Below are 144,179 nucleotides of genomic sequence, written 5' to 3'. Positions count from 1 at the left end.
CCCCTCTGTCCTGCGGGTCCTTGCGCAGGGCGTGTGCTCAGCCTCACTGCCGTCCGCCATCTTAGATCCGATGGCGTCTGCATCCTGATCTCTGGCCTGGCTCTGTGGCCCAAAAAAGCGGGCGATGTTGGTCGGAGTCCGCTCAGCTGGTGCCGGGGTGGCTGCAGAGGCTTTCTTGCGTCCCATGTCGATGTTCTCACTGATGTGTGCTGGCTGCTGACAGGGTAAATGCCGGGGAAGCGTCGGAGCTCATGCGGTGAGCGTTCTACTTGGCCATCGGCAAGCTCCTCCCCCCAAATAATTAATTATTTAAAAGAAAAAAAAGTTTTTCCTGCTTGCCGAATGTCATATATATATAAAAAAAAAGGAAAATATGTGAATCAACATTTTTTGGCCCTTCCCCAAAAAATTTGCAAAAAGTTATGTCCCCCCAAAATAGAAAAAAAGTAGAGCTCACCTCAGTGACCCCTCAAAAAAACTAAAACAAAGGGGTTGTCTTACTTCAGCAAATGGCATTTATCATGTAGAGAAAGTTATTACAAGGCAATTACAAATGTATTGTAATTTTTAATTTTGCCTCCTTTGCTGGCTGGATTAATTTTTCCATCACATTATACACTGCTCATTTCCATGGTTACGACCACTCTGCAATCCAGCAGCGGTTTCCGTGCTTGCTCACTATAGGAAAAGGTGCCGGCCTATGTGCGCTACCACAGTTTCGGCCACCAGAAAGGTTGGCACTTTTCCCTATAGTGTGCAAGCACTACCACCACTGATGGATAGCAAGGTGGTCATAACCATGGGAATGAGCAGTGTACAATGTGATGGAAAAATTTATCCAGCCATCAAAGGAAGCAATATGGACATTCACAATACATAAGTAAGTGCCTTATATTAACTTTCTCTACATAATAAATGCTATTTGCTGATGTGAGACAACCTCTAAACATTTATGGTGATGCTAAGAAAATGTATTTTTTTTTTAAGTTAATAAAACAAAATTAAATGTGACCAGCTTATTCTGTGGGTCAAATGATCGCACATGTGATAACCCCCCCCCAAAAAAACAACATGGTGGGAATGCTTTTTTTTTTCACCCCCAAATTTTTTTTTTCAGATTTTCAATACAAGATATAGTAAGTGAATTAACTGCTGCCATTAAAACATATTCATTGTCATACAAATAATTTGCCTTCAGGCTGTTTTAACAGAAGAGTAGAAAACAGTTATAGGTCTTTCACATTAATTAAAATTGGCTCAGTCTGTAAAGGGGAAGTACCATTGAGTTTCCATGGTGAGATGGCAAAAATGCCGACCTCAGGTGATCGGGCTTCCAGAAACAGCTGAGCTGGCAAGCATTTCACTGTTTCTGTAGTCCCTATTGCAGTGAATGGGCGTTACAAAAACAGCATAGCTTAGCAAGGTAGGCTGTGTCCAGCTACAGAAATAGCGTAGTTTATTCTGCTACACTGTTTTTATAGCTCCCATTTTGTGCAAGCCTGGTCACCTGAGGTCAGTCTTAGTCCCATCTCACCATAGAAGTGCGAGATGGGACAACCCCTTTAAGGAGTTAATAAGAAGGAAGAATTGGAGTAAGGCTACATGGCTCCAAGGATCGCAGTGTAGCAGTGCAGTGTTCTGAAACACACTGCTTAGTATTGTGATTGTTTCATGAAAATGTGCTTGTGCCGGAGTTCCCACAAAGTTGCATAGGGAGGGGGAGGTTCTAACAAACCTCCTAGGGCTGACTCCACTCTTGTTCCCCCCAAGAAGGAAGTCAATAAATGTGTTGTCTGATGTAGAAGCAACAACTCAGCAGCCATTGTAGAGAGTTATCTAGACTCCAGGGTTAGTTCCATGTACCATCCCCTAGAAGGGAAAGATTACAAACAATCCAGGCAACCCAGAGAGGGAGTGAGAATTTTGGCAAAGGAAGGTAATTGTTGTATCAGGCTTTTGCCCCCTCTGCATTTGGTGGGGAGATTCCAAGCTACCAGTTGCCCACCATAACTAAAGACGGAAAGGCCACCTGTCAAGAGTATTCCTAGAGAGGATACCACAGCTATTGTGAAGCAAAGTATATGACTATACAGAACAGCAGAGATAGTACATCCCTCCAGCCTGGAGAAACCAAAGAGGAAGATTGATTGCTATAGAGGAAAACAACCCCTTATGTAACTTTTGGGAACTAACCTGAGCCATGGTAGAAGCTTCCTTGCTGTAAATGACTTTTGTGCGCATTGATGACCTTTGGATGAGCTTCAGTAAAGTACTGGGAATTTGTTAAGAGAAATTGTCTCTTTATTGTGCACACTCTTGCACCCAAGGTTGCTAGCGTCACAAAGATGTTTGTGAACCTGCCTTCCCTACACCTTAAACCCAGAACATAGAAGGGATTTGCGGTCAGTGAGGGATCCCATTGGGTTCCCATGCTGCGGTGACGGAGACCTGATGGGTGAAAAGGCAGTCCGATGCCTTGCAGAGGCTGCCCAATGCCTTGCAAGGCATCAGGACCTGTCTTCTATGGAAGCCGAGGAGATCCAGCCCCAGGCTGGGTCTCCTAGGCAACCTGGTAGTGTAACAGGCAATGCATTACAATACAGATGTATTGTAATGCATTGCAGATGGGATCAGATCCCAAAAGTTGAAGTCCCATAGTGGGACAGAAATAAAGTTAGAAAAAGTAAAAAAAAAAATGTTTTAATAATAAAAAAAAGTGTTTTTTAATAATAAAAAATTAAGTTTCAATAAAAAAAAGCCCCTTTCCCCTAATTTTATAGTAAAAAATAGAAAAAAAAATGAAAAAACACACATTGGTTATCTACGCATACGTAACGACTGGCTATATAAATATATCTGATAATATACCCCGTCAGCATCGTAATTTTTTTTTTATAAAAACTGTGCCAAAAAAAGCCATTTTTGTCACCTTACATCACAAAAAGTGCAATACCAAGTGATCAAAAAGGCATATGCCCCCAAAATGGTACCAATCAAACCGTCACCTCATCCCACAAAAAATGAGACCTTACCTAAGACAATCGGACAAAAAATAAAAAACTATAGCTCTCAGAATATGGAGACACTAAAACATATTTTTTTTTGCTTCAAAAATGCTTTTATTGTGTTAAAGTGAAATAAATAAAAAAAGCAGACATTTTAGGTATCACCACATCCATAACGACCTGCTCTATAAAAGTATCACATGACCTACCCCCACAGGTGAACGCTGTAAAAATAAATAAATAAAAACTGTGCCATAACAACCAATTTTTGGGTCACATTGCCCCACAAAGTGTAATAATGTACCCAAAAATGGTACCAATAAAAACATCAACTCTTTCTGCAAAAAATTAGCCCCTGCAGAAGACGATCAGCAGAAAAATAAAAAAATATGGCGTTCAGAAAATGGAGACACAAAAACATAATTTATTTTCAAAAATGCTTTATTATGTAAAACTGAAACAAACAAACAAAGAAATTAGACCTATTTGATATCATCGCATCCGTAACAACCTGCTCTATAAAAATAGCACATGATCTAACCTTTCAGGAGAACATTTGTAAAAAACAAAAATGAAAACTGTGCCAGAACAGCCATTTTTGGTTACCTTGCCTCACAAAAAACGTAATATAAAGCGATCAAAAATCATATGTACCCCAAAATAATACCAATAAAACTGTCACCTTATCCCGTAGTTTCCAAAATGGGGTAACTTTTTGGGAGTTTCTACTGTAGGGGTGCATCTGGGGGGCTACAAATGGGACATGGTGTCTAAAAACCAGTCCAGCAAAATCTGCCTTCCAAAAACCATGCGGCGCCCTGCTATGCACACTTACAGCAGTTTACCACCATATGTGGGGTGTTTCTGTAAACTGCAGAATCAGGGTAATAAATATTGAGTTTTGTTTGGCTGTTAATCCTTGACGTGTTACAGGAAAAAATTGTTTAAAATGAAAAATCTGCCCAAAAAAGTGAAATTTAAAATTCCTTTAATTCTTGTGGAATACCTAAAGGATTAGATAAGTTTGTAAAATCAGTTTTGAATAACTTGAGGGGTGTAGTTTCTAAAATGGGGTAATATATGGGTGGTTTCTACTATGTAAGCCCTACAAAGTGATTTCAAAACTGAACTGGTCCTTTTTTTTTTTATAAATAAAGGTGAAATATATTGACTTAAATTTATGACTGTCATGAAGTACAATGTGTCACGAGAAAACAATCTCAGAATGGCTTGGATAATTAAAAGTGTTCCAAAGTTATTACCACATAAAGTGACATGTCAAATTATCAAAAAATGGCCTGGGCAGGGAGGGGTTATATGGTGAGATCTGTGGAAAATCTGAATAAAGTCTGCAGCAAAACTGCGATAAATAGTGCAGATTTACCGTATTTTTCACTTTATAGGACGCACTTTCCCCCCCCTAAAAGTGGGGGGGAAAATGGCCGTGCGTCTTATAAAGCAGATACTTCGCTGGCCGCTATGCTGCACAGCGCGGCCACCGAAGTATCAGTGTGGAGGGAGGAGGTGGGGACACTCATGGCGGGGCCCGGTGCAGTGACTGTACTCTAATACACCGGGCCCCGCAACTGTTAAGTGCATTCAATCCGATCCATATCTTAATGTATACCGCACTGTTCTGTACTTACTGTAGTACCGTATGTATAGCATTAAGACGGCGCAGACCGGCAGCCCCCTCGGTCATGCGCCGCCTGCCCCGCCTGCCGCAGCTCCCTCCTCATGCGCCATCTGCCCCGCCTGCCTGTTCACTCATAAAGTGAGATAAGCAGGCAGGCGGCGCATGAGGAGGGAGCTGCCGGTCTGCGCCGTCTTAATGCTATACATACGGTACTACAGTAAGTACAGAACAGTGCGGTATACATTAAGATATGGATCAGATTGAATGTACTTAACAGCTGCGGGGTCCGGTGTATTAGAGTAGGATCACTGCACCGGGCCCCGCCTTGAGTGTCTCCGTGTAATCCACAGATCCCCCATCAGTGTCATCCACAGATCCCCAATCAGTGTCATCCACAGATCCCCCCATAACAGTGTTGTCATCCACAGATCCCCCCATAACAGTGCGTCATCCACAGATCCCCCCATAACAGTGCGTCATCCACAGATCCCCCCATAACAGTGCGTCATCCACAGATCCCCCCATAACAGTGTGTCATCCACAGATTCCCCATAACAGTGCGTCATCCACAGATCCCTCAAAACAGTACGGCATCCACAGACCACTCATAACAGTACGACATCCACAGACCACCACTAGTTCAAAACCTACCAAAAGCACACCTCTTGGTCCAAAATATTTTTTTCTTATTTTCCTCCTCAAAAACCTAGGTGCGTCTTATAAAGTAAAAAATACGGTATGTGAATTTTTTGGGGAAGTTTTTTTCTTATAGTTTTTCAGCACACAAATCTGCACCATGTGCAAGCACCCTTTACTGTGGGGGCATTAATGGAGTCTGCACAGCAGGTTCACAGTTGTGTTGGGAAAAAAAAGAAAAAAAAAGAAAACAGGAAATAATGTACTAACGCAATAGATGTAAGCATTATATATGGACTAAGCCCTCACTCTGGTATGATAAAATCTGAGAATCTCAGACAATATATTTTGATCAAACATCTGTGCCCGCCTACCCACGCCAAGGTGGTCTCAGTCAGGCAGGTCCTACTCTAAACCTACCTATGCCGTTGGGCATCTATGTTCAGGAGAGCAGACTCTGCACATATAGTGTGCTGCTCCTAGTCACCTCTATTTGCATCCAGCTGCGGATGAGCATGCACAGCTATATGTACCACCTAATCAAGGCGGCCTATTTGATAAGAGTTGTGTTGGCCTCCAAGCGTAGCTGTCAAGAAATTATCATTTTGACTACTAATAAATGTAGGTTCCCTTTAATTGTAAAAAGAAAAAAAAAGCTTTACTGCAAAAAGTTTTCACAGTCCTTTGTAGGAGCTAGGGATCAACCGATTATTGGAAGTACCAATATTATCAGCCGATATTCAGGATTTTGTACATTATCAGTATTGGCAACTAACCTTGCCGATATACCGATAATGCGTATAAAGCGAATATGCGCACTAGTATGCATTGGGTGCCGGGAGCGGGGAAGAAGTGCAGTAAGCGCTTCTGATACTCACCCTCCCTGGTCTTCTTTGATGGGGCCTGCGCTGCACTGTCCTGACCCTGTACAGAGTCAGGATGTAGTGCGTGCACTATGACCTGACACTGCACACTGTCAGGTGACAGTGTAGCGCGGGCCGAAGAACACAGGGGAGCGAGATGCCGGACCCAGAGATGAAGAGGAGCCGCGACACAGGAGAGGTTAGGAGCTTTTTATTTTATTCATCTGAGGTCTGATAGGGGTTAATAAAGGTCTGATCTGAGGTCTGATAAATGGTCTGATCTGAGGTCTGATAGGGATTAATAAAGTCAGTGAGGAGGGGGTATGGTGTGGAAATTGGCACTAGTATATTATAATTATAAATTATAAATTGACTACCAACTAAGGGCTTTAATAATTTATAATTTACATTTATAATATACTAGTGCCAAATGCTAATTTCCACCACCTCAGTGACTACCAACTAATATAATATATATTATGAGATATAAAATATCGGTATAAATTATGGGCTATCCGCCTGAAAGTTTGCAGATTATCGGTATCGGCTCTAAAAAAATCAATATTGGTCGATCCCTAGTAGGAGCACTACATATGCCCTGATATAAAGGGAGACTACTATGATAGTATGATTAGTGATGTGCTACCATAACAACTTATCACCTATCCCCAGGATCCAGTAAAGGGAACCCCACCATCAAGATAGCAGGGGTCCCATGTCCTCCGTTTGGGTATAGTGATGGTCACACATGCATTGTACTCTGCAATCTTAGTCTGTCCCATAGGAAATGAGTAGCGTAGCAGCGCACATACATGACCAAACTGTGACTCCAGTCAAAGAGAGGACAAGGGACAGATGTTCTAGTGATTACTGGAAATCCTAGCAATCAAACATTAATTATTTAGGGTCATCTCCTTTAAATTTTGTGTATATACAACATGACATCACCCCACCCCCACATTTATGTATTTATGTTAAGGTGTGAATTTGATAGATAGCTTCCTGTGTCATTCCAGCTATTGCCATTTGGAGAACAAAATGGTGAACAATAAGGAGAACCTATTTTCCAACCTCAACTACAAAATCACTGCTAAGGAGAAAGAAGGAATTTCTCAACATCATCACACAAACACAAGATATGTGAACATAGAGAGTAACATATCCACCTGTCTTTGGGCTGCATTTGCTATCTCAATCACAGAAGACCGTTAAACCACACAGAGGATGAGGGATTGGTGGGAATCCCAGCAGTCAAATATTAATTATGGAGGAAGACCGCCTCACACTTATCTTGTATATGTTCAGGTCTGAATTTGATAGATGGCTTCTTATGTCATTCCAGCTATTGCCATTTGGAGACCAATGTGGTGAACAATAAGGAGAACCTACTTACTAAACTCAACTACAACATCACTGCTAATAGGAGCAAGGAGGATTTTCTCAACATCATTACAAAGACACAAGGTAAGTGAATTAATGGACACAAGCTTGGCTGGTAGCAAGTATAGATTGGGGCATAGTGCCTAAATAGGGATTATTGCTGTGGGGACCTAAATGGGAATTATAGACCACATTACCCAGGATGACCATGATCTTGTCATGTACAGTTGCAAGAAAAAGTATGTGAACCCTTTGGAATGATATGGATTTCTGCACAAATTGGTCATAAAATGTGATCTGATCTTCATCTAAGTCACAACAATAGGCAATCAGAGTCTGCTTAAACTAAATAACACACAAAGAATTAAATGTTACCATGTTTTTATTGAACACACCATGTAAACATTCACACTGCAGGTGGAAAAAGTATGTGAACCCTTGCAATAACTTCAACCAAACGTTTCCTCTCTGCCTCCTCCCATTGTACGCATGGTCACATGCTGGGAGATTGTTTTGAGTCGGACCTTGCGCACCTGTAATTTGCCCACTGGCTCCTGGTATTGCCCACATGGCCCAGATAGGTTTAGCATTAGGTCCCGAGCTACTTGAGAAACCTTGGCGCGGTGCTCGGGCTCAGACATGTCCTCACATAGGACATGTTGGCTAATCTCTCAATTTTAACACCAGTTTGAGGGCTTAGTAAGACCGCAGAGTGCACCTGTTTTTGTTATATTATATATACTGTTTATCACATCCACACATTTGCTATCCTGTGTAGGATGTCCATTGTGGTACTTGTGGTCCGCTGCAGGCATCCTCCATTGTATGCATTTTTGCTGGGAATTGCCACTAGCAGCGGACCACAAGTGCAGGATCTGCCCCCCCCTCCCCCCCTACCCCCCGGTATAGATTTACCACTGCATATGGGGTTGAGCACTTCCTGCTTTTTAATACCACGCCAATTATTTGTAGTTCATGTTTTTATTGAACCCACCATGTAAACATTCACAGTGCAGGTTGAAAAAGTATGTGAACCCCTAGACTAATGACATCTCCAAGAGCTAATTGGAGTGAGGTGTCAGCCAACTGGAGTCCAATCAATGAGATGGGATTGGAGGTGTTAGTTACAGCTGCCCTGCCCTATAAAAACACACACCAGTTCTGGGTTTGCTTTTCACAAGAAGTATTGCCTGATGTGAATGATGCCTTGCACAAAAGAGCTCTCAGAAGATACGTAAAATACTAAACAAGAATGGATTTCATGGGAGGATACCACAGAGAAAGCCACTACTGTAAAAAAAACATTGCTGCACGTTTACAGTTTGCACAAGAGCACCTGGATGTTCCACAGCAGTACTGGCAAAATATTCTGTGGACAGATGAAACCAAAGTTGAATTGTTTGGAAGAAACACATAACACTATGTGTGGAGAAAAAGAGGCACAGCACACCAACATCAAAACCTCATCCCAACTGTGAAGTATGGTGGTGGGGGCATCATGGTTTGGGGCTGGGCTGCTTTGCTGCTTCAGGGCCTGGACGGATTGCTATCATCGAAGGAAAAATGAATTCCCAAGTTTATCAAGACATTTTACAGGAGAACTTAAGGCCATCTGTCCACCAGCTGACGCTAAACAGAGGATGGGTGTTGCAACAGGACAATGACTCAAAACATAGAAGTAAATCAACAACAGAATGGCTTAAACAGAAGAAAATACGCCTTCTGGAGTGGCCCAGTCAGAATCCTGACCTCAACCCAATTGAGATGCTGTGGCATGACCTCAAGAAATCGATTCACACCAAACATCCCAAGAATATTGCTGAACTGAAACAGTTCTGTAAAGAGGAATGGTCAAGAATTACTCCTGACCGTTGTGCACGTCTGATCTGCAACTACAGGAAACGTTTGGTTGAAGTTATTGCTGTCAAAGGAGGTTCAACCAGTTATTAAATCCAAGGGTTCACATACTTTTTCCACCTGCACTGTGAATGTTTACATGGTGTGTTCAATAAAAACATGGTAACATTTAATTCTTTGTGTGTTATTAGTTTAAGCAGACTGTGATTGTCTATTGTTGTGACTTAGATGAAGATCAGATCACATTTTATGACCAATTTGTGCAGAAATCCATATCATTCCAAAGGGTTCACATACTTTTTCTTGCAACTGTATATGCTGCCCCATTGAGTGAAAGTGAATAAATATTTTGGTTTGATTTTTTTGCAGAAGACTACACCTCTGCTGTTGGCCATAATGCCAAACAAAAAAGTGTGCAGAAAGCAGGAAGAGGAGAAAGATAGAGTAGGAGCTTCAAGCTAAACAGGTTTCTTGTAAACACAGCTAAAAGGACATTAGGGTCACCAGCAGCACCATAGGAGCATCACAAACTCGATCAATTGCCTGTGTACATTCCTTTTGTTACTGTAGAAACAGAAGAGACAGCTTTGTGTGAAGATTCTCCTACTTCTACTCAGCCAAATATTATGCCATAGAGAATTGACCTCAAAGTCTTCACTAATATTGGCTAATGGCCTGAAACTGTGGATGAAACTTTAAAAACTGAACTTGTCAAGAGAGGAACAGTGAAACTGCAGAATAAGGATACATTGTTTTCAAAAGACAGAGTGATGGCAGGTCATTTTCAAAGGATTGGTTCTACATGAATTTGGACAATGGTGAGACAATGTTAAGGACGTGGTTAGTGCTTTCACCTACAAAATGTGCTGTATGTTGTTTTCCTTGCATGCTTTTCCCTTTAAAAGTTATTTTGGAAAGTCAAGTGGCTTTAATGCATGGAGAAAATGAAACCCCAGGTTGCTAGAACATAAGCACGGTTCATACCACCTTTGTGCATTTACAATGTGGAAAGAATTTGAAATGCAGCTACATAAACAAGAGGCTATTGATGCTGCTGCATAGCTTACACAACAGAGGTCATTTGAAAAGTGGAAGGCAATCCTAGACAGAATAGTTGATTGTGTGCTGTATCTAGCCAGGCAATCCTTTCCCTTAGGCCTCTTTCACACTTGCGTTGTTGGGATCCGGCATGCACTTCCGTTGCCGGAGGTGCCTGCCGGATCCGTAACAACGCAAGTGTACTGAAAGCATTTGAAGACGGAACCGTCTTCCAAATGCTTTCAGTGTTACTATGGCACCCAGGACGCTATTAAAGTCCTGGTTGCCATAGTAGGAGCGGGGAGCGGGGGAGCAGTATACTTACAGTCCGTGCGGCTCCCCGGGCGCTCCAGAATGACGTCAGAGCGCCCCATGCGCATGGATGACGTGATCCATGTGATCACGTGATCCATGCGCTTGGGGCGCCCTGACGTCACTCTGGAGCGCCCGGGGAGCCGCACGGACGGTAAGTATGCTGCTCCCCTGCTCCCCGCTACACTTACCATGGCTGTCAGGACTTTAGCGTCCCGGTAGCCATGGTAACTATTCAGAAAAAGCTAAACGTCGGGTCCGGCAATGCGCCGAAACGACGTTTAGCTTAAGGCCGGATCCGGATCAATGCCTTTCAATGGGCATTGATCCCGGATCCGGCCTTGCGGCAAGTCTTCAGGATTTTTGGCTGGAGCAAAAAGCGCAGCATGCTGCGGTATTTTCTCCGGCCAAAAAACGTTCCGTACCGGAACTGAAGACATCCTGATGCATCCTGAACGGATTACTCTCCATTCAGAATGCATTAGGATAATCCTGATCAGTATTCTTCCGGCATAGAGCCCCGACGACGGAACTCTATGCCGGAAGACAATAACGCAAGTGTGAAAGAGCCCTTACATGGTCACTCAGAAAATCTAAGCACTAATGATAACTGTGGAAATTTCCTAGAGACTTTCAAATTACTTGCAAATATGATCTAGTTGCCAATCAGCATCTTCACAAAGTTCAGCAGACAGATGGGTACTCTGTGTATTACCTCTCGTGATCATATTAGAACAGCCATCTTTCAAAGAATTACAAAGGCTAAGTATTTTGCTATCATGTTTGATAGCACTCCAGATATTTCTCACACTAACCAAATGTCAGAAGTGATTTGATATGTTCATATTGAAGATACAGAAGTCAACATGGTGGAATCTTTCATTGACCTCATTCAGTTACATGGGAAATCAGCTAATATCATTACAAAACAGATTTGTGACAAAGTTATAACCAGATGGCCTTAAAGGGGTTCTCCGGGAATGAAGAAAATGAAAATACTTAAAGGGGTTGGCCACTCTCCATGTATTTTCTGCAACTGTGTAGGAGGCAGGGAAAAAGGATATTTCCTAATATATTTATTTAAGTAGATATGCCTATTTTTTCAACAATCTGAAGCCACGCCCCCTGAGCCCCGCTCTGATGTGCAGCCAATCCGTCCATGGCTGCACGCGACATGGAGAAGCTCCGTCCATGCCTACTGTGTAAATGAGCATGTGCTGCTTTTCCACATCGCATTGCAGCGCATGCCCAGTCTGCCCCTGCCATAGCATGCCCAGCTTGCCACAGAGTGCACGGAGGAAAGGTTCTGATCTCCACAGTTCGTGACTGCGGAGATCAGAACCTTCTAAAATGTAGATCCCCCCCCCCCCTGCAGCCTTCAAAGTGCCCCCTCATTTTCTTTACTTACCGGGCGCGCGATTCCCCGATCCTCCCCCCTGCAGCCCTTAATGTGCCCCCATATTTTATAAGCGGACAGGAAGACCGGGCCCGCGGCACCGCCTCCTAGCTAATTTATTCTCTTCACTTGCCTCTGTGTAATCTCGCCAGTGCTTCTCTGCAATTACACAGAGGCAAGTGAAGTGAATAAATTAGAAGAGAATCCCCGCTCCCGTCTATCTTCCGAACTGTCTCCTGTCTGCAAGCCCCGCCTCCCACCTCCTGGCCCCGCCTCCCGCCTGCTAGCTCCACCACGCATGATTCCTCTGGATTGCCACAACCCCACCAGTAATGAAGTAAGTGACGTGAGGACAGTGCAGAGGTGTATGTGTGTGGAGGAGGGGGGGGGTCACTCAGCTTTCCCAGGCTAATCCTCTGCACATATGCCATTCAAAACAGGAGGAAAGCTGGGTGCTATTATGTAATGTGACTCAGCTTTCCTGATGTCCTGCATGGCACAAGTACAGAGGCATGAGCAGATATGAGGGTAGGTGGGAGCTGTGTTACTCAGCTTTCTCAGACTATTCTCATGTGTCTCCACATGTGCCATGCAGGACAGCAGAAAAGCTGGGTGCTATTACATCATGCAATGTCACTCAGATTTCCTGCAAGGCATAAATGCAGATAATAAGAACATGGAAAGGCAGGGGGAGGGGTTCACTTAGCTTTCCCAGAGACTCATGTCTTTGCACATGTGTCATGCAGGATAGCAAGTAATGTCACTGTCTCCCAGCTGTCCTGCATGACACAGGATGATGGAGGGGGGCACTCACTTCCTTACACTTTTCTCATGTCTCTACACATGTGCCATGCTGGACAGCAGGAAAGTTGGGTGGTATTACATCATGTAATGCCCCATATTTTTGTCAAAATATGCTGAACACTGCCGGAACCTACCAGATCCCATTCACTATAATGGGTCTGTTTGGTTCCGGCATGAGTACTGCCATTTTGTAGAACAAAATACTGCTGCATGAGATGGGGCAGGTCGAGAAGTTAGGAAGGGTAGTGAGAGGAGCCAGGGTATATAGTGGGGGAGACTAGGAACGGGCATGGGGGCCCAATCTAAATTCTTGCTATGTACGCCCCTGCTTAGGGGGATCTGTGGTGGATGACATTTATGAGGGATCTGTGGATGACACTTGTGGGGATCTGTGGATGACACTTGTGGGGATCTGTGGATGACATGGTATGTAGCTGGAGGGAGAAAACGTGGCCTTACCACAATGAAGAGTACAGTCTGTATAAATAGGTGGCTGACAAAAAGGGGGCGGGTCAAATGGCGTGGTCAATAGGCGGAGTCAAGGGGGGCGACAAAATTAGCTTTTGCCTAGGGTGGCAAAAATCCTTGAACCAGTCCTACACGTGATTCCCTGATCCTCCCCCCTGCAGCCCTCAATGTGCCCCTTTATTTTATTTACTTAGCGGGCAATTCCCCAATCCTCCCCCTCTAATTTTCAGGATGGCCGAGTCGTTTAACCCCTTCCATGCCGCGGTCCATAGGGACCGCGGTATGAAAGGGGTTAACAGTGAGGGAGCTCCCTTCCTCTCCCATCGGGCGCTGCTGTGCCTTTGCAGCCGCCCGATACTTGACAAGATCACAGAGGGAGGGCCCCTCCCTTCCTCACCAATCAACGGCTGCTCTGTTATGGCAGCCGCTGATGATTACCATGGCAACCTGACGCCTTCACAGGCTTTCGGCTTGCCATGGTATAGCTAAGCTGGATCAGGCTTCTGCTAAAGGCACCAGCAGCTTGATCAGCCTGTGTGTAAAGTCACAGTACACTACAGTACACTATATAATGTACTGTAGTGTATTATATAGGCATCAGACCCACTGGATCTACAAGAACCAAGTGGGTCTGGGTCAAAAAAAAATGAAAAAAAAAGTGAATAAAAGTAAAAAAATAAATAAAACATTCTTCTTATAGCCGCACATTTATCACGATTATAAAAAAATTAAATACACTACACGTTTGATATCACCGCGTCTGTAATGACCTGATCTATGAAAGGGTCATGTTGCTTTCCCAGAATGCCATAAAAAATAACTATGATGAAATAAAAAGTTTGCCCACCTCACTTCCAAAAAAGGTAATAAAAGTGATCAAAAAAGTCATATGTATGCCAAAATGGTACCAATCAAACCGTCACCACACCCCGCAAAAAATGAGCCCTACATGAGACAATCGCCCAAAAAAAAAGAATAGTTAAGTATTTTCATTTTTTTTTTATTCCCGGAGAACCCCTTTAAGTTGAAGCACTGTTATGGCCAAGGATATAACAACGCAGAAACTATGGCAGGACACAGTAGTGGTGTAGGGCAGAAGAAGGTCCCAGTCCCTCCTATCCTAAGACACCACTCTCCTTAACATATTTTTTAATGTTTGATTAAACCTCTCTACCAGGCCATCCGTTTGCAGATAATACACGGACGTCCATAACTGGTTTATGTGGAGCAACTTACAGAGTTCCTTCATGACCTTGGTCAGTCAGAACCTCCTTAGGCAGACCCACTCGAGAAAACATCTCCATTAACTCCTTAGCTATGAGTTTGGCTGATGTATGATGCAGTGGCACAGCCTCCAGGTACCGAGTGGCATAGTTGAGGATGACCAAGATGTGTTGGTGCCCTCTAGCGGACTTCGGTACTGGGCCTATGAGATCCATAGAGATCCGCTCGAATGGAACCTCAATAATGGGGAGAGGGACCAGGAGACTACGGAAATGTGGCTGGAGGCTGGTTATCTGGCAGGTTTGGCAAGACTTGCAATACTCTTCCACCTCTCTGAACACACTGGGCCAGTAGAATCGCTGTAGAATCCGGTCCTGCGTTTTCTGCTGGCCCAGGTGTCCAAGAACATGTTGGTGGGCTAACCAACACGAGCTTGCGATACGTCTTGGGCACCACCAGCTGTTCAATATGCTCACCCCGTAGTTGATTTACCCAATACAGCATCTCCTGTTGAACCACAAAATGGGGGAACATAGACTTGGCCCCCGGTTGTTGCGGCTCACCCTCAACTACTACCACATTCTCCCATGCTCGAGATAGAGTCGGGTCCTAGTGCTGTGCTGTACCAAAATTATCCCCAGAGACATTGAGGTCTGCCAGCTCAGGACCCGGCAGCAAGTCCTCCACGTCTCCCACCATCACACTTAGTGGGGTTGTCTCCCCCTCTTCCACCGAAGTGGCGGTCACCCCTACTGCTGGCGCTTCTGACTCAGAGCCGGTCCACTCTGCTAGGGTTACATCTGTCTCCCTGGTGTCGGTAACTTTCGTATCCGGCCATAGTGCCTGGAAACCTGGGAAGTCTCTTCCAATTATTAACTCATACGGTAACTTTGTGGCGACGGCCACCTCATGCGTCCACCTGCCGGCCACTGTTGACAGAGAGACCAGGGCGGGCAGCTCTTACCAGGGACACTGGCTTTCCTGAATTCAGCAGTGCCACCGCCAGGGTGGCCCCCACTTCCACTTGGCACAGGTAGCTATTGTCTGTAGTCTCGGAGGTATCTGTGGCATACAACTTCCTGGCATACAAGGAGTGGCAGTAGCCATAGTTAGTATCCATGGGTTCACCCCCGATAGGGACAGTCAGCTCTTGTGAGTCCAGGCTCGTGACACCGCCAGCAGACAACCGGGTCTGCAGGGGATACGTCCCAGACGGGTTTGGCGCACACCAGCCGCCAGGTTTGGAGTGGAGATTTCAGGGGGTTGACTGGTCCCCTCCTAAAAGAACCCCCCTACAGATTTCTGGTGGCCTCGTATCGCTCCACCAGGTCTACCATCTACAAGGCATTATCCGGAGACACCTGGCCAATCCAGTGCTGGAGAGGGTACAGTAAAGCCCTCCAAAACACATCCACCAATAGCTGATCCAACATAGCAGTGGGAGTCAATATGTCAGGCTGCAGCCATTTTTGCAATTGGTGCAGCAGATCATAATATTGTGGTCTGGCGGGTTCAGCTGGGTTAAATTCCCACTGATGCACCCACTGGGCCCGGACCAATGCATTCACCCTGAGTCTCGCCAGGATCTCACCTTTTACAGTCGGGTAGTCGGCCGCTTGATCATCGGGGAGATCAAAAAATACTTGCTGGGGACCAGACGCCAGGAACTGAGCGACGACCTCAGCCCACTGGTCTTGGGATAACCTTTCCCTCATGGCCACCTTTTCGAAGACCACCAGATAGGTCTCGACGTCATCCGAGGGGGTCATCTTTAGAATCGCCGCGCGGACAACTTTCCGGGCATCATGGACATTCTGGGACGCTCCTGCCGCTTGCAACGCCATCACATGTTGTAACAACAGCTGGTTAGTGTCCTGCTGCTGTTTGTTAGCCTCCCGCTGCTGCAAGTTAGCCTCCACGAGGTCTTTCACAACCACCTCCATTTTGTCAGGGGCCTCAGGTCGCAAACTTTGCCGGCTTAATATAAGACATGCACTTGTGCCCGGGAAAACAAAAACTTTTCGGCCTTCAGACCTGCCTCACTGTGTTTGCCCGCATTGGACACCAAATGTGGGGATTCGCTCTGGTAGGCAGTTTAGCGGACGCAGTACAGAGGCAAAAACAAAGTCTTTGACTTAAACAGTGCAGTGTTTATTTACACATAAACAAAAATGACAGTTCGTCGTCTTGGTGTTCATTCACACCATGGCAAGTCCACAGAACAAAAAGCCTTCACCTTGTCAGCGGTTTTGTCAGAAGCAGTCCCCAACAGGCTTTAGGGCCTGCTTCCCAGCAATGCGGGCTCAGCCCTTTAGTACTGCACACATCATGAAGATCCCAAACCACAGAGACTCCACAGCTTCACTGTGAAATGGAGGATAATCCACACCCAGCTGAGACTGCTGGCTGGGTTTTATATCCCTAACCAAATCCCAGCCTGGAACGTGAGGAACAGCCACCCACCCAGCACTTTGGCTGCTCCCAGTAAGCACCAACGCGGATCGGCTTTACAGCCACACTAAATAAACCAATAGTGTCAGTCAGCACTAGCTGCCGCTTAAAATTACTCTCTTACCTCACTGAGGCCAGGAACCTCGGTGACACATATCTTCCGTCAATGACGGTCCCTTGTGCTTTCCTACAATATATATATTCATATGGGGGAAATGCTGTTCAAAGGCGGAGCTTTTAGGTAATCCTTTTCCAATTGTACAAGAGGATCATGTTATTTCTGCCTAACAAATCTAGGAATTACTAATATAAAATACTAGTTTTGCATTTATAAAGGCAAGATTGGTTATGTCAGGGACATACAGTTGTGTTCAAAATAATAGCAGTGTGTTTAAAAAAGTGAATAAAACTCAAAATCCTTCTAATAGGTTTAATTTCCATACACACAAATGCATTGGGAACACTACACATTCTATTCCAAATCAAAACACGAAGAAAAAAAAATCAAATTTGTGTTGTTCCTCTAAAAAAATTGAAGGACAGTGAATATTAGACTGTTCAAAAAAATTACAGTGTTTGTATTCTTCTTTACAAACTCAAATATTCACTATATAAACTGAAAAATGTTTGAAGATTTAGCTTTCCTTTGAATAACCTTTGTATAACCACTGTTTATGAGAACTGCTGTACATCTGTGTTGAATGGAGTCAACCAACTTCTGGCACCTGTGAACAGGTATTCCAGCCCAGGATGATTGGACTACATTCCACAGTTCTTCTCCATTTCTTATTTTTGCTTCAGAAACTGCATTATTATGTCACCCCACAAGTTTTCTATTGGATTAAGATCCGGGGATTGGGCTGGCCACTCCATAATGTCAATCTTGTTGGTCTGGAACCAAGATGTTGCATGTTTACTGGTGTGTTTGGGGTCGTTGTCTTGTTGGAACACCCATTTGAAGGGCATTTCCTCTTCAGCATAACCTCTTCAAGTATTCTGATGTATTCAAACTGATCCATGATCCAAGTTAGGCTACTTTCACACTTGCGTTCGAGGTTCCGCTTGTGAGTTCCGTTTGAAGGCTCTCACAAGCGCCCCGAAAGGATCCGTACAGCCCCAATGCATTCTGAGTGGATGCGGATCCGCTCAGAATGCATCAGTTTGGCACCGTTTGGCCTCCGTTCTGCTCAGCAGGCGGACACCCGAACGCAGCTTGCAGCGTTTTCGTGTCAGCCAAACGGATCCGTCCAGACTTACAATGCAAGTCAATGGGGACGGATCCGTTTGACGTTGACACAATATGGTGCAATTGCAAACGGATCCGTCCCCCATTGACTTTCTATGTAAAGTCAGATATACCATCAGATCGGAGTTTTCTCCAATCCGATGGTATATTTTAACTTGAGAAAATAGTAGTGGGTTGTAGTGGCTCACTCCTTAGTAGTTACAGGGTGGTGCTGCAAGCTCATATAGAGGGAATCACCCCACCCTCTGTTAAAAAGTAAATGTAACAATGGAAAAATGGGCGAGCACTCATACACTTGGTAACCAAATTGACATATGCAGAAAATATTTATTATTAAATCCCCATAAAATTCAAGTAATAAAAATTATAAAAACAATGTATTATAGCAATGACATACAAAAACTACAATCACATAAACTATAGTAGATATAATAGTATAGTCGATATTGTATTGAATGCTAAAATATATGATAATAAAATATTCGATACTAGTCTATAGTCGATAAATTCACTGATATAAATCACACACCAAAAACTTCAAGTATTGTCCAGGTCTTATATATGCTGTTATTGTGAAGGGGAGGTAATTCCTCTGTGAATCTATCTCAGATTGGGAAAATGAGTGTCACTTTAAATATTGTAGGTGTATTTCCCCTGGGAACGTAGTGTATTCATAAAATGTCCACAGGAATCCTGATAATGTTGGAATAAAAAGTCTCTTATGGTATTTCCTTTTAAAGTCGAGGTAAACTTTAAATCAGTATTTGGCTTACCGTCTGGTGTCTGCTGTCTCCCTGTTGCTTGAGTGGAGCTTTAAATGTCTGCCGGCATATTTGATCGCTCCTTCCAGCAAGCTGGTTAAAATTTCGCGGGAGTTCCAAAGATCGCGGGAGTTGACACTCTGTTCTGCAATTTCCTTCGGTACAGCTTTTCGACGATGAAAATACACTGCTCAAAAAAATAAAGGGAACACTTAAACAACACAATGTAAATCCAAGTCAATCACACTTCTGTGAAATCAAACTGTCCACTTAGGAAGCAACACTGAGTGACAATCAATTTCACATGCTGTTGTGCAAATGGGATAGACAACAGGTGGAAATTATAGGCAATTAGCAAGACACCCCCAATAAAGGAGTGGTTCTGCAGGTGGTGACCACAGACCATTTCTCCGTTCCTATGCTTCCTGGCTGATGTTTTGGTCACTTTTGAATGCTGGCGGTGCTTTCACTCTAGTGGTAGCATGAGACGGAGTCTACAACCCACACAAGTGGCTCAGGTAGTGCAGCTTATCCAGGATGGCACATCAATGCATGCTGTGGCAAGAAGGTTTGCTGTGTCTGTCAGCGTAGTGTCCAGAGCATGGAGGCGCTACCAGGAGACAGGCCAGTACACCAGGAGACGTGGAGGAGGCCGTAGGAGGGCAACAACCCAGCAGCAGGACCGCTACCTCCGCCTTTGTGCAAGGAGGAACAGGAGGAGCACTGCCAGAGCCTTGCAAAATGACCTCCAGCAGGCCACAAATGTGCATGTGTCTGCTCAAACGGTCAGAAACAGACTCCATGAGGGTGATATGAGGGCCCAACGTCCACAGGTGGGGGTTGTGCTTACAGCCCAACACCATGCAGGACGTTTGGCATTTGCCAGAGAACACCAAGATTGGCAAATTCGCCACTGGCGCCCTGTGCTCTTCACAGATGAAAGCAGGTTCACACTGAGCACATGTGACAGACGTGACAGAGTCTGGAGACGCCGTGGAGAACGTTCTGCTGCCTGCAACATCCTCCAGCATGACCGGTTTGGCATTGGGTCAGTAATGGTGTGGGGTGGCATTTCTTTGGAGGGCCGCACAGCCCTCCATGTGCTCGCCAGAGGTAGCCTGACTGCCATTAGGTACCGAGATGAGATCCTCAGACCCCTTGTGAGACCATATGCTGGTGCGGTTGGCCCTGGGTTCCTCCTAATGCAAGACAATGCTAGACCTCATGTGGCTGGAGTGTGTCAGCAGTTCCTGCAAGACAAAGGCATTGATGCTATGGACTGGCCCGCCCGTTCCCCAGACCTGAATCCAATTGAGCACATCTGGGACATCATGTCTCGCTCTATCCACCAATGTCATGTTGCACCACAGACTGTCCAGGAGTTGGCAGATGCTTTAGTCCAGGTCTGGGAGGAGATCTCTCAGGAGACCATCCGCCACCTCATCAGGAGCATGCACAGGCGTTGTAGGGCGGTCATACAGGCACGTGGAGGCCACACACACTACTGAGCCTCATTTTGACTTGTTTTAAGGACATTACATCAAAGTTGGATGAGCCTGTAGTGTGTTTTTCCACTTTAATTTTGAGTGTGACTCCAAATCCAGACCTCCATGGGTTAAAAAATTTGATTTCCATTTTTTTATTTTTGTGCGATTTTGTTGTCAGCACATTCAACTATGTAAAGAACAAAGTATTTCAAAAGAATATTTAATTAATTCAGATCTAGGATGTTATTTTTGTGTTCCCTTTATTTTTTTGAGCAGTGTAGTTGTTCCTTTACTGTAAAAAAAATTTCTTTCTCTGTTTGGGCATACAGTTTTATCGGAGGCTTCTCAATACAGGTACATCACTTGTTTCACCATACGCGTTTCGGGTAGATTCGCTCGCCCTTCCTCAGTGGTCAAGTGTCTGCCTGCCTGGCCTCCATTTTTATCCATTCCTTAATTACTTCCCAACTCTCAAACACTTGCTGTTCATGCTGTTCCCAATTGGTCAGGAAATCCTCCCACATAAATCAGGGCATAATTCTATACAGCATTGGAATTTATAATTTTTTTTTTTCCCTACTTGCAGTTTCCATGCGTTTTTTTGGGGACACATGCGTTTTTTTGCCCAGATGTCCCAATTGGTGTGATATACTGATGTATGAAATATAAACTTAATATCTAATTGCTAACACTTATAAAATCACATTTTAATGATAAAATATTATTAAACAAATTATTTAGATTAAAATCCGGATATAAAACTATAACTACTCCCCAACATTTATAATGGATTTGAGGAATCTTGAAAGTAGGAGATTTATAGGATTCTTGGAATTTGATAAAATACTTGGAATTTGATAGAGAAGGAAGGGTGGGTATCTAGGAGCCAAGGACACGTCGCAGCGCCGATAAACGGCCTAGCATGCGACGTGCCGTCGGCCACAAGACACCCAACTACATGAATCCAAAAATCTCCAACTCCGAATTAAGACCTTTCGGTTGTAGAGATCCAAATTCATAAATGCGTCTGGATTCTATCCTAGACATTTGTCTAATAAAATCACCGCCTCTCCAGTGTTTCTCCACCTTCTCCAGTGCCACAAACATCAGACTGTATGGATCCTGGTTGTGTATGTCTTTATAATGTTTTGATAGGGAATGTTTATCGTACCCCTTCCTGATGTTAGCAATATGCTCGGCCACTCTTTTTTTGAATGGCCTCTTGGTGCGTCCTATATATTGTCTATTGCAAGGACACTGGAGAAGGTAGATAACTCCACTGGAGTCACATGTAAGACAATCTTCTATCTCCCAATTAAAATCATTCTGAGTCGAGGGGACAGTCATCGTCAGGCGGGGTTTCTTATTCATTCTACAACCCATGCACCTTCCACATTTATAAAAACCCTTCAGACTCAGCCAGGTTCCTGAAAGACTCAACTTGTTCTGTTTCCAAGGTTTTACAGTAGGGGCCACCTTAATACCTAGATTAGGTGCCCTAGTGAAGGTAATCGTCGGAACAGTCGGAAGTAGATGTCCCACAATTTTGTCATTCAGCACGTGGTGCCAATGGGTTTTAATAATTTTCTGAATCTTCCTATAGTTCTCAATAAATGGAAGAACAACCCTAATAGCGTCTTCTTTGTTTTGTGTTTTATCTTTCTCATTTTTATCTTTGTTGACTTCCTTCTTAAAAAACTCTCTTCTATCTAGTTTCCTAATTTGATTCAGTGACTCCTCCACTAAGTTTTCAGGATATTCCTTTTCAATAAATTGTCTTTTCATCTCAATGGCCTCTATCTCAAAAGTGTGTCCCTCTGTGCAGTTCCGCTTTATCCTACGGAACTGACCAGAGGGTACATTTGTCAGCCATTTTGGCAGGTGACAGCTTATCGACTATAGACTAGTATAGAATATTTTATTATCATATATTTTAGCATTCAATACAATATCGACTATACTATTATATCTACTATAGTTTATGTGATTGTAGTTTTTGTAGTCATTGCTATAATACATTGTTTTTATTATTTTTATTACTTGAATTTTATGGGGATTTAATAATAAATATTTTCTGCATATGTCAATTTGGTTACCAAGTGTATGAGTGCTCGCCCATTTTTCCATTGTTATATTTTAACTTGAAGCGTCCCCATCACCATGGGAACGCCTCTATGTTAGAATATACCATCGGATTTGAGTTAGATCGTGAAACTCAGATCCGACAGTATATTCTAACACAGAGGCGTTCCCATGGTGATGGGGACGCTTCAAGTTAGAATATACTAAAATAACTGTGTACATGACTGCCCCCTGCTGCCTGGCAGGTGCTGCCATGCAGCAGGGGGCAGACCCTCCCCTGTATTTAACTCATTGGTGGCCAGTGCGGCCCCCCTCCCTCCCCTGTTTTTAACTCCTTGGTGGCCACTGCGGCCGGCCCCCCCTCCCTCCCCCTCGTTTTTAACTCCTTGGTGGCCAGTGCGGCCGGCCCCCCTCCCTCCCCCCCCTGTTTTTAACTTATTGGTGGCCAGTGCGGCCGGCCCCCCTCCCCCCCCTAATTAAAATGACCGACCCCCCATCATTGGTGGCTTTAATCGCTGGGGCTCCGATCGGTTACCATGGCAGCCAAGATGCTACTGCAGTCCTGGCTGCCATAGTTACTCATCAATTTTAGAAGTATTATACTTACCTGTGATGTCTGTGACCGGCCGTGCGCTCCTCCTACTGGTAAGTGAAAGGTCTGTGCGGCGCATTGCTTATAGCACAGACCTTTCACTTACCAGTAGGAGGAGAGCCCGGCCAGTCACAGACATCGCAGGTAAGTATAATGCTTCTAAAATTGCTAAGTAACCATGGCAGCCAGGAATGCAGTAGTGTCCTGGTTGCCATGGTTACCGATCGGAGTCCCAGCGATTAAACTGGGACTCCGATCGGAACTCTCCGCTGCCACCAATGATGGGGGGTCGGTCATTTTAATTAGGAGGTGGAGGGAGGGGGGGCCAGCCGCACTGGCCACCAATGAGTTAAAAACAGGGGGGGAGGGAGGGGGGGCTGGCCGCACTGGCCACCAATGAGTTAAAAACAAGGGGGGAGGGGGGGCGGCCGCACTGGCCACCAATGAGTTAAAAACAGGGGGGGGAGGGAGGGGGGCCGGCCGCACTGGCCACCAATGAGTTAAAAACAGGGGAGGGAGGGGGGGCCACACTGGCCACCAATGAGTTAAATACAGGGGAGGGAGGGAGGGGGGGGTCTGCCCCCTGCTGCCTGGCAGCACCTGCCAGGCAGCAGGGGGCAGTCATGTACACAGTTCTTTTAGTATATTCTAACTTGAAGCGTCCCCATCACCATGGGAACGCCTCTGTGTTAGAATATACTGTCGGATCTGAGTTTTCACAAAGTGAAAAATCAGATCTGAAATAAACAGTTATGCAGACGGATCCATTCTGAACGGATGCAAGCGTTTGCATTATAGGAACGGATCCGTCTGTACAGACACCAGACGGATCCACTCCTAACGCAAGTGTGAAAGTAGCCTAATGCGATAAATAGGCCCAACACCGTAGTATGAGAAACATCCCCATATCATGATGCTTGAGCCACCATGCTTCACTGTCTTCACAGTGTACTGTGGCTTGAATTCAGTGTTTGGAGGTCGTCTGACAAATTGTCTCCGGCCACTAGACCCAAAAAGAACAATCTGCTCTATGGCAAATTGTAACCTCTTCAGCACATGTTTTTTTTCAACAGACTTTGCGGGGGCTTCTTGCAGATAGCTTTGCTTCACATAAGCATCTTCTAATTGTAACGTTTCTCACAGGTAACTTTAGACCTTCTTTGATCTTTCTGGAGCTGATTGTTGGCTGAGTCCTTGCCATTTTGGCTATTCTTCTATCCATTTGAATGGTCTTTTTGTGCTTTCTTCCACGTCTTTCACGTTTTGGTTGCCATTTTAAAGCATTTGCGATCATTTTAGCTGAGTAGCCTATCATTTTCTGCACTTCTTTTTATGTTTTCCCCTGTCCAATCAACTTTTTAATCAAGGTACACTGTTCTTCTGAACAATGTATGGAACGACCCATTTTCCTCAGAATTTCAGAGAGAAATGCACTGTAACAAGCATGTACAACATTTGCTGCCTTCCTTCCTTAAATAAGGGCAATAATTGCCACCTGTTTTTCAAAGAATAAATGACCTCACTCATTGAACTCCACACTGCTGTTATTTTGAACATGCCCCTTTCAATTAGTGATTCAATTACACAGAATCAGCAGCATGCATGTCATGACTGTTGGGTCTGTTGGATCTCTATAAGGCTAGATCTACACGATGACATTTGTCGCGCGACATTTTGTTGCACCAATGTCGCGCGACAATTTTTATAATGGCAGTCTACGGTGTCGCACTGCAACATGCTGCAACTGCGACGCAACAGTCACAGAAAATCCGTTTGAGATGGATTTTTCGGCGACTGTCGCATTGCAGTCACAGCATGTCGCATGTTGCAGTGCGACATCATAGACTGCCATTATAAAAATTGTTGCGCGACATTGGTGCAACAAAATGTTGCGCGACAAATGTTGCAGTGTAGTTGTGCCCTATCTGTTGCGCGACTTATTGTCGCGTGAAAAATGTCATAGTGTAGACCTACCTTACTCTACTACACCTGCTAGTAAATTATTTGCCATGTAGAAATATCATTTCTTCCAAAAACAGTGATTAATCAGGTTAGTAATGTCTGACTGCTATTATTTTGAACACGACTGTTAACTGGAGCCCTTGTCAATTTGAAGATGAATGTTGAGATTTTTGATAACTGTGTAAGGCTAGATCTACACAGCAAATGTGGCCACAAGACACATCACATGGCCAAAAAAGGTGGTTTGGTGCTGCCCTTGTTGCAGCTAACGAAAGTAAAGCTGGTTATGTTTGGATTACGTATCATGGTCGTGAAAACTAGAGTTGTTAATGTGACTGCGTTTATGTTCATTTAATGCAATGCAGGCAGGGTAACACAATGGTCTTTGGCCATGTAACAAGTTTGACAGCCAAAAGGCGAACATACACGTTTGGCCAACGATCAGATTAAAAAATACAGCGGATGCAGTCTAGCCTGCCAAAAGTAAATTTTCAGTGCATGAAATGTTCAGCCGGAGGTAGTCTGAAAATATGAGCGTTTGCCATGATTAGCATGCTTTGGCTGATTATGAGACAATTTGCACAGACTTTTTTTATTTAGCTTGATTGACCAGTTTAGTTGTAATATAGATTACTGTATTTTTCTCCCCATAAGACGCATTCCCCCCCCCCCCCCAAAAAAAGTGGGGGGGAAATGCCCCTGCGTCTTATGGGGCGAATGCTTCCATTTTACATCGCAGTCTGCGACGCTGCAGCATCACAGACTGCGATGTATGAGCCGGGAGAGAGGAGGGGCTGGAGTCCGGAACTAGGGGCGGGGCCCGGTGCAGTCACTGTACTCTTACACCGGGCCCCGCCGCTCACCGAAGTATTTATAAACATGAATCCTTATCCTTTTATTAAGTTTAACTTGTACTCGGTTCGGCTATCAGAGACGTACCGAGAGCATGATGACAATGCCTATCTATCTCTAACAAGCAGTAGAATTGTGCCGTAACTGCTGTAGGAAGAGAAACCTAAAGAGGGCCTCTCTTATACTGACCATCCGTAAAGTGGGAAGGGAGGGTGGGTCAGCATTCGCCGTCGAGAACCCTGCCAGGGGGAGGGGGGTTTATATAGGGTAACCAGCCTCCCCTCCCACAAATACGGCAAACATGTTTGCCTAACACTTGTACTCGGTTCGGCTATCAGAGACGTACCGAGAGCATGATGACAATGCCTATCTATCTCTAACAAGCAGTAGAATTGTGCCGTAACTTCTGTAGGAAGAGAAACCTAAAGAGGGCCAAAAAGAGAAACCAGAGCTAATCGATGCACGATAGATTTATTAAGTTACATTAACAGTTTCCGAAACGCCAAAGACAGCTCATTATGCATATTTGGAATGTAACGCCCATAACATGAAGATTTCCACCTGCCTAGTCTTTTAATCACATGAACTGGTATCCCGTTACTAGACGCGGCGGATGCTGCGCCCATTCTAAAGGAATGCCCAGTAATAGACCTTGGATTAACACCGGCATTGACTAACGACATACGTATATATACTTGAGAAATACCGATAAGCTGAGAGGTTTCCGGGCTACTGTGAATAATGCCGAATCATCTGGTCTGTCTGAGATAAACGTTAACCATTCATGAATGGCACTAACAGGACACCACTTATTGCTAGTAGGAAAATATCTGATCTCTATCACTTCCCCTGGTGATGCGGTTTTGGAGTGAGGTAACGTTAGTACATAACTGTCCCCGTCCCGACTAAAATGCTTCTTCCTTAAGTACGTGGAGGAGGCCGCACCACACGTGAATTCCCCCGGCCTAAGGAACCCGAAGAAACCCGCGTATAATGCGGCTTTAATGGCAAGGCTGATATCATACCCAAAGGGTTTTTTATCCAGAGAATCAGACAGCAACTTGAACGTCTGACCTGATAGAGGTTGCCGTGTAACATGAGTTTTAACTGATTCTTTCTGAATACCTCTCAGAACTGCCCTAATGGGGTGGGCTGAGAAAACGACGGTTCCTCAGGGCGGAGTAAATGGAAAAAATGCTGAATTCCTGCCAGATATATTTTAATGGTGCTATATGCTAATTTTAGCTGAGAGTGGCAAAACCCGATGAATGCCATTATATAGGAAATATGCCCCATACCCTCCGCTGGGTAAGATTCACAAAATTTCGTAAACCACGCCCATGCCGTGTTGTAGAGTCTAACCGTATTACTCGATAATGATTGGCGCATGAGCCTGCGCGCTGTTTCGAGATGGTGCCCTAATCCATCCTCAGATCTGCGTATCGCGGTATAATTGATGGTACTGGGTCTGCTTCTGGGAAAACCTGGAAGAAAAGAGGGAAATTGAAGCGGGATAACGCATCTGCTGCCGTGTTTTCATGACCACTAATATGCGAGCACACAAAATTAAACTGATGTTGTAGGGATAACCATACCAGCCTCCGCACAAAGGACATGATTTCTAACGCAGCGGATCTACCTCTAGCTAAAATCTCAACCACTACTGCGCTGTCTGTCAAAAACAAGACTGTCTTGTTCGTCCATTCCGCACCCCAGACCTGTGCTGCTGCCACTATAGGATAGATCTCCAAGAGAGGGGAAGACCGCATACTCGCGGAGGAGTTACCAATCTCTGGAGGCCAACAATCCGCTATCCAATGGGAACCATAGATAGCCGCAAACCCTGTAGTGGCAGCCGCATCAGAGTATAACACTGGCGATTGATTGGATGCTGCTGGAAAAAATAACAAGACCCCATTCCATTGAGACAGGAATTTGTCCCACATGCTTAAGTCTGCCCTGGCCTGCTGGTCTAGACGGATCGGACTGTTTTGCTCCGGTGCCGAGGAGAGTAATCTCAACAATCTAGATATAAATGATCTACCCTGTGGGATTATCCGAATAGCGAAATTCAGAATCCCCAGGAGTGACTGCAATTCTGTTTTGGAAATTACTGTTGCCCGAGTAACGTTAGATACCACCTCCTTGATTCTAACTAGTTTATCAGCCGGTAAACTAGCCTCCATTTTTTGTGTATCCAACTGTATACCTAAAAAGGTAATTCTAGTGCTGGGCCCTTCCACTTTACTGGCTGCAACAGGGACTTTGAGATCCTCAAAGACTGACTGCATGATATGTAAATCTTGCGGAACCTGCCACGATGGCTCAATTAGCAGGAAATCATCCAGATAATGTATGACATGATTAACCCGGAATTTGTCTGTCAGCACCCAATGTAAGGCCTTCGCAAATTGGTCAAACAACCAGGGGCTAGATTTTGAGCCAAACGTGAGTTTATTAGAAAAATAATATGAATCTTGCCACTTGATACCGTGCCAACGCCAAAGCTGGGGTTGCAGGGGTAGTAATTTAAAGGCGTCAGTAATATCCGCTTTCGACAGTCACGTATTGTGTCCTAAAGATAATAATACCTGAATGGCCTCGTCTATTGAGGAATATTTAATGGTGAATTCTTCTGATGGTATTAAAGAATTCAAACTGGGAATGGATGATGAATGAGGCGCTGACAAGTCGTAAATAAGCCTTTTTTTTATTAGGATTGAATTTCCCGGTCACAACCCCCACCGGATTGACGTGCCAGCAATCAAATGGCGACTGACTTAGTGGCCCAATCAGATAACCTTTATCGAGTTCCTGCTGGATTAAAGCTGACACAATTGATGGATTCCTATCCGCCGAACGTAGATTACTACACTCGTAAGGGATCTGCGGGAGTGCCATGAAACCCGTATGAAACCCGTTAGCTAAACCCTCCAGGACGACCTGCCTCTGGGTGATCCGCCAGCAACAGCCTGAACAGATCTATATTTACCACCGCTAGTCATGTGGTCTTGACGTCTCTCTGTGGACAGGTCGCCCTAGGGTGGGCCCTAAAGCATATAGAGCACAAGTGTAGTAACCTACATTGATTATAATGACAATTCGCAAAGTTAAAATTATTACAAAGTTGTGACCTGCCCAGGAACCTGATAGGACGGCCTAATTTATCCACGCCTGTTGCCATTTTACTGGTGGAAGGGAACTGGACATTTTTCACCTGCTGAGATTCTACCAACACATTGCTAATAGTGCACCATGCTGTCGTATGAGAATAAGAACTGCATAACGAACAAGCCGGGGCTTTCAAGCCTGCAAAGTGTCGGCAGAATAATTCGGTGTCCATTTTTGACCAGTCAATCTTCTGATTAAATTGGGATAAAGCAGCTGCTGCTTTTGCAGAGAAAGACCTGTGGTACTCATAAAATGCTGTACCCCCGTATTTATACCCTAGTTCCACAACCTTATAGAGATACAAATCGAGTTCCTCCCTTCTCTGAGGACTGACTGAACAAATAACATCACGCCATAGGCTAAAAGCTAATACAAATTCAGAAACGGTAAGCTTCCTATTGAGCCTGACATCTTTTGATTTTGAAACCACTGACACTTCCCCGCAAGCAATGGTTTTGTTATCTGGCGTTTCATGAGTAGCGATAAGGAGTGTAGCTAAATTGACATCCTTACCCTCTACAATGTCCTGCCGAATATTGCTTGGGACGAAATGCGAGGGCGCGATATCAGGGATACTAATAGGAGCTGCTTGGGGTTCCTGTTGCACTCCCTGAGTGGCCGGGCGACTGGGCCCTACCGAAGAACCTGAGATGACCTTATTCTCAACCGATTCCAATCTAACCTGCACATCAGATAATGAGGTAGCCATCGAATGAATCAAAGTGTGCAGTTGCGTCAGGGACGTCTGAATTGTATTCATAGAGACCACGTCCTGACTTGACCCTGCAGACTCTGACTGTAAAAGTCTATACAGTTCAGCCTTCCGGGCTGCGGTGGAAAATGGGACCCCTCTTCTTGTTAATTCTGCCATCAGTTTAGGCACGGTCCATGACCTGTAGGTAGGTCCTCCACTCTCGGACTGTAGATCAATGCTCCCATGACAGCTAGGAGTGTCCCCAATTTCCGAGATATTAGACATCTTGCACTGGAACAGTAACAAAAGAGAACTTTGAGCATTGAACTTGTGACCTCACTATGAAAAGGACCGTCACCATGCACCCGCCACCAACCTGATAAGGTGAAGAATCGTAGAAAGACCCTGTCTAAATCAGACCACTCCCCTGAAGACAGGGTGAATTAGTTATAACCACGGCTGGTGCTCTTGAACCCAACCTCTGTGCCTGACCCATGAACCGTAATCGTGAAAGAACCGGAAATGCCCTTAAATTCGAATGGAACCATAATGTGGTATGTGAGGTCCCCATGCGTAGTGCCTGAAGTCGTGTCAGGACTTACTGAGTCTGAAGACGTGACAGACTATGCGAGACCCTTAAGGCGTGTCAGGACTTACTGAGTCTGAAGACGTGCCAGACTATACGTGAAGCTTGAAGCCGTGACAGGACTTATATGTCTGAAGACGTGCCAGACCGTACCCACTGCCTGAAGTCGTGACAGATCTTAATAACTGCAGATGTGACAGCACGTACCCTTGCCTGAAGGCGTGACAGGACTTACATTGAGTCTGTAGACGTGACAGACTTCTTGCTTGATAATAGAACTTTATAGATGCGCAGGTCTTATGCTGTATATGAACGTATACTGAAATAAAAATGTATATATGTTTTTATATACTCCCACCGTTCCCCTTGTCTGTATTCCCCCCCCCTTTTTCTTCTTTTTTTTTTTTTTTACCTTCCAACGAAAATGAAGTGACGAGCCGTATACTCTTACCCACCGACAAGCTTGTAACCTATGAAATGCATCATATTATAGACTAATACTTCCAGCGTAGCCACTATCCTATCTATATGAATATATCCCCACTATGTACCTATCCCCCTCTTTTTTATTATATATATATATATTTTTTTTTATATCACCCCTCCCCCCCCGATAATAATTTTATCATAATATGTACTATATTTTCCCCTTTTTTTTTTACCAACCCCTACTTGCACCAAGCTAAAGCATGCTACAATTTGCCTTATAGTATATATATATTTTCCACATATATTTCCCCCTCTTCCCTCCCCCCTTTGTGTTTTTTGTTTTTTTTATACCCCCTGCCACATGCACAACATAACTACGTACTCCAATTTCTACTTATAATACACATATTGTCCGTGCTGCCCCCCCTACAAAAGAGGCCAGTGTAAAGCATACCCGACCTGACAATATGTACCGAGCTAAGAGAACGTGACGCCGCGGCACCTGATGCACGCCCCCTTGCCGCGGCGCTGATGCCGATATCAATCCCCTGCATGAGCAAGCTTGCCCTCGTTCCCTCTCGCCCCCAACTACCCATGACAGGTTACCGTCCACAGCTTCCCACCCCTGACCCAGCCCCGATCCTACCACAGTCTTCTGAACGCTGCTTCCTGCAATGAACGCGGACACCAGTCTGGCCGTGAAACCGGAAGTGCCTCTCAGCTGAGTAACGCGGCTCTCAGCATTCGCCGTCGAGAACCCTGCCAGGGGGAGGGGGGTTTATATAGGGTAACCAGCCTCCCCTCCCACAAATACGGCAAACATGTTTGCATTACACTAACGCTGCACTCTCCCATGTTCCCCTGTATCCCCACAGCACTTACGAACAAGCTTTAATAGCAGGCAGAGCGGACGGCAGCAGTAACGTCACTCACTGACATCGCGCGCCTGCTCCTCCCACTTTATAAATGAAGCAGGCGGAGAAGACGCGCAACGTCAGTGAGTGACGTTGCTGCTGCCGTCCGCTCTGCCTGCTATTGAAGCTTGTTTGTAAGTGCTGTGGGGATACAGGGGAACATGGGAGAGCGCAGCGTTAGTTAAACTTAATAACAGGAAAAGGATTCATGTTTATAAATATTTCGGTGAGCAGAGGGCCGGTGTATTGGGGGAGACTGTTATGAGGGGGATCTGTGGATGACATAGCAGTGTCATCCACAGATCCTTCCCCCCCCCATAACAGTTCCATCCACAGATCCCCCACCCCATAATAATGCCATTCACAGATCCCCCACCCCATAACAATGCCATCCACAGATCTTCCACCCCATAGCAGTACCATCCACAGATCCCCCATAACAGTGCCGTCCACAGATCCCCCATAACAGTGCCATCCACAGATCCCCATAACAGCACCATCCACAAATCTCCATAACAGCACCATCCACAGATCCCCCATAACAGCACCATCCACAGATCTCCCACCCCATAGCAGTACCATCCACAGGTCCCCCATAACAGTGCCATCCACAGATCCCCCACATGACAGTGCGTCATCCACAGATCCCCCATAATAGTGTCATGCACAGACCACCATTAATTCAAAACCCACCAACAGCACACCTTTTGGTTAAAAATATTTTTTTCCTTATTTTCCTCCTCAAAAACCTAGGTGCGTCTTATAGGCCGGTGCGCCTTATAGGGCGAAAAATACGGTAGATTGCTGTGTGCTATTATCCTAAAAGTAAAAAATTGTCAAGCATAGCTTTTATTTTTCTACAGCAGATTTGGAAATAAGAAAAAGCTTTATTGAGATTTTGTGCAATAGGCAACATAGGGGGACATTTATCAAACCAGACACGTCAGGTTTTTGGTGTAAAAATGTCACACAACATGCTAATTGTGACTTTTAATGCGAAATTTAGGAGACAATCCACTTTTGCGGTGTATGCTTAAGGCCCCTTTCACACAAGCGAGTTTTCCTGCACAGGTGCGATGCTTGAAGTGAACGCATAGCACCCGCACTGAACCCTGACCCATCGCAGCTTTTTCTATATTTTGTGTTTTTCATGCAGCCCTGGCCCCATATAAATAAATGGGGCTTTAGTGAAAAACGCATTGCATCCAGATTTAATCCGGATGCAGTCCGGGTGCAATGCATTATTCACTGGTGGTTGCGAAGACATCAAAACGGATTGCATCCGTGCGGAAAAGGCTGAACAACTAAACGCAATTGCAGACAAAACTGACTGAACTTGCTTGCAAAATGGTGCGAGTTTCACTGAACGCTTCCTGAGCCAATCAGTATTGTTTGTGTGAAAGAGGCTTTAGGCAGAAAAGTGAGATTAGACATGGATTATGTAACATTTACTATCTGTGACACTTAAAATGTTGCAGACAAGTCACATGCTACGCCAGGAAGCCCCTGGTGTATTTTTTAAGATTAGGTCATACAACACAATGTAGGTGCACCAAATACATGAAAACTCTGCCTCATTTCATAGATTTAACCAGACTTAAATGTCGCATGAAAACAATCTCAAATGATAAATGTCCCCTTGTATGTTCATATTTTAGACAATTTCATAGACCTCCTTTTTGTTTTCGCCTACAGTATTTGTTCATAAACTGGACTTATTTTGCCTTTAAAATCTCCACCAAAAACGTTATTTTATAGCAATCAGATATGGTACACAAGTTGTTTTCTTATGTGTCCTTTCTTATAACAGGTCCTTGAAGTCTCCATATAAAACATGTGCTATTTTACCTGAAACCACGAATGTGTAACATTTTTCTACATTGAATTCATGCCCGACAGCCAGCTGGCTTTGCCGAACAGCCGGCTATCAGTCACAGGAGAAGAGGCAGGGAAGGGGGCACGATTACCCTGACTTGAAGCAAGGAGCCCGCTGCCTCCGTGACTTCAAGTCTGACTGGAAAATAGCGCGGACGGAGGATAAAAGAACGTTTTTCATACTTCTGCCTCATCAGAATGCAGTAAGAAAATCATCATTCGAAACTCACTGCCGGCTACTTGAAGGTACTGCGGTTTGGGATGGCTTTTGCCGCTGACAGGTTTAATTTCCAAGCTCAGCTTGCAGGAGAATTATTATAAACCAGAGAGGTATATATGAATTTGACCCTCATACATTCCCAAAAACATTTAGTTAATTTATTTGACTTTTCATTATTTTTTTTGCACTGGAAGTGAAGATAAGAAGCTGGACACAAAACCTTGCTTTTTTTTTTGCAGATATTGTATTTAAAATGTTGGCAACTATTGCGTTAAAGGGAGTCTGCCACCACAAAAACAGGTTTTATATCCCTTATATGGTGTTGTAGGGGCCATCACTCACATACCACACACAACTTTCTTGTGTCAGTCTTAAGCCTTACACGTCAGTGTTTTGGTCAGTGATTTCCATCAGTGATTGTGAGCCAAAACCAGGATTGGAGCCTCCACAGACATAAGTTATAAGGGAAAGATCTGCTCCTGTCATCCTGTCACTGACCAAAACACTGATGTGTGAATGAGGCATTACTGCTGAGAAATTCTAGGGCCTAGACCCACCCCTGATGCACCAAACAGCTCTTTTGCGTATAGAATAAAAGTTGAATTTCTCAGCAGTAATGCCTCATTCACACATCAGTGTTTTGGTCAGTGACAGGATGACAGGAGCAGATCTTTTCCTTATACCTTATGTCTGTGGAGGCTCCAATCCTGGTTTTGGCTCACAATCACTGATGGAAATCACTGACCAAAACACTGACGTGTAAGGCTCTAGGGTAACGAACTAGACAACCAGGAGGAGGTACGGTTTTCCTCATTTATTTTGTGTGCATTTTTAAACTAGATTGCAGTTGATACTGAAAGATATATACTAACATATTAAAATGAGAGCTTTTAAAGAATGCAGATACTATAAAAGCTCATCAGGAATATGTAGCAAAATTTCCAAGACAGTCTGACCATAAATTCCATGCTACTACTGCAGAGGTAAATTTTTCTTGTAATCAATTGCTACATTGAAATGGGTTGTGGCACAAATTTAAGGGGATAACTTGCAGATTGGTGGGGGTGAGACCTCTGAGAACACCAATGATCAGAATGGTGGTGTTTTACCATCATCCTGAATGGAACGTAAGACACAGAATATGTGCCACCACTCCATTCATTTCTATGGGAATTCTGGAAATAGCTGAGTGCTGTACTTTGGCTATTTCTGGCTCTGTCATTAAAATGAATGGAGCAGCGGTGCACATTCTGCATCCTGCGCTCCATTCAGGTTGCTGGTAAAACACCCCCATTCTCCCGATCAGTGGGGGGTCTCTGCTGTTAGATCCCAGGCAATCTGCAAGTTGTCCCCTAAACTATGGATACGGGATACCTTCATTTCGTGGGACAACCCCTATACTTGTTAGTCATTTTTTGTTAAAATTATTTTACAAATTTTAAGTATTGTAAAAATACATTGATTTGTCATTTTATACTAATTACATGTATTGCTATAGGAATATTGACTCATTCTGTAATAATTCTGGACTGATTCATGTAGTCATACATGAAAGATGGAACAGATGACATGGGTCGAAAATGAAGATTTCTTTTTGATAGCGCAGTTAAGTTTTAGTTTACATATGGCGAATGGCGAATAGCCCTGATGGCTTTCAATGGAGCTAATAATGAACTTTTCTGTGCGGAACCTGCAGAAATAAGTAGTATGTACAAAAATCAACATTTTTTTTTTTTGAAGAGCTAGTAAACAGGGTTACAAAAAACACATTTACCTGCATGTGAGGCAGAATGTTTTCAGATTTGATGATTTTTAGAATTTGTGCCAAAATAATTGACAAATCTTGAAAGTGTGTCCTGCTGTATAACAGTCTGCCTGCAAATCAGACGCTGCATTTTCAATGTTTCACATTCCATTAGGGGACTCCTGCACACGAACGTGTGCTGCCTGTTGCCATATTGCGGACAGCATCTCAATCGGGTTGAGGTCAGGACTCTGACTGGGCCACTCCAGAGGGGTATTTTCTTCTGTTTAAGCCATTCTGTTGTTGATTTACTTCTATGCTTTGGGTTGTTGTCCTGTTGCAACACCCATCTTTTATTGAGCTTTAGCTGGTGGACAGATGGCCTTAAGTTCTCCTGCAAAATGTCTTGATAAACTTGGGAATTCATTTTTGCTTCGACGATAGCAATCCGTCCAGGCCCTGACACAGCAAAGCAGCCCCAAACCATGATGCCCCCACCACACTTCACAGTTGGGATGAGGTGTTGATGTTGGTGTGCTGTGCCTTTTTCTCTCCACACATAGTGTTTTGTGTTTCTTCCAAACAACTCAACTTTGGTTTCATCTGTCCGCAGAATATTTTGCCAGTACTGCTGTGGAACATCCAGGTGCTCTTGTGCAAACTGTAAATGTGCAGCAATGTTTTTTTTGAACAGCAGTGGCTTCCTCTGTGGTATCCTCCCATGAAATCCATTCTTGTTTAGTGTTTTACGTATCGTAGATTCGCTAACAGGGATGTTAGCCTATGCCAGAGACTTTTTGTAAGTCTTTAGCTGACACTCTAGGATTTTTCTTCACCTCATTGAGCAGTCTGCGCTGTGCTCTTGCAGTCATCTTTACAGGACAGCCATTCCTAGGGAGAGTAGCAGCAGTGCTGAACTTTCTCCATTTAGAGACAATTTCTCTTACCGAGGACTGATGAACAGCAAGGCTTTTGGAGATACTTTTATAACCCTTTCCAGCTTTATGCAAGTCAACAATTCTTAATCGTAGGTCTGAGAGCTCTTTTGTGCAAGGCATCATTCACATCAGACAAAGCTTCTTGTGAAAAGCAAACCCAGAACTGGTGTGTGTTTTTATAGGGCAGGGCAGCTGTAACCAACCCCTCCAATCTCATCTCATTGATTGGACTCCAGTTGGCTGACACCTCACTCTAATTAGCTCTTGGAGATGTCATTAGTCTAGAGGTTCACATACTTTTTCCACCTGCACTGTGAACGTTTACATGGTGTGTTCAATAAAAACATGGTAACATTTAATTCTTTGTGTGTTATTAGTTTAAGCAGACTGATTGTTTATTGTTGTGACTTAGATGAAGATCAGATCACATTTTATGACCAATTTGTGCAGAAATCCATATCATTCCAAAGGGTTCACATACTTTTTCTTGCAACTGTATATATATATCCTAACTGAGTATAATAATGTGCTTCACAAAATTTCAGAGGAGAAGGGAATCAAATCAAGTACAGGAAGCCGCTTGTCAATACATACAATGTGTAATAAATTGGAAAAACAAGTACACCCATCCCAGTGTACCTCACCTACCCAACACGTTTCGCCCGATGGCTTTGTCAGGGGAATGTCTGTTCAGCTTCTCTCCTCTGGTGTAATGATTCTAGCAGCTCCTGCTAGGGGAATTTCCCACACAGGCTGTGTGTGGAGCTGGCTGTGATTGGTCAAGACTCTTGCCCAGCAACAACAGTTTAACTCTATGCTTTCTGTTGTTTCTGCTTCGTCATTGAGCTTACCTTACATTATATAATGAATCTTAAAGGCATATTATCTTTTCTGCTTCTGTGAACACAATATATATAACAGTTATATGACATCCAAACATGAAGTCACTGTAAATAACTCTGCTTTTGTCTTTAACAAGCATAGGAACTGTATTAAGGTTATTGGCAGGTCTAGCTGTATAAACACACAAGCTATATTAGCAACCTAGGTACTTTAAAGCCAGGACAAGAAGTTCCTAGGATTATAAGTAAGAGACAGACTACAGCTAACTTAAATTCCAGCAGAAGAGAAGACTTTCCTATTCATCCGGCCAAGCATAGCGTTGAGAGAGCTACCACATAGCAGAGCTGAGATTGTTGCAGAAAAGTATTTGCCTGCCAAAGTTCTGCCAATACCTGCTGATGACCAAGATATCGTTTGGAAGCTGTTTGGATTACCAATTTATGCCAAGTAAAAGCAACTGTTCAACGTTACTACAAAGTCTGGACATTTATTGCACTTGTTCATCATCCAAATTCAACTACCCTTTTTGTACTGCTTCAAACCACATCACGTCTGGGATCCACTGATATCCAGGTAGGAACACTGTGACACGTGTACATAACATCTACAGAGACTGTAGGCCACCCTGCACCACTCTGGCACTCCTACCCCTGGGTACCAACATTACCATCTACAAAGGGAGCCTTGAGCTTCCTAAGGGGCAAGGGATACCCCAGTAACACCCGTGGGCCTGTTACACATGTGCTTGGCAGTTGTCTAAGTTGTGGGCAACCTCATTATTGAAATCTATAATGGACGCTTGGTGCGCTTCTAAAGTCTCCAGCCTGGAGTGCATGTCATGGAAGGTATATCAACAGGGAAATAACCAAATAAAGGGAAAACAAACAGAACAATAGACTAGGCCCAAAAGCTAGGGAGAAAGGGTCACGTCCTAGCGATCCCTGAAGCTTTCCCTATACTGCTGTGCACATGTGCATACCGTTATGGTGGATATGCACATGCCCTCGTGCCTACGTCTATATACCCTGGGACAACCCTGAGCATAAGGGAAAGGGGAATAGGCGACCTGCTTCCTCAAGCAGGAGGAAGCAAGCGTCTCCCTAGAGGCCTAGACAAAAGACAACAAGGGAATCAACAGAGAGGACTTATCTTGAGCTGAGCTGGAGCAGACAATCCACAACACATCCAAAGCCCACAGGAATTAACTATAACCCGCACAGGCCACTGGGAGAAGGAGGAATAAATAGCCTTGCTAACAATCAACCTAGTACACCTGAGGGAAGGTGGATCCAGCTCAACTCAAACCAAAACAAAGAGACGATTCAAACATGTGCAGCCAGCCTGGCAGATCTCCGCACATTCACAGGGCAAGGCGTGACAGTACCCCCCCTTCTATGGGTGACCTCCGGACACCCCGGACCAACTTTCTCCGGGTGTGCCCTGTGAAAGGCCCTCACCAGGCGGCTAGCACTAACATCAGAAGCTGGAATCCACATTCTTTCCTCGGGACCGTATCCCTTCCAGTGCACTAGGTACTGGAGGGAACCCAGAAGAACACGTGAGTCGAGAATCCTAGAGATCTCAAACTCTAAATTGCCATCCAACAGGACAGGAGGAGGTGGCAATGGAGATGGTTCCACAGGTTCCACATATTTCTTCAGTAAGGACCTGTGAAACACATTATGGATCTTCCAGGTCTGCGGAAGATCCAGACGGAATGCCACTGGGTGGACCACAGCAGAGATTTTGTAAGGGCCAATAAATCTTGGACCCAGTTTCCAAGATGGTACCTTGAGCTTAATGTTTTTAGTGGACAACCACACCGAATCACCCACACACAGGTCCGGACCAGTCATACGTCTCCTGTCAGCCATCCGTTTATATCTTTCACCCATCTTTTCCAAATTAACTTGGATCTTCCGCCAGATAGATGACAAGGCGGAAGAGAATCTCTCCTCTTCTGGCATCCCAGAAGATCCAGTCCCAGAAAAAGTACCAAACTGTGGGTGAAAACCATATGCGCCAAAAAATAACGACTTATCAGTGGACTCCTGTCTACGGTTATTCAAGGCAAATTCAGCTAAAGACGAGAACGAGGAACAGTCATCCTGGTTCTCGGCAACAAAACACCTCAAATAGGTCTCCAGGTTTTGGTTAGTGCGCTCTGTCTGACCATTCGATTTGGGATGAAAAGCCAAAGAGAAAGATAGTTGAATTCCCAGACGAGAGCAAAACGCCCTCCAAAACCTGGAAACAAATTGCGTCCCCCTATCAGACACCACATCAGAGGGAATGCCATGTAGTTTTACAATGTTATCGATAAAAACCTGAGCGAGAGTTTTGGCATTGGGCAAGCTATTTAAAGGGAGTCTGTCATCAAAGTTTCACCTTTTTAACCCTTCCTATAGCTTTCTAGCAGCCTTACAGTTAATAAAAAAGTTACCTTTATGAGTAATCCTGGACTTATAAAACCGGCAAAAAACAATTAGTAGCATATGCAAATGAGGGCTCGCAAGTGCCCAGGGGCGGCGTTACCCTTGTAGGTGCCCAGCTAGCTCAGCCTTATTGTCGCTTCCCCCGCCCATCCTTTCCCTCTGACCGCCCATCTACTTACTTCTTGTCTCGCCGAGATCCCGCGCCTGCGCACTCAGTCCGTCGGCCGGCGCATGTGCACTGCTTCGGGCCGTTAGCCGGCGCATGCGCATTAATTACTGTGATGCCGTACAAGGAATGGGCATCGCAGTGCGCATGCGCCGGCCTACGGACTGAGTGCACAGGCGCGGGATCTCGGCGAAACAAGAAGTAAGTAGATGGGCGGTCAGAGGGAAAGGATGGGCGGGGGGAATCGACAATAAGGCTGAGCTAGCTGGGCACCTACGAGGGTAACGCCGCCCCTGGGCACTTGCGAGCCCTCATTTGCATATGCTACTAAGTTGTTTTTTGCCGGTTTTATAAGTCCAGGATTGCTCATAAAGGTAACGTTTTTATTAACTGTAAGGCTGCTAGAAAGCTATGGGAAGGGTTAAAAAGGTGAAACTTTGATGACAGACTCCTTTTAACGATATAAAGTGAGCCATCTTACTGAAGCGGTTCACTGCCACCAAAATCATAGTTTTCCCAGAGGAACTTGGTAAATCTGTAATAAAGTCCATGGACAAATGCGTCCAAGGACGAAACGGGATGGACAAAGGAAGAACCTGAAGGCCTAGTGTGAGCCACCTTCGCCCGTGCAAAGGTCTCACAGGCTGCCACATAACCCTCCACACCCTTGCGCAACCCTGGCCACCAGAATCTCCGGGAAATAAGATCTATGGTGGATTTGCTTCCAGGATGTCCCGCAAGGACCGTATCATGATGTTCCTTGAACACCTTGTATCGCAGTTCAGCAGGAACAAACTTGCCTGGAGGACAGGAATCAGGAGCCTCCTCCTGGGCCAGCAACACCTCCATCTCCAACTCGGGGTACAGAGCAGAAACCACCACCCCATCAGCCAAAATCGGAGCGGGATCCTCCGAATCACTCCCCCCAGGAAAACTTTGTGACAACGCATCTGCCTTGACGTTTTTAACCCCAGGGCGAAAGGTGACCACAAAATTGAACCTAGTAAAAAACAGTGACCACCTAGCCTGTCTAGGATTCAGCCAAATTCTTGTGGTCAGTATATACCGTAATAAGATGAGTAGCCCCTTTCAACCAGTGACGCCATTCTTCAAAGGCCAATTTAATGGCCAGTAATTCTCTATCTCCTACATCATAATTTCTTTCAGCAGCGGAGAGTATTTTGGAGAAAAAAAGCACACGAATGCCATTTGCTAGGGGTTGGACCCAGCAACAGAACTGCTCCGACCCCCACTTCTGATACATCAACCTCTCCGACGAACGGTTGAGACACATCAGGTTGCATCAGAATGGAAGCAGACGCAAAACATTTCTTAATAGCAGAAAAGGCCTGTAATGCCTCATCCGACCAGAGAGAGAAGTCGGCGCCTTTTTTTGTCATATCTGTCAAAGGTTTTACAATGGTGGAATAATTCAAGATGAATTTTCTGTAGTAATTGGTAAAACCCAAAAACCGCATCAGAGCTTTGTGATTCTCAGGCCGGTCCCATTCCAGTACCGCCCAGACCTTTTCGGGGTCCATACGAAAACCAGAGTCAGAAAGCAGGTATCCCAAAAACGGTAGCTCCTGGACAGCAAATACACATTTTTCCAATTTTGCATACAACTTTATTCTCTGGGGTGGTACAATTATAGAAAATATTCTTGCATCGCCGCATCCCAAGACCACTAATTTTTTTTAAATTATTTCTATGGGCCTGTGTGAGGGCTTTTTGCAGGACAACTTGTAGTTTTTATTAGTATCATTTTGAGGTATATAACACTTTTTGATCACTTTTTATTCCATTTTTTTTGGTAGCGACTAAGCAAAAAGCAGCAATTCTGGTATTATGGCTGTGATTAGAAAAGGTGGCTCCACTCTTCAGAAACAAAATGGGTGAGGTGCTATTTGGATCACCCTATCCAATGGTATAAGTAATAGTGAGTAAAAGGTCTAGCAGGCACTCTCTATATGGAATATAGCTGAACACTGTGGTATAATATACTAGTTTATTACAGATATTGGTTAATGTACATAAATGCATATGACTATGGCATATATTTATGCTAAACTGTACTGATTGGGCGCCCAATATAAAATGACATTAAAAAAAAGCATATAAGCAATAATGAAAAAGATACAATGGTGAAAAAAAAAATTTGGATATAAAATGTAAAAATATTAAATGATTCTCCCAAATAAGACTCGCTGGTATTGCGCAGTATGTATGCCACTAAGGGCAAGTGATCATGGGTTGATGTTAGCAGCGTGATGTCAGTATTGTAGCTGACAGGCTAAATGAGCGTAGTGCCTGCGCTGCAAATGCTAGACTTATACCAGTGTTCTCAGTCATTATGAAAGTCCAGATTAGGAACGCTGGTATGAGGAAACAATGTGTCGTCTTTTTAACAAAGTCTCAAAAGCTTCAATATTGTGATATTGTTTCCCAGACGTAGAACATAGATTTCAACCTTGTATTTTATATGTGATAAATCATATCATATGAATACAGGCTACTTGTGCAGGAAATGGAGCTCCAAGGCCTCAGTGCAGCATCCCGCACTGTCAGTAGCCTGGAGTGCACTTACCCTACCAGTATGGGCTGAGGTATGCAGTTGTCTGTATGGCAGCTGTAGTCTCTGGCTCTTGGCGTCTAACGTGGATACCTGATGTCTCGCGTAGCTAGGTCGATATGACGAGGTTCGCGTTAGGGGTCACTGATGAAGGGACCGTGCGTTGTCCTGAAACGCGTATGAGGACGTGGAGGATACTGGAAAGTCATAAGACTTACATACAAAGATCGAACTAGATCGAATGACTACAGATTTCTTCATACAAGCGCTTCTATAGGCAATCCGATTCAAACAGCAGCCGGCAAATCCGAGTCCGATCACATGACCCCTGACGCGAACCTCGTCATATCGACCTAGCTACACGAGACATCAGGTATCCACGTGGGACGCCAAGAGCCGGAGACTACAGCTGCCATACAGACGGACTGCATACCTCAGCCCATACTGGTAGGGTAAGTGCACTCCAGGCTATTGACAGTGCGGGACGCCTCACCAAGGCCTTGGAGCTCCATTTCCTGCACAAGTATTTTTTTTCACCATTGTATCTTTTTCACTATTGCTTATATGCAGTTCTTTTATGTAATTTTATATTAGGCGCCCAATCAGTACAGTTTAGCATAATTATATGCCATAAAGTCATATGCATTTATGTACATTAACCAATATCTGTAATAAACTAGATTATTATACCACAGTGTTCAGCTATATTCCATATAGAGAGTGCCTGCTAGACCTTTTACTCACAATTCTGCTATTATATTGTTGTTGTTTTTTTACAGCGTTCACCATACAGAATAATTTACATGCCATTTGCATAGTGCGGGTTGTTGCAGACGCAGCAATTCCAAATATGTGGAGATTTTACTATTTCCATTGAAAAGCGTTTTTTTTTATTTTTCTTTAATAATTTTTTTCCTTTACTTTCTTTTAACCATTTATCAGTCACACAAGAGCACTATAACAGGCAATCTTTTGATCGCTTCTAAAACACATTGCATTATTCCTGTAGTGCAATGCATTTTAATGTCAGTGCTATATTGAAACTCAGCAGCGGTCTGTGCCAGAGAGGCATCAGCACCCTGCAATCTCATTTGCAGGGTGCTGATGGGAGACAGGGAGTCCACTTCCTCTGTAACCACTTACACGCGGTGGACGCCATTGCCCACGTCATGTAAGGGGTTAAAAAGCCCAGATCGGTCAGAGCAGGAGTACGGCTCTCATGTGAGGGTTAAGTCCCTGCACTCTGCTGCACCGTGACCACCTTAAAAAGGCGTATTTGTTGGGGTGGAGTTTCATAGCTGAGCTGCATGCACGTCACTCGCTGAGCTCTGCTGCTAGCCAGTCCTAACCGGGCCATTTATTAGCTCCTACACCACCTAAATATGGGCAAAACTTCTAGAGACAGGTCCAGGGACCTGCAAGGAGCCTCAAAACCGACTCAAGGAGAGATCGAGCGTTTCATGAGGAAGACCCCTGCTGCCAGAGCATATGAAACCTGCAAGATGGCGCCGACCAAGCAGAGAGCTGCGCACACAGATGCGGCAGAGGATTCCGAGGCTGATGGAGGGAGCGAGGCAGAGGATACAGCAGTGGCAAGTGAAGATCAGAAGATATCAAAATCCTTTCTGAAAGACCTGCTGGCCCAGTCACTGGAACCTCTGGTACGTGAACTTAAGGAGATAAAACAGGACTTAAGACGTATGTACTGTCACGCCTTGCCCTGTGAATGTGCGGAGATCTGCCAGGCTGGCTGCACATGTTTGAATCGTCTCTTTGTTTTGGTTTGAGTTGAGCTGGCTCCACCTTCCCTCAGGTGTACTGGGTTGATTGTTAGCGAGGCTATTTATTCCTCCTTTTCCCAGTGGCCTGTGCGGGTTATAGTTCATTCCGGTGGGCTTTGGATGTGTTGTGGATTGTCTGCTCCAGCTCAGCTCAAGATAAGTCCACTCTCTTTCTTCCCTTGTTGTCTTTTGTCTAGGCTTCTAGGGAGACGCTTGCTTCCTCCTGCTTGAGGAAGCAGGTCGCCTCTTCCCCTTTCCCTTCTGCTCAGGGTTGTCCCAGGGTATATAGATGTAGGCACAAGGGCATGTGCATATCCACCATAAGGGTATGCACATGTGCACAGCAGTATAGGGAAAGCTTCAGGGGTCGCTAGGAGGAGACCCTTTCTCCCTAGCTTTTGGGCCTAGTCTATTGTTCTGTTTGTTTTCCCTGTGTTTGGTTATTTCCCTGCTGATATATCTTCCGTGACATTATAACCCACCATAAAATATCCCTGCTGTTTGTGAAATGTAGGCTATGGATGCTTTGGCTGATCGCATGCAGGGATTATCTCTGGAGGATGCTGACCTCTGTAGTTCTGTTGCACGGTGTCAGAATGCTCTGGCGTCTGGCGCCGTTGGAGGAAAACAGGTATGCTTAGAGCCTAAAGTCGCTCTCCCTGATAGGTTCTCAGGGGGTGGTGATGACTTTATTCGGTTCAGGGAGTCCTGCAGGTCGTATTTTATTTTTGTCTGCGGCCGATGTCATCTGGTGACGAGAATCAAAGAGTGGGGATCATTATATCGCTGCTCAAAGGGGACACGCAGTCCTGGGCTTTTTCTCTGCCGACCAGTTCACCATCCCTCCAGTCGGTGGATGAATTTTTCTAGAGCCTTGGGCTTGATTTATGATGACCCAGACCGCGTCTCTATGGCTGAATCGAAGCTGCGCAGTTTGTTACAGGGAGAACGTATTGTGCAGAATTTAGAAGATGGGCAACTGACTCGGGGTGGAATGATTCTGCACTCTGGAATCAGTTTTGTCAGGGGCTATCTGAAAGGTTGAAAGAGGCCCTTGCTTTTCATGAGTATCCCGATTCATTGGAGACGGCCATGTCTTTGGCAGTGCGGCTTGATAGACGTCTTAGAGAAAGGTATAAGATTCCTGTCGAGTGGAGGGTCCCGTCTGTAAGTGGATCCGTCCCACCTAGTCCCCGGGGTGATATGACTTTTGAATTTGGGGCAGGAGAGGAGCCTATGCAGTTGGGCCAGGTTTCCTTTCGCTCAGGTGATAGGAACTTTAGTAAGCTGAATAAGCTATGTTACTACTGTGGTAAAAAAAAAGGTCATTTTATTTATGGGTGTCCTTTTGTTAAACCTCAAAACGGTAATGAAAAACTACGGAGGTATTCACATAAAGAGAAAGAAAAAACCTCCCTGACTCTTGGTAGTGTGAATGGGGAGTCTGAGCAAGCTAATATGCATTCTCCCTGCAATACCCATTTTCTCCTGCCTGCCATGGTGGCGCTAGACTCAATTTTGATTTTGAGGTATTTGTTGACAGTGGGCCGGGGGTAAACCTTATTGACTTTCATTTTCTCCAAAATTTTGGTTTTAGAACTAGCGCATTAGAAAAGGTAATACCAGTGTTTGCTATTGATTCCTCCCCTCTCTCACAAAAGAGTCTTACTCATATTGTTCATGACATTCAGTTAAGGATGGGTGATTCACATGTTGAGTCCATTTCTTGTTTTGTTATGAGGGGCTTGCCTGCTCCGATGGTTCTAGGTTTACCATGGTTGGTAAAGCATAACCCTACTATTGACTGGCGAACAAGACAAATCAGTAGCTGGAGTGAATTTTGTACGGACAACTGTCTCTGTGCTTCTATCTCAGGGGTGTCAACTACGGTCCTATCTCAGTTTCTCTCACATTTTTCGGACGTATTCTCGGAGGGTGGAGCTCAGGAGCTGCCCCCCATCGAGAATATGATTGTCCGGTCAATCTCATCCCTGGAGCTAAACTGCCAAAATCTCAGCTATACAACCTTTCCCAACCCGAAAGAGAGGCTATGCGGAAGTATATTGCCGAGAGTTTGGCAAAGGGACATATTAGGCCATCCAAGTCCCCTGTCGCCGCCGGATTCTTTTTTGTAAAAAAGAAAAATGGATCACTTAGACCGTGTTTGGATTTCCGGGATTTAAATCTTATTACGGTCCGTGATCCGTATCCCCTTCCTTTGATTTCTGATCTATTTGATCAAATTGTCGAAGCCAAGATGTTCTCCAAGTTGGATTTAAGAGGAGCCTATAATTTGATCAGAATAAAGGAAGGAGATGAGTGGAATACAGCCTTCAATACACCCGAAGGTCATTTTGAGAATCTTGTCATGCCCTTTGGTTTAACTAATGCGCCAGCGGTCTTTCAGTGATTTGTCAATGATATTTTCCATCATTTAGTGGGAAGGTTTGTTGTTATTTATCTTGATGACATACTAATTTACTCACCTGATTTGGAGACCCATCAGGATCACGTGGGACAGGTGTTGTCAATCCTTCGGGAGAATAAATTATCATGTTATTAATGGTGAAAAATGAATCCTGCTAAATTTATAACATAAAAACACAGTGGCAGTATCCCCCTCCCAATAAAGTTAATAAACGTTAATCAGTAAGTTATGGCAAAAACTCTTGTTGTTGCTTTGATTCATTCTCGTCTTGACTACTGTAACTCACTACTAATCGGTCTCCCTCTCACTAAACTCTCCCCCTTCAGTCTGTCCTAAATGCTGCAGCCAGGCTCATCTATCTATCCACCCGCTATACTAATGCTACTATCCTGTGCCAGTCACATCAATGGTTGCCCATCTACCACAGTATACAGTTCAAACTTCTCACCCTCACCTACAAAGCTCTCCACAGTCCTGCACTTCCATAAATCTCCTCCGTCATTTCCGTCTACCACCCTACCCATGGTCTCCGTTCTGTTAGTGACCTAAGATCAACATCCTCCATAATTCGTACCTCTCACTCCCGTCTTCAAGACTTTTCTTGAACTGCACCTACTCTCTGGAAAGCTCTGCCCTGGAATATAAGGATAAAGGCTTGTTCACACGACCGTCTGCTGCCCATGCTGTGGACCGCAAGTTGCGGTCCCCAATGCATGCGCACCGACCGCGGGGCAGCCACATGCGGATCCATTCGCTTGAATGGGTCCGTGATCCGTCCGTTCCGCAAAAAGATAGAGCAAGTTCTATCTTTTTGCGGTGCGGAGGCACGGAACAGAACCCCACGGAAGCACTGCATTTCCAGATCAAGTGAATGGGTCCACATCCGTTATGCGAAATGCACACGGCTGGTGCCCCATGTATTGCGGACCTGCCGTATGCAGGCTGCAATACGACAACGGAGGGGCAACAGACGTGTGAACAAGCCCTAATTCCCAGCTTCCCTACCTTCAAATGTGCCTTAAAAACACATCTTTTCAGGCAGGCTTATCAAGCTTCCTAAAATGACTGTTCCCCTAGTAGCCCCCGCCCCAACTCTTCAGACCTGAACTCGATCTTCTAACAGTCCACACACCTGATGCAAATCGGCCTACACCACTGCTTTCAGTACAGTAATGGCTCGACTACTACAGATTGTGAGCAGGGCCCTCATTCCTATTGTTTCAGTTGTAAATTAGCCAGTTACGTTGTGACGTCTTTTGTTTTGTACACGAACCCTCTGAATTTGTAAAGCGCTGTGGAATATGGTGGTGCTATATAAAAAAATATTATTATGTGTACGAATGAAGGCGACGATGAAAAAAAATTGCTTGATCAGTAAGGTCCAAAATAGGCTGGTCACTAAGGGGTTAAATAATTGCTAGGAATAAAAATAAACATAAAAGAGGCTTATTACGCACTAGTTACCTATACTATGACACACTGTATTTATGTAGAAGTGTTACTGCACATAATGAGCGGGTCCTTACAATGAGATTTAGCCAAGTCACTGTGAAGCAGCTAAATACTATCGCAGTTCAGAAGTTGACCAATAGGGGGCAGAAACGGTCCCTACAAATGATGGAAAATAGCCAGCTTCGGTACAGTCAGCTATTTCCTATCGCTGGTAAGGACCAGGTCCTTATGTGAGCGGGCCAGACACTACTTCAGTTCATGACCTGACCATTGGGGGGCAAAAAGGCCCTTACAATTGATGGGAAAAAGCTCACACTGAGTCGGCTATTTCCCACCACTAATAAGGACTAGGTCCTTACAGAGAACGGGATTTAGTCACCACAACAATAAAAAGCATGTACCACTGCCTTCTTCCCCTAATATTGCCGCCCACCTCTGACTCAGCTTTTTACTAATTCCCCGGAAGTCGTGAACCTTTACTTCCAGTCCTTGGGTTCCACACGAAAGTGAAGCAGAGCACGCCCCTCGCTGGTGATTGGTCGGGGCAGCAGCCTATGATGCCGTTTTAGTCTGTACCGTTCTGTTGTACTTGTGGATTAGGACCTTCCAGAGCTGAATGACAGCAGAAGCTGTATAGCACAAGGTGTCCTCAGCAATGGACGGCGGCAGCCATTTTCATGTGGTCTAGCTGATAAACTGTGAGAAGTGTTCCACTGCTGGAATTAGAGGGCAGCCAAATTGATCCATGGTTGCAGGTGCCAACCCTGCCCTTTCCCTGCCGTTACTGAGCAGATGTGCATAGTTTCTCCTGCTGTCACCTGACAGAGGTAGTATTTCTATTTTCTCTACTCTAGGAAATTATTGCAGGGTTGGGGTCCCAGGAAGTAGTTATACATGGAGGATTATGACTTAACCATTTTGTCAGTAAATAATAAATTATCCACATCTTGAAGAAATATTAAAGTTTATTAGTGGAATATAATTGGCCACGGTGCCTAATGTTACCTGCACTTATTACATTAAAACTCCATTGTTAAAACCAAACAATTAATATATATGAAAAACCAACAACAATTAGTCCGCCCACAAGGGTGACTTTACCCTTTACCCCATACTTCGCACCGTGACATTTCTAAGGGATAAAAGAGGATGGGGGGCGGGGTTTAAAGGGGGTTTCTTCACTGCCACTTACTTGAGTGCGCAGTAACAGTCTTTTCTCTTCTTTTATTGGTACCTTCACGTGATCATCCTTTGCTGTGTCCTCCAATCAAGTTCTTCCAGTGGTGTCTTCTGCCAGTACCATCCCCATCTGATTCCAGGTGAGTAATAAAATTAACTGTATATAAATAGTGGGTTCATGACACCATGTTCCCCCTATTTGCATCCACAATAGTCATGGTGTCATATAACCCTTAACCATTTTGTCAGTAAATAATAAATTAGCCACATCTTGAAGAAATATTAAAGTTTATTAGTGGAATATAATTGGCCACAGTGCCTAATGTTACCTGTACTTATTACATTAAAACTCCATTGTTAAAACCAAACAATTAATATATATGAAAAACCAACAACAATTAGACCGCCCACAAGGGCGAAATTATCCCACACTGCCATATAGCGAAGCTGAATGGCTAAAAGGCACCAACCACCTTCAATCACATTTTGGAATCCAACATTGAGTATATCTAAACCAATTTCAGATAGTATATGTCCAGAATCATCATATAATCCACTGACAGATCCTTCCAACTCTACATGTCTGTAAGTTTCACCTTTAATCGATCCTATGAATTTTTCTATACTCTTGTTAATACGGATTTTGATCTTTTCCATGAAGATCGTGTTTTTTCCTCTCCAAGCCCATCTGGGTGTTATTTCTGAAAAAGTTATCTTAGTTTTTGGCAATTGAACGTGTATTTCTTCCAACTTATTTTTTGACTCTTTTATTTCATCATGTGTTTTTAACCTACCCATGTCAAAAGAACCAGCATGTATAATCATCAGGTTAGGTAACGGCCATATTTTTGATACGAATATACATTCTGAGAAAATGTTTTTCGCATTCCAACAGTACTTTTCCAAAATATTTTAATCTTGTCGAAGCCTAAGGCCTCTTTCACACTTGCGTTGTTGGGATCCGGCATGCACTTCCGTTGCCGGAGGTGCCTGCCGGATCCGGAAAAACGCAAGTGTACTGAAAGCATTTGAAGACGGAACCGTCTTCCAAATGCTTTCAGTGTTACTATGGCACCCAGGACGCTATTAAAGTCCTGGTTGCCATAGTAGGAGCGGGGAGCGGGGGAGCGGTATACTTACAGTCCGTGCGGCTCCCGGGGCGCTCCAGAATGACGTCAGAGCGCCCCATGCGCATGGATGACGTGATCACATGGATCACGTGATCCATGCGCTTGGGGCGCCCTGACGTCACTCTGGAGCGCCCGGGGAGCCGCACGGACGGTGAGTACACTGCTCCCCCGCTCCCCACTACACTTACCATGGCTGTCAGGACTTTAGCGTCCCGGCAGCCATGGTAACCACTCTGAAAAAGCTAAATGTCGGCTCCGGCAATGCGCCGAAACGACGTTTAGCTTAAGGCCGGATCCGGATCAATGCCTTCCAATGGGCATTAATTCCGGATCCGGCCTTGCGGCAAGTGTTCCGGATTTTTGGCCGGAGCAAAAAGCGCAGCATGCTGCGGTATTTTCTCCGGCCAACAAACGTTCCGTACCGGAACTGAAGACATCCTGATGCATCCTGAACGGATTACTCTCCATTCAGAATGCATTAGGATAATCCTGATCAGGATTCTTCCGGCATAGAGCCCCGACGACGGAACTCTATGCCGGAAGACAATAGCGCAGGTGTGAAAGAGCCCTAAGTCTGATTTAAATTTTAAAAATAATTCAGATGATATTCACTGAATCTGGAGAGAAATAATAATAATAAATCGGGTCTAATATACAATTTATATCTATTTGAGGTTCATCTCCCTATTTTCTTTATCTTTTTTTCTTTTAAACCAATTTTTGATGCCAAAGTAGCTGCTCCAATTCGGAATGACATTTTTTCATTTTGTAAACCAGCTTTGTTTTTACATTCAAGTTGTACTGGAATTTTGTTAAAGGTGAATTATTAGAATGAACAAACAGAAGGCCTTGAATGTAAAATTTTACCATTAGGCCTCTTGCACACGACCGTAAACCCTCATATGATATTATGAGTGCGGGACAATAGTCCCGCGGGCGGCCCGACGTGCACAGCATCATTGTAATCGATCAATGCCGCTCCGGGACATATGGCCCGCTCACGGACCGTATGTTTTGGAGGGCATACGGTCGTGTGCAAGAGGCCTTAACCATTCTTTCATGGTTTAAAAGAGTAGATGAAGTGAATTCATTTAACCTTATCCAATTGCCAATTCCCTTACATCCTACCTGCAGCACAGACGGGGTTAACTGCCCCCTGTGGACTGGTAGGACCGGCGGAATTTTTAATGAGCCCAAGAACCAATAACAAAGTTCCCACTCCCTCAAAAGGAGGGAACTACCCCCCCAGCCACCGTGTTTTTTTCTGTCCTTTTTGACAGGTGGACTGGCGTGTAGCTCCCCCCTTCTTTTTCTTTTGGTTTGGGGGAGCAAAGAATTGGGGGGATATGAAATATATCTTTCCCCTCGTATTTATTTATATCTAGGGCTTTGCGATTGCCCTTTTCTTCTGGCCCGTCCTCCCCTCCTGTCTGGCATGCGAGGGGTGCCCTCTCGAGCAGGTTTTCTTTTTTCCTAACCTGTTTTACCTTAGCCTGTCCAGGGGATCTCCGGCGGTTACGGTCCCCTCGTCGCTCTCTTGTGCGGGCGCTGGCTGAGGGATTCTCGCCGCCGCATTCCCTGGATGACGTCACCAGCGACGTCACTTCTGTATGGCTCCTCCTCGCCGGCAGCCAAGGCTGCCGGCGCATAGTGCTAGTAGGGGTGAGGGGGAAGGATTAAATGACCTTTTTTCTTTTTTTAGGCAGGGATATTATTAGATCCCCTGTTTCAATGGGGAATGACATCCCCGGGGAAAAAATAAATAAAAAAGAGATAGGAGGGAAAGTAGGCAGCTGCATCAACTGTGTTCATTTGCCAGCGATAATTCTGCCCTAGGGCAGACCCTTACGCCTCCTTATAAGCCCTCAGTTGCCTTTACTCAGTCTCTGGTTGTGCAGCTACTTAAGCAAGCCTCCAGAGCCCTATTGCTGAGAGAGAATTTTCTAGTTCTCATTGTGATACTGAAACCTTGGAGCTTCGTTCCAGCTTGGTGGGCTTATTCTTAAGGTGGTGTTTTGTTTTCTTATTGCTGAATAAGATTTTTTTTTTTTAACAAAGATGTTTATTAGTATTGTGTCATGATCTTAAAAAGATAACAATACAGTGTCATCCAACATACAGTAAAGTTACACTTCCATAGTCTTCTATAACATACATATTAGGTGACATATCCTAGTTCAGAGCTGACAACACAATACTATGCATTTTTACACTCTTTTTTCCCTCCTTTCCTTCTCCCTCCCCCCCCCCATGTAATCCAACAAATAATAATAACAGATCAAGCATACCTGACAAGAATAAACACATCTCTCTGAGCACTATCTTGTTCGCCATCACCATTAATTCCCTTTTCCTGGCACCCCTTTGTCTCCTCCTGCTTGTCTCGTCATATATCTCTACCGATCACAGATTTTAAGCCTACCTAGCCGTCCTTTGATGTCTTCCTGCAGGTACCAAGTTGTTAGGATAAATGGTCTCATGATCCTAGCTGATTCTGCCTCCTCCATGTAGTTTAACATGAATTTTTTCCATATCTTGTACAATTTCTTCCCAGCCGTTTCCTTTCTACCTACTGCTTCTAGCCACTCCAAGTGGAGCATATGTCTCAGACGTCTCAAGAATTCTGCCTTTGATGGTACCTCTGCTTCAAGCCATGAAGACAACAAACATCTCTTAGCTTCCAGAACTATCCTATGTCCCATTGCTGTGAGGCCCTTATTCTGCCCGTTTTCACCTTCATTCGACTCCATCTGTTTTCCTGCATGCAGCATTGCTATTTGGATGTCGAGTTCCCCCTTAAAATTACTGCCATTTCGTAAGATCAATCTCACCATTTTCCAATAAACTTCTAATTTTGTGCAGCTCCACAACCCATGTAACAGGTCAGTTTTGGGGGTGGAACATCTAGGACATGCCACTATCCTATCTGGTTTTGCACTATTGGTCGGCATGTCAAAACCATATAAGGCATGATGTATAATTTTAAAGTGAGTCTCCCTCATTGTTTCATTCACCACTGTCCTGTGCGAAGCTACTATACCATTTCTCACGATTGGGTAAACCTCCTCTAGATCTAATTTGTTCCCCCATCTCCCGAACACTCCCTTGGCGAAAGGGTCTTCCCAATGGCTCCGCAGACCACCATATAAAAGCGATATGGACTGTCTATTGCCAGAGGTAATGAGTGTATCAAATTTATTCCTAATCCATTCACCAGCCATGTTGATAGCCAGGCTCTTACAATAGTGCTTGACCTGTAGATATGGGAACAAATCAGATCCCGACAGCCCCCACTCTATTAGTTCCTGTAGAGTCGCCCATCTATTCTCCTGAATATGAAACAAATCGCCCACCGTCTTCACACCCTTGATCCTCCACTCCCGGAACGACCTCTCCGACTGCCCTGGGCTAAAGGCTGGATTATTGTGCAAAGGAAGGTGCTTCGAGACCTGATAGGGCAATCTATACACCTTTCTAAGGTTCTTCCACGCTATAATGGAATCCCATAGTATTAACGAGCATCTAGCTAAGCGTGGTAGCTGAGATAGCTTGGTATGAACCAAAGCCTTTAAATCCCAGGGTGTCGCCAACTGCTTTTCTAACCTCAAATTAGAGTAATGGGAAGTCTCATTGAACCAGTCTATCAGGTGTCTACTCAAACAAGCCAAATTATATCCCCTAATGTCAGGAACATTAAGTCCTCCAAATTCCCTTCGCAATTTCAGCTTCCTCAAAGAGACCCTTGGTTTTTTACCATTCCAAATGAATTTAGTAAAACATCCCTCCAAATTCCTCACATCTACGTGTCTTAGAAGCACTGGTATGGTCTGGAGTGGGTACATCAATTTGGATACTGCTAGCATTTTGATTAAATGGCACCTCCCCATTAGCGATAGTGGTAGATTCTGCCATCTGGCTAAATCATCTTTAATTTTGTTGAGCAAAGGTGGATAATTTAGTTGATAGATGGAATGCGGTGTCCGTCCAATCTTTATACCTAAGTATTTGATTTGGGATTTTATCAAGGAGCCCAATATGCCCATATTCTTATCTACCTCAAACCTATTTTTTTGGCCTATCGGTAGAAGTTCACATTTTGACATGTTCACTTTGTATCCAGAATATTTCCCGAAACTCTCCAATGCCTTAAAGATATTATCTATTTGTCCCCGCGGCTTTGACATAAATAAAATAATATCGTCGGCAAACAATGCCGCTTTCACTTGTGTCTTTCCGACTTTAATCCCTTCAAATAGGTTAGACTTGCATAATTCTCTAGCCAGTGGTTCTAGTGTCAGATTAAATAATAATGGGGAAAGAGGACACCCCTGCCGAGTCCCCTTTTGTAGGTCGAATGGTTTGGATAAGTGGCCCTGCGTATAGACCCTTGCCTGCGGCCTATGATACATCCGTGCCAAGACTCCCCTAAAGGCCCCTGTAATCTCCATTTTATCCAGGACCGCCTCCAGCCATGCCCACCTAACATTGTCAAATGCTTTTTCAGCATCTAGTGTGAGCATGGTCCCTCCCTTCTCCGGATCATGTTGCACCCTATCCATAACGGTAAGTACTGTTCTAATGTTCGTCACCGCTGCACGACCCTGGATGAAACCCACCTGCCCCTGTCCTATCAATGATGGCATCATTTTAGCCAAGCGGTCTGCAATAATTTTAGACAGGATTTTTTCGTCTACATTTATCAGAGAAATGGGTCTATATGAACCCGGCAATAAAGGGTCTTTCTCAGGTTTGGGTAACAATTTGGTGTAGGAGAGGTTAGTTCCATCCAGGGTCGGTGCGCCCCTAAATATGCCATTGTAAACCTCCACCAATACCGGTAAGAGCTGAGTGCACAAGGCTTTGTAGTACTCTCCAGTATAACCGTCTGGTCCAGGAGCTTTGGAGTTACCCAGTCCTTTTATCACCCCCTGCAATTCTGTCACTGTGACCTCTGCATTCAAAGTATGTCGTTGTTCCTCAGTCATCTTAGGTAGTCTAATTTTGTCAAGAAGTGTGTTACTTAAGTCAACACTATCCCCATCTCTATACAGTTTTTCATAGTATTTTCCCAAAATGGAATTAATTTTTGCAGGGTCATGAATAATGGTCCCTACAGAGTTTTTCAAGCTATTTATATACTGCGGTTGTCTCAATCCTTTCGCCAGATTGGCTAAAAGTTTCCCTGACTTGTTGCCATATTTAAACATCTTGGCCTCAAATTCAGAACTACGTAGTAGTTCTTTCTCTTTCATGCACTGTTCAAAACCTTGACGTTCCTCCAACCACTTTTTCCTATTTGAATCTGTGGGATCCTGCTTAAACTCTGTATAAGTCATCCTCACTTTTTGGCTTGCCATATCCAGCTGAGCTTGAGCCTTTTTTTTAAGACCTGTCAGGTATCCCTGAATAAGATTTTAATCCTCCTCTTTTTTATTCGCAGTCATGTCTTCTCCGCGAGACTCTGACCAGCGGAAATCCACTGCCAAGCGCAAGCACTTGGCCTGTTTCGAGTGTAATACCCCCCGAGACAACAACTGCCCGTATTCAAGATGTGACAGCTGCCGTTCCCGTACCACTACTGAGCCCACGATGCAGGAAATGTATCAGTGGGCTAGGTGTTATGTGGATGACTCAATCAAGGGGGTAGTCAAGCTGTTGAATGAGAGGTTGCCGGGACCCTCCCAAACCCCTATGGAGGTCACCGCACCAAGCGAGAGACCCGCTGTCTTTTCTGTGGGCTCATCATCCTCTGACGAGGAGGAACTAACCTCATGTTTTTTCCCTCCAGAAAAAACTCTAAAACTTTTGAAGTCCATCAGGTCGGGGGACCAGGATGTTGACGTTGGGGAGTCCTCCGATCCCGCCGGTCGGGCACAGCGTGTCTTTAAGGCGGATGAGACCCTCCGTTCAGTCATGCGTACTGAATGGAAAAAACCGGAGAAAGGACCAGTCCTGACTCGTAAATTCAAGATGATGTTCCCGATGGCGAAATCTTTGATGGAATCGTGGGGTTCCATTCCCAGGGTTGACATGGCCATAGCCAAGTTGTCTAGACACACTCTGGTGCCTGCAGATGATGGGTCGAGTCTGCAAGACCCTCTTGATAGAAGGGCAGAGTGCACACTAAGAAGAGGCTATTCAGCCGCAGCAGCTTCAGCATCCGCTGCCATAGCAGCATCCGAGGTGTCGTCCTTTTTGAGGAATAAGCTGAATCAGATCCAGACCGACGTGGATCAGAGTGTATCCCGTGATAACATCCTGGCTGCCTTTAAAACGGTCAATCTGGCTATGGACTTTCTATGTGATACTACGCAAGTACAGCTGAAGCTCGCAGCCAAGACCATAGGCTTAGACTCTGCAGCTCGTAGACCGTTATGGCTGAAACCGTGGAAGGCAGATAATGCCTCAAAATATAATTTGTGTGGGCTTCCGTTTGAGCCCGACCGGCTTTTCGGTTCCGAGCTGGACAAAATCATGGAGGGCCTCTCCGACAAAAAGGGCAAGAGTCTTCCTCAACAGCCCTATCGAGGACGCTCCAGTCAGCATCGGGGGAAGTAAACAGGGCCAGCAGTCTACTTCCCGTAGAAAATGGGGGGGGGGGGGCAGCAAAGATTTTGGAGGCGCCCCCGCAGATCCACTAAGGAGGCCAATCCCTCCTGACTATGGGCCTCCCAGAGGCTCTTGGTTTCCCCCTGCTGTTCCGCCTCTGGCTTTTCCCGTACCATCTCCCCAGATCCCCGTGGGGGGGCGTCTTTCCCATTTCAAGGAGGTTTGGACCCAGGAGATTACAGATGCCTGGGTTCCAAGCATTGTTTCCTCCGGGTACCTTATAGATCTCGTCTCTCTCCCCCAAGAAAGATTTGTTATCAATCGAGGCTTTCAGCCTGTCAAACAGAGGATTCTAGAATCCTACATCCAGGACTATATTTCAAAGGGGGCTCTGGAGGAAGTTGCGGCAGGGGAGCAGGGCCTAGGGATCTATTCTCCAGTTTTTCTGGTTCCCGGCGATCTCCGGATGATAATCGATTTGAGATACCTCAATCGATTCATAAGAAGGCCAAGGTTTCGTATGGAAACCATAAGGTCAGTCAGCCACATCCTCAGACTTGGAGATGTGATGGCCACTCTGGATCTCAGGGATGCTTACCTCAATATTCTGATGCATCCCGTTTCTCGGAAATACCTCAGGATCGCGGTCCAGATTTCTGGGGGTCTCAGGCATTTTCAGTTTGCCGCCCTTCCCTTTGGAATCTCATCCGCCCCCCTTATCTTCACCAAGGTGGTGGTAGCAGTGGTGGCAGCGCTGAGACTTCAAGGACTGACCATTGTCCCTTACCTGGACGACTGGCTCCTTTTGGCGGCCACCGTACCAGTTTTGACCCACCATCTTGATCTGGCGATTTCCTTTCTGCTCCGCCTAGGGTGGATCATCAACTGGCAGAAATCGAATGTGAGCCCTTCAACTTCAATACAGTATCTAGGTTTCATAATCGACTCTGTGGAGATGTCCCTTCAGTTGACACCAGAGAGGAAGTCCCGGGTACAGGACCTGGCAAGGTTCTTATCGGTACCACCACGAGTATCCATTCGGACTCTCATGAAGATGCTAGGGCTCATGTCAGCGGCTGCGGACGCAGTCCCTTGGGCATTATGGCACCTCCGCCCTCTTCAAACAGAAGTTTTGAACAGGTGGGACGGCAGCCCTACGGGGCTAGATTCCCTATACTCTCTATCCTCCCAAACTCGGAATTCCCTGAGATGGTGGTTCCATCTCCCTGCAGGGAAGTCTATGACCCAACCATCTTGGCTCATATTGACTACAGATGCGTCCCTAGTAGGCTGGGGCGCTCATCTAGACGGTTCCAAAGTTCGGGGAACTTGGTCTCCCATGGAGCGGCGTCTCTCCTTCAATCTCCGCGAGATGCGAGCTATCAGGCTAGCCCTCCTTCACTTCGCCCCTCAGATCCGAGGAAAAGCGGTGAGAGTACAGTCAGACAATATGACTGCAGTTCTTTACATAAACAAACAGGGGGTACGAGATCCCTACCCATTCTTTTAGAGATCGGGGTAATTCTACGGTGGGCAGAATTGAACCTATCCCATCTATCTGCCACCCACATTCGAGGGTCCCTCAACATGATTGCAGATCGTCTAAGTTGCGGTTTACAGACTATGGAGTGGTCTCTGCATCCGGAGATCTTCAAGCAGATAGTCCTCAGATGGGGATTACCAGAGGTGGATCTCATGGCAACCAGGTTCAATGCCAAGGTACAGAGGTTCTGCTCTCTATACAGGGAGGACAACCCCCTGGCGATAGATGCTCTGTCGATACCGTGGAGGTTCGGGCTGTCTTACATCTTCCCTCCTTTTTCCATGATACCGAGGGTATTGATGAAAATCCGTCAGGATCGGGCCTCGGTAATAGCCATCATTCCGTTCTGGCCCAAGAGATCCTGGTTTACCCAGCTCATTCAGATGAGTCGGGGACAATACTGGAGACTCCCCCCGGAGCAGACCCTGGTGTCGTGGGACACACATCTCTGCCCAGATCTGCACAGATTCAACCTGACAGCCTGGAGGTTGATCAGTCCCTTCCCAGAGTAGAAGGGCTCTCTGAGGCGGTCCTGAGAACATTGTCACATTCAAGAGCGGAGTCCACTAAGAAGGCCTACTCCAGAGTGATGAGAATCTTCACCTCTTGGTGTGATTCCAACCAGGTGGCGTCTGCAGATCCGCCCCTTTCCGCCATACTACAGTTCCTTTAGGATGGACTAGACAAGGGCCTTGCTCCGGCCACTTTGAAGGTTCAGGTTTTTGCCATCTCGGCCTGTCTAAACAAGCCATATTCTCGGGATCCGCTCATCAAAGCTTCCTTAAGGGAGCCGAGAGATTGAAGCCTACAATACTGAGACCCATTTCTCAGTGGGACCTTTCAGTAGTGCTCAATGGGTTAGCATCTTTTCCCTTTGAGCCACTGGAGGAGGTCGGTTTCAAGTTTGTCACCTTAAAAACTGTATTTTTGCTAGCTGTGACCTCAGCTAAGAGGGTTTCGGAGTTGCAAGCCTTCTCGGCTCTGCATCCATATATCACCTTTTTGCAGGACCGAGTCCTCTTAAGGTTCTTACCCTACTTCAGACCTAAGGTTTTATCTTTTCATAATATTAACCAGGTAATTTCTTTACCAGTTTTATTTTCTTCCGCCTCCTCCGATGTTCCTGTCAGACATTCTCTGGACATATCGAGATGCCTCCAGATCTATGTGGATAGGTCCAAGGAGTTCAGGATTAATGAGAATCTCTTCATCCTGTTTGCCGGTAAATCTAAAAGCCGCAAATCGTCTAAAGTTCCCATTAGTCGCTGGATCAGAGAAGCCATTAGAGAGTCTTTTTTGTCTCAATCTCTGGACCCTCCGGAGTTTGTTAGGGCCCACTCTACTAGGGCCGTTTCAACCTCTGTGGCAGAAAGAAATCATCTTCCCTTAGAGTTAACCTGTAAATCGGCTTCCTGGAGCTCTGAGTCGACCTTTATCTCGCACTACAAAGTTGGTGCTAAGTTTGCGGAGTTTTCGGCCTTTGGGCAGACGATTCTTAATTCTGCTAGGCAGGAAGGCCCTCCCTAGGGGTTTCTTCTTGTTATCTCCCCGTCTGTGCTGCTGGTAGGACGTAAGGGAATCGTTAATTTCTAACGATAATTTGTTTTCCCTTAGTCCTAACAGCAGCACACAAATTTCCCACCCTAAGTACGTATGCTTGCTGAAAACACGGTGGCTGGGGGGGTAGTTCCCTCCTTTTGAGGGAGTGGGAACTTTGTTATTGGTTCTTGGGCTCATTAAAAATTCCGCCGGTCCTACCAGTCCACAGGGGGCAGTTAACCCAGTCTGTGCTACTGTTAGGACTAAGGGAAAACAAATTATCATTAGAAATTAACAATCATCAGGGCGGTGCTGGGGGGCGCGCAGGTGCGCGATCATACGCCCACCCCCTCTCTCAGGATGGCCGAGCGGTTTGCAGAGTGTCAGCACATTGCTGACACTCTGCTTGAAGCGCCTGACATCGGTGCTGGCACAGATGTCAGGCGTTTAACCCCTTCCATGCCGTGGTCCGTAGGGATCGCTGTATGGAAGAGGTTAACAGGAAGGGAGCTCCATCCCTCTCCCATCAAGGGCTGCTATGCCTTTTCAGCCCCCGATGGGAGAGGTAGGGGGCCCCCCTACCTCCCCATCACCCACTGCTCTGCTGTGGCAGCGAGTGATGGTTACCATGGCAACCAGACGCCTTCACAGGCGTCCGGCTGTCCATGGTGCTGATCAGAGGCTGTCCATGGTGCTGATCAGACTTCTGCTAAAGGCAGAAGTCTAATCAGACTTTGTAAAGTGAAAATACAGTACAGTACACTATAATGTACTGTACTGTATTATACAGACATCAGACCCACTGGATCGTCAAGACCTGGGATGGGATAGTCCCTGCATTGCCAGTACTGCCCAGGTACAATTTCCACGCTGTGAGGGATAATTTAACTGCCTGCAGAGGGGAAGGCCTAGTATTAAGATTCCATAGCGCGCTCATCATTGGTGAGCGGAGTGAGGAGAGGTTGAGAGATGTTCTCTCCATGGTTACCCAGTGTTTATCTTTGGAATCAGTCCACCAGTTGGTCTAGCAGGCATGCTGTTCGGTAGTGTTTTAGGTTAGGCACTCCCAGTCCCCCTATTTTTTTGTGAGAGGTCAGGGTTGCATATGCTACTCTTGGGTGTTTAAAGTTCCAGATGAAGTCCATCATCTGTTTTTTAGCTTTGTTAAAGAAATGGTCGGGGATCGGGATAGGCAGGGTTCTAAAAAGATAGAGAAGTTTGGGCGTAACAGCATCTAATACGCTGCAACCCTCCCAAACCAGGAGATCATTTGACTCTTCATATTTTTAATATCTTGCTGTATTTCTTCTAAGAGAGGGGGGAAATTGGAGTGGAATGTTTTAGATGTTGGGTGGGTTAGTTGTATACCTAGGTTTGAAAATACTTTCCTGTTGCCAGTCCAGGGGAAATAGGCGTTTTAGTAGTAATAATTGTTCGGTCGGTATGTTAATGGACAAGCATTGGGATTTGTCAACATTTAATTTGTAGTATGAGACCCGACCGAAGGATGTCAGTAGATCAAATACTCCGCGAAGGGAGGCTACCGGGTCCGTGCAGACTACTATAATGTCGTCGGCAAAGAGCGCCAGCTTATGTTCAGTTGGTCCTATTTGTAGGCTTTTGATATTAGGGTTTCACCTAAGTAATTCTGCTAGGGGTTCAATGGAGAGAATAAAAAATAAAGGGGACAGTGGGCACCCTTGTCTGGTGCCGTTAGTCAGCTTAAAATTGGTGGACAGAGCGCTGTTTGTAAACACTCTGGCACAAGGATTGGAGTAAAGTGCAGCAATTGCTGAGTAGATTGGTCGAGAGAAGCCAAGTTTTCGTAGCACGAGAAGGTATCTGGCCAATTTACACGGTCGAACGCCTTCTCGGCGTCCAGTGTCAAGAATGTAGTTGACGTGGCTGAGCGTTCTGCTGTCTGCAGAAGTGTTAAGTCTTCTAGTATTATCCGGTGCCTGTCTCCCCGAAACAAAACCAGTTTGATCGATTTGAGACTAAGGAGGGGACAACCGAAAGAAGTCTGTTCGCCAGGATCTTAGCATATATTTTGATATCACAATTTAGCAGTGAGATAGGTTGGTAATTTGTTGTTTGTAAGGGAGATTTCCCCAGTTTTGGTATGGTCACTATAAGTGCCTCTAGCATTTCTGATGGCAATCGACCAGAGGTCATCACCCCAGAAAACACTGGTAGGAGATGTTTGATTAAATGGGCGCTATATTTCTTATAGTATAGTGAGGAGAAACCATCAGGGCCAGGAGCCTTGTTTAGTGGGAGCAAACGAATCACTGTCTGCACCTCCTCTGCGGATATTGGTCTGTTAAGAGCCTCTAATTTTTCTGGGGTTAGTTTGGGGAGATTTACTTGATCCAAGAAGGAGTCAATCTCGTCCTGAGTAGGTTGGGCGGTATTGGCATCATCTACTAGGTTATGATGCTACTATATGTAGTAATCCCTAAACGCATTAGCTATGTCTCTAGGGGCTGAGACTAAATGTCCCGTCTGGGGATGATGTATGCCTTGGATTTTCGATTTGAGTTGTAGAGATTTCAGTCTCTTAGCTAGGAGTGCCCCAGATTTGTTGTCTTGGGCGTAGTACTGGAATTTAAGGTGTTTTAAGTATTTCTCATATGCGCACATGAGGAGGTTCTTTAAGTGCAATCTAGCTCTAGAGAGCTCAGTTATGTGAGCCTCTGAGAGAGATTGTTTGTTTATTTAGTGCCTCTAATCTCTGGATAGTTTGCAGAGTGTTCTGCATATCACTGTTTCTGCGTTTGCGCCAGATGCTGCTCTGTTTTATAAGCACCCCCCTCATGTATGCCTTATGACAACTCCACAGGGTGTGGGGCTGTATTTCTGGAGTGGCATTGATGGTGAAGAATTCCTTAAGGGACTCCTCCACTTCTTTATTGATTCATGGTATTGATAAAAGGTAAGTGTTTAATCTCCAGACGTAGTCCAAGGTCCTAGAGGGAGTTTCTTCTAGGGTTAGCAAAATGGGGGTATGATCAGACCAATGGATGGAGCCGATCTCCGCCTTGGTAGTTTTATCAATTAGTGATCTTCCTATCCAAAACATATGTATGCGGGAATACGTCTTATGTACGGCAGAGTAAAACGTATAATCCTTTTCATTTACATGTAAAATCCGCCATATGTCGTACAATTCGTGTGCCCACGTCAGCTTCATCACTGAGACTCTACGGGATTGGGAGGGCGCAGTGGTATCTAGGGAAGGGTTGCAGATAGCATTAAAGTCACTGCATATCACCACATTGCCTTTTTTAACATTCTGTATCTTACGCAGAATGCCCTTGAGGAAGCGTTCTGTATGTGAATTGGGAGCATAAATGTTTGCGATAGTATATTCTACATTGTTAATTAGGCAGTGCACTATTAAATATCGACTTTGAGGGTCTATCCAGGTCTGAGAGATCTGGACCCCTATGGAGGGCCTAAAAGCTATTAGCACCCCTCTTTTCTTCTGGGGAAAGGATGTGCTAAGAATGGTGGGGAAATCCCTGTGATGAAGCTTAGGCGGGTTAGCAGATAAGATATGTGTCTTCTGAAGACATGCTATATCACACTTTTGAGATTTCAATTCTTTCCATAACACCGACCGTTTGAAAGGGCTGTTCAACCCTCTGACATTCAAAGAGAGGAATTTAAGTACCATGGTGAATCATAGAAAGGTGATAAGTATACTTGTCAGTTTGAGTGGGTTGCCCAGTGCCTCCAAAGGGTATATTACCCAGAAACCATCTTAGTAGATGCATAATTCCTGATAGTGCCTTACAAAGAAAACATTTCTGATAGGTACGCAATAAACAGAAACATAACAATATCTGTACCCAGATCGCATAGAGGTAATCGATCTGCGTGGACTGGGGGTGAAAGCAGTTAGCATGGTGAACTAACTGTAGGAGGGTTCATCTATTTCCCTCACCCTGAACATAGGGCGACAAAAGAGGAGAGAGAACGAGAGGATAAGGCGGGTCCAATTAGGACCGTATCTTAGGACCTGGACACCGTATGCCATTCCTTGTCCATCCTCTCAGTTTTTTTTTTGGTGAGCTGGGAAGGGTCTTCATCCACGGGAATGTTCCATCTGGAAAGGAGCGCCTTTCCCTCTGTTATTGTCGCAGCAGTGTAGAAAGTTCCTTTTCTGTTGATCAGAACTTTAGTCGGGATGCCCCAGCGGTACGGAATACCGTGCTGTCTCAAGATAGAAGTCAAAGGTGCTAGGCGTTTGCGGGCTTGTAAAGTGGCCGCTGAGAGATCCGTGAATATATTCAAGGACATATATGGGTCCGGAAGTGGATGTTGCTTCCGTGTTATTTCCATGAGCCTTTCTTTTACATGGTAGAACGTGTATCTGGCCAATACATCTCTGGGAACCGAGTCTGGCAGGGTAGGTGGTTTAGGGACTCTGTGCGCCCTGTTGATGCTGAGCTCATAATCCGCACAGTCGGGAAGCATTAGCTTGGTGAATAGTTGAAGGTACCCTTTAAGTTCTGGACCGGGAACAGATTCTGGGATATTGCGGAATTTGATGTTGTTTCTGCAGCTCCTGTCCTCATATTCCACCAGTTTGGCTTGCAGGACATTAATTTTATCGTCCAGGGAGTTGTGAGAGTCAACCACGGTATTATGTGCCTCCGCAAAAGACGCCATCTTGGATTCCATGTGGGAGACTCTATCACCAAACTCTTAGATCACAGTGTGAAGGGGGGAAAGTCCTTGTGCAGGGAAGAGTGCAGTGTGAGTAGCATTCTCTTCAAGGTGTTTTCTGACACTGCATTGTCCGAAGTATGGAACTGCGAAAAAATGTCAGATTCTCCCTCCAACATAGTAGATTGTAGGGGAACAGCTTCTTGCCCTTTAAGATTTCCAATGCGCCTCTGTTGCTGCGCAGTCAGCAGCACTTCCTCTCTTTCTCCTGCAGGAGTAGAGGTATGGCCGCCTCCCTCCCCTGTGGCTGGGAAATGCAGATGCCTATTCAAGGCTTCATGAATGCTCTGGACGTCCATTCCAGAGGGGATCGGTGAGTCCCAGTCCCCATTTAGGCAGAATTGCTGGGCTGCTGTGTGGTTCGGGACCGGAGAGGCTGCTGGGTGAGGTAGCTGCAGCAGGAGATCGAGCATGGGCCGGTCTGCTTACCCGCGCTGTCTCTGCGTCCGCGCCATCTTTGTTCGCCGCCTCGGGGTAGAAAAAGTGTTCTAGTTGCAGCGGACCTCTCGTTTTCGGCCCCTTCTTCTTCCCCAACTGTTTGGCAGCCATTCTGGGGGTCACAGGAATGCCGTCTGACGCTAAGGTAGTCGCTAGGTGAGGGAGATGAGAACCGGGCTCTGGAGCTCACTTAGCAGGCAGCCATCTCCAGTGCCGTCCAGGCCACATCCCCCCTTATTTTTTTTTTTTACGGTATTCACCTAAGGGGTTAGATCATGTGGTATTTTTATATAGCAGGTCGTTACGGACGTGGCAATACCTAATATGTATGCTTTTTTAAAGTTTTACACAACAATATCATTTTTGAAACAAAAAAAAAATCATGTTTTAGTGTCTCCATAGTCAGAGCCATATATTTTTTTTTTTTGGGCGATTGTCTTAGGTAGGGTATCATTTTTTCGGGATGAGATGACGGTTTGATTGGCACTATTTTGGGGTGCATATGACTTTTTAAAAGCTTGCTATTACACTTTTTGTGATGAAGGTGACAAAAAATGTTTTTTTGGACACAGTTTTTATTTTATATTATTTTTTATGGTGTTCACCTGAGGTGTTAGGTCATGTGGTATTTGTATAGAGCAGGTTGTTACAGATGCGGCGATACCTAATATGTCTACTTTTTATTTTTTACATTTAACACAATAAAAGCATTTTTGAAACAAAAAAATCATGTTTTAGTGTCTCCATAGTCTGAGAACCATAGTTTTTTTTATTTTTTTGACGATTGTCTTAGGTAAGGGCTGATTTTTTGCGGGATGAGGTGACGGTTAGATTGGTATGATTTTGGGGGGCATTAGCCTTTTTGATCGCTTGGTGTTGCACTTTTGGTGATGTAAGGTGACAATTTTTTTTTTAGCAGTTTTTATTTTCTTTTTTTTACTGTGTTCACTTTAGGGTTTAGGTCCTGTGATATTTTTATATAGCAGGTTCTTACAGACGTGGCAATACCTAATATGTATACTTTATTTATTTAAGTTTTACACAATAACAGCATTTTTTAAACAAACAAAATCATGTTCTAGTGTCTCCATAGTATGAGAGCCATATTTTTTTTTTCTTTTTTTGGGCGATTGCTTTAGGTGGGGGCTAATTTTTTGCGGGATGAGGTGACGGTAAGATTGGTACTATTTTGGGGGGCATATGCCTTTTTGATCGCTTGGTGTTGCACTTTTAGTGATGTAAGGTGACAAAAAAACTTTTTTTTTTTTACTGTGTTCATCTGAGAGGTTAGGTCATGAGATATTATCATAGAGCTGGTCGATATGGACGCGGCAATACCTAATATGTCTACTTTTCTTTTTTCCCTATTTTTGGGAAAAGGACGCTTTTTTTTTTTTACTTTAATTTTATTTTGTAAAACTTGAAATTTTGTAAAAATATATTTTTTACTTCTTTCTCACTTTTTTTTTGTCCCACCCTAGGACTTAAACTTTTGGGGGTATGATCCCCTTTACAATGCATCACAATACTTATACAATACTGTATTGTGATGCATTGGCGGAAGGAAGCCACGATGGAAGGAAGGCATCGGGCTGCCTTCCCTGCCATTGAGTCCCCGTCTCAGCAGTGCGGGGACCCGATGGCCACCCCGCACCCGGCAAGATCCAGCACATGCCGCGGTCAGTGCGAGGGTTAATGCGGCAGCATCAGTGTTTTCCGGCTATCAGTGACTGATGGACCCCTGCCGCTGATCGTGCAGGCGCAGCTCCTGCACCCGCCCGATCAACCCACCGTACATGTACGGCGCTGGTATTTGTGTCCCACATTTCTGCACCGTACATGTACGGCACTGGTATCCTACAGGTTAATGAATGGTCTTTTGGATATGATAAGTGGTGAATAAACCGGTAACTATTCATCTCCATTTTTGGGACTAGCCCCAAGGGGGATATTCAAAAAATTTAAACGGACCTGCTACCCTATTTTCAAGAATTTCTTTATTTATTTTTTCTAAAACTGCATTTTTATTTTTATTTACAGATTTAAAGTTGTCAACAAAAGAACCACCAAAACCTGTAAACGAAAGTGCGTAAAAACCATATGAGAAACTATCAATTAGTATTTGGGCCATCGTTTTGTTTGGATAGAAGTTTAAACATTGAATGAATTGGTATAATCAGTGGGGTCACTTGCTCTATTGGGTTCATTATTTTTTTAATTTTGCCAATTTTGTTTCTTATAACATTTTGTTGGTTGGCGACTCCCTGAACAAAAGGTGCACTCATGTTTGTATTTCCAATTGTTTTGCCATCTACATACTGATTCATTGTAAGCGAAGCAAATTCCTTTTTTGGGAATTTGCTGACTAAAAAGATTCGACCTCTGTGGTAACATAAGGTTAATCCAGAGGCCGACGTCTTTTGCCCCTAATTTAATTCCGGTTATACCGCAAGTTTTTGATGGAAAGACTCGTTGTATTTAGGCCTCTTTCACACAGGTGACGCTTGCGGGAAAATGCGTGATTTTTCCGTGCGAATACAAAGCATTTGAATGCGTTTTGCACGCGCGTGAGAAAAATCGTCATGTTTGGTACCCAGACCCGAACCCGGACTTCTTCACAGAAGTTTGGGTTTGGGATCGGTGTTGTGTAGACTTTATTATTTTCCCTTATAACATGGTTATAAGTGAAAATAATAGCATTCTTAACCACTTCAGCCCCCAGTGCTTAAACACCCTGAAAGACCAGGCCACTTTTTACACTTCTGACCTACACTACTTTCACCGTTTATTGCTCGGTCATGCAACTTACCACCCAAATGAATTTTACCTCCTTTTCTTCTCACTAATAGAGCTTTCATTTGGTGGTATTTCATTGCTGCTGACATTTTTACTTTTTTTGTTATTAATCGAAATTTAACGATTTTTTTTGCAAAAAAATGACATTTTTCACTTTCAGTTGTAAAATTTTGCAAAAAAAAACGACATCCATATAGAAATTTTGCTCTAAATTTATAGTTCTACATGTCTTTGATAAAAAAAAAATGTTTGGGTAAAAAAAAAATGGTTTGGGTAAAAGTTATAGCGTTTACAAACTATGGTACAAAAATGTGAATTTCCGCTTTTTGAAGCAGCTCTGACTTTCTGAGCACCTGTCATGTTTCCTGAGGTTCTACAATGCCCAGACAGTACAAACACCCCACAAATGACCCCATTTCTGAAAGTACACACCCTAAGGTATTCGCTGATGGGCATAGTGAGTTCATAGAACTTTTTATTTTTTGTCACAAGTTAGCGGAAAATTATGATTTTTTTTTTTTTTTTTTTTCTTACAAAGTCTCATATTCCACTAACTTGTGACAAAAAATAAAAAGTTCTATGAACTCACTATGCCCATCAGCGAATACCTTGGGGTCTCTTCTTTCCAAAATGGGGTCACTTGTGGGGTAGTTATACTGCCCTGGCATTCTAGGGGCCCAAATGTGTGGTAAGGAGTTTGAAATCAAAATCTGTAAAAAATGACCTGTGAAATCCGAAAGGTGCTCTTTGGAATATGGGCCCCTTTGCCCACCTAGGCTGCAAAAAAGTGTCACACATCTGGTATCTCCGTACTCAGGAGAAGGTGGGGAATGTGTTTTGGGGTGTCATTTTATATATACCCATGCTGGGTGAGAGAAATATCTTGGCAAAAGACAACTTTTCCCATTTTTTTATACAAAGTTGTCATTTGACCAAGATATTTATCTCACCCAGCATGGGTATATGTAAAAAGACACCCCAAAACACATTCCTCAACTTCTCCTGAGTACGGGGATACCAGATGTGTGACACTTTTTTGCAGCCTAGGTGGGCAAAGGGGCCCATATTCCAAAGAGCACCTTTCGGATTTCACTCCTCATTTTTTCCTGAATTTGATTTCAAACTCCTTACCACACATTTGGGCCCCTAGAATACCAGGGCAGTATAACTACCCCACAAGTGACCCCATTTTGGAAAGAAGACACCCCAAGGTATTCCGTGAGGGGCATGGCGAGTTCCTAGAATTTTTTATTTTTTGTCACAAGTTAGTGGAAAATGATGATTTTTTTTTTTTTTTTTTTTTTTCATACAAAGTCTCATATTCCACAAACTTGTGACAAAAAATAAAAACTTCCATGAACTCACTATGCCCATCAGCGAATACCTTGGGGTCTCTTCTTTCCAAAATGGGGTCACTTGTGGGGTAGTTATACTGCCCTGGCATTCTAGGGGCCCAAATGTGTGGTAAGTAGGTAAATGACCTGTGAAATCCGAAAGGTGCTCTTTGGAATGTGGGCCCCTTTGCCCACCTAGGCTGCAAAAAAGTGTCACACATCTGGTATCTCTGTATTCAGGAGAAGTTGAGGAATGTGTTTTGGGGTGTCTTTTTACATATACCCATGCTGGGTGAGATAAATATCTTGGTCAAATGCCAACTTTGTATAAAAAAAAGGGAAAAGTTGTCTTTTGCCAAGATATTTCTCTCACCCAGCATGGGTATATGTAAAATGACACCCCAAAACACATTCCCCAACTTCTCCCGATTACGGAGATACCAGATGTGTGACACTTTTTTGCAGCCTAGGTGGGCAAAGGGGCCCATATTCAAAAGAGCACCTTTCGGATTTCACAGGTCATTTTTTACAGAATTTGATTTCAAACTCCTTACCACACATTTGGGCCCCTAGAATGCCAGGGCAGTATAACTACCCCACAAGTGACCCCATTTTGGAAAGAAGAGACCCCAAGGTATTCGCTGATGGGCATAGTGAGTTCATGGAACTTTTTATTTTTTGTCACAAGTTAGTGGAATATGAGACTTTGCATGAAAAAAAAAAAAAAAAAAAAAAATAAGCATTTTCCACTAACTTGTGACAAAAAATAAAAAATTCTAGGAACTCGCCATGCCCCTCACGGAATACCTTGGGGTGTCTTCTTTCCAAAATGGGGTCACTTGTGGGGTAGTTATACTGCCCTGGCATTTTCCAGGGGCCCTAATGTGTGGTAAGTAGGTAAATGACCTGTGAAATCCTAAAGGTGCTCTTTGGAATATGGGCCCCTTTGCCCACCTAGGCTGCAAAAAAGTGTCACACATGTGGTATCGCCGTATTCAGGAGAAGTTGGGGAATGTGTTTTGGGGTGTCATTTTACATATACCCATGCTGGGTGAGAGAAATATCTTGGCAAAAGACAACTTTTCCCATTTTTTTATACAAAGTTGGCATTTGACCAAGATATTTCTCTCACCCAGCATGGGTATATGTAAAATGACACCCCAAAACACATTCCTCAACTTCTCCTGAGTACGGCGATACCAGATGTGTGACACTTTTTTGCAGCCTAGATGCGCAAAGGTGCCCAAATTCCTTTTAGGAGGGCATTTTTAGACATTTGGATACCAGACTTCTTCTCACGCTTTGGGGCCCCTAGAATGCCAGGGCAGTATAAATACCCCACATGTGACCCCATTTTGGAAAGAAGACACCCCAAGGTATTCAATGAGGGGCATGGCGAGTTCATAGAAATTTTTTTTTTTTGGCACAAGTTAGCGGAAATTGATATTTTTAATTTTTTTCTCACAAAGTCTCCCGTTCCGCTAACTTGGGACAAAAATTTCAATCTTTCATGGACTCAATATGCCCCTCACGGAATACCTGGGGGTGTCTTCTTTCCGAAATGGGGTCACATGTGGGGTATTTATACTGCCCTGGCATTCTAGGGGCCCTAAAGCGTGAGAAGAAGTCTGGAATATAAATGTCTAAAAAATTTTACGCATTTGGATTCCGTGAGGGGTATGGTGAGTTCATGTGAGATTTTATTTTTTGACACAAGTTAGTGGAATATGAGACTTTGTAAGAAAAAAAAAAAAAAATTCTGCTAACTTGGGCCAAAAAAATATCTGAATGGAGCCTTACAGAGGGGTGATCAATGACAGGGGGGTTGATCAATGACAGGGGGGTTGATCAATGACAGGGGGGTTGATCAATGACAGGGGGGTTGATCAATGACAGGGGGGTTGATCAATGACAGGGGGGTTGATCAGGGAGTCTATATGGGGTGATCACCACAGTCATTGATCACGCCCCTGTAAGGCTTCATTCAGACGTCCGGATGCGTTTTGCGGATCCGATCCATCTATCAGTGGATCCGTAAAAATCATGCGGACATCTGAATGGAGCTTTACAGGGGGGTAATCAATGACAGGGGGGTGATCAGGGAGTCTATATGGGGTGATCACCACAGTCATTGATCATGCCCCTGTAAGGCTTCATTCTGACGTCCGGATGCGTTTTGCGGATCGGATCCATCTATCAGTGCATCCGTAAAAATCATGCGGACATCTGAATGGAGCTTTACAGGGGGGTGATCAGGGAGTCTATATGGGGTGATCACCACAGTCATTGATCATGCCCCTGTAAGGCTTCATTCAGACGTCCGGATGCGTTTTGCGGATCGGATCCATCTATCAGTGCATCCGTAAAAATCATGCGGACATCTGAATGGAGCTTTACAGGGGGGTGATCAATGACAGGGGGGTGATCAGGGAGTCTATATGGGGTGATCACCACAGTCATTGATCATGCCCCTGTAAGGCTTCATTCAGACGTCCGGATGCGTTTTGCGGATCGGATCCATCTATCAGTGCATCCGTAAAAATCATGCGGACATCTGAATGGAGCTTTACAGGGGGGTGATCAGGGAGTCTATATGGGGTGATCACCACAGTCATTGATCATGCCCCTGTAAGGCTTCATTCAGACGTCCGGATGCGTTTTGCGGATCGGATCCATCTATCAGTGCATCCGTAAAAATCATGCAGACATCTGAATGGAGCTTTACAGGGGGGTGATCAGGGAGTCTATATGGGGTGATCACCACAGTCATTGATCACGCCCCTGTAAGGCTTCATTCAGACGTCCGGATGCGTTTTGCGGATCCGATCTATCTATCAGTGGATCCGTAAAAATCATGCGGACGTCTGAATGGAGCTTTACAGGGGGTTGATCAATGACAGGGGTGTAATCAATGACAGGGGGGGGGTGATCAGGGAGTCTATATGGGGTGATAACCACAGTCATTGATCACGCCCCTGTAAGGCTTCATTCAGACGTCCGGATGCGTTTTGCGGATCCGATCCATCTATCAGTGGATCCGTAAAAATCATGCGGACATCTGAATGGAGCTTTACAGGGGGGTAATCATGGACAGGGGGGTGATCAATGACAGGGGGGTGATCAGGGAGTCTATATGGGGTGATCAGGGGTGATCAGGGGTGATCAGGGGCTAATAAGTGACGGGGGGGGGGGGTGTAGTGTAGTGTAGTGGTGCTTGGTGGGACTTTACTGAGCTACCTGTGTCCTCTGGTGGTCGATCCAAACAAATGGGACCACCAGAGGACCAGGTAGCAGGTATATTAGACGCTGTTATCAAAACAGCGTCTAATATACCTGTTAGGGGTTAAAAAAAACACATCTCCAGCCTGCCAGCGAACGATCGCCGCTGGCAGGCTGGAGATCAACTCTCTTACCTTCCGTTCCTGTGAGCGCGCGCGCCTGTGTGCGCGCGTTCACAGGAAATCTCGGCCATCGCGAGATGACGCATATATGCGTGACTGTGCGCAGGGCTGCCACCTCCGGAACGCGATCCTGCGTTAGGCGGTCCGGAGGTGGTTAATGCAGAATGCTTAGTAAAATATCCATTGAGGGGTTAAAAATAATAAACAAATTTTACTCACCCCATCCACTTGATCGCGTAGCGGATCTCCTTTCTGCAGGACCTGGCTAAAGGACCTTTGATGACGTCACTGCGCTCATCACATGGTCCATCCATCAATTTGTTTATTATTTTTAACGCCTCAATGGACATTTTACTAAGCATTCTGTATTAAGAATGCTATTATTTTCCCTTATAACCATCCCGATAGTCTCCTAGCAACCATGCGTGAAAATCGCACTTGCTTGCGGATGCTTGCGATTTTCAGGCAGCCCCATTTACTTCTATGGGGACTGCGTTGCGTGAAAAACGCACAATATAGAGCTTGCTGCGATTTTCACGCAACACACAAGTGATGCGTGAAAATGACCGCTCATTTGCACAGCCCCATTAAAGTGAATGGGTCCGGATTCAGTGCGGGTGCAATGTGTTCACCTCACGCATTGCACCCGCACGGTATTCTCGCCCGTGTGAAAGGGGCCTTATACCATATGGTTCCAATATGCTATCTAAATGATGAAACAATCCACAACAAAGGTCTGGATGTTTCTCACCCAGAACCGCTGAGTATATGCAGAAGGCTTGTAACCAATCAAAGAAAGTTTTTTGTCCAATTTTTTTTTCTCCCATCCTCATCTTTATTGACCGATTTTAACGTTTCTTTTGCCGATGGGAGGAGAGAAAAAATATCAATGAATTCTTTATTCCAAATGTATTCTTTTATCTGGCTTGAAAGATGAAAGCCCAAGGGAGATATTTGGCAGGGCATCATTTCTTTTACTGAACGTTCTTTTATGCCGCTGCTCGTTTCTAGTGATGGGACAAAACATCTGTGATTTGGGCTGTTTTAGCTGAAGGATATGGCATAGAAGCGAAATATTCATTCTCTTTATGGCTATCAATATCCGATTATCTGCCTGGGGAAGAGCAGACAGGAATAGGATTTTTGATAGTATCTTTGTTAGACATGAATGAAATTAATTCTTTAAATAAATGTACCTTTTCAGCAGATAAGGTATCTGTATGTGTCATTAATAAAAGTGTCAGTGCAGTGCAAATTGCAGTCACTATGATCTGTGGGTGTAGTGGATGTAATCTCACCCTCCTGTGGATTAATGGCTGTCCTGTCATGGGTGGAAGCATGTGCTTTCCTGGCAGTTGAAGCTGGGGTCCTTTGGTGAAGAGAAGATGAATTCCTGAAACTGTTCCTCGTGCTGCCTGATGCAGGATCATTTCTTATCCTGCGTTCTGCTGAATCTTGAGGGGGTGAGCAGCTCCTCTTTTCTTTCCTAGCTCTTTCTGCTGGCAGGGGAGAGAGCGGATGATGTCATCCTCTGTGTCCGGCTCTGTGCTCCTGCAGAAGGCTGGTGCGCAGACCAGATGAGTTGACTGAAGAGCAGGCTCAGTGATGGATCCTTCTAGCTGAAGACAGCTGCGGAGCCACTGTTCCCCACCGTAAGTTTCTGCCTTTGTCATTAATTGTTTTAGTAAATCTTCCATATTCTTTGAAGTGCAGGTTATGTTTCTTCCTCCAGGTTTCTTCACTGCCTATTACTTCACTGTCTCCTCCAATCAAGCTTCTTCAGTGGTGTCTTCTGCCAGTACCATCCCCATCTGAATCCAGGTGAGTAAAAAAACTAACTGTAATACTTGCGCATGTAAATAGTGGGTTCATGACACTATGTTCCCCCTATTTGCATCCCCAAATATGGATTAGTCAGAGTGTCATTAGGGTTTAGATGCCATCTGTCCACGTCTTCTCTTTGGTGCAATATATGCAAGCGCATTGGATTGTATGGGCACATAATCCCAGCACAAATACTATAATACACTATTATACTAGTTTGGGGTACTCAGCTACTTTATACTGGGGTCCATATAACTGGATCTGCTGAACGCCAACAGATGACCAGATTACCACTAATTGGGGACCACTAAATGAATAATCTTATCTTCCTCACTGATTCAGAGTTGCACCGAGGCCCGCCAGTTGAGTACCCCTGTTGATAATATATGTCTTATTAAGGCTTGATAGGGGTTTTGCTACCATCATGGCAATTGATCCTTACATCTCGTGTTTAGGCAGGGATCATAAGTCTTTCATGTCCCTATTATTAGACCAGTAGATTTGCACCAGCCAATTTACCAGATCAGCACCCAAACTTTATATCATTTGATATTTTAATGTTTATGGATCAGTTTGGATCTCCATGAAATTAAAAATAGGTGCTATGTTTATTGAACCGTAAACAATCATGAAGAAATATTGGTCACCATCCTTATAATGTTTAATTTTTACATTAGGCCAGTTTTCTTTGGTTTCAGGACATGCCCTCATGGTTTCTCTGGAATTAGGATCTCTAGCACTTTGGCTAACAGAAGGTTCAGAAGCTTGGCTACTACAAGCAAAGACTCTGTTGTGCAGTGGGTCATTTTGATATCTGAATTGGTCTGTGGATCCTTCAGTGGAGTTTATTATGAACCCTCCTTATCTATTTGGACACCATAACACATAGGGCAGGACCTCTTTCATATATATTTTTGTTTAGTACATAGAACAAATTCCATTAGTTAAGGTAATGTGCCTAGAAATTTGTTTCTGGCTTTTAATTTGAGGGCTTTCAATTGTCTTTGATGCTGTCTATTGTCAATAAACTCACAAAGTCAACTTTGCTTGTAGATTATCACCACGCAACAATGCTACTGAGAGAAAAACATGTGATTTCTACTAAAATGAGCGCGCTGATTCCAAATATGAACTTGGAATTTGCCTGACACGTCTAGATTTTAAGTTATACATGCAAAGCCTATTCAGTTATAATATTAATGCATTATATTGGAGATATTCCAATGGACATGTTCAGACCTGTTCAGACGCACTCAGGCTGATGTCAGCAGTAAGTATATAAGGCAAGCTGGACAAATTTTGATAAAGTGATCTGTTATAGTGCTATCAGTTTTGAAACTTAAAGGGTTTCTGTCACCCCGCAAAACTCATTATTTTTTTTTGGATAGTTAGATTCCTCATAGTGCGATATAGGAGAATATAATGCTCTTACTTACTTTCATGCGGCCGATTCTTTATAAAACAAACTTTTATAATATGTAAATGAGGGCTCTACCAGCAAGTAGGGCGTCTACTTGCTGGTAGCTGCTGCAGAAATCCGCCCCCTCGCCGTGTTGATTGACAGGGCCAGCCGTGATCTCCTCCTCCGGCTGGCCCTGTCAGTAATTCAAAAATCGCCCGCCTCGCGTCATTCGGCGCAGGCGCTCTGAGATGAGGAGGCTCGTATCCTCAGCACTCCCTCAGTGCGCCTGCGCCGATGACATCACCGAAAGAGAAGACGTCATCGGCGCAGGCGCACTGAGGGAGTGCTGAGGAGACGAGCCTCCTCATCTCAGAGCGCCTGCGCCGAATGACGCGAGGCGCGCGATTTTTGAATTACTGACAGGGCCGGCCGGAGGAGGAGATCACGGCTGGCCCTGTCAATCAACACGGCGAGGGGGGCGGATTTCTGCAGCAGCTACCAGCAAGTAGACGCCCTACTTGCTGGTAGAGCCCTCATTTACATATTATAAAAGTTCGTTTTATAAAGAATCGGCCGCATGAAAGTAAGTAAGAGCATTATATTCTCCTATATCGCACTATGAGGAATCTAACTATCCAAAAAAAAAAAAAAGAGTTTTGCGGGGTGACAGAAACCCTTTAACCACCTCCGGACCGCCTAACGCAGGATCGCGTTCCGGAGGTGGCAGCCCTGCGCAGAGTCACGCATATATGCGTCATCTCGCGATGGCCGAGATTTCCTGTGAACGCGCGCACACAGGCGCGCGCGCTCACAGGAACGGAAGGTAAGAGAGTTGATCTCCAGCCTGCCAGCGGCGATCGTTCGCTGGCAGGCTGGAGATGTGTTTTTTTTAACCCCTAACAGGTATATTAGACGCTGTTTTGATAACAGCGTCTAATATACCTGCTACCTGGTCCTCTGGTGGTCCCATTTGTTTGGATCGACCACCAGAGGACACAGGTAGCTCAGTAAAGTCCCACCAAGCACCACTACACTACACTACACCCCCCCCCCCCCCGTCACTTATTAACCCCTTATTAGCCCCTGATCACCCCTGATCACCCCATATAGACTCCCTGATCACCCCCCTGTCATTGATCACCCCCCTGTCATTGATTACCCCCCTGTAAAGCTCCATTCAGATGTCCGCATGATTTTTACGGATCCACTGATAGATGGATCGGATCCGCAAAACGCATCCGGACGTCTGAATGAAGCCTTACAGGGGCGTGATCAATGACTGTGGTTATCACCCCATATAGACTCCCTGATCACCCCCCCTGTCATTGATTACACCCCTGTCATTGATCAACCCCCTGTAAAGCTCCATTCAGACGTCCGCATGATTTTTACGGATGCACTGATAGATGGATCCGATCCGCAAAACGCATCCGGACGTCTGAATGAAGCCTTACAGGGGCATGATCAATGACTGTGGTGATCACCCCATATAGACTCCCTGATCACCCCCCTGTAAAGCTCCATTCAGATGTCCGCATGATTTTTACGGATGCACTGATAGATGGATCCGATCCGCAAAACGCATCCGGACGTCTGAATGAAGCCTTACAGGGGCATGATCAATGACTGTGGTGATCACCCCATATAGACTCCCTGATCACCCCCCTGTCATTGATCACCCCCCTGTAAAGCTCCATTCAGATGTCCGCATGATTTTTACGGATGCACTGATAGATGGATCCGATCCGCAAAACGCATCCGGACGTCTGAATGAAGCCTTACAGGGGCATGATCAATGACTGTGGTGATCACCCCATATAGACTCCCTGATCACCCCCCTGTAAAGCTCCATTCAGATGTCCGCATGATTTTTACGGATGCACTGATAGATGGATCCGATCCGCAAAACGCATCCGGACGTCTGAATGAAGCCTTACAGGGGCATGATCAATGACTGTGGTGATCACCCCATATAGACTCCCTGATCACCCCCCTGTAAAGCTCCATTCAGATGTCCGCATGATTTTTACGGATGCACTGATAGATGGATCCGATCCGCAAAACGCATCCGGACGTCTGAATGAAGCCTTACAGGGGCATGATCAATGAATGTGGTGATCACCCCATATAGACTCCCTGATCACCCCCCTGTCATTGATTACCCCCCTGTAAAGCTCCATTCAGATGTCCGCATGATTTTTACGGATGCACTGATAGATGGATCGGATCCGCAAAACGCATCCGGACGTCTGAATGAAGCCTTACAGGGGAGTGATCAATGACTGTGGTGATCACCCCATATAGACTCCCTGATCACCCCCCTGTCATTGATTACCCCCCTGTAAAGCTCCATTCAGATGTCCGCATGATTTTTACGGATGCACTGATAGATGGATCGGATCCGCAAAACGCATCCGGACGTCTGAATGAAGCCTTACAGGGGCGTGATCAATGACTGTGGTGATCACCCCATATAGACTCCCTGATCACCCCCCTGTCATTGATTACCCCCCTGTAAAGCTCCATTCAGACGTCCGCATGATTTTTACGGATCCACTGATAGATGGATCGGATCCGCAAAACGCATCCGGACGTCTGAATGAAGCCTTACAGGGGCGTGATCAATGACTGTGGTGATCACCCCATATAGACTCCCTGATCACCCCCCTGTCATTGATCAACCCCCCTGTCATTGATCAACCCCCCTGTCATTGATCAACCCCCCTGTCATTGATCAACCCCCCTGTCATTGATCAACCCCCCTGTCATTGATCACCCCCCTGTCATTGATCACCCCTCTGTAAGGCTCCATTCAGATATTTTTTTGGCCCAAGTTAGCAGAATTTTTTTTTTTTTTTCTTACAAAGTCTCATATTCCACTAACTTGTGTCAAAAAATAAAATCTCACATGAACTCACCATACCCCTCACGGAATCCAAATGCGTAAAATTTTTTAGACATTTATATTCCAGACTTCTTCTCACGCTTTAGGGCCCCTAGAATGCCAGGGCAGTATAAATACCCCACATGTGACCCCATTTCGGAAAGAAGACACCCCCAGGTATTCCGTGAGGGGCATATTGAGTCCATGAAAGATTGAAATTTTTGTCCCAAGTTAGCGGAACGGGAGACTTTGTGAGAAAAAAAATTAAAAATATCAATTTCCGCTAACTTGTGGCAAAAAAAAAAATTTCTATGAACTCGCCATGCCCCTAATTGAATACCTTGGGGTGTCTTCTTTCCAAAATGGGGTCACATGTGGGGTATTTATACTGCCCTGGCATTCTAGGGGCCCCAAAGCGTGAGAAGAAGTCTGGTATCCAAATGTCTAAAAATGCCCTCCTAAAAGGAATTTGGGCACCTTTGCGCATCTAGGCTGCAAAAAAGTGTCACACATCTGGTATCGCCGTACTCAGGAGAAGTTGGGGAATGTGTTTTGGGGTGTCATTTTACATATACCCATGCTGGGTGAGAGAAATATCTTGGTCAAATGCCAACTTTGTATAAAAAAATGGGAAAAGTTGTCTTTTGCCAAGATATTTCTCTCACCCAGCATGGGTATATGTAAAATGACACCCCAAAACACATTCCCCAACTTCTCCTGAATACGGCGATACCACATGTGTGACACTTTTTTGCAGCCTAGGTGGGCAAAGGGGCCCATATTCCAAAGAGCACCTTTAGGATTTCACAGGTCATTTACCTACTTACCACACATTAGGGCCCCTGGAAAATGCCAGGGCAGTATAACTACCCCACAAGTGACCCCATTTTGGAAAGAAGACACCCCAAGGTATTCCGTGAGGGGCATGGCGAGTTCCTAGAATTTTTTATTTTTTGTCACAAGTTAGTGGAAAATGCTTATTTTTTTTTTTATTTTTTTTTTCATACAAAGTCTCATATTCCACTAACTTGTGACAAAAAATAAAAAGTTCCATGAACTCACTATGCCCATCAGCGAATACCTTGGGGTCTCTTCTTTCCAAAATGGGGTCACTTGTGGGGTAGTTATACTGCCCTGGCATTCTAGGGGCCCAAATGTGTGGTAAGGAGTTTGAAATCAAATTCTGTAAAAAATGACCTGTGAAATCCGAAAGGTGCTCTTTTGAATATGGGCCCCTTTGCCCACCTAGGCTGCAAAAAAGTGTCACACATCTGGTATCTCCGTAATCGGGAGAAGTTGGGGAATGTGTTTTGGGGTGTCATTTTACATATACCCATGCTGGGTGAGAGAAATATCTTGGCAAAAGACAACTTTTCCCATTTTTTTATACAAAGTTGGCATTTGACCAAGATATTTATCTCACCCAGCATGGGTATATGTAAAAAGACACCCCAAAACACATTCCTCAACTTCTCCTGAATACAGAGATACCAGATGTGTGACACTTTTTTGCAGCCTAGGTGGGCAAAGGGGCCCACATTCCAAAGAGCACCTTTCGGATTTCACAGGTCATTTACCTACTTACCACACATTTGGGCCCCTAGAATGCCAGGGCAGTATAACTACCCCACAAGTGACCCCATTTTGGAAAGAAGAGACCCCAAGGTATTCGCTGATGGGCATAGTGAGTTCATGGAAGTTTTTATTTTTTGTCACAAGTTTGTGGAATATGAGACTTTGTATGAAAAAAAAAAAAAAAAAAAAAAATCATCATTTTCCACTAACTTGTGACAAAAAATAAAAAATTCTAGGAACTCGCCATGCCCCTCACGGAATACCTTGGGGTGTCTTCTTTCCAAAATGGGGTCACTTGTGGGGTAGTTATACTGCCCTGGTATTCTAGGGGCCCAAATGTGTGGTAAGGAGTTTGAAATCAAATTCAGGAAAAAATGAGGAGTGAAATCCGAAAGGTGCTCTTTGGAATATGGGCCCCTTTGCCCACCTAGGCTGCAAAAAAGTGTCACACATCTGGTATCCCCGTACTCAGGAGAAGTTGAGGAATGTGTTTTGGGGTGTCTTTTTACATATACCCATGCTGGGTGAGATAAATATCTTGGTCAAATGACAACTTTGTATAAAAAAAATGGGAAAAGTTGTCTTTTGCCAAGATATTTCTCTCACCCAGCATGGGTATATATAAAATGACACCCCAAAACACATTCCCCACCTTCTCCTGAGTACGGAGATACCAGATGTGTGACACTTTTTTGCAGCCTAGGTGGGCAAAGGGGCCCATATTCCAAAGAGCACCTTTCGGATTTCACAGGTCATTTTTTACAGAATTTGATTTCAAACTCCTTACCACACATTTGGGCCCCTAGAATGCCAGGGCAGTATAACTACCCCACAAGTGACCCCATTTTGGAAAGAAGAGACCCCAAGGTATTCGCTGATGGGCATAGTGAGTTCATAGAACTTTTTATTTTTTGTCACAAGTTAGTGGAATATGAGACTTTGTAAGAAAAAAAAAAAAAAAAAATCATAATTTTCCGCTAACTTGTGACAAAAAATAAAAAGTTCTATGAACTCACTATGCCCATCAGCGAATACCTTAGGGTGTGTACTTTCAGAAATGGGGTCATTTGTGGGGTGTTTGTACTGTCTGGGCATTGTAGAACCTCAGGAAACATGACAGGTGCTCAGAAAGTCAGAGCTGCTTCAAAAAGCGGAAATTCACATTTTTGTACCATAGTTTGTAAACGCTATAACTTTTACCCAAACCATTTTTTTTTTACCCAAACATTTTTTTTTTATCAAAGACATGTAGAACTATAAATTTAGAGCAAAATTTCTATATGGATGTCGTTTTTTTTTGCAAAATTTTACAACTGAAAGTGAAAAATGTCATTTTTTTGCAAAAAAATCGTTAAATTTCGATTAATAACAAAAAAAGTAAAAATGTCAGCAGCAATGAAATACCACCAAATGAAAGCTCTATTAGTGAGAAGAAAAGGAGGTAAAATTCATTTGGGTGGTAAGTTGCATGACCGAGCAATAAACGGTGAAAGTAGTGTAGGTCAGAAGTGTAAAAAGTGGCCTGGTCTTTCAGGGTGTTTAAGCACTGGGGGCTGAAGTGGTTAAGATGGATAAATGCAAATGTGTTAACGATCCAGACAATTTCTGCTACATATGTGGCAAATACACTACTTATGATCAGCGCAAGAATCTGACAAAGTGAGTGCGTCTTGCAGCTTGGGATGCATTTGTGCTAGTAGTGCAGAACTTCCTTGGGAACAGACGAGCTGCCAACTATGCTGAATTAGTAGACAACATGCTTACAGCATATGAACAACTTGGCTGCCGAATGTTATTGAAAGTGCATTTCTCACATTCCCATCTTGATCTTTTCTCACCCAATTTGGGACACGTAAGTGACGAACATGGAGAGCAGTTCAATAAAGATATTTCTACAATGGAGAACAGGTATCAAGGCCACTTGAATCCCAACATGATGGGGGACTACTGCTGGTTTTTGCAACGGGAAAATATGACCGTTCACAAACGCAAAAGCAGATGCCTGAAGCACTTTTAACAGTACTGGGCCTTGCTCAAGTAAGACTTTTAAACTGAAAAACTAGACTTTTTTAAATTTTGTTATTCCATTACATCTTCATACACTGTTTACTACGCAAACTTTAATGTAGATCGGGTAATTGTTGGAGTAAAACTCGTTCAGTTTAAAATTATTCAATGCCTTCCAAGTGCTTAATTTATTTAGGCATTCTTATGCATAGCAAACTTTTGTGATGTGTTACAACAAATCTGACTTCGGATTTGTAATCCGCACACTCGATTTAGTATAGGACATATGGTTTTTGCCCAGTAGTAGACGAAAAGTTTTTTTTTGTTGCGTGGTGTTATAGATCGTTCTAACTACTGTACTTTGTCCTAAAGTCTACAATTATTTCATTCAGCATAGATTTTTTTGCTAGTCCACTCTGGATTTAGAAACCACATTTTGAATGATACATCTCCTCATATTAGCAGATCATATTTAGTAGGAACAGAAGTAACCAGTCACCTGACAAAACCACAAGACATCTACACAGTACATTCAAAGTCTGCCAATGATGACAGCTGCTTTGAACAGCTTCTTGGCTTAACCCTTAGGATACTGGAGGTTTTTTCATTTTTGCGTTTTAATTTTTCTTCCCTATCTTCCTTGAGCCATAACTTTCTTATATTTCCGTTCACATAGCTGTATGAGGGCTTATTTTTGTGGGACAAGTTGTACTTTCTATTGCCACCATTTATTATGGCATACAATGTAGTGAGAAGCGGTAAAAAAAATTCCAAATGGGGTGGAATTGGGAAAAAACGCAATTTCTCCAACGTATTACGCATTCCGTTTGTGGCAAAACTGAACTGTGCCTTTCATTCTCTGGGTCAGTACTAGATATGAGCGAATCGAAGCTGATGAAGTGGAATTTGATCCGATTTCAGGAAAAATTTAATTCTCACCGAAGTTGAATTCTCTCACGCTTCGTGGTAACGAATCGTATTTTATCTAGCATTCTAAAATGGCTGCTACACATGTGAGGACATGGAGCAAAGAACACTAGGAAGGCGGGATCACCCATAATGCCATTCATGCAGCCAATCAGCAGCCAGCCAGCCCTGTGATGTCACAGTCCTATAAATAGCGTCAGCCATCTTAGATTCTGCCATTCACCAGCGTACTTAGTGCAGGGAGAGACGTCAGCAGGCGCTAGGGACAGTGATAGGAAAGACTTGATTGTGGTGAAAAAACAATTTATAAGTGCAGGGAAAGGATAGGGAGAATCATTCCACAGCATTTATGTAGAACAGGTTTCAGTAGGAGAAGTTAAAGACTGGGTAATAGGAACAATCCTATTACCACTTGCTGCACTGACTGGGGATCCAAATTGCCATTATACAGCTCTGTCTTGTTATTGGGGTGCAAGTGCTGTTTGATACAGCCATTAACAGGGTTTATTACAAGGGAATATTTCTACAGTACGTCTTATTTGCCCTTGTGCGGTGCAGTTATACCGTATGTTGTAAAGCCCTTTTTGCAGTGTATTAGTGGCAAAAGATAAATATATTTGCCTTTGTGCCCTTCTAAAGCCCAGTTTGCCGTGTATTAGTGGCAAAATAAAAATATATTCGCCATTCAGCATTGCACTTTGTTGAAAAGCCTTTTGTGTTGTGTAAAAGTAGAAAAAAATTAGGGCCTAATTGCCGTTCAGCAGTGCAGTGATATAGTCTAAATCCCAGTTTGCTGTGTATTAGTGGCGAAATAAAACTATATTCGCCGTTCAGCGTTGCACTTTTTTGTTGAAAATCCTTTTGTGTTGTGTAAAAGTAAAAAAAAAATTAGGGCCTTATTGCCGTTCAGCGGTGCAGTGATATATTCTAAAGCCCTGTTTGCCATGTATTAGTGGCAAAAGAAAAAATATTTGATCTAACATTTGATTAATTGATCTAACAGCCGTTGTGTGGTGAAGTGAGAAAATTATAGACTTTTTTGGGGTGTTTTAATTTCCTTTTTATTTATTTATCTGATCTAACAGTATGTCAGACAGAGAAGTGCCAGGCCCTGCACGGGGGAGTGGCAGAGGCCTAAATGTTTCTGGCACAGGCAGAGGTCGCAGCAGAAGAGTGAGGGGGCGTGGCAGCAGGGGTCGCAGCGAGAGGCCTGAGCTGCCGGTGTCATCTAGTGGTCGTGTCTTGACCAGAAACCCAGCGGTTCTTGAATGGTTGACTTGGTCATCCACTTCATCCCAAGTGACATCAGACACCCCCAGCCAAGAGTCGGTGGGTTCGTCAGACACAACCCTTAGTTGGCATGGCCCCGGAGCAGGCCCCGTGCCCCCACCTGTCCTGAATCTTCCTCTGTCACTTTCAGTTCCCTCAGCGTGAGAAGTATTATATTCCCTTCCACTTTTCAGCGAGGACGAGCTACTAGAGGACAGTCAGCAGCTACTGCCCAGCCAAGATCTGGAAGAGACATCCACCGCTTCCTCCACTACGTGGGCAAGTAGTGATGAGGAGAGTGGCATGGGAGCTGGTGTTACGAGTGGTCAGGCTCCTGACCCAGAGATCGTTGACGAGGACATCAGTGAGGTGCAGACAGTACTCTATGATGATGATGTAGCTGATCTCACTTAGGAGCCGGGTGACGAAGGGGCTTCATCATCATTGGGAGAATAGAGTGGCAGCTTGCCCGCGAGCCAGCAAGTCGCTAGCGTGGCCGGGAGTCAGCAGGGTGGGAGGTCGGGAGCCAAATGTGCCCGGGGTAGACCACCTGCTTCGCAGGAGCCTATCTGTCCGGAAAGAAGTGGTGCAGGGGTTTGCAGAAGCAGCGTCGGTGGCAGTCAGTCAGCTCGGAGTGTTGGGGGTAAAATCACGTACTCGGCTGTGTGGCAGTTTTTTGTTAAGCCGTCCGAGGAGGTGAACATGGCCATATGTAGAATCTGTGGGCAGATGGTGAAGAGTGGCCAGGGTGCCAATGTTGGCACTACGGCCCTGCGTCAACATATGCAGCTTCACCATAAAGTGGCATGGAAGAACATTGGCTCCGATCTGGTGGTCCAGTCTACTGCAGCAACTGCTGCATCACCCAGTGGCACGCCGCACCTGGTTTCAGGCAGTCAAGGCTTCACCACCTCAGCTGAAAGGAGCTGTCTGTCTTTCCCTTCATCTGCTGGTCCTGATGCTCCTGCTCCTCACCCTCCTACTCCTTGTCAGTCATTCCGTCAGCAATCGATCACCGAAGTGATTGCCAAGAGACAACAGTATGCGTGCACGCATCCAACGGCGCAGATGCTGAACGTGCTCCTGTCCAAGTTGCTGGTACTGCAGTTCCTCCCTTTCCAAGTGGTGGACTCTGCACCTTTCAGAGAACTGATGGCTTGTTCCGAGCCGAGGTGGAGAGTCCCAAGCAGTCATTTCTTTGCCATAAAGGCAGTACCAGCCCTGCACACACATGTAGAACAGAAGCTGGGCCAGTCCTTGAGCCTGTCGGTTTCTGCCAAAGTGCATGGCAGCGCCGGTGTGTGGAGCTGTAACTACAGTCAGGGACAATACATGTTCTTTACGGGCCACTGGGTGAATGTGGTTCCTGCACAGCTACACCAGCAACTTGGCCAGGTGACGCTGCTTCCACCTCCACGTTTCCACGCCGTTGGTCCTGCGACAATGTCCGCCTCTGCCTCCTCATTCTCCACCATGTTCTCAGCCTCCACTGCAGGGAAAATTCACAGGGGCCCTCCAGCATACCACATGTGCAGGGCACGGCGGTGTCACGCTGTTCTGCACTTCGTTTGCCTGGGCGAACGGAGTCATACAGGGAAGGAACTGCTCCGTGTCCTTCACCAAGAAATCGAATCCTGGCTTTCTCCACAACTCAATATCGTAACCATGGTGGCCGACAACGGGAAGAACCATGGTGTCGGCTCTGCGTCAAGGAGGGCCCAGCCATGCGCCCTGTATGGCACACGTGTCCAATCTGGTTGTCAAGCGGTTCCTGAAGTCTTCCACCCATCTGCAAGACATCCTAAAAATGTCCAGGAAACTTTGCATGCACTTCAGCCACTCGTACACAGCAAAGCACACTCTCCTTGAGCTGCAGCGGCAGAACGGCACCCCCCAACATAGGCTGATATGCGACGTTTCCACCCGTTGGAATTCCACCCTCCATATGTTGGAGCAGAGAAAGTCCATAAACAATTTCTTGATAATCCAAGCAGACAGGAGTACTCGCCTGTGTAACTTCGATGTCAGCCAGTGGCAGTTCATGCGTGACACCTTCTATTTGCTCAGGCCCTTTGAGGCGGCCACGTTATTTGTCAGTCGCCAGGACTATGGGCTGAACGATGTCATTCCACTGCTTCATGTCCTGGAACAGATTCTGGTAAATATGGCTGGTCAGGGGACTGGAGACGTGGCGCCTAGATCTCACGGCCACATGAGCACTGTGGGGGCTGAACTGGAGGAGGAGGACATTGGAGCACAAGCAATGTGTAGCGAAATGGTTGGTTTTTCTACACAGGTGACAGGAGAGGAGGAGCAGGAGCAGCAAATGGCCCGCTGCATGCTCACTTGCTTGGGTAGTGACAGCCGAATTGTCATCATTCGGTGACTTCTGGCTCTCCACCTTGTTAAAACCTCGCTACTGGTCCAAAATGGGGGGCCTTTTTCCACCCGCTAAGAGGGAGGACAAACTGAACTACTATAGAGATATCCTATGTAGCCAGTTGTCCGTTGCCTATCTGCGCCATTGTCCATCCTCTCGCAGCTCTGACCGGGGGGGCCCTCTGCACTCACATTCCACTGCCATGGCTGCTGGGGTGGGATGGGGTGGCAGAAGCAGTACCAGCTCCATCAGCAGCAGCCTGAGTCTAGAATCGCTGATGAGTAGCTTTCTTCACCCGCCTAGTGAAGAAACTACTGACCAGCAGCTAGACATAGAGCAGAACCTGAACCAGCAGGTGGTGGCATACTTGGAGTGCACCCTGCCAGCAGTCATTGAAGATCCGCTGGATTTGTGGCCGCAACTGGCCAAGTTTGCCCTGGAAAAGCTGTCCTGCCCAGCCAGTAATGTGGCATCAGAGCTGGTGTTTAGTGTGGCGGGGGGCCATAGTTACCCCAACGAGAACTCGCCTGTCCACCCAAAATGTGGAAAACTGTCCTTTGTCAAGATGAATTAGGCATGGATCAGCCAGGATTTCCACCCACCAATGCCTGATGCATCAGATTAGATCATCCATGCTGCCTCATCCAAACCTTGACAAAAGACACCGGTTTCTTCTGGCTACCTGCCTCAGCTCTTATTCTGATGCTGCCACCCGCCTGATGCCACACACCTGATCACCAAGTGCTGGTTCTTACACCCACCATCGTCAGCGGGTACTGTTATTGCCACCCACCTCCACACTCTGTCACTGGGTCACTATGTGGTCTCCTGATGCTGCTGCTACCTCAACACTATGTCGCCTTGCCACTCTGTGACCTCCTCATACTGCTGCTGCCACCTCCACAATGTCACCTTGTCACTCTGTGGTCTCCTAATGCTGCTGCTACCTCCACAATATGTCACCTTGCTACTCTGTGGCCTCCTCATGCTGCTGCCAACTCCACACTGTCATTGTGTCACTTTGTGGCCTCCTCCTGATGCTGCTGCCACCTCCACACTCTGTAAATGTGCAGCTCTGTCGCCTCCTGATGCTGCCGCCTCCTCTACACTGGCATTGTGCAACTCTGTGGCCTCCTCCTGATTCTGCCGCCACCTCCAGACTCTGTCATTGGGCCACTCTGTGGTCTTCTTATGCTGCTTCCACCTCACCACTATGTCATTGTGCCACTCTGTGGCCTCCTGATGCTGCCGCCACCTCCACACTCTGTCATTGTGCCACTCTGTGGCCTCCTCATGCTACTGCCACCTCCATACTGTCACCTTGCCACTCTGTGGTCTCCTGATGCTGCTGCCACCTCCACACTGTCATTGTGCAGCTCTGTGGCCTCCTGATGCTGCCTCCACCTCCAGACTCTGTCATTTGGCCACTCTGTGGTCTCCTCATGCTGCTTCCACCTCAACTCTATGTCATAGGGCCACTCTGTGGACTTCTCATGCTGTTCCCACCCTCCCCACTTCATGACTGGGCCACTATTTTGCCTTTTGGCCTGGCTGACATCACCATTATTTGACCCTTCTTCTGATCAGTCAGAAGGAAAGAAAAATGAGACACAACGGATCCTGTCTGTGTAGCAGCTGTAAGGCCTGTATGGTCCCATTAGAATTGGCTTGTGATTTGGTAGCCAAAAGCAGGAGTCGGTACAAAACGCAGAAGACATGCAAATATTCCATTCACGTGTCATCTCTGTTTTGGATCCACTCCTGTTTTTTTTTTGGCATTAACAATACTGATGGATTACTGACCAAATGCTGAGTGAGTGAATGCGGATGCTCCACAGACAGGATCAGTTTTTTGTGGGTTATTTTTCTGACCGATCAAAGGAAGGGCAAAATAATCCGTGACGTCAACACAAACTTACTGCTGACACCCTCTCCACATTAATTTTGAATGGCCCCCATTTCTCAGTTCTATTGTTTGCATGTGAAATGTTGTGCAGCCATGCTTTTATTAGTACCCTCTTCACTCTGTCGGGAGGCTGTACTTGTATAAGCGTTTAATAGAACAGGTTCTGTAGACATCTATGTGGAATCAGCGGTGTAAAAGGAGTACAGACGGTAAAAGGACGACGGTGTAAAAGGAGTACGGTTTTTCTTGGCGCTAACATCGACCTGTAAGGCGAATGCACACGGCCGTGTTCCGCGGCCGAGAGCGGTCCGTGGTATGCCGGGCTGGAGTCCTGTTTAGAGCAGGAGCGCAGGGTGTCATTGGTTGCTATGACGCCGTGCGCTTCATGCCGCCGCTGCACTACAGTAATACACTATACCAGTGTATTACTGTAGTGCAGCGGCGGCATGAAGCGCACGGCGTCATAGCAACCAATGGCGCAGTGCGCTCCTGCTCTGAACAGGAATCCAGCCCGGCATACCACGGACCGCTCTCGGCCGCGGAACACGGCCGTGTGCATTCGGCCTAAGGCTGAGTTCATACTTTGGCCCCGTGACTGCCCAAATAAGTGAAGTGTGCAGTGATGCTAAGGCCTCTTTCACAGGGGCGTTGCGGGAAAAGGTGCGGGTGCGTTGCGGGAACTTGCACGATTTTTCCGCGTGAGTGCAAAACATTGTAATGCGTTTTGCACGTGCGTGAGAAAAATCGGCATGTTTGGTACCCAAACCCGAACTTCTTCACAGAATTCGGGCTTGGGATCGGTGTTCTGTAGATTGTATTTTCCTTTATAACATGGTTATAAGGGAAAATAATAGCATTCTGAATACAGAATGCATAGTACAATAGGGCTGGAGGGGTTAAAAAATTTTTTAAAAAAATTTAACTCACCTTAATCCACTTGATCGCGCAGCCCGGCTTCTCTTCTGTCTTCTTCTTTGCTGTGTGCAGGAAAAGGACCTGTGGTGACGTCACTCCGGTCATCACATGGTCCGTCACATGATCTTTTACCATGGTGATGGATCATGTGATGACCGGAGTGACGTCACCACAGGTTCTTTTCCTGCACACAGCAAAGAAGAAGACAGAAGAGAAGCCGGGCTGCGTGATCAAGTGGATTAAGGTGAGTTAAATTATTATTATTATTTTTTAACCCCTCCAGCCCTATTTTACTTAGCATTCTGTATTCAGAATGCTATTATTTTCCCTTATAACCATTTCGGTGAACCGGCGAATCGATTATTTTTTAAAAAATTAGCTCATCTCTAGTCAGTACGATTACAACAATATCCCACATACACTCACCTAAAGAATTATTAGGAACACCATACTAATACGGTGTTGGACCCCCTTTTGCCTTCAGAACTGCCTTAATTCTACGTGGCATTGATTCAACAAGGTGCTGATAGCATTCTTTAGAAATGTTGGCCCATATTGATAGGATAGCATCTTGCAGTTGATGGAGATTTGAGGGATGCACATCCAGGGCACGAAGCTCCCGTTCCACCACATCCCAAAGATGCTCTATTGGGTTGAGATCTGGTGACTGTGAGGGTCATTTTAGTACAGTGAACTCATTGTCATGTTCAAGAAACCAATTTGAAATGATTCAAGCTTTTTGACATGGTGCATTATCCTGAGATGAGTGGTACCCGGTGGGGTCTTCTGTGTTGTAGCCCATCCGCCTCAAGGTTGTGCGTGTTGTGGCTTCACAAATGCTTTGCTGCATACCTCGGTTGTAACGAGTGGTTATTTCAGTCAACGTTGCTCTTCTATCTGCTTGAATGAGTCGGCCCATTCTCCTCTGACCTCTATCATCAACAAGGCATTTTCGCCCACAGGACTGCCGCATACTGGATGTTTTTCCCTTTTCGCACCATTCTTTGTAAACCCTAGAAATGGTTGTGCGTGAAAATCCCAGTAACTGAGCAGATTGTGAAATACTCAGACCGGCCCGTCTGGCACCAACAACCATGCCACGCTCAAAATTGCTTAAATCACCTTTCTTTCCCATTCTGACATTCAGTTTGGAGTTCAGGAGATTGTCTTGACCAGGACCACACCCCTAAATGCATTGAAGCAACTGCCATGTGATTGGTTAACTAGATAATTGCATTAATGAGAAATAGAACAGGTGTTCCTAATAATTCTTTAGGTGAGTGTATATAGTTTTTTTTACCTATGACCTGTATAACTTTTTTTATGGTTATATCTACTGAACTGTGTGTGGGCTCATTTTTTGCAGGACAATCTGTAGTTTTTATTGATACCATTTTGGAGTGTGTGTGACTTTTTGATCACATTGACTTAAATTTTTTTGGGTAAGAGAAGCAATGACAAAATGGCAAATTGGCTATTTTGACCCTTTTTTCCGTTACGCCATTCGCTGTTTTGGAAAATATTTTTATATTTAATAGTACGGGCGTTTTTGGTCTCAGTGATACCCATGGTATTTTTTATTATATGGAAAGGGGGATGAGTTAAACTTTTTTTTATTTTATATATTTTTAACAGTCTTCTTTACTTTTTTTAATGATTTTGAAGCTCGTATTTGATCCAAATTTTTTTTTTTTATTCTGAACAATCATGGATTTTTTAAAGATTGCCCATTTCTTATGTTGGCCTGCCACCTGGTGGCCAAAATAAGAATTGCAGCTTCAATGCCCTCAGCCTCTTTCGCAAGGCTGGGTGTATTGAAATCAATTGCCGACATCCTCACTGGCCGCAGAGGATGCCGATAAGAAGCGCGAGCTTCCGTTTTTTTTCACCCTTTAAATGCCATGATCTCACTTGATTGCGGCAACTAAAGGCTTTAATTACTGTGATTGGCATTATTGCCAGTCGCAGTAATTAGCCACAGGTCTCTGCTGTTTGAAACAGCGGAGACCTGCAGGCCATGCCGCCTACTGCACGTGCGAGCGGGCGCCATGTTTGCCTATCACTCCAGCGCCGTAGATGTACGGTGCTGGTAGTGAAAGGGTTAAAGGGGTTCTCTGAGAATGATGCCAGCAACCTGTCTTAAAATGTGAGCAGGACTAGTTGTCTAGATTTGCAGAGCTGCCTAGGAAGGTGAGGGAGCGGGGCCTCATTACACCTTTTTTTTAATTTATTTTTATAGATAGTAATGAAGTGATTCTACCTATAACAAAGTTAATACAATAGTGCCATACTCACTATAGACAATATACTGGTGCTACTGCTATGCTCATTGTAAATGTGAAATTCTTGGCAAATGCATTTTGCACAAAATTATTTGTGCCTGTTCACCAACGACAAGGTGATTTCTTTAGGACAGGAGCCTACACTAAATACTACCTTCTCTGGTGCCATACTGGCCTCCATTAAATTCAGGGAATGCAGGTCCCACATGTATGCTGAGCCCACACCGTATTATACCCCTTTCGGTATAATACGGTGTGGCCTCAGCATACAATCGTGCCACTACATCATATGCAATATTAAATGGTGTCATTAGAAAATACAACTAGTCCTGCAAAAATTTTTTTTTTAAAAAAAGCCCTATGGCTATGTGAATGGAAAAACTAAAAACTTATGGCTCCGGGAAGGCCGGGAATAGAAAATCGAAATGCAAAAATGGAAAATCACAGGGTCTTGAAGGGGTTATTGTTCTCCTAGTTGGCACTTTTATTAGACTTACTTTTTTGCATACATATTAGTTTGGATTCAAAACAAAACGTTTTTTTAACTTGGTTTGGGACTTTGAGTCCTTGCAGGACTATTTATTGCACAAATCAAGGGGCTTTTCTGAGAACAGTCATTTTCTTCATTGTTTGTGAGATTATAGTTAGGGATGAGCAAATGGACTTCGGATGAAACATCTGAAGTTGAATTGCATAAAACTTTGTTTCAATACTGCACAGAGCGAATGTATTGGCTCCGATGAGCCGAAGTTATTACTTCGCGAAATCTCACGAGACTTTGCATAATAACTTCAGAAATTGATTTATACTGTAAAAACACATTTCCCAAACTCTGGTTCGTTTCCAAGGTACCACAGCCTTAGTTCGGAAAATGTTGTTTTACAGTATAAATCAATTTCTGAAGTTATTATGCAAAATCTTGCGAGATGTAGCGAAGTAATAACTTCAGCTCATAGGAGCCAATAGATTCTAATACTGTACGGAGCGCTCACTCCATACAGTATTGATAACAAAGTTTTATGCGAATTGACTTTGGATGTTTCATCCGAAATCGATTTGCTCATCCCTAATTATAATTGTAAAATCAGGACTGTTTTTGGTATTTTATATTTATCTGCAGAAGCCACCTCGTTTAATTTTTCCATCAAGATTAGACCCCTCAGTCTTCAGGATGGACAAGGACAGGAGTCATGTGACTGACACAATATTAAATCTCACTCTTGAAATCATCTACCTATTGACTGGAGAGGTGAGGTTTTAGGGGAATTACTCTGTCACATTATGTCCTCTCTCTTATCTCTATGACTTGGGGGAATGATGGGGTTGTGGAACGCCTTACTGATTGGACATTGATGGCAAATGTGATTGGTATAGTGTCATTTTATGTGAAGGGTTCTGTTAATTATATCACATGACTCCATTAAAATGCGATTCTCTAAAGTTTTAAACAAACAATTATGGGAAGGTCACCATGCTGACATTAATCAGTAATGTTTAGATAAGGTGAGCTCTTTGTAGAGTTTCTCACAACTCCTTTTGTATATGTCCATATTTTCTCTTGTTTATGTTGCCCATCATTTCAAAGTGAGATTAATAATGTACAGTAGCATAGTTAGTCCGATAGGTTCCAAAGAAGACACATTCATAACCACTTACAAACTAGCAATAATTTAAGTTTTGTGTTGTTAACAATCTATAGGATTATACATTTGTAAAGGAATTATCCACTAGCCTTATTAAAAGGAATTGTGGTGGCTCCCATGTATTGGGAGGAATGGAACAGAAACAGAACCCCACCACACGAAGAAAAAATGAGCAGAAGATCCTGGACCTCACTAAAAAGATCATTGAGCTGCTGACTGGAGAGGTGAGCGCTGCTGGGACATTATATAGTAACACAAGGGATAATGAGTCACATTTATTAAGACTGGAGATCCACTGAAATTATGAAGAGGCGCCGGCCTCTACATAACTTTGACGCATCCAGCGCCGCTTCTAGATGTAAGACGGCTTCATTGCTGTCTTACATTTAGACCATTTTTTACGCCTAAGCCAGGCGTAGAAAATTATGTATGAAACGGGCCTGCTGGCCCGTCCCCGTCCACGCACCCTTTTTTAGAACTGGTGTGAGCGAGGAATAAGTCGCAGACTCTGACGCACCATGGCGTGCGACAGAATCTTCGCCAGATATACACCACAAAAGTGCCAAATATCTGGTATATGTCCATGGTATATGTCATAAATGACGCCTAACATGTCTGGATGATGACTATTATTGTGTGCGTCAGGTTTCCATAAGGTGTCAAGATGTCACTGTCTATTTCTCCTTGGAGGAGTGGGAGTATGTAGAAGAACACAAGGATCTGTACAAGGACATCATGATGGAGAATTACCAGTCTCTTACATTATCAGGTAAGAGTGCACTTTTCTCCCAAGGTACTCCCATCATCTAATCATCACATGTAGACAACATATTCACTCGCTATGTGTCGTTCCTACAGATGGAGCCAATAAGAAAAAAATACCAGAGAGATGTCCTAGTCCTCTTCATTCAGAAGAGTCTAGAAATGAAGATCACGACATGCCCCAAATTGGAGTTACAGAAATTGCTGAAAACCAGTATGACAAAGTAAGTCTTCATCTTGTGATCTGGAATGATGATGTTCTGTTCAGTTAAGTTGCCCAATACTCTGGCTAAATCGTGGAACTGGAGATTAAACAATAATCTTCTGAAGGATGTGGCTTGCACGGCGGATGTACGAAATGTCATCAATGAATTCCTACAAATTCACTCCTCCGACCCCACTCCCCTTCCGATCAAATGGGAGGCATTGAAATGCGTCCTTAGAGGCACATTCATAAAGCATGGTTCCAGATTAAAAAAAGAAAAGGCGCTATCGCTTACGAAGTTACTTACTCGAGCCCATGAGCTTGAAACACTACATAAACAGACACTTTCCAACATCACCCATGTTGAACTCCTTAAGGTTAGAGACTCCATTAAAACCCTATTAGACCAGAAATTCAGGAAATACCGTGAATGTGGGAAAATACTCTTTTATGAGTTCTCAAATAAGTGTGGTAGACCTCTAGCACGCTTGTTACACCCCAGAGGCCCGCAAACCTTTATACCATACATTAAAAATGAAAATGGCAGTAATACACATAATCCAACGGATATTTTAGAGGTCTTTCGAAACTATTATTCCAAATTATATAATCTTAAAGGCCAGTTTTCTGACATGTCACCAACCTCATTAGAGAAGCGGATCGAAAAATATATAGCAGAAACGGCTTTACCTACAATATCCACGTCGGATAAAGATTTACTAGACTCTGACATCACTGAGGGAGATGTTAGGAATGTTATTAAGAATTCTCCTGCAGGGAAATGCCCGGGCCCTGACGGCTTCACAACGGCTTTTTATAAACAATTAAATGATCTCTTGTCCCCTTTTCTCGTGAGGGTTTTTAATAGCATTGGTCCAGAAACTCTATTCACCAGGCAATCCTTAGAAGCTCATATTAGTGTACTACCCAAGCCAGGGAAGGATCACTCCCTCTCCTCGAATTTCCGGCCAATCTCATTGATCAATATAGATATCAAATTCTACTCTAAAATACTTGCGGATAGATTAGCTCCTTTAATTCCCAACATTGTGCCTACAGATCAGGTTGGGTTTGTCCGTGGGAGAGAGGCACGAGACAACACGATCAAAACCTTACTCCTCACAGACATAGCGAGAAATAGTACCTCCCCACTCTGCCTGCTCTCAATTGATGCGGAGAAGGCCTTCGATAGGGTCCATTGGTCTTTTCTCGATCACACTTTACAACAAATTGGGATTGGCCCCAAATTCTTGAATGGTATTCGTGCTTTATATTCAGACCCCACTGCTAAGGTACGAATCAATGGACTCTTGTCTTCATCCATACCAATTCGGAATGGAACTAGGCAGGGTTGTCCTCTCTCCCCACTGCTATATGTGTTAGTAATGGAACATTTGGCCACAGCCCTTCGTAAGAACACATCCTGCCATGGTCTTGCAGTTGATGGTAAACAGTACAAGACGGCTTTATATGCCGACGATCTTCTACTGTATATCACTCAGCCCCATATTTCCATTCCTTCGGTCTTAAAGGAATTTGAACGGTTCGGTCACTTAAGTAATTTTAAAGTCAATTACACCAAATCTGAAATTCTCAATGTAACGGTCCCCCACGGCGAATTCGCTAGACTATTGTCCTCCTTCAAATTCAAGCATCAACCATCTGCCATTCAATATCTAGGTGTCTATATACCAGCTGATAATAAACAGTAACTGAAACTAAACTATTTTCCTTTACTAGAGAGGTTGTTGAAGGACCTTGAAGCTTTCAATAAAAAGGAGTTGTCGTGGTTTGGGCGAATTAATGCATTAAAAATGGACACTCTGCCCAAATTATTATATATATTTCAGACGGTCCCACTCTCACCACCATCTTCCTTTTTTCGGAAAGCTAAAACTGCATTTTTGCGCTTCATTTGGGGACGGGGTAGTCCGCGAATAGGTCATTCCATTCTGATTAGATCGAAACTTCTTGGGGGCGTGGGCCTTCCTGACCTAAAATTATATCATACGGCCGCAATACTCACCAGAGTATTAGACTGGAAGCACAATGAAGGCACAAAACAATGGGTAGGTTTGGAGCAGACCTTATGCTCTGTCCCTCTTAAGCATATCCCTTGGCTCTCGCCTGTAGACCGTCCTCGGACGCTTAGTCATCACTTATTATTGCAACATACACTCAAAATTTGGGATTACTTAACCCGCAGGGGGGTGGGTATCAGAAGACTTAGTCCGCTTACCCCCATTTTCCGTAATCCAGCATTTCTTGCCGGATTGGGAAAAGACTCATTCTTAGGCTTGAAAGCCATAGATGATCCTCGTTTTTACCACTTGATGTCAGGGGATACATTTCCATCTCTTTCTTCCATTTCTTCTAAATTCCCGGATACACGGATCTCCTGGCTAGAATATGAACAAATCAAATCCTTCGTCTTGTCCAGGGGTGCTCAGTGTTCTTTTGGAGCTACACTAACTGAGTTTGAAAAACTGTTCACAATGTCTTTTCCACCGACACATCTCCTTTCACATCTATATCAGATTCTTCTAACAAGCTCGCACAAGGACCGCCCTAATTTCATTAGCGGTTGGGAATCAGATTTAGGTATTGTCTTAGGAGAAGATGACTGTCAAAAAGCATTCTTGTATTCTAACAAGCTCTCCATGGCATGTGCCGCTCAAGAAAAGAGTTATAAGATTCTATGTCGATGGTATAGATACCCAGTGAGACTTCATAGAATTTTCCCGTCAGTGACGGAGCTTTGCTAGCGCTGTTGTAAGGAAAGAGGCACAATGCTTCATGTTTGGTGGGGCTGCGACTTAATCCAACCCTTCTGGGACTCAGTTTTTAAAGCTTTTAATAAAATCTCACCAAGACAGGTGGACAAGTCTCCTCAAATAGCGCTCCTCTCCATCCTACCTGGCTCCATATCATCCCAAAAAGGGTCCCTCCTAAGATTTTTTATTACGGCTGCTAGAACAGTGATTCCTAGATATTGGCGTTCGACACATGTCCCCACTATGAGGGAATGGTTCCAAGAAATGCAACAGATAGCTAGGATGGAGGAAATCTCAGCTGACGCAACTGATTTATCTACTAAATACTGCAAGGTTTGGGCGTGTTGGATAAATGCATTAGAATCTCCTGACTTCCTTTCTCTGATAGCTGTATAAAACATTACTAAGTCCGCGGAAACCATCACAGCGAGACTCTTTCCATATGTTAGTGACTTACAATGTGCTCGTTTCACCTTCCTTTACCTCTCTCCTTCCCCCCCCCCCTTTTTTCCTTCCGTTTTTTCCTTTCCTCTTCTTCTCTTTCGTTCTCCTTTATTTTTCTTTATAAGCCGTGAACCTAATGTCAGATGGTTTATGGATTAATCCTTGATATATGAAAACTGATTTATCATATATTTTTTCTGTGAACTCTTGTCGTTCTTTCATGATTCAGAAATATTATAACTTGATAAGGAGCGCCTAGTGTGTAGGTGTCTCCTTGATGTTTTGTACATTTTATTCTTTCAAAAATTAATAAAATATGATTAAACATGATGATGTTCTGTCTAGTGTCAGAGCAGATAAACAGTTCTAGCACATTCTTTTTATAGTTACTTTTTTGGTGTCGTGTTCTTTACTTAGGCTGAGAAAATTTTCTTCAAGAAAGATAAAAAGGTTACTAATTTTAAAGGTCATCTATGAAACTGGGTGACGTGTTGCATGTGCACTTGGTAGCTGAAGGCATCTGTGTTTTGTGTTGATCCCATGTTCATATGTGCCACATGTTCATATTTTAACATATTTTACACCTAGAGATTCTGCTCTCTCTGCAACTACCCTCCACTTTAATTGACAGGGCCCTATGTGATAATCGTAAAATTGTCAGAAATCTGGGGAGTAGTGATTTTTTACTTTGCATTGTCTGGCAGTGTTTGATGCACACATACTGGGTGGGGGAAGGGGGCCATACTATGTTTTTGTTATGGGCCGTATGAGATCTGTTTGCGCCTCTGCCCAAAAACAACAACACCACATAAAGGGAAATTTACATGACTGGCAGTAAAATGCAAATACATTATTAGAAGTGTGGCAATGTGAACATTGAGGTGTGCAGTAAAGTCCCGGGAAAGCATGATGAAAGGGCTGTTGTTTGCACCGGGAACGTGTACCAAGGGGCCCGGCCTTGGTGGAGTAAAGGCCCCTAGATAGGTGGCCACTAAGTTGGCTGGTGGACACAATATAGTTAAAATAGCTGGTTCCAGCCAGTCCGCGGCAGGCTTTTACTGGGAACAGGCAATGTGCTGGGTGGGTGCCTGTTCCCCATGCTCCAGTCCGGGACTTAGGGCATGCTCACGTCCAGGGATTCCATTTAATATGGTTGCTGGAATTGGGTGTGTCTCACTCTGGAGAGTGTGCAGACAGAGGCCTGGTGAGGCTCTGTTAGTGTGATCTCAGCTAGGCAAGGCTGAGGGGCCACGAGGCTATGCAATAGCCTGGACTTTGGGAGACTCAGCGACGCTGGGGAACAAGCGTTGAAAGGTCAGAGTTGGGAGGACTGCTAGGCCACAACCACCTCCAAAGGTACTGCACTTGTTACAGCCTGAGGGCTAGTGTACTGTATGTCTGGGGTAAGCCGCACCTGGTTCCATGTGTGAACGCTATCGTATACAATGTTTATTATGTTTAGGTAGAGCCCAGACGGGCAGGCTTTTGTTATATGCCATGCTGTGTATGAAGAGTGTCAAATAAATTGCACTGTTTGGACCTGAAACCCAGTGGTTATGAAGATAATTCTGTGAGAATGACCCCCGAATAAGAAACGATCCCTACAGAAGATATAACATGAAAGTCACGTAGCTAGTGGTACAATAGGAGGTCACCCAAAAAATTTGAGAATATGTGCCCTGGAGTGACTGCAACAAACATAAAGTGCTGGTTGTAAATATATGTAGCCATGATTTCATACCCATTGCTGATTCCAAACATCAGGATGGCAGTACCCCCCAGAAAAGGCTACACCGAAATGTAAGTTGGGGTCGGTGTCATGCCGGTGTTTGGCAGAAACAGTAGGTGTGAATCGTGTGCGTTTATTTATAGTCAGTGCTTTTAGTAAGACGTAATGGTCTAGCAGGCCAAACCAGCCCGCGTCAACCAACGGTAGGTGGCCGTGACCTGCTGCAGCCATCCTCACCGTTTGGCCTTACTATTTACGTTTATTGCAGTCACGCCAGGTTACATATTATAAATTGTTTTGGGATGCGGCTTAAATGGATTATCCAATGTCTAAAACATGCCCCCAAATGCCTGGCCCCCTTATATAGAATATAGTTAACCCGCTCACGCATCGCTCCTGATCTCCGCAGGGCCGCCGCTGCATCTCCCCATCATGTGGATCAAAACATCTGGCAGGGGTGGGGTGGAGGGATGGAGCAGCCAATATCAGGCCACAACGAAGACAACCCTCCCTAGCAGTGGTGCCAATGCGGGGATCAGGAGCGATGTGGTGCCGGGGATCGGGGTAAGTATAATCTACAGTATATCAGGGGCCCGGGCATTGGGGGGAATGTGTTAGACTTTGGAAAACTCCTTCAATGACTTATGACCATATATTATCTATCCTTTACCTTTTTATTTGCTTAGCCATGAGGGGAAAAAAATCTTCTCAACTCCTTCTTGCTCTCAGTAGTAGAACATTTAGCATTCTCCATGCATCGATTTATTTTAACATCATTATAACGCTCATGGTATGTTTATAAGTAGGTAGAAGGCATGGGAAAGAGAAAAAGTGAACACTAATTTTGAGGACTCCTTTTTCTTACTGCAATTTGATTAGGACAAAAATAAATCACCTATTAAATAATTCAAGGTGACTAACCTTTACACCATTGCATATATTTAAACACTACTAAAGGTGGGGTATACCATACCCCACCTTTATTACTGCAATTTGACTTTTATTTTGACATCCTGGTTTCAGTATACATCTTCCCTGTCACTTGTATTTCTTATTCTCCTTATTTTTCTATGCTCTGTTTGGGAATTGTAAGGGAAAAGAGAAATTCCCCTAATTAAAGAGGTTTTCTGAGAATTATATACTAATTACGTACCTATCCTCTAGATAGGTCATTAGTATCTAATCTGTGGTGATCCGACACCTGGGACCCCCGTCGATCAGCTGTTAGAGAAGGTGCTTGCAGTAGCACCGCGGTCTTCTCTCAGCTTTCCCTAGTGACGTCGCGTTCATTGGTCACATGGCCTAGGTACAGCTCAGGAGAGAGGGGCTGATATGGAGAGAGTGAAATAGAGGGGTAACAGTGCAGCCCCATTGGAGTGAATGGAGCTGAGCTGTGATACCAAGCACAGCTGCTATACATTGTATAGTGTTGCTTGGTGACCAGGGAGAAGACCGTGGCACTAACAGGAGCGCTGGAGCCTTCTCAAACAGCTGATTGGTAAGGGTCCCGAGTGTCAAACTCCTACCTATCAGATACTGATGACCTATCCAGAGGATAGGTCATCAGCATACAAGTCACAGAAAATCCCTTTAATAACCAGACATTTTTTTGTGATTTTGCATACGTGGTGCTTTAATAACCCCAACTTTCTTTGTCTGTTGGGCTACCAGAATTATTTTTTCAGTGCTTTTTATATGACATATAGGGCTTTTTATTTATAGAAATATTATTTTTAATAGAAATGTTTTTTTCTTTTTTCTTTTTTAGTTTTAACCCTTTATTGTTTACATAAAAAAATTCTGAGGGGCATTTTCTCTTTTTTTTTTTTCCTTTTACACTTTAACTGTAACTGAAGCATCCAAAGAAGCCCCAGTTACAGGGAAAAACAGCCCCTCTCCTGTCACCGGCAGTGCTAATATTGGTCTGCTAAGACCCAGCATTTTTGCTATGCCCGGAGACACCCAGTGATCATGTAATCGCTGGGTCCAAGCAGAAGCGATTATAAACTGGTTGTATCTGACATCCAGCAACCTAGATTGAAGGAGTTTATGCCGTACATTTACAATGGTTTATAAAGCCCAGCACCATGTGTACATATAGGACCCACAGTCATTATAGAGTTAACCAGAGCTGAGAACTGCTGGAAAAAGACTCTCATTCTGGACTATCATGGCCATCCTTTGAATACACTGATTTGAGAGTTTATCGTGTGATTTAGGGTAAATAAGGTCTGGACTTCCACACAGGAAAAGTAGACTGCCTCTAGACATAATCAAAAAGTCACTGTAGAGCGCCACTAGTTTATAGCTGAGACGATTACAAGGAAGTGGAGTTTACCGGTGATATTAGTAAGAAAGGAAGTAGCTAGCTTTTTGTCATGTTTGGATTTAGCAGGAATAGATATAGCTGCACGTATGACAGAAATGCCAAAATAGAAAGGTAAGACAAAAGCAGTTTTATTGTATTCCCTCAGACAAAGACCTGGAGCAAATTTCTAGGGAAACCTTTTTGATGTAATCCACCAATGGAAATATATGTTGTCTTGCAGTTTTATCCATGCATGAACAAATGGTTGTAAGTTCTCAGAATTGCTCTTTAAATCTGTTGTATTATTTTCATTGTTTTTGGTTATTTAGAGTGAGAACCACATCGGTTTTAAAGTTGTAGGTGGAGGACAAGAGAAGTGCATTACAAACTCTAATCAGTGTAAAAAGGTGGCAGTTGATCCCGGTGAGTAATCTGCTTCAAGCCGGTGAGTATGGCAGAAATTCCCATAGTCTACCCAATACAACAAAAGAAAGGTATCCAGGAAACTAATCTTTAAGGACCCTAGAAACCTCAAATAAGTTGGGCACCTATATCCAATAAATGGAATACTTGTAATTCCCTGGGTCAGTGATCCTTATCCAGATATCTAGTAACTATAACCCGTAATCACACTCCAGAAAAACATCTAGGCCCCTCTCGGACTCATTTAGTGAATTCACCATCACCACCTCCTCAGACAGAGAGTTCCATAATCTCACTGCTCTTACCTTAAAGAATCCTCTTCTATGTTTGTGTACAAACCTTCTTTCCTGCAGATGTAGAGGAGGCTCTCAATGTTATAGTCACAGTCCTGGGTATAAATAGATAATGGGACATATTTAAGTATTGACTGGTATATTTAGACATACAGTTAGGTCCATAAATATTGGGACATGGACACAATTCTAAAATTTTTGGCTCTATACAGGGAGTGCAGAATTATTAGGCAAATGAGTATTTTGACCACATCATCCTCTTTATGCATGTTGTCTTACTCCAAGCTGTATAGGCTCGAAAGCCTACTACCAATTAAGCATATTAGGTGATGTGCATCTCTGTAATGAGAAGGGGTGTGGTCTAATGACATCAACACCCTATATTAGGTGTACATAATTATTAGGCAACTTCTTTTCCTTTGGCAAAATGGGTCAAAAGAAGGACTTGACAGGCTCAGAAAAGTCAAAAATAGTGAGATATCTTGCAGAGGGATGCAGCACTCTTAAAATTGCGAAACTTCTGAAGCGTGATCATCGAACAATCAAGCGTTTCATTCAAAATAGTCAACAGGGTCGCAAGAAGCGTGTGGAAAAACCAAGGCGCAAAATAACTGCCCATGAACTGAGAAAAGTCAAGCGTGCAGCTGCCAAGATGCCACTTGCCACCAGTTTGGCCATATTTCAGAGCTGCAACATCACTGGAGTGCCCAAAAGCACAAGGTGTGCAATACTCAGAGACATGGCCAAGGTAAGAAAGGCTGAAAGACGACCACCACTGAACAAGACACACAAGCTGAAACGTCAAGACTGGGCCAAGAAATATCTCAAGACTGATTTTTCTAAGGTTTTATGGACTGATGAAATGAGAGTGAGTCTTGATGGGCCAGATGGATGGGCCCGTGGCTGGATTGGTAAAGGGCAGAGAGCTCCAGTCCGACTCAGACACCAGCAAGGTGGAGGTGGAGTACTGGTTTGGGCTGGTATCATCAAAGATGAGCTTGTGGGGCCTTTTCGGGTTATGGATGGAGTCAAGCTCAACTCCCAGTCCTACTGCCAGTTTCTGGAAGACACCTTCTTCAAGCAGTGGTACAGGAAGAAGTCTGCATCCTTCAAGAAAAACATGATTTTCATGCAGGACAATGCTCCATCCAAGTACTCCACAGCGTGGCTGGCAAGAAAGGGTATAAAAGAAGAAAATCTAATGACATGGCCTCCTTGTTCACCTGATCTGAACCCCATTGAGATCCTGTGGTCCATCATCAAATGTGAGATTTACAGGGAGGGAAAACAGTACACCTCTCTGAACAGTGTCTGGGAGGCTGTGGTTGCTTCTGCACGCAATGTTGATGGTGAACAGATCAAAACACTGACAGAATCCATGGATGGCAGGCTTTTGAGTGTCCTTGCAAAGAAAGGTGGCTATATTGGTCACTGATTTGTTTTTGAATGTCAGAAATGTATATTTGTGAATGTTGAGATGTTACACTGCGTGCAGAATTATTAGGCAAATGAGTATTTTGACCACATCATCCTGTTTATGCATGTTGTCTTACTCCAAGCTGTATAGGCTCGAAAGCCTACTACCAATTAAGCATATTAGATGATGTGCATCTCTATAATGAGAAGGGGTGTGGTCTAATGACATCAACACCCTAAATCATGTGTGCATAATTATTAGGTAACTTCCTTTCCTTTGGCAAAATGGGTCAAAAGAAGGACTTGACAGGCTCAGAAAAGTCAAAAATAGTGAGATATCTTGCAGAGGGATGCAGCACTCTTAAAATTGCAAAGCTTCTGAAGCGTAATCATCGAACAATCAAGCGTTTCATTCAAAATAGTCAACAGGGTCGCAAGAAGCGTGTGGAAAAACCAAGGTGCAAAATAACTGCCCATGAACTGAGAAAAGTCAAGCGTGCAGCTGCCAAGATGCCACTTGCCACCAGTTTGGCCATATTTCAGAGCTGTAACATCACTGGAGTGCCCAAAAGCACAAGGTGTGCAATACTCAGAGACATGGCCAAGGTAAGAAAGGCTGAAAGACGACCACCACTGAACAAGACACACAAGCTGAAACGTCAAGACTGGGCCAAGAAATATCTCAAGACTGATTTTTCTAAGGTTTTATGGACTGATGAAATGAGAGTGAGTCTTGATGGGCCAGATGGATGGGCCCGTGGCTGGATTGGTAAAGGGCAGAGAGCTCCAGTCCGACTCAGACGCCAGCAAGGTGGAGGTGGAGTACTGGTTTGAGCTGGTATCATCAAAGATGAGCTTGTGGGGCCTTTTCGGGTTGAGGATGGAGTCAAGCTCAACTCCCAGTCCTACTGCCAGTTTCTGGAAGACACCTTCTTCAAGCAGTGGTACAGGAAGAAGTCTGCATCCTTCATGAAAAACATGATTTTCATGCAGGACAATGCTCCATCACACGCGTCCAAGTACTCCGCAGCGTGGCTGGCAAGAAAGGGTATAAAAGAAGAAAATCTAATGACATGGCCTCCTTGTTCACCTGATCTGAACCCCATTGAGAACCTGTGGTCCATCATCAAATGTGAGATTTACAAGGAGGGAAAACAGTACACCTCTCTGAACAGTGTCTGGGAGGCTGTGGTTGCTGCTGCACGCAATGTTGATGGTGAACAGATCAAAACACTGACAGAATCCATGGATGGCAGGCTTTTGAGTGTCCTTGCAAAGAAAGGTGGCTATATTGGTCACTGATTTGTTTTTGTTTTGTTTTTGAATGTCAGAAATGTATATTTGTGAATGTTGAGATGTTATATTGGTTTCACTGGTAAAAATAAATAATTGAAATGGGTATATATTTGTTTTTTGTTAAGTTGCCTAATAATTATGCACAGTAATAGTCACCTGCACACACAGATATCCCCCTAAAATAGCTAAAACTAAAAACAAACTAAAAAATACTTCCAAAAATATTCAGCTTTGATATTAATGAGTTTTTCTGGGTTCATTGAGAACATGGTTGTTGTTCAATAATAAAATGAATCCTCAAAAATACAACTTGCCTAATAATTCTGCACTCCCTGTATATTGGTTTCACTGGTAAAAATAAATAATTGAAATGGGTATATATTAGTTTTTTGTTAAGTTGCCTAATAATTATGCACAGTAATAGTCACCTGCACACACAGATATCCCCCTAAAATAGCTAAAACTAAAAACTACTTCCAAAAATATTCAGCTTTGATATTAATGAGTTTTTTGGGTTCATTGAGAACATGGTTGTTGTTCAATAATAAAATTAATCCTCAAAAATACAACTTGCCTAATAATTCTGCACTCCCTGTACACCACCACAATGGATTTGAAATGAAACGAACAAGATGTGCTTTAACTGCAGACTGTCAGCTTTAATTTGAGGTAGGGATCGACCGATATAGATTTTTTAGGGCCGATACCGATAATTTGTGAACTTTCAGGCCGATAGCCGATAATTTATACCGATATTCTGGTAATTTTGATTTTTGAAAAAAAATAAAAATCCTACACAAATCTAATGTTTATTGTTAACGTGTATATATATATATATATTTTTTTTTAAAAAAAATCTTACTTTCATTTATACTTAATATTTTTTTTTTTTTTCCTTTTTTTTTTTTTTACTAACTTTTAGCCCCCTTAGGGACTAGAACCCTTGTCCTATTCACCCTGATAGATCTCTATCAGGGTGAATAGGAGCTCACACTGTCCCTGCTGCTCTGTGCTTTGTGCACACAGCAGCACGGAGCTTACCATGGCAGCCAGGGCTTCAATAGCGTCCTGGCTGCCATGGTAACCGATCGGAGCCCCAGGATTACACTGCTGGGGCTCCGATCAGAGGAGGAGGGGAGAGGGGACCCTGTGGCCACTGCCACCAATGATTAATACTGGGGGGGGGGCTTGGGTGGGGGGGCGCACTGCACCACCAATGTTTTTAATACTGGGGTGGGGGTGGGGGGCGCACTGCGCCACCAATGAACATAAATCTCTCATTAATTCATATACAGGAGACGGGAGCTGGCTGCAGAATCACATAGCCGGCTCCCGACCTCTATGAGCAATAGCTGCGATCTGCGGCACCTGAGGGGTTAACTACCGCAGATCGCAGCTACCGCTCATAGAGGTCGGGAGCCGGCTATGTGATTCTGCAGCCAGCTCCCGCCTCCTGTATATGAATTAATTAAAGACTTATCTTCATTGGTGGTGCAGCGGCCACAGCCCCGCCCCTTCTCTTGTCCTCCTTCCTCTCCCTGGCTGCAGCGGCAGCAGCACAGGGGGAGGGAGGCACTGCTTCCATCTCCCCTGTGCTGCGTGCTGAGGGAACACAGAGAGCGCTGTCAGCAGCGCAATCCTTGTTCCCCATATGTTATCGGAATATCGGCAAAATAGATACCGATAACGGTCAAAATACTGAATATCGGCCGATAATATCGGTAAAACCGATAATCGGTCGATCCCTAATTTGAGGGTATTTACATCCAAATCAGGTGAACGGTGTAGGAATTACAACAGTTTGCATATGTGCCTCCCACTTGTTAAGGGACCAAAAGTAATGGGACAATTGGCTTCTCAGCGGTTCCATGGCAAGGTGTGTGTTATTCCCTCATTATCCCAATTACACTGAGCAGATACAAGGTCCAGAGTTCATTCCAAGTGTGCTATTTGCATTTGGAATCTGTTGCTGTCAACTCTCAAGATGAGATCCAAAGAGCTGTCACTATCAGTGAAGCAAGCCATCATTAGGCTGAAAAAAACACAACAAACCCATCAGAGAGATAGCAAAAACATTAGGCGTGGCCAAAACAACTGCTTGGAACATTCTTAAAAAGAAGGAACGCACCGGTGAGCTCAGCAACACCAAAAGAAACAACTGTGGTGGATGACCGAAGAATTCTTTCCCTGGTGAAAAAAACACCCTTCACAACAGTTGGCCAGATCAAGAACACTCTCCAGGAGGTATGTGTATGTTTGTCAAAGTCAACAATCAAGAGAAGACTTCACCAGAGTGAATATAGAGGGTTCACTACAAGATGTAAACCATTGGAGAGCCTCAAAAACAGGAAGGCCAGATTAGAGTTTGCCAAACGACATCTAAAAAAGCCTTCACAGTTCTGGTACAACATCCTATGGACAGATGGGACCAAGATCAACTTGTACCAGAGTGATGGGAAGAGAAGAGTATGGAGAAGGAAAGGAACTGCTCATGATCCTAAGCATACCACCTCATCAGTGAAGCATGGTGGTGGTAGTGTCATGGTGTGGGCATATATGGCTGCCAATGGAACTGCTTCTCTTGTATTTATTGATGATGTGACTGCTGACAAAAGCAGCAGGATGAATTCTGAAGTGTTTCGGGCAATATTATCTGCTCCTATTCAGCCAAATGCTTCAGAACTCATTGAACGGGGCTTCACAGTGCAGATGGACAATGATCTAAAGCATACTGCAAAAGCAACCAAAGAGTTTTTTAAGGGAAAGAAGTGGAATGTTATGCAATGGCCAAGTCAATCACCTGAGCTGAATCTGATTGAGCATGCATTTCACTTGCTGAAGACAAAACTGAAGGGAAAATGCCCCAAGAACAAGCAGGAACTGAAGACAGTTGCAGTAGAGGCCTGGCAGAGCATCACCAGGGATGAAACCCAGCGTCTGGTGATGTCTATGCGTTCCAGACTTCAGGCTGTAATTGACTGCAAAGGATTTGCAACCAAGTATTAAAAAGTGAAAGTTTGATTTATGATTATTTGTCACGGATGGTGTACAGGAAACAAGACAATACAATATAAACAATGACTCACTGGATCCACAACTAAGGAACAAAAGGGAGACCCCTGCATGAGACCTGCCGCTCTCCCTTATTGCTCAGCCTATGCGACCACCCCAAAGGTGGATGGGCGCATATCCACGTACCTCGACTATCTTACACCTGAAGACCCTACAATAGTGAGGGGATACGACCACCGGCTCCCTACACAGACACGGAGGGAGTCAGGGTCACCTGGATCCAGAAAACCATAAATACATAAACAGCACTTATCTTGCAGACGACTGGGGACTGTGGACTGAGAACTAGGAACAGCATGCACACACACTCCAGGAAGTTGTATAAGCCGCACACTACTGCATTCTGGGGAGGAACTTAAAGGGCAGCAATCAGTCCAACTGCATGACAGCTGAGATAGACTAACGAGATGAGGAACTCAACCAAAACAAAGAAATTCAAGGAGGAGGATCTGAAAGGCTCCTGTCAGAGCTTCTCAGCTGTCTGGCTGTGACAGTACCCCTCCCTCTACGAGTGGACTCCGGACACTCAGAGCCCACCTTCTCAGGATGGGACCTATGGAAAGCCCTGATGAGACGAGAGGCCTTAATGTCCGTCACTGGGACCCACATCCTCTCCTCAGGACCATAACCCTCCCAATGAATGAGGTACTGGAGGGAACCGCGGACAAGACGAGAATCCACAATCCTAGAGACCTGAAATTCAAGATTTCCATCAACCATAATCGGAGGAAGAGGCAAAGGCGAGGGTACAATAGGTTGAACATAAGGTTTCAATAAGGACTTATGAAAAACATTATGGATCTTCCAAGTCTGAGGAAGATCAAGACGGTAGGCAACAGGATTGATGACAGACAGGATCTTGTAAGGCCCAATAAACCTAGGACCCAACTTCCAGCAGGGAACCTTCAATTTGATATTCTTGGTAGACAACCACACCAGATCACCAACATTCAGGTCCGGACCAGGCACACGTCTCTTATCTGCCACACGCTTATATCTCTCACTCATGCTCTTTAGATTATCCTGAATCTTTTGCCAAATAGATGACAAAGACGAGGAGAATTTGTCCTCATCAGGTAAACCAGAAGACCCCTCTCCCGAGAAAGTCCCAAACTGCGGATGAAACCCATATGCACCAAAAAATGGTGACTTATCAGAGGACTCCTGACGACGGTTATTTAAAGCAAACTCAGCAAGGGACAAAAAAGAACACCAATCCTCCTGATTCTCCGCCACAAAACAGCGCAGATATGTCTCCAGATTCTGATTGACGCGCTCCGTCTGGCCATTCGACTGCGGGTGGAAAGCAGAAGAGAATGACAACCGAACCCCCAAGCGAGAACAGAAAGCCTTCCAGAATCTGGAAACAAACTGCGTGCCCCTATCAGAGACTATGTCTGAAGGAATACCATGCAATTTGACAATGTGGTCAATAAATGCCTGCGCCAGCGTCTTAGCATTGGGCAAACCAGGAAAAGGGATAAAATGCACCATTTTGCTAAAACGGTCCACCACCAGCAGAATCACATTCTTCCCCGAAGAACGAGGCAAGTCCGTTATGAAGTCCATGGACAGATGTGTCCAAGGACGGGAAGGAATGGGCAAAGGGAGGAGAGGACCTGATGGCCGTGAATGAGGGACTTTGGCACGAGCGCAAGTCTCGCAAGCTGCCACAAAACCCTCAACTGACTTACGAAGCGCAGGCCACCAGAATCTCCGAGCGATGAGATCCAGTGTGGCTCTTGCCCCCGGGTGCCCAGCAAGGACCGTATCGTGGTGTTCTTTAAAAATCTTGTGTCTCAAAGCGAGAGGCACAAACAACCTCCCAGGAGGACAAAGATCAGGAGCTTCTGACTGGGCTGCCTGCACCTCTGCCTCCAATTCAGGAAAAAGAGCAGAGACCACCACACCTTCAGCCAAAATGGGACCCGGGTCTTCAAAATTCCCACCTCCCGGAAAACAACGTGACAGGGCATCTGCCTTCACATTCTTAACCCCAGGGCGGAACGTGACAACAAAATTAAACCTTGAAAAGAACAAAGACCATCTGGCTTGTCTCGGGTTCAGACGCTTGGCTGACTCCAAGTAGGCCAGATTTTTATGGTCAGTAAACACGGTAATAGGGTGTCTGGCTCCCTCTAGCCAATGGCGCCATTCCTCAAAAGCCAACTTGATGGCCAACAATTCCCTATCTCCCACATCATAATTTCTCTCTGCGGAGGAGAGTTTCTTTGAGAAAAAGGCACACGGTTGCCATTTGGCAGGAGAGGAACCCTGAGACAAGACCGCACCCACCCCTACATCAGAAGCATCAACCTCAACTATGAAGGGTAACGAAATATCAGGTTGTACCAGGATGGGAGCGGAAGCAAAACTCTCCTTGATATTAGAAAAGGCCTTACGCGCCTCTACCGACCAGGAAGAAAAATCTACCCCCTTTCTGGTCATATCAGTGAGTGGTTTAACAACAGAGGAATAATTCAAAATAAATTTCCTGTAATAATTGGCAAAGCCCAAAAAACGCATCAGCGCCTTCTGATTCTCAGGAAGCTCCCACTCAAGCACAGCGCGGACCTTCTCGGGGTCCATGCGAAAACCAGAAGCGGAGAGAAGAAACCCCAGAAATTGAATTTCTGGAACTGCAAACACACATTTTTCCAGTTTTGCGTATAATTTATTCTCCCGCAGAATGAGCAAGACCTGACGTAAGTGTTCCTTATGAGTCTTGAAATCAGGAGAAAAAATCAAAATGTCATCCAAATACACTAATACAAATTTTCCCATTAAATGATAAAAAATGCTGTTGACGAAATGCTGAAAAACGGCTGGGGCATTCATCAAACCAAAAGGCATAACCAAATTCTCAAAATGGCCCTCAGGGGTATTGAAAGCCGTCTGCCATTCGTCTCCTTCTCTGACCCTGACCAGGTTGTATGCCCCTCTTAGGTCTAATTTGGAAAAGACTTTAGCCCCAACAACCTGGTTAAACAGGTCCGGGATCAGAGGAAGCGGATAAGGATCACGAATAGTGATACTGTTCAGCTCCCTGAAATCCAGACAAGGTCTTAAAGAACCATCTTTTTTCTTAACAAAGAAAAAGCCAGCGGCAACAGGTGACTTTGAGGGTCGTATGTGTCCTTTTCTCAGACTCTCAGAGAAATAAGCACGCATAGCGACCCTCTCAGGTTGGGAGAGATTGTATAAACGAGATTTAGGCAGCTTGGCGCCTGGGATGAGATTAATAGGGCAATCATACTCCCTGTGCGGAGGCAAATCCTGAACTCCACTCTCAGAGAAGACATCCGAAAATTCAGAGAGGAAAGGTGGTACAGTCTTAGTAGAAACCTCAGAAACAGATGTTATGAGGCAATTCTCTCTGCAAAAGTCACTCCAACCATTTATTTGCCTCGCTTGCCAATCAATGGTGGGGTTATGTTTAGTGAGCCAGGGTAGTCCCAACACTAGAGGAGTAGGCAAACCGCTAAGGACGAAACATGACACATCCTCAACATGAGCATCACTCACAATTAAACGGATATTGTGAACTATGCCCTTTAATGATTTCTGAGAAAGTGGAGCGGAATCAATAGCAAAAACAGGAATATCCTTTCCCAAAGTGCATACCTGGAAACCATGAGTTATTGCAAATTGATTATCAATGAGATTGACAGCTGCTCCACTATCCACAAAAATCTCACAAAAAATGCTCTTGCTCTCTAGCGCCACCCTAGCAGGTAGGACAAAACGGGAACTACAAGCAAAGGGAAAACCTTAAATTTCCGCCTCAACCCTGCCAATAGTAACAGACGGAACATTTTTAAAAGATTTTTTCCTTTTTGTCTCTTTATTACTCCCAGAAAACTGCCTGAATCTCCTAGAGGGACAAACATTCGCCAAATGATTTATACCTCCACAACAAAAACAAACCCTCCCATGCGGGCTGAATCTTCTATTGTCTGAGGCAATCAACCCCAGCTGCATGGGTTCCTGCTCAGAAGGGGCTGACAGTGACTGAGACCCCTGCGCACAGAATGAGACCGCTGCACTGTCCCGGGACTGAGTATGACAGGAAGGAGAGATCTCTCCTCTCTCACTAAGACGCCTGTCAATACGAACGGCCTGAGACATAGCAGAGTCCAGGGAGATTGGCCTCTCATGAAAGGCAAATGCATCTTTCAATCCCTCTGAAAGACCCTGGCAAAATTGACTTCGGAGTGCAGCATCATTCCAACCAGTATCAGCTGCCCATCTCCGAAATTCTGAGCAGTATATCTCTGCGGATTGTTTACCCTGGCATAACAGACGTAGTTTAGACTCAGCCAGAGCAATACGATCCGGATCATCATATATCTGACCCAGGGCTAAAAAGAATTCATCCACTGAGCGGAGGGGCCGTGCCCCCTCCGGTAGCGAAAAGGCCCAAGACTGAGCGTTACCCCTGAGCAGCGATACAATGATCCCCACCCTCCGTTCTTCATCACCAGAGGAATGGGGAAGAAGGCGAAAATGGAGTTTGCAAGCCTCTTTAAAACGCACAAAATTCTCACTACCCCCAGAGAACGTATCCGGGAGCGAGATCTTAGGCTCAGCACAAACTCCATGAACGCAAGCTGAACCGGTCATTTGAAACTGAGAAAAAATCCTACGGAGATCAGCTACCTCCAATGAAAGACCCTGGAGGCGTTCAGCCAAAAGTGAAACCGGATCCATGCTTGAGACGGTTTTGGCGGCTTATAATGTCACGGATGGTGTACAGGAAACAAGACAATACAATATAAACAATGACTCACTGGATCCACAACTAAGGAACAAAAGGGAGACCCCTGCATGAGACCTGCCGCTCTCCCTTATTGCTCAGCCTATGCGACCACCCCAAAGGTGGATGGGCGCATATCCACGTACCTCGACTATCTTACACCTGAAGACCCTACAATAGTGAGGGGATACGACCACCGGCTCCCTACACAGACACGGAGGGAGTCAGGGTCACCTGGATCCAGAAAACAGAAAATCATAAATACATAAACAGCACTTATCTTGCAGACGACTGGGGACTGTGGACTGAGAACTAGGAACAGCATGCACACACACTCCAGGAAGTTGTATAAGCCGCACACTACTGCATTCTGGGGAGGAACTTAAAGGGCAGCAATCAGTCCAACTGCATGACAGCTGAGATAGACTAACGAGATGAGGAACTCAACCAAAACAAAGAAATTCAAGGAGGAGGATCTGAAAGGCTCCTGTCAGAGCTTCTCAGCTGTCTGGCTGTGACATTATTATTCTGTCCCATTACTTTTGGTCCCTTAACAAGTGGGAGGCACATAAGCAAACTGTTGTAATTCCTACACCGTTCACCTGATTTGAAGGTAAATACCCTCAAATTAAAGCTGACAGTCTGCAGTTATAGCACATCTTGTTCGTTTCATTTCAAATCCATTGTGGTGGTGTATAGAGCCAAAAATGTTAGAATTGTGTCCATGTCCCAATATTTATGGACTTGACTATGTATGAGATCTCCCCCGCCTTCCTTTTCTAAACTACAGTACCCATTTTCTGGGTGGGTACTGTAGTCTTTGATTTAATTTATTACTTTAGTCATCCACCCTTGAACCCGCTCAAGCACTACTATTTCTATTCTTGTGCACTTGTGTTTTCAAAAGTGCCATAAATATTTGCTCATTAATGGTGTGCATCAAAATGGTGTGACCTGTTTTATGGCACAAAACCAGTGTTGATAAATTCCACCTGTTAGGGTATGCAGTTTAGGGTTTTCTATCAACACTATCTATAGTGTATCCCCCTCTTCCCTGGTCCCTAGTTCAAACACTCCTTTACCCTTTTAGTAATCTTCTCCACCAACACTACTGCACCCACCCCCGGTGAAGTGCACTTCTTTCCTACCATACAGCCTGTGCACACATCTTACATAGCATTATGCACCCTCAAACGGCTGCTCAAGGACTGCAAATGATGCTAAACATGGAGCACATTTTATTAATGGGGATAGTATGGATAACTTAAAAGAAAGTAATTTATACCAAACAAACAGTAAATAAATATAAGTGACTCTCAAGTCACATACTTAAAGGGTTTCTACCACCACATTTTCACCTATTTAGCTGTCAGACACTAGCGATCTGCTAGTGTCTGCTCTACCTAACCATGCTATTGTAATCCCTTTCTGTGCAGCGGTTACCCTAAAAAACGTAGTTTTATTGCTATGCTAATGAGCCTCTAGGTGCTATGGGGGCGTCTTTTCAGCACCTAGAGGCTCCGTCCACTCACCATTTCTGCCGCCCAGCGCGCTCCAGCCCGCCCCTCTAGATTGACAGACTACTTCTCTGAATCTCGGCCGAATTCTCGCGCCTGCGCCGTGTGCTTCTGTATTCGGCGCAGGCGCAGTGACTGTCTCCCTGCGCCGGCATCTTCACTGCACCTGCGCTGATTACGGTGCAGGGAGCAGTCCAACAGTCACTGCGCCTGTGCCGAATACAGAAGGACACGGCGCTGGCGCGAGTGGGCTGTCAATCTAGAGCAGAGGGGCGAGCTAGAGCGCGCTGGGCGGCAGAAATGGTGAGTGGACGGAGCCTCTAGGTCAGTGATGGCGAACCTTTTAGAGGCTGAGTGCCCAAACTGCAACCCAAAACCCAATTTTTTATCGCAAAGTGCCAACACAGCAATTTAACCTGAATGCAAATATAGTATATCTTCCATATACTTTATTATTTAGCTATAATATCCTCCCTACATTCAATGCACTGCCTGTGCCGTTCATAGTGCGTCCTGGGCTGAAGGATAGCAGGAAAACTCTAAGGCATATTGGTACACCATAGACTTTTTCCTGGGTGCTGGTGCCCACAGAGAGGGCTCTGAGTGCCGCCTCTGGCACCCGTGCCATAGGTTCGCCACCACTGCTCTAGGTGCTGAAAAGACGCCCCCATAGCACCTAGAGGCTCATTAGCATACCAATAAAACTACGTTTTTTAGGGTAACCGCTGCACAGAAAGGGATTACAATAGCATGGTTAGGTAGAGCAGACACTAGCAGATCGCTAGTGTCTGACAGCTAAATAGGTGAAAATGTGGTGGTAGAAACCCTTTAACCCCTTAGGGACGCATGACGTACCGGACGGCATGTTTCCCGAGTCCTTAAGGACCCATGACGTACCGATACGTCATGAGTTTAAAATGAGATTGCGGCCGCTCCGGGTATATCCGAACAGGATGCCGGCTGAAATCATTCAGCCAGCATCCTGTCACAATGCCGGGGGGGTCATGTGACCCCCCCGTATCGGCGATCGCAGCAAACCGCAGGTCAATTCAGACCTGCAGTTTGCTGCAATTTCTGCTGATTCTGATCCGCGGGATCAAACTTTAAAATGCCCCAAATAAAGTTTTATTCACCCCCCCCTGCACCCCTGAATGATTTTATGGTGGCGGGTGGTGCAGGGGGGGTGTTGCGGGCGGGCGGTGCGGCAGGCGGGATTGCGATCCCCCGCCCGCCTCCTCTTAAATAATCATTGGTGGCCAGTGGTATACCAGAGTGTCAGCACATTGCTGACACTCTGGTATAAACGGCTGACATCTGTGATGCGATGTCAGCCGTTTAACCCTTTTTTCGGCCTTATGTACTATGTTACTATACCGCGGTCCGTACGGACCGCTGTATGGAAAAAGTTAACAGTAAGAGGGGGCTCCCTCCCTCTCCCATCGGGGGGGCTGCTGTGCCTTTAGAGCACCCCGATGGAGAGGGAGAGAGCCCCAAGACAGCCCCCCTCCTTACCCTTCCCCGTCTGCGAAGTTGTGGCCACAACTGAGCAGACGGGGAAGGTTCCCATGGCAACAGGATTCTCAGGCATCCTACTGTCCATGGTGCTGAACAGATCTGTGCTAAAGGCATAGATCTGTTCAGACAAAGTGTAAGTAAAATACAGTACAGTACACTATATATTGTACTGTACTGTATTATGCAGACATCAGACCCACTGGATCTTCAAGAACCAAGTGGGTCTGGGTTAAAAAAAAATGGGAAAAAAAAGTAAAAATCAAAAAACACATTTATCACTGATTAAAAATGAAAAAAATAAAATTCCCTACACATGTTTGGTATCGACGCGTCCGTAACGACCTGATCTATAAAACGGTCATGTTACTTTCCACGCACGGTGAACGCCATAAAAATAAAAAAATAAAAACTATGAGGAAATAGAAATTTTGCCCACCTTACTTCCCAAAAAAGGTAATAAAAGTGATCAAAAAAGTTGCATGTACGCCAAAATAGTACCAATCAAACCGTCATCTAATCCCGCAAAAAATGAGACCCTACTTAAGATAATCGCCCCAAAACTTAAAAAACTATGGCTCTTAGACTATGGAGACACTAAAACATTTTTTTGTTTTAAAAATGAAATCATTGTGTAAAACTTGCATAAATAAAAAAAATTGTATACATATTAGGTATCGCCGCGTCCGTGACAACCTGCTCTATAAAATTACCTCATGATCTAACCTGTCAGATGAATGTTGTAAATAACAAAAAAAAAAAGTGCCCAAAAAGCTATTTCTTGTTACCTTGCCGCACAAAAAGTGTAATATAGAGCAACCAAAAATCATATGTACCCTAAACTAGTACCAACAAAACTGCCCCGCTATCCCGTAGTTTCTAAAATGGGGTCACTTTTTTGGAGTTTCTACTCTAGGGGTGCATCAGGGGGGCTTCAAATGGGACATGGTGTCAAAAAAACCAGTCCAGCAAAATCTGCCTTCCAAAAACCGTATGGCATTCCTTTCCTTCTGCGCCCTGCCGTGTGCCCGTACAGCAGTTTACGACCACATATGGGGTGTTTCTGTAAACTACAGAATCAGGGCCATAAATAATGAGTTTTGTTTGGCTGTTAACCCTTGCTTTGTAACTGGAAAAAAAAATATTAAAATGGAAAATCTGCCAAAAAAGTGAAATTTTGAAATTGTGTCTCTATTTTCCATTAAATCTTGTGCAACACCTAAAGGGTTAACAAAGTTTGTAAAATCAGTTTTGAATACCTTGAGGGGTGTAGTTTCTTAGATGGGGTCACTTTTATGGAGTTTCTACTCTAGGGGTGCATCAGGGGGGCTTCAAATGGGACATGGTGTCAAAAAACCAGTCCAGCACAATCTGGCTTTCAAAAACCATACGGCGCACCTTTCCCTCTACGCCCTACTGTGTGTCCGTACAGTAGTTTACGGCCACATATGGAGTGTTTCTGTAAACGGCAGAGTCAGGGCAATAAAGATACAGTCTTTTTGGCTGTTAATTTCACTGGTATAACTGATGTGTTGTATACGTTCCACCTATCAAAATTAAATCACTGTCGTTAGGAACGCTATATTTCTGTTAAAACTGTTACTTTATTAATCAGAAAAACAAAAGGAAGGGGAGCTAACCTATATTAAAATTCTAGGACACCATCCACTCAGTATAGGGTCGATGTACGGACCTAAAAACCGCCAATGCGGTAAATACGACTGCGGATGGGGTCACCAGAAGTGCCGCAGGCTGGTGCTGTGCTGCAGATTAAAGTAGAGGGCCATGGGGCCGTACTCATCAGATCCACAGAGGTAAGCACTATATCGCGGTCAGAGTGCTCTGAATCACTGCCAGCTAATGGATCCCTCGACTAAAGTTATAAATAGACTAATCCAGTGATAAACATCTGCCTGCAGAAGCCGATCTCAATTGAATCCATCCGTTCATTAAAACGGATGTCTGAGAGTCGGCCCTGCAAACACGAATCACTGGATCTGAGCTAAGCTGGGTGAGACAGACAGAACTGGATTGCCATTGCTCATTTACTTGCAGAGGGCTGAGAACCGCAGACCTCAACTGCAGTATGAGCGCAATGCAGATGCATATGAACATAAATTCATCCCCACACCACACTCGACGCGTTTCGCCATAAGGCTCGTCAGGAGCGTGTATCTGTGGTTAACAGGATAAATATTCAAAAGCTGCTAAGCCTCCGTTGCAGAGACTGCAGCTGTAAGTACGAGGTGGCCGAACGCGGCCGCTCAGGTGCACAGAATATGAGGAGAGTCCTCCTCCCCTCTACTGGACCCCGCCTACAGAACGGCCAATGAGGATGCAGGAGGCGCGGCTTTGCCGCATACTCCATCCCGCCCCTATTGTGCCGCCCCCTCAATGAGACCGGCCCAGATGAATGTAATAACATTCTACATTAGAGTTAGAGTAAATATACACGGCGACTTACTATCCTGGCGACATGGGTATAGCACCGATCGGGACGGGGATCATACAGTGGTATGAACCGCATTATGTTTTATTATATTTTTATTATTATTTATTTGTTTTGTTTCATTAGTTAAGGACATCAATCAGTAGTGGTGGAGACAATACAGTTTTTTACTAGATGGCGATGCTGTGATAGGGCTGATTTACATAATGATCCCTTCATACATACAAGGGGCAGTGCGTGGTATAAGTATTCAAAACCAATAATTCCACTATTCTGCCCCTAGTGTCTCCTGGCCCGTCAGTGGCCTAGGTGATCTGATAGCATGGGATCATTACTAGTCAGTCCCATTGGGACACATGGATCATGGGCGGTGTGTCATTACCCATAATATTCCCCTGTTGCACCTCCCCTCCAGGGATCTAGAGAAAGCACACAAAGGAATTATACTCATTGAGTCCCTGGGGCTGGAGCGTACACAGGCGGTAAATCCATTGTGTCTCTTTTTGTAATAAACGCCTATCAAAGTCGCCTCCTCTTGGTGATCTTCTGACCACCTCCACAGCCTGAAATTTGATGACATCCACATCACCATTGTGCATGGTCGATATATGTCTAGCAATCGGGGTATCCGCCCCTTTGCGGATGTCATTTAGATGTTCTGCTACTCTTCTACGGAATTCTCTTATGGTTTTACCCACATATTGTTTTCCGCAAATACAAGTGGCCAAATATACCAGGCCTCTTGTTTTGCAGTTAACAAATGATCTGATCGTAAATCTCTGTTCCGTGACGCCACAAATAAATGTGGCGCCAGTCTGAATTGCAGGGCAAGCCACGCAACTGCCACAGCGGAAGGTCCCTTTAAGGCTGGTGCTTAGCCATGTGGATGTGGTCGGGCCCTGAAAAAAGCTGTGGACCAGGCGATCCCTCAAACTACGTCCACGTCTGTACGTAATTAAGGGTACATCGCCTATCATATCCCCAATATCTGGGTCTGATTTAAGAATACCCCAATAGGTCTTAAGCAGATCACGCACTGTGTTGTGTGCTTCATCATATGTGGCTATGATTCGCAACTGGTCCATTCCAGCCGATCCCGTCCTTGGGGTACCCCAAGGACGGGATCGGCTGGAATGGACCAGTTGCGAATCATAGCCACATATGATGAAGCACACAACACAGTGCGTGATCTGCTTAAGACCTATTGGGGTATTCTTAAATCAGACCCAGATATTGGGGATATGATAGGCGATGTACCCTTAATTACGTACAGACGTGGACGTAGTTTGAGGGATCGCCTGGTCCACAGCTTTTTTCAGGGCCCGACCACATCCACATGGCTAAGCACCAGCCTTAAAGGGACCTTCCGCTGTGGCAGTTGCGTGGCTTGCCCTGCAATTCAGACTGGCGCCACATTTATTTGTGGCGTCACGGAACAGAGATTTACGATCAGATCATTTGTTAACTGCAAAACAAGAGGCCTGGTATATTTGGCCACTTGTATTTGCGGAAAACAATATGTGGGTAAAACCATAAGAGAATTCCGTAGAAGAGTAGCAGAACATCTAAATGACATCCGCAAAGGGGCGGATACCCCGATTGCTAGACATATATCGACCATGCACAATGGTGATGTGGATGTCATCAAATTTCAGGCTGTGGAGGTGGTCAGAAGATCACCAAGAGGAGGCGACTTTGATAGGCGTTTATTACAAAAAGAGACACAATGGATTTACCGCCTGTGTACGCTCCAGCCCCAGGGACTCACTGAGTATAATTCCTTTGTGTGCTTTCTCTAGATCCCTGGAGGGGAGGTGCAACAGGGGAATATTATGGGTAATGACACACCGCCCATGATCCATGTGTCCCAATGGGACTGACTAGTAATGATCCCATGCTATCAGATCACCTAGGCCACTGACGGGCCAGGAGACACTAGGGGCAGAATAGTGGAATTATTGGTTTTGAATACTTATACCACGCACTGCCCCTTGTATGTATGAAGGGATCATTATGTAAATCAGCCCTATCACAGCATCGCCATCTAGTAAAAAACTGTATTGTCTCCACCACTACTGATTGATGTCCTTAACTAATGAAACAAAACAAATAAATAATAATAAAAATATAATAAAACATAATGCGGTTCATACCACTGTATGATCCCCGTCCCGATCGGTGCTATACCCATGTCGCCAGGATAGTAAGTCGCCGTGTATATTTACTCTAACTCTAATGTAGAATGTTATTACATTCATCTGGGCCGGTCTCATTGAGGGGGCGGCACAATAGGGGCGGGATGGAGTATGCGGCAAAGCCGCGCCTCCTGCATCCTCATTGGCCGTTCTGTAGGCGGGGTCCAGTAGAGGGGAGGAGGACTCTCCTCATATTCTGTGCACCTGAGCGGCCGCGTTCGGCCACCTCGTACTTACAGCTGCAGTCTCTGCAACGGAGGCTTAGCAGCTTTTGAATATTTATCCTGTTAACCACAGATACACGCTCCTGACGAGCCTTATGGCGAAACGCGTCGAGTGTGGTGTGGGGATGAATTTATGGGGGGTTATGTTCATATGCATCTGCATTGCGCTCATACTGCAGTTGAGGTCTGCGGTTCTCAGCCCTCTGCAAGTAAATGAGCAATGGCAATCCAGTTCTGTCTGTTTCACCCAGCTTAGCTCAGATCCAGTGATTCGTGTTTGCAGGGCCGACTCTCAGACATCCGTTTTAATGAACGGATGGATTCAATTGAGATCGGCTTCTGCAGGCAGATGTTTATCACTGGATTAGTCTATTTATAACTTTAGTCGAGGGATCCATTAGCTGGCAGTGATTCAGAGCACTCTGACCGCGATATAGTGCTTACCTCTGTGGATCTGATGAGTACGGCCCCATGGCCCTCTACTTTAATCTGCAGCACAGCACCAGCCTGCGGCACTTCTGGTGACCCCATCCGCAGTCGTATTTACCGCATTGGCGGTTTTTAGGTCCGTACATCGACCCTATACTGAGTGGATGGTGTCCTAGAATTTTAATTTTGGCTGTTAACCCTTGCTTTGTTAGTGGAAAAAATGGGTTAAAATGGAAAATTAGGCAAAAAAAAATGAAATTCTCAAATTTCATCCTCATTTGCAAATAACTCTTGTGCAACACCTAAAGGGTTTTACGAAGTTTGTAAAATCAGTTTTGAATACCTTGAGGGGTGTAGTTTATAGAATGGGGTAATTTTTGGGCGGTTTCTATTATGTAAGCCTCGCAAAGTGACTTCAGACCTGTAGTGGTCCCTAAAAATTGGGTTTTTGTAAATTTCTGAAAAATTTCAAGATTTGCTTCTAAACTTCAAAGCCTTGTAACATCCCCAAAAAATTAAATATCATTCCCAAAATAATTCAAACATGAAGTAGACATATGGGGAATGTAAAGTCATCACAATTTTGGGGGGTATTACTATGTATTACAGAAGTAGAGAAACTGAAACTTTGAAATTTGCTAATTTTTCAAAATTTTGGGTAAATTAGGTATTTCTTTTATGCAAAAAAATATATTTTTTTAACTTCATTTTACCAGTGTCATGAAGTACAATATGTGACGAAAAAAACTATCTCAGAATGGCCTGGATAAGTCAAAGTGTTTTAAAGTTATCAGCACTTAAAGTGACACTGGTCAGATTTGCAAAAAATGACCGAGTCCTTAAGGGGTTAAAGGGCATCTGTCAGCAGGGTCAACCCTATTAAGCCATATATAATGTTTTAATACTGAGCATGCAACAATGACATCATCCTCCAACTCCCTGCACTTCTGGGAAGGCAGAGGCAGATGCACTGTGCATTTGCCGATAGTGTAGACTACGGCGCAGGCACAAGTTTACAGTGCTAGTGCTGGCTCTATTAATCAAGGGAAGCTCTAAGGAGAGCAGAGGAGCTCAAGTACTCTGAGGGGCCCGGCCTGCCCTTTGGTGCACTGACCTTTATATGCATAATAAGAAATGGAGGCACATGAATGAGGTACGGTTTTACTCAGCCGGCAGTATGCCTGGTTTAATAGCGTTAATCCTGCATACAGATGCTCAGTGAGACAAAACTTTAGATCAAGGCACAATACTCACTTTTTTCATTTACTATTAAAATTGCTTTTCTTCTCTTAGCTGTAGTCAGTGTTAAAAGTGATTCCACTGGTTGCAAAAGCAGAACCAGAGATTCTTAGATCTTCCATGCTGGCACTTGCCAGGCCTGACTCTATTTAACATCTGTGATCTGACAGGGTTTGGCACATGCAGCTTAGAATGGTTGTTGTTGTTTGATACAATCGATTTCCCCCCCAACAATACACTTATTACCGGGTGTCCCCAAACACCCACTGCAGCATGCCCATAGGCAGAGTGAAGCATTACGTGGTGACCACCGAAATAAACTGGGACTGTTTTGGATACCAGATAAAAAGTATTCATTATTTTGTGCTAATTAAAGAGGACCTCTCGCGTTCTCCAACATTGCCTGCCACCTTTACCTGGCTGTAGCTGTGCTGCACGGATTCTGCCAAAACTAATAGCACCATTAGTGAGCAGTCAGTGCTGCTAGCTCCCAGTGTGCTGTGCAAGCTATGTACTGTCACCGGGGCAGAAGAAGCACCTTGATAAGGCATGGCCTCCACAGCATATCAAACTAACACTGATTGCTCAGAAAAGATGGGGGTTTAGAGAAAAAAAAAACGGTGACGAGATCTATGCAGTGGTAGAAACCCCCAGCTAATGGCGGCTGTTGTTGGAGGAGATGTGACAGGTTGGAGGGTATGTGACAGGGTATGTTAATTGATGGCGAAAGCCTATAAATCTGTTACCCCATCTTTGGAGTGTGAGCAAGCAAGATATATGCCCATAAGATGTATATCAAAGAGCCTTTACATTTTTGTAAATCTTGTTATTTAGTTGTATTAGGCCCAAGTCTGTGAAAAGAATATCCCTACTTTTGTCTCAACTAACACCCTTCCTGGCTCTTTGCTCAGACAGCTCAGTGTTATTGAAGGACCAGTACATAGTAGCCAAGTTGAAAAATTATACGAGACCTAATTTGTTGCATTGAGGCCTACTATCCCCATGACAATGTTGAACTAACAGAGGAGGCACTTGTTTGATCATAAATTGTGATGTTACTTCTGGTAGGGACAAGAAAAGTCATTCATTGCTATTGTTTGTCATTCTTTGTTTATCAGATGGACACTCTGGCATGAACAGCTCAAAGGAGCAGATCATCCTTTCTTCAGATTATGAGACAGAAGACAATGATTTCAAAGAATTTTCTGCAGGAGAAAATCCTATTATACCGAATGTCTATCCAATATTTCCTAATTATGACCTGTCCTCCAATCCCTTTGAGCAAAGGGTACGATTCCCTAATTTCCCAGACTTTATCTCTCACCATCCACCATTCGAACACTTTAAAACATTTCCTTGTCCTGAATGTGATAAATGTTTTAATTGGAAAGCTAAGTTGATCAGACATTTACGTAGTCATACTGGTGAGAAGCCTTATTCTTGTCCGGAGTGTGGGAAGCGTTTTACACGCAAATCTACTCTGTTTAGACATCAGAAGAATCACTCAGGTGAGATTCAATCTTTTCTTATTCTTTATTTTCACCTGCTAATCTTATATTACATCATTGAAAAAAATATATTAGATTTCTATGCCACTCATACCCACCTGTCCTGCTCATTTCTGTTTAGCTCACTTTTGTGGTGGCATCACATTCGTGCAACGTCACATGACAGCCAAACATTTCAGCATGGATTTCATGTCATAGCAACTGAAACCGAAAAAAGACACAGTGCTTTATCGTGCAGACAGCCCTGAACAGAAATGGAATTAGTAGGAAGTGCTAAGGTTATGCTTAAAGGGAATGAGCCATCATAAACTGACCTATTGTTTAAATCACATTTTTATATTAAAGGGGTATTCCCATCTTCAGTTTTCATACTTACCTTCGTCCAGTGCGACGTTCACTTCCTTGGCGGTGCTTGATTGACGTCTTCTCCCAGGCAGGCTGCACTTGCGTAGAAGACTGAAGTTTTTCTCCCGGCCGCGCAATGTCCTTAATGCGCACGCCGCCGCGCATGCGCCATGGTGACTTATTCCTGGCCTGTATAGTACAGAGCCGGCGTGCGAGTTCGCGGCTCTGTACTATACTGGCCAGGAAGAAGTCATCATGGCACATGCGCGGCGGCGTGCGCGTTCAGGACATTGGGCGGCCTGGCCGGGAGAGAATCTTCAGTCTTCTGCGCAAGCGCGGCCCGGCGGGATTCGACAGGAGAGGTGGCCGTAACCAGGGGAGACGAAAGACAACAATCAGGTAAGAGGGGACTTATTTTCTCAAAAAGGGTGGGAATTGGGTACTAAAATGTATTTAGAAAAATGATCACTGTCAAATCATTAACAGATTTAACAGTGATCATTGTGATGGGAATACCCCTTTAAACATATTTTCACAGAATTTTTGATGATGATTTTAATTTTCCATGTTAATATCTTTAAACAAAAAACACAAAATCCTGCAGTTTTTACACTGGCCACTAAACCTAATAATAGGTGCCACTTCTTCGGTCTATAAAGATCACTTTATTGAAGTTACTTGCCTATCTGTCATTCTAATCCTGCCTGTAATGATATCACATCTATGTATAGATAAGACAGGATCTACCATTCACAATAGCTGATTGTCAGATTTTATCTGTTCTTTCCTTGTACAATGACCTCTACACAGGTCACAGAGCATGCCCAGAAAATTCTCCCATAGAAGTCAGTAGGGTCAGCTCCGCACCATTATGTCTATGGCCCATGTGGCTGCTGTAAAGCAATTTTCTAAATGCTGTTAAGAACAGCTCAGGCAAGATGGCCACCCCATAATCCTGCTCAGGAAACAGAATAAATAAATCTGCAGTTAGAAAATAAAAACAGATTAGATTCTTGTAGAAGCATATGAAGATGTGTAAAGAAAGGTAAGCTGCAGTTTTTCCGGGCCGGTTGATGCAGTGGATCACCACCACATGTATAACACCCTATAGACCTAAACATAGAGTAAACAGTGATGCTGACATTCAAACTCATAGGTAGCAACAGTTAAACGTTATTGTAAGTAAATTGACTACTTGTTTCGGCACTGCCCTGATGAAGGCACTGGTCTAGTGCCGAAACACGTAATCAATTTCTATACATACACTTTCCTATTACTATAATTCTGGATGCTGATAGCACTGTTTACTCATATTTTTCTGTCCATTGGGTGTTATTCACAGCATAGTGGCAGGCCTCAATTGGTTGTCTCATGGACATAAGGTCATTTCTTAAGGAACTAGGGAAAGGCATGTACCCATGGATTGGATAAAGCTACCTATATCATGATTTTTATGTGCAAGTTTTATATTGCAGGGTTTACAGTTTTGCAGCAGTTTTCACCCTTACTATTACAAAGGCACAAAACTACAGTGAGCTGTGTCAAAATCTGTACAAGGAAGGTGCAGATTTTTTTTTTTGTCGATAGTGCTCCAGATGTGAGGGTAGGTTAAAAAACTATTATAGCGCCCCCTAAAATCCTTTCTGACCTTAAAGGATAACTGTCACATTTAGACCCTAATTTCAATTTTCATATATGTAGTTACTAATAACATGATATTCCAGAATCAGTTACTATTAGACTCACTTACCCCATATTTAATAAGATTTAGCCCTTAGCAACCAGTCTGCATAAAACTGCAATTTCACTATTCAGTTAAGATGGCCGCCACTGCCCTCACCCTGAGGCTAATCCCGCCTGCCCTCACTAGCCAGTAACAATAGCCCCCCAAAAGTGTCAATAACCAGAGCCCTCCCCCCCTAAAGGGTTAATCTCCTGCAGCACAAAGGGGTCCTCTTACCACATGTTGCTTTCATTTATACACTGAGCAGATGGCAGATCTCCCTTTCCTGGTCTGCGCTGCTCCAACTCTGCATTCTCCAGCTCTGCTGAGTGAGGGAGCGTCTGCCAAGCGCAGGGACAGGGAGAAGTGCACACAGCCCAGGCACTGTTATCAGCTGCTGGGGAGGACCTGGCTTTTTTTTTTTTACTCGTTTTATTGGAGTATAAAGGTGCAAGAGTAATTTACATGACATTTTCCACATGCCAATAAATCCAGTAAATGAAAATACAAAGTCAACATACAAATTGACATAAAACGAGCAAAAGAAATAAAACATTTAGTGGTACATTATTCTTGATGTATTTCCCCCTGGACGCAGCAGGGTTTCTGACAGTTACCATTACAATTCCTAAACTGCAACACACTTGTCATTTCAGGGACTTTATCTCAGATGGCTATTGGTTGCATAAAAATTCCGTATCTCCTATCAAATCCTACATATATATATAGATATAAGATCTCATCGAGAATTTAATGTATTAGTGGATGCACACCACTCCCCCCACACTTTCTCAAATTTCTGAGGGCACCCCCTGTGTATGTAGACTACTTTTTCTAGAGGAATAATCTGATTTACTACCTGTTTCCAGTGGTGAACATTAGTCATCCTATCAGCCATCCATCTAAGGGCTATCGCCTTCCTAGCCAGGAATACAGTTTCTTCCAGGAATATCCTGTGGTGATGAGACCACTGCTCCTCATCTACAATTCCCAATAAATACATCTTGGGACAAAGAGGAACATTTCCTGGCACTAAATCTGACAGTAAGGATGTCACATCTCGCCAAAAACTTTGTACGAGTCTACACTCCCACATCATGTGCCAGAAGTTGGCATTGGCCTGATGACATCTGAGGCAGTTATCGTTCTCCTTTCTACCCATTCTAAATAACCTACTAGGAGTAAGGTAGCTTCTATGGAGTATATGTAGCTGTATCATCTTATTATTAACCGAGGGAGAAACTCTTGTAGGAGCTGCTAAGGCCTCAGCCCATTCTGTCTCAGAAAGGGATGGAATGCAATCCCTCCACTTGTCTTCTACGGTCAGATGGGACGTGGTCATTTTCGTGGTTATAAGGTGTGTGTATAGATAGCCGATATGAGACCTCTAGGGCCTTGTGTAGACAGCACTCCTATTAATGGATAATTGGAGATCTTTCTAGAGCCCCTACCAAACTACGCAGAGAGGGCATGTCTAATCTGAAGATACCTGAAAAACATATGCCTCGGGACACCAGATTTATCCTGGATTTGAGAAAAGGATCTCAAGGATCCTCCCTCATATAGGTCCCCTAGGGTCAGTAGTATTCCATGATCCTTCCACATCGCAGCGCCATCATGTCTACTCAAATGCTGAAACATTGGGTTTTCCCAAAGGGGTATTGCGTTCGGCAGGTCATTATAAGATTTTAGTTTAGCTGCCTCCCAAACCTGATGGGCCAGCCTATGTAGTAGAAGGGCTCTTCCGTGGAACAGACTAATGTCTTCCAGTACTGGCCATAGGGAATGTATCTGGAGGAAGTATTGCAGATAAAATTCCGCATTGGGGAGAGGCTGTGAGGAAACTCAGGTCGCAAGGTAGAGTAGCTGACCCGCTAGGAAATACAGGAACAGGTCCGGGAGTGCCACTCCCCCCTGCAACTTAGGCCTCTGCAGAGTGCGGAGCGCCAATTTCCTTCTAGCCGCTCCCCAAATGAAGGTGGACATCATAGAGTGAAGGCGATCAAAGAACCGTCTCGGGACGGTCGTGCTAGCCTGCTCCAATGCATACAAAGCCTTGGGGAGAAGGACCATCTTTATGAGGTTCAGACGCCCCATCAATGAAATAGGAAGAGATTGCCATGCCTCAAATTTCTTAGTAAATATAAAGATTAAAGGCTCCGTGTTCATGCTAAGGGGGGATCTCTAGTTATTATGATACCTAGGTATTTAAACCGGTCTACCACTGGGAGATTACAATATGTCGTAGGCCAGCCTGAAGGCTTGAGAGGCATCAGAGCTGACTTGGACCAGTTAATATGCAATCCAGAAAAACGGCCAAAGGTTTCAATTAACTCAATCGCTCTAGGCAGCGACTGTTCCGCCCTATCCATAAAAAGGATCACATCGTCGGCGTATAACCCGACTCTGTCTTCTTTGCCACCTAAGGAGATTCCACTGTAGACCCCATCCTGCCTCAGTCTAAGTGCTAAATGCTCTATTGCGACTGCAAACAGGATGGGCGACAAAGGGCACCCTTGCCTTGTTCCTCTGCCTAGTTCAAAGTGACATGAGTGTGAGCCGTTCACTAGTATGTTCGCTTTAGGCTGCTTATATAACATTTGTACCCACTGGGCAAATACTGGACCAAAACCAAAACATTTTAGTGCCTCCATTAGATACGGCCATTCTACCGAATCAAAGGCTTTGGCCGTGTCCAAGGAAGCCAGAACCCATGGCTTATCCAAGGCTTTACCGATTTGCGTGATAACTTGCGCCCTCCTGATGTTATTGGATGTGGACCTCCCCGGTATGAATCCGTATTGATCCTGGTGCACAATAGATGCGACGACCCTATTTAGTCTATTGGCAATTATTTTCGTAAGAACCTTATAATCTAGGCTTAGCAAGGATATGAGTCTGTACGATCCACATTCTAAAGGGTCTTTATCTGGTTTCAGGATGACCACTATGGTGGCATCATAAAATGAGTCTGGCAGTCTCTGTTGAATCTTAGCCGCCTGCAGCATGTTTTTCATTCTAGGGGCTAGAATGTCACCATATCTATTGTGCACCTCAATCGGGATGCCATAAGGGCCGGGTGCCTTTCCAGTTGCTAGTCCTCGCATGGCCTCTTGTATTTCTTCTAGTGTGAAATCCCTCTCTAGCATTTCCCTATCCTCAGTACACAATTGGGGATGTGTCACCTCCCGTATGTATGTTGTAAGCTCCTGGGGTGAGTAATGTGCCACTGAGCTATACAATTCTTGATAGAATTCTTGGAATCTAGCAAGGATGTCCGGTGATTTTTCTTTTATCTCTCCATCTGACCCTCTGATGCGCAGGACTGGAGGGGCTAAGGAGTTATTCCGGGCAATATGGGCCAATAGCTTACCTGCCTGACCTCCCTGCTAAAAGACTGCTGTTTAAGGAAGAAAAGCTTGCGATCGCTCTTTTCTTGCAGGTGTTGCATGTATTGTCTTCCCCTAAGATGCCAGTCTAGCCTGTTAGCCTCAGAGGGGTTCCCAATAAAAGCATTCTCAGCCAACCTGCAGGACTCCTGAAGCTCTACTTCCCTTCGGTGGGTCTCTCTTTTAATAAATGCTATGGAAGATTTAATGCAACCCCTTAAGTAGACTTTTAACGTTTCCCAGATTAGTAACTCGTCTGTTGTATCTCCCTGCACCTCAAAAAACATATGTAGTTGATCCGGGATTCGATCATTAGATCCCATTAGGGTAAGCCAAAAGGGGTGTATACGCATCTTGTTCCCTCTCTCCAGGCCATCCAACAATAAAAACCTTGCTAACAGCGGAGCGTGGTCAGAGGGCCCCTGCGGGCAGTACTCAATACTCTCCAACTCAGTAAGGGTTAGTGCGTTCCCCATGATGTAATCTATCCTGGACAAGGCACCTCTTGAAGGGGTGAAGCAAGAGTACTGCACCGTTAGGGGATGTCTTTCCCGCCATAAGTCAAGCCATCCCATCTCAGTGGCCACTTTCAAAAGTGCCGAAGTTGAACTAGTTGTCACCTCGTCCCTTGCCGAGCTCCGAAATCAGTCTAAATCTGAGTTCATTAGCATATTAAACTCCCCCATACATATTAATCTGACATTCGGATACTGCACTACAAAGCCCACTACAGCCTGCAGGACAGATGTACTGGCCGGCGGAGGGTTATATACATTAATGATGACATATGGAATGCAGTTGACATATGCATAAACAAATATGTACCGTCCATCTGGATACACTACAAGCCTCTGCAGCTCCCATCTCAGGCTACTATGTATTAAAACCGCTACCCCTCTTGAGTACGAGTTCCCATATGCATTGGCGCTCCACTGTACCCACGGCTTCTTTATCCTGTTGCCCGTCTCTGACGTTAAGTGGGTCTCCTGCAAACCAAGGATATGTGGACCAAGGATATGTGGAGCAAGCCGACGCACATGCGAAAACACCGCGATCCTTTTCCTAGGTCCACCCAAACCTCTCATATTCCACAACATGACTGTTAGTCCCGCCATGCTATCCTAAATCCCATGAATTGCATAAGTATTGTTTCTTTAAATAGATTCTCGGATCCCTTATCACTGCCACCCACCCTATATATCTGCGTCGTTCTTTGCCAGGAAATGTTGAAGTACCACCATAGCAAACATGTAAAAATAAGAAAACGTAATGTTAAGAACATCAGGTAAAGATATTGAGCAGGTTCAAGGGCCGCATCATTCATGGCCATATGCTCGGGGACCTGCACGGTGTACGTAGGTGTTAACCCAGTGCAGGTAGTCGCCGGGTGAGTCCCGGGGCTATGTGCAATTAAACAGCCAAGTATCAACTAATACGAATGCAGCAAGTAAATTTTACAGATAACTAAACACTCCGCATATCTCTAATAGGGGACCATGGTATTCATACGATACCCAGGGTATGATTCTGTGAGCAGAGTCCAGCTTTGAACAGGCTAGCGTCCTTCACTGGTCAGCTTGGGGTAGGTAGGTGAAGTGTAGATCCCATGACTTCTCAAATCAGTGTCTCGGTCTGCTGGCTACTCATTCATCGGCTTCCCTTGGATCTGTGAAAAATAAGGATTTCCCGCCATCTACAATCCGGAGTCGGGCAGGATACGACATGGAATACTGGATATTCAGCTCGCGGAGCTTCCTCTTGACAGCCACGAAGGTGGATCTCTTTTTCTGTAACTCCGCCGAAAAATCAGGGAACAGTGAGATCCTGGAGTTATTATAAGATAAGTCCTGCGCAGTTCTAGCCAGGTTGAGCAGCAGATCCCTGTCCTTCCAGTTCAGGAGTCTGGCTAGCAGGGGTCTGGAGGGAGCCCCTGGTGGGGGAGGCCTTGCCGGGACTCTGTGAGCCCTCTCCACGGCGTATGTCGTTGAGAACCCGGCACCAGGGAATGTGGTCTTGAACCATTTTTCTATGAAGGACGCCGGGTCCGCTCCTTCAGCCCTCTCCAGAAGGCCCAAGATTCGGACGTTGTTACGTCTGGGTCTGTTCTCCAAATCGTCACATTTTTGCTGCCATAACTGGATTTTCTGCTCCAGATCCGACAGTTTAGCCTGCGTTGGTCGGGTGATATCTTCCAGCTCTGACACCCTGTGCTCTGTCTGTCTCGCTCTTTCCCTCAGCTGCTGTACATCATGCCTGAGTAGCCCAACATCTACTTTCACCTCCTCGATTTTGCTTGTGAGAGAGGTCTGGCACATAGAGATTGCAGTCATCAGCTGCTCATGGGCTACCTTAGGTGAGAGTTCGGGTTCTTCCTCGCTTTGAGGATCTTGCTGCAGGGTCGGGTTGCCGCGAGTCGCATGTGCGCGCGGGTTAGACGGAGATGCGGCGCCATGTTGGTTCTCGGCTCTAGCAAATTCTTTGAGCCGCTCCGCTGCCGCCCCTCGCCTTGCTTGGGCTCATTTTACTCCTCCGGGTGGTCCCCCTCCGTTTCTGCACTTGCCACTCTATATTTGCAGCTGTCTAGTAGTCAGGATTAAGGAGGATTCTGTTTGGGATTCGGAGCGGCGCTCAGAAGCGTGCGCTCATACCGGAAGTTGGCCACGCCCCCCGAGGACCTGGCTTTAATCATTTACTTACAGTCCCTGGCGGTCAGTAATGTGAATTTGCACGCAGCCTGCTTCTGCGTGCTCCGTCCTTCAACATATAGACGGACCATGCCTAGCAACCCTATTTTAAGCACAGGTAAAAGTAGGGAACAAAAAAGTGGAATTAAGGGCTGAATACACAGTGAAAAGTTGAAATAGGGCCACCAAGGTGATATTAATCACCACAATCCAATACTCCCAAAAAAAATAAAAATACGAAAGTTATCCTTTAAGGATAATACACTATACTTTATATAGGAAAGGGTAATAAATAAATAAAATTAATGGTAAAAATAATTTGTGGAATTTCTTTGAAATCTTTCTTTTAGAAGAAGTTTCATGAATCTGAACCATTGTATATTTCAATAAAGTTATTGACAAATGTAAAAACTATTTAAATTATTAAAGTAACAGGTTTCTTTAATCCTTAGGATACCGGAGATTTTTTCGTTTTCACATTTTCATTTTTCTTCCCTATCTTCCTTGAGTCATAACTTTTTTTTATTTTTCCATTCACAAAGCTGTATGAGGGCTTCTTTTTTGTGGGATATGTTGTACTTTCTAAGGTCACCATTTAATATGGCATACAATGTAGTGGGAAGCAGGAAAATGACGCTCGCAGTTATTAACCGCGGGTCTCTGCTGTTTCAAACAGCAGAGACTCTCTGGCCATGACACCTGCTGCACACGTGAATGGGCGCCATGTTTGCGCATCGGTTGAGGTGTTAAATAATGTTTTTTTATGTTAACAAAAATTCTCTAAAATTGTACAGATTACAATTATGTGACTTACTAATTGAGCTTTATATAAGGGAACCTGGCATCAGTTTCTGTTTCCCTAACTAAATTTACAAGGAGCTATATGTAACTCTGAAATACTGCAGCATTTGGGTACCTGCACACATTGAGATTTACACACGATTTTTCAGTGCGGTTTATTTGTGCAGAAAAACCGCAGCATAATACAGTACTAGCAAAGCCTATGAGATTATACAAAATTCATGTACACTTTGCTTTTCGATTCTGTGTGGAAATTATCCTGTCGATTCTGTGTGGAAATTATCCAAATTTTGAAATCTGCAGCATGTCAATTATTATGCAATTTTTGGTGCAGATTTCATGTCATTTTTCCCTAACTGTGTATGCCAGAAAAATAAAACCTATAAAGCAGTAATTGAACTGCCGTTTTTTTCTTCATTAAAAAGCGAACAAAAAGTTGTATGTACCCAAAAATAGTACCAATGATAATGGCAACTCGTTCTGCAAAAAATAACCCTCACACAGCTACTGCATATTAAGGTTCTCAGAAAATGGCTGTACTGGTACTCCAGAGGCTGTGTGAGGGCAACATGGCATCTGTAGACCAATCCATCAAAATCTGTGCTGCAAAAGCCAAAACGTGGTCTTTCCCTTCTGAATCCTGCAGCAGACGCAAACAGCAGTTAGCCTCCACATTTATGGTATTTCTTTACCCAAAAGAACCTGCCTACCAATTTAAGTGTTGTCAGTCTCAAATGGCAGCAGCTGGCACAACATATTGAGGACTGAAATGCCATCTGTGGAAAACTTGCATTTTTTATTTTCCACAGTCCCCTGCCTATTAATTTCTGCAAAACACCTGTGGGGTAATAATGCTCAATCCACCCCTTACTAAAAACCTTGAGGAGTGTAGTTTCCAAAATGGGGACATTTATTGGGGTTTCCACTGTACAGGGTAATTTAAGAAGTGTGGTGTGAGTCTCAGATGGCACCAGCTGGGCACAGCATATTGGGCACCGAAATGTCATATCTGTATAAAAATTGCAATTTGCACTTTGCACAGTCCACTGAGCATACATTTCTGCAAAATACCTGTGGTGTCAAAATGCTCACTATACCCCATAATAAATACCTTGAGGGGTGTAGTTTACAAAATGGGGTCACTTCTCAGGGGTTCCATTTAGTATTTCACCCCGGAGCCTCTACAGTTGTCCAGGGGTGTTGCTAGGTTAAAACATTCGGGGCCTGGGCCCCTGATGTTTTGTCCCAGGCCCCGAATGTACTGCCTGCCTGCTAGATACAACTGTATTGCCATCCTTAGGACGGCAATACAATTAAATCTAATGCCCAGCAAGAGCTGAAGGACCTGTGATGACATTACAGGTCATGTGATCAGTGCTAAATGCAGTAGCTGAAAAGGACCTGTGATTATGTCACCGTCATGTGACCAGTGCAGGAGATGACGTCTCAGCAGTGAAGAGAAGTCCATGGAAGAAGCTGTGGTGAGGTCTGCTACATGAGGAGAGGTAAACGAAGGGGTAGATTGCTCAGTGTAAGAGGCAGAGCAATGTTCAGAGTTGTAGTTATTTAACTGGGACTGTATGTTAGGGCTGAAGGGAGGGATGTTATTTACATGGGACAGTGGGGTGGAGTGATGTTATTTACATGGGACTGAAAGTTGAGGGAGTGATGTTATTTACATGGGAATGCATGTTGGAGGTGACTGGGGCAGAGTGATACTATTTACATGGGACTATATGTTGAAGGTGGCTGTGGGAGGGAGTGATATTATTTACATGAGACTGAATGTTGAGGGGTAATGTGATTTACATGGGACTGCATGTTGGAGGTGGCTAGGGAGGGGGTGATTTTATTTACATGGGACTATATGTTGAAAGTGACTGGGGGAGGAAGTGATGTTATTTACATGGGACTGAATATTGAGGGGGTGATATTTACATGGGACTGTATATTGAAGGCGGCTGGGGAGGGGTTTTGTTTTTTACATGAGACTGTATGTTGAAGGTGGCTGGGGAGGGGGTTATGTTCTTTACATGAGACTGTATGTTGAAGGCAGCTGGGGAGAGGGTAATGTTTTTTAAGTGGGACTGTATATTGAGGGGGGCAGGAGAGATGGTGTGATGTTATTTACATGGGTCTGTATTTTAGAGGGCTGTAGATAGAAAGGGATGTTATTTACATGGGACTGTATATTGGAGGGGGCTGGAGAGATGGTGTGATGGTATTTACATGGCACTCTATGGCAGAGAAAGGAAATAATGTTATTTACATGGGACTGTATCGTGGAGGGGCTGAGGAATTATAATTTTTGAGGACAGTAAACGGAGGAATTTAACTACAGGGGACACTGCAGGGGGCATTATAAATACTGGGGCACTTCAGGGTGAGCATTATAACAGTAGGGGGCATTATAAATACAGGGGGCACTGTGGGGGCATTTTAAATCCAGGAGACATTAGGCGTTCTTATTACTACTGAGGGCTCTATAGGAGGGACTTATAGATCCGCATTATTTCTACTAAGAGCACTGTGGGGGCCTTATTACTTCTGAGGGGGTCTGTAGATAGCTTTATTACCACTGGGAGAACAATAGGGGAGCCTTATTTCTACTAGGGGCTCTGTAAGGGCATTATTAATACTGGAGGGCTCTACAACTAATGGGGGCACTCTTGGGGAACATTATCACAGGGGGCATTGTAGTGGGCAGTATTACTAATGAGGGCATTCTAGAAGAAAATTACTATTGGTAGGACTATGAGGAGCACTATTAATATGGAGGGCACTAATTTTTCTTCATGATAGTATTTGGGGGTATAGAAAAATGAGGAAGCTAAGATGTCTGTGTGTCACACTCTGCAGAGACGGGGCGGCTGAGAGAAGTTCTCTGGACCGAATGGAGAAGATGATCACAGGGAAGATCTACATCAGAGGAGACGTCACCTGGGAGGAACTGGATGTGAGAGGTACGTGCTGCTGTATAACTATAGCGGGCTTAGGGGTTGGTTGGTCGACTTAGAGAATTGGGCCATATGCATTGGGGCTTTTGCCCCGGATCTTTTGAGACCCTAGCAACGCCCCTGCAGTTGTCAGCTCGAGCAGTGTAAATTACCACAATGCGCTTCAGATGTGCATGGTGCTCTTCTGCTCCTGAGCCCTGTTGTATGTCCAAGCAAAAGATTAGGGCCTCATGTAGGGTGTTTATAAAACCAGGAAGCACAGCACAATAATAAGAGGGCTGACTTCTCACACTAGCACACAATAGGTACGAGGTATTGGGCACTTAAATGGTACATCTGTGGAAAAATAGAAATTTTCACTTTGCTGTGCATACATATTTGCAAAACGTCTGTGGGGTGAAAATGCTCACAACACCACTTAGTACATTCTGTGAGGGATGTGGTTTCTAAAATGGGGTAATTTCTGAGTTGTTGTTTTTTTTTAACTTCACCTCAGAGCCTCTGCTGTTTTCTTCCATAGCTGCATAAATCCCGCTCCACTTTGCTAAAGCCTGGCATAGCACATAACTGATGTGCTATGTCAGACATTAGTGGAAAGGGCGCAGGCAGAAGCATTGATCTGCTGTGCACAGTTCATGCTCACTCTGTCCTTCTAAAAGCCTGCACCAATGTGTCATGCAAGGCTATTAGCAATGCCGAGCAAGTTCAGGCAGAAGCTCTGTATAGCACAACCCTGCTCCTGCCTGTGCCCGTTCCTGACATAGAACGTCGGTGATGTGCTATGTTAGGCTTTAGCAGAGCGGAGTTAGAACAGGCACGAGCAGTGAAGTGTACATTGCTCACTGCAGCCACACTGTGGAATTCTTACACCCATACACCACTGTCATGTCAGTGTACAAATTCCAAAGTGCTAAGTATATTACAAATTATTTATTTTATGACATTTACAGGTTTTAATAAAGTATATTAGAATGTTTAGGTACACTTTTATTAATAATATACATCTGTATGCCAGAATTTTATCATTTATTCATTTCTTATGCAATGGAAACATTTATATTTTCATATATTTCATATTTTCATCTTCAGCAGAGGCAAATGGCAGCAAGAGTACCTCAGACGAACATCCGGCATTGTCTCCTCCTTGTGACACAGATGTCATCAACATCAAAGAAGATCTCCAAGATGAAATCCCCATTACCCCAGATATGTATCCCATATTTCACAGTCCTGAAATGTCATCCACTTCCCCTGAACAACATGTCCGCTTTCCTAATACCTCCGATAGTATTCCACACCATAGGCCATTTAGATACTATAAGATATTTCCTTGTTCTGAATGTGGTAAGTGTTTTAACAGGAACGCCGAACTTGTCAGACATCAACGAATTCACACAGGGGAGAAACCATATCCATGTCCTGAGTGTGGAAAGTGTTTTGCTCGTAAATCAACTCTTTTTAGACACCAGAAGAGTCACACTGGTGAGAAACCATATCTCTGCTGTGAATGTGGCAAATATTTCACCCGAAACGCAAACCTTCTTTTACATCAGAGAATCCACACAGGCGAGAAGCCATTTTCATGTACTGAGTGCGGGAAACGGTTTTCTCAAAAATCCTATCTCATTGCTCATCAGAAAACTCACACTGATGAGAAGCCTTATTTATGTGCTGAATGTGGAAAGAGGTTTTCACAAAAGTCCTGTCTTCTCCTGCATCGAAGAATACACACCGGGGAGAAACCATATTCATGTTCAGTATGTGGGAAAAGTTTTGCACGGAAAGGAATCATGCTGAGCCATGAAAGAACGCACTCACAAAGAAAAAGCCAGTTTCATTATTTGAATATAGACCATTATCCTAGTTGAAAGTAACTTTCACAGAGATTGAGATGTTCTTACAATGCTGTCTTCCAGAGTGCTGATTGTTGTGACACTGTTGGTTAAATATTAAATTATTACTTATAAGAATAAATATTAAATGAATCCAATATTACATTACATGGTCAAAAAATAAAGTACAGTAGAAAAAATTCTAATGCAGCACTTCCCCTGAACATGTGCGGCAGTGTATAGGAGCAACACCGCCTGGGCTTATTAGTGACTGTGAGTGTTAAGACAAAGGACAAACACTTCCCTGTTGTGACAAGAGTGCTGAGCAGTGGTTATGGCCGCAGAGAGCCTAGTGGAGGAGAGCTGTAAAAGCAAAAAACACTGCAAAGCACCACCTTATTGTAGAAGACCTAAAACAACTCCATTGACAGAAAAAGAAAAAAGTGTTGTATTTTTAAATAATAAAATATAACCAAACGTATATATATTTTGGCATCTCCATAATTTTACTCACCTGCAGAATAAAAGCTAAGGTGTCTTTTAGTGCATAGTGAAAGCTGTAAAAACTAAACCCAAAAAATATGGTGAAATTATGTGGATTTTATCGTGTTTTTTTTTTCCATTCCACCCCACAAATATTGTATTTTTTAGCCATTTCTCAATACATTACGTGGTACAGTCGGTGGTGCCGTTAAAAAGCACAACTCGCCCCTGAAAATACAAGCCCCTATTTGTATATGTCATGTTACTGATAGTTTCTGAAGACTTAAAATGTAACAAAGGGTTAATCCTAAAATTCCTTAGATTGATTATCATTATGCTACACTTGCCCCCTTTATTGCCTATGGACTAATCCTGTTCCTGATTGCCCAGCAATAATAGGCATTGATTACACTGAGCTAGCCATTACTAGTCTGCTGTATTCTTCTTTCTTCATTGAAGCTGTTCAGATTCAATAGGCCTGAATACCCTCAATTAAGAAATAAGGATACGGCAGATCAGGAATCGTTAGCTCAGTCTAATCTATGGACTGCTATGCTGTGAAACAAGATTAGACCATAGATAGTGAATACGTTAAGTATAGCAGAATCAAAATCAATGTGAAGAATTAACAGTTTGTTGTGTTTGATATTTTAGACCAAGGATGCTCAACCTGCGGCCAGGGGCGTAGCAATAGGGGGTGCAGAGGTAGCAGTCGCTACCGGGCCCAGGAGCCTGAGGTGCCCCAAAGACCCTTGTACCACATGAGAAGACACCTGTTTTATTAAAGGTGCATGCTGGTCAAGTTACACCTCTGGTTGGAGGGAAGGTGTTAGGTTAAGAATTTGGCATGGTGGGGGTGCAGTTTCAATTTTTGCCTCAGGCAGCAGGAAGGCAATGTGCTTCCCTGCCCCTGGCCACAAAGCAATGAGGGATGGGGGCCCCAAGCTAAACTCTTGCACCAGGGCCCATGAGCCTTTAGCTATGCCCCTGCCTGCGGCCCTCCAGCTGTAGCAAAACTACAACTCCCAGCATTCCCTAATAGCTGTAGGCTCTCCAGGCATGCTGGAAATTGTAGTTTGGCAACAGTTGGAGGTCCACAGGTTGAGCATCCCTGTTTTAGACGTATGAATTAAAAGTAAAGTTTTAAGTCTTTAGAAAGTATCAGTGACATATCAAAGGAAGTGGAGAAAAATTTCAGAATATCAGTAATTCTCATACATCTATGTCGACAATGTTAAAAAATGTCAGGCTCTGGGAAGGTGATAAGGCTTATGGATCCCTTTGGGGTATTTTTTTAGTACTGTATTCTACTTATCTGATGCAATTCAAATGATCACAGCACACATCTATTAACTGGCTTTCTCTGGGTGCTCGCCAGATTCGTTCCCAGCTCCACCTCAGGAACAGTTGCATCAATATAGGTATACAATTAGACGGCACTCCAAAACTGAAGGTGAGATAATCGGTGATTTTTATTCAGCCGGACATAATGGTGTATAATAAATTCAGGCAATGTTTCAGGCTAAATGTAGCCCTTCATCAGGCCTGGTGTATAGGCACAATCGTGTGGATCCCAGCGCCGGCGTCCACACGATTGTGCCTATACAACAGGCCTGATAAATGGGCTACATTTAGCCCGAAATATTGGCTGAATTTATTATAAACAATTATGTCCGGCTTAATAAAAATCACAGATTATCTCACCTTCAGTTTTGGAGTGCTGTCTAATTGTATACCTGTATTCTACTTATCTAGGGCAAAAAATTGGTCTTTATTAAAAGTTTTCAAGGTTTGTCTACTACAGCTTTCAATTTTATTGCAGCTTCAGGCTGTTGCTTCTCCTGCTCAGTGAATTCCATTACAGAACTCTTCTGACAATTCAAAACTGTAAGGGCCCATTCATATGACTGTATATTTCTGTCCGCATCTGTTCCGCAATTTTAAACCGATGCAGACCCATTCATTTCAATGGGGCCGCAAAAGGTGCGGACCGCTCACTGTGTGTTGTCCACATCCGTACTTCTGGTTCTGTGGCCCTACAAAAAATGTAGAACATGTCATATTCTTGTCCGTAATTGCAGACAAGAATAGGCATTTCTACAAGGAGAAAGGCGAACTGATCTGCAAAATGTGGACCGCAAAAACTCATATGGTCGTGTGAATGAGCCCTTATCCCTATGTCTAGTTCCCAGCAGGTCACACACTCATTTAAGCTACATTTTTATCAGTTTAATCAGAATTTAGCTTAATATTCTATCACGGTCGGCGTGGCTATCACATACGTGACACAGAGGGAGGGAACGAGGAAGGCCCTGCCCAAGTGAGAGGGAAGATGGTGACCCCTGACTCACCTGGCGGCTGGCACCTGGCTGCCCTGACGTCCCTAGACGGGTTCCTCACCCGTACGCCGATCACGTGCCTAAAGCCCTGGCTTTCCCTGAGCTGAGCCCTAGGTAGTGAACAGGGCGATGGGAACACTAGTCCGCACCACTAACTCTAAGGGAAAACACCAAGGGGAGGACAGACAACACAGACTCAACATATATTCCCAGGTGGGCGGACAACCAGGATTAACCACTCCAGTGGGTCAGTATAGATGTCCAGGCAGGAAGCTCTATAACTGGCAACTAGAGAAGTGTGAGGGGAGAATATAAGGAGGTAGGGAGTGGCAGACAAGAAACAGCTGAGGAGGTACGGATCCCTGAGAGAGACAAAAAGGATAGCAAGGCAAACACAGAAAACAATCACTAAGAAACAACGTGATCTTTAGATATAGACTTCCTGACCCCGGGTATAACGGAGTCAGACGTGGCTCTTGATACCCTCGTGACAGTACCCCCCCTTTCACGAGGGGCCTCCGGACACTCAGGACCAGGTCTCTCCGGATGAGAGGCATGGAAAGTCTGAATTAACCTGTTGGCGTTTACCTCTGACGCTGGAACCCACATTCTTTCCTCGGGACCGTAACCCCTCCAATGCACCAGATACTGAAGAGAGCGGCGGACCCGACGAGAATCAACAATTCTGGCTATTTGAAACTCCAGATTACCATCCACAATAACAGGAGGAGGTGGCAGCGGCGATGGTTCTAAAGGTGGAACATACTTCTTGAGTAACGATTTATGGAAGACGTTATGGATCTTAAAAGTCTGAGGTAGCTCCAGGCGAAAAGCCACAGGGTTAATGACGGCTACTATTTTATAGGGACCAATGAACCTAGGACCCAGTTTCCAAGAAGGAACCTTCAACTTAATATTCCTAGTAGACAACCACACATAGTCATTCACTCCGGACCTGGCGACCGTTTCTTATCGGCCATGCATTTATATTTACCACTCATCTTTTTCAAGTTAACTTGCACCTTCTGCCATACCGATGAAAGAGATGAAGAAAACCTTTCCTCTTCGGGAACCCCAGAAGACCCCCCCTCTTTGAAAGTACAAAATTGGGGATGAAAACCGTATGCACCAAGGAATGGTGACTTGCCAGTGGACTCCTGATAATGATTATTTATGGCAAACTCAGCTAACGGTAAATATGATGACCACAACTCTTGGTTTTCAGACACAAAACACCTTAAATATGTTTCTAGGTTTTGGTTGGTACGCTCAGTCTGTCCATTCGACTGAGGATGGAAAGCTGAGGAAAAGGACAAGTGAACCCCCAAACGGGAACAAAAAGCTTTCCAAAACTTAGAAATAAACTGGGTTCCCCGATCCGAAACCACATCGGAAGGGACCCCGTGAAGCTTCACGATTTCACTGATAAACACCTGAGCGAGAGTTTTAGCATTAGGAAGTGCGGGTAGCGCAATAAAGTGTACCATTTTGCTAAACCTGTCTACTACTACCAAGATAACTGTTTTACCCGCCGACAACGGTAAGTCAGTGATGAAATCCATTGACAGATGTGTCCATGGCCTATTGGGGATGAAAAGTGGCAATAAAGACCCTGCTGGACGTGTATGAGAGACTTTCGCGCGTGCACAAGTAGAACAAGTAGACACGAAATCCATTACATCCTGACGCAACCTTGGCCACCAAAAACGACGAGATAAAAGCTCCAAGGTTGCTTTACTACCCGGGTGTCCAGCAAGTGCCGAATTATGATGTTCTTTTAATAATTCAAGACGCAGGTTTAACGGTACAAACAATTTCTCTGAGGGGCAAGAGGCCGGGGCGTCCCCCTGAGCCGTTAACACCTTTCCCTCTAGAACAGAGTGTACAGCAGAGACAACCACTCCTCTTTGTAAAATAGGTACCGGATCACAAACATTACCCCCTCCAGGGAAACTACGAGATAATGCGTCTGCCTTGGTATTTTTTGCCCCAAGACGATAGGTGATTACAAAGTTAAATCTGGTAAAGAATAGCGACCACCTAGCTTGTCTAGGGGTGAGACGCTTAGCCGATTCTAGGTACAGAAGGTTCTTGTGATCCGTAATCACCGTGACGGGGTGGATTGCTCCCTCTAAGAAGTGACGCCACTCTTCAAGCGCCAGTTTAATCGCCAACAGTTCCCTATTTCCAATATCATAATTCTTCTCCGCAGAAGATAATTTTTTGGAAAAGAAAGCGCAAGGACGCCATTTGCCAGGAGACGGACCCTTGAGACAATACAGCTCCCACTCCCACCTCTGACGCATCTACCTCGACAATAAAAGGCTGGGAGACATCAGGTTGAATTAGAACAGGTGCCGAGGTAAACCTCTCCTTTAGAGAGGAAAATGCATCTTTAGCGGCGTCAGACCATTTGGAAAAATCCGTCCCCTTCCTAGTCATGTCGGTAAGGGGTTTAACCATCACTGAATAATTTTTAATGAACTTTCTATAGAAATTAGCGAAACCCAAAAACCGTTGTAGGGCTTTAAGGTTCTCAGGAAGATCCCAATCTAAAATTGCCTGGACCTTCCCAGGATCCATGCGGAAACCTGAAGCAGATAATAGATATCCCAGGAACTGTAATTCCTGAACAGCGAAGACACATTTTTCAATTTTTCGCATATAATTTATTCGTCCGTAGGACCTGCAGTACTTGCCTGACATGCACCTCATGTGTTTTCAGATCAGCCGAATAAATTAAGATATCATCTAGGTATATGACTACAAACCTGCCGATGAGATGACTAAAAATATCATTAACGAAATGTTGGAAGACAGCAGGGGCATTGGTCAGACCGAAAGGCATAACTAGATTTTCATAATGCCCCTCAGGGGTGTTAAAAGCTGTCTTCCACTCATCCCCTTCCCTGATACGAATCAGATTGTAGGCCCCCCTAAGATCAAGTTTGGAGAACCACTTAGCACCCGCAATCTGATTAAAAAGGTCAGGAATGAGAGGAAGAGGGTATGGGTCACGGATGGTTATCTGGTTTAACTCACGGAAATCTAAGCAAGGACGCAGGCCCCCATCTTTCTTTTTAACAAAGAAAAACCCTGCAGCCACGGGTGAAGAAGA

At 44.5% G+C, this 144,179-nt stretch overlaps 1 protein-coding gene across 1 annotated transcript; it reads left to right on the top strand.

Moving 5' to 3' along the window:
* Positions 1-82,642: 82,642 nt before the first annotated feature.
* Positions 82,643-138,436, top strand: LOC121006075 (zinc finger protein 436-like). Its single transcript, XM_040438973.1, has 8 exons — positions 82,643-82,665; positions 93,435-93,563; positions 94,014-94,181; positions 94,603-94,726; positions 94,816-94,943; positions 102,509-102,602; positions 124,119-124,508; positions 137,497-138,436. The coding sequence occupies exons 2-8, from the start codon at positions 93,486-93,488 to the stop codon at positions 138,273-138,275; spliced, it is 1,761 nt and encodes a 586-aa protein (XP_040294907.1). The 5' UTR covers positions 82,643-82,665; positions 93,435-93,485; the 3' UTR covers positions 138,276-138,436.
* Positions 138,437-144,179: the final 5,743 nt, after the last annotated feature.

The sequence above is a fragment of the Bufo bufo genome, chromosome 6, assembly GCF_905171765.1.
Source record: "Bufo bufo chromosome 6, aBufBuf1.1, whole genome shotgun sequence".
In the NCBI taxonomy this organism is placed as follows: Eukaryota; Metazoa; Chordata; class Amphibia; order Anura; family Bufonidae; genus Bufo; species Bufo bufo.
Note: the sequence above shows the minus strand (reverse complement) of the source record. Positions and strands in the feature narration are given on the sequence as shown.

Bases quoted from the DNA above. Each gene is read 5' to 3' on its own strand.
- LOC121006075 (XM_040438973.1), top strand. From the start codon at position 93,486: ATGGACAAGGACAGGAGTCATGTGACTGACACAATATTAAATCTCACT. The intron at 94,727-94,815 runs GTAAGAGTGCAC...TCGTTCCTACAG, and splicing joins CCAGTCTCTTACATTATCAG to ATGGAGCCAATAAGAAAAAA. The intron at 102,603-124,118 runs GTGAGTAATCTG...TTTGTTTATCAG, and splicing joins AAAGGTGGCAGTTGATCCCG to ATGGACACTCTGGCATGAAC.